The sequence below is a fragment of the Varanus komodoensis genome, unplaced genomic scaffold (genome assembly GCF_004798865.1).
Source record: "Varanus komodoensis strain SLA01 unplaced genomic scaffold, ASM479886v1 scaffold25, whole genome shotgun sequence".
NCBI lineage: Eukaryota > Metazoa > Chordata > Lepidosauria > Squamata > Varanidae > Varanus > Varanus komodoensis.
Genome location: NW_025335661.1, coordinates 9862791 through 9999312, shown reverse-complemented (window position 1 = coordinate 9999312; position 136522 = coordinate 9862791). Strand labels below are relative to the sequence as shown.

At 40.8% G+C, this 136522-nt stretch overlaps 4 protein-coding genes across 7 annotated transcripts; 2 read left to right on the top strand and 2 right to left on the bottom strand.

The window, feature by feature from the left end:
- Nucleotides 1–5842: 5842 nt before the first annotated feature.
- Nucleotides 5843–7645, bottom strand: CHST2 (carbohydrate sulfotransferase 2). Its single transcript, XM_044432947.1, has one exon. It carries the CDS (start codon nt 7643–7645, stop codon nt 6320–6322), a length of 1326 nt encoding a protein of 441 aa, XP_044288882.1. The 3' UTR covers nt 5843–6319.
- A 29923-nt stretch (nt 7646–37568) lies between these two features.
- LOC123024670 (U2 snRNP associated SURP domain containing) lies at nt 37569–83046 on the bottom strand. 4 transcript variants are annotated; one of them, XM_044432684.1, is made up of 27 exons: nt 82915–83046; nt 74956–75003; nt 72846–72944; nt 71516–71630; nt 70786–70922; nt 70422–70489; nt 63421–63515; nt 63309–63341; nt 63138–63220; nt 62610–62775; nt 61125–61336; nt 59599–59642; nt 54814–54918; nt 54137–54203; nt 53650–53813; nt 53121–53283; nt 52602–52681; nt 51817–51904; nt 49822–49944; nt 47884–48040; nt 46905–47000; nt 46602–46668; nt 45053–45215; nt 43206–43316; nt 40622–40740; nt 39464–39640; nt 37569–38107 (listed from the first exon to the last, which is right to left on the bottom strand). In XM_044432684.1, the coding sequence occupies exons 1-27, from the start codon at nt 82957–82959 to the stop codon at nt 37969–37971; spliced, it is 2964 nt and encodes a 987-aa protein (XP_044288619.1). In that variant the 5' UTR covers nt 82960–83046; the 3' UTR covers nt 37569–37968. The 4 variants fall into 4 exon arrangements, with proteins under 4 accessions (XP_044288619.1, XP_044288617.1, XP_044288618.1 ...); XM_044432682.1 differs by lacking the exon at nt 82915–83046 and adding an exon at nt 82239–82592; XM_044432683.1 differs by lacking the exon at nt 82915–83046 and adding an exon at nt 82239–82592 and having other exon boundaries at nt 70786–70919.
- NDUFA6 (NADH:ubiquinone oxidoreductase subunit A6) lies at nt 45819–46482 on the top strand. The gene is given in 3 exon segments (XM_044432986.1): nt 45819–45822; nt 45997–46310; nt 46312–46482. Coding segments are annotated over 3 exon segments (426 nt in total). The 3' UTR covers nt 46420–46482.
- A 15613-nt stretch (nt 83047–98659) lies between the features above and the next one.
- Nucleotides 98660–110856, top strand: PAQR9 (progestin and adipoQ receptor family member 9). The gene has a single exon (XM_044432971.1). It carries the CDS (start codon nt 98669–98671, stop codon nt 99788–99790), a length of 1122 nt encoding a protein of 373 aa, XP_044288906.1. The 5' UTR covers nt 98660–98668; the 3' UTR covers nt 99791–110856.
- Nucleotides 110857–136522: the final 25666 nt, after the last annotated feature.

The following is a 136522-nucleotide window of genomic DNA, read 5'->3' as shown; positions in this document are numbered from 1 at the left end:
TACAACATGATAAAATGGTGTACAAACCTGCAGATTTGTCCAGATTTGCCACCTAAGTTCATAGAAGATGGAAACAACAGCTGGACCAGACCAAACCAGACCAAAGGTGTGATATTTCAATACGAACCTGAACAAATATTAGGAGCAAAGACTAAGTCACTTTTCTATTCTCTCCAGTATGAAAAGCATGTTGGTGGTCCGAGGGAAAAGGTCCATCATGACACCAAGATTATGAAACATCTTCCCAAGGGATTCACTTGGCCTCATCTTTGCTCCCCTTTTAGTCAGTAACTTATTTCATTATTTCTATCTTTTCCAGAAGACAGGATTTCTCAGATGCTGCTTCTCAAAATTGTGAAGATAGTGCTGTTTTTAAAGAGCTGAAAGACTGTTTGCTTTAAATTAGAAAATGTTGCTTATACTAACTTTTTATCTTGCTACGTAATTATTTTATTAATATCTTTAAGCTTGTTGCCACAGTTATTTTCACAGAAAGATGGGAAATAAAGGTTCGAGACAGATATGATAAGCAGATAAAAGTCTGCTATAATTTGCTTTCTTTTTGGGGCACCTCACATACACTTCCAGTTTGACATCAGAGCACTAACCTGAAAATAGAAGAAATTTGTAAATAAAGATGCTGTTAATAGCAAAGAATCTAATGGCACTTTAAATACTAACTATAAAAACTTTAAAGACTTTCATGAGCTATTGTTTACTTCATCAGATGCCTGAAGAATTTTGGGTTTATATACAGTGCACATATTAGGTGGGAAGGTAGTAAAAAGCAATGCCAGAGGAAAATTAAAAGCAGGAAGTTTGGACAGCCACAGTCACTTTATTTTCTTGTTGTTAGTCATGAAGTCGTGTCTGACCCATCGCGACCCCATGGACAACACTTCCTGTCCTCCACCATCTCCCGGAGTCCACTTAAGCTCACGCCGACTGCTTCAGTGACTCCATCTAGCCACCTCATCCTCTGCCATCCCGTTCTTTTGCCATCTATTGTGAAAGTGGGCATTTGGGAAATAGTTGTTGCTGAGTACTTTGGGGGGCTTTGCAGGGAAGAGAAAGCTGCAATTCCAAATGTCTTTTTGAGTTAATAATGAAATCCATTTGCCCCAACATTCAAACTACAAACTGCTGGATTGATGGGATGCCCTACACCACTCCATCCAGGATGCTAATCACTGTAATTTTGACTGCCAGACGACCTGTCAGGGGCATCTTTTAGTCAGTGGCTGTCACATCAGTGACAACCACAAAATACTCTTGCTCCTCACTGCCCACCTTGTTAGTGTGCCTTAACAGACGTTCAGGACTACCTGCTATACTGCACCATTGAAAAATGTTTTGACAAACATCAGGCACCTTTCTCTTCTGCACTGCTCCACCCTGAGTTGTCTTTCCCATTCCACCCCCCCCCCCAATATTTCCAGTTCAGACACTCTTCTACGCACCACAGGGTGTGCAGATGCTTTTTGAATGGAAAACCAGAGACCAGATAAGTGGGGGACATGCAGCCCTCATAAATTTCAGATGACAATTCCCATCAGTCCTAGCTTGACCAATGCCGAGGGATGATGAGAATGGCAGTTCCATCTCATCTGAAAGGCCATGTTGGCACAACCATCGGATTAAAACAAATGTATTCCACCCTGCAGCAAGAAATCTGCACCATGGGAAGGACTAAATCAGCACTGCCTTGAAGGAACAAGAAGCTTGGCGCAGGTTCCAGGTTCAATCCCCAGCAACTCCAGAAGGGGCTGGAAAAGTCCCATCTGAAACCCCAACGAGCCACTGCCCATCACTGGAACCCTTTTAGGCTTGTCTCTGTCATCTAAGGTATGATTGTCCTCAACTAACCATAGAATTTTCTCAGTAATGACCCATCTCTGTGAAACTCCTTGCCATCCAAGGTCCAGCAAGGTCAAAGGCTTGTGAACATGATCCGTGCAAGTGGGCAAGTACTTGATCTTCACAGTAGAGTCCATTGGGTACAATGTTGAATTTTTAAGAAGAAAGTCCAACAGCATGCATTAGAACTTACACCCAACAATAGGATTGTACTGTTAGTTTTAGGACAGTCTGGTTTATACTGAATTTCTTCTGCTACAGCAGGCATTGGTTTATTGGCTAAATGTTAATCTTTATAGTGTGTGCGGCAGGGGTAATCATATTCTACTCTGAAGTGTTTTTGTTGGCAAGTCATTATATATTAAAAAAAATAAAGTTGGCTTAAATTAAGCAGTGCCTTCGATGTTGTCTTTGGACACTGATGCATCTCTACCATTTTCATTCATGAGGACAATGTTTAATACTTGCATTCACAAACAGAAAAATGGGATGCTCTCATTTGCTGGTAGGCACTGCTGAGAGTGTTACCAACTGTCTCTTGTAAACGGACACATCCCTTAATGATTTGTACACATTGCAAACTACGAAAATCACTCATGAAGATGTTCACACTGCAATCATGGAGCATCATGGCATTTTAGCAAGTGTGCATGACTGTACATGCACCCGATAATGTCATTTAGCCTAAGCATAGGAACAAATGGGGCAACTCAGTCTGTGTGCAATTCCTGGATCATCTGGCTCATGCTTATACTACTTATGTCTCACTTCTAGGACCACTTAAAATTATTAAAGCATTATCAGTTATTGAAATACCCACCATATAGTCCATGCTGACTGGGCATAATGGGAATTACGGCCCAACACATTTGGTTATACAGGAACCCATAACCTCAGTTCAACCAGAGTTAGGCAGAGTTGCTTATGAAGGATGTCCATTGGTTGATACTGGATGCTCAGGCATAGAACATATGCTTAGCAAGAAGAAAGGCTAAAGTACAATCTTGGCATCTCTAGGTACAGGCGTCCCAGGTAGGAAGGATGGGAAAGCCCCTTGCTTAAAACCTTAGTCAGCTGCTGCCTGTCAGAGTACAATATCAAAATAATACTGAACTAGAAAGACCAATTATTTGGTGGCGTATAGGACAGCTTTATACATCAATAAAAGTGTTGGGTTAGTCACTATTACTCTGTACCAGATTCCCATTTGCCAAATTAAAAAAAAAAATGCTAGGCTATATGCAGTAAGAAAATGTTACCATTAGCCTTGACCTGAGCCTGAAGGATAGGTGGATTATAAATAGACAAAATTATGTCATGAATACATATACAAATGCTTCTCTAATATACTTCAACAATAAAACTCAGAAAACCTCAAATACTGCCTTGTTAAACCTGATGGCACACTATGCTAACATAACTAGATCTGGTGTATGGGATTTTTTCTTTCTTTCTTTTCAGAGATGATCTGAGCTTTCTACATCAAATATGTCACATCCAAAAGAACAGCTAAAATCTCCCAGGAGGAGGGCATTTGAATATTTTAAGGAAGGGATCAAAAATACATTTCAGAAAAGATAGATTAGAGATGTTGTAAGTGCGTTCTTCATACTCCTGGGGGCAAGATTGTTTCTCGTAACATTTCTCTCTCTATGTGTGTGTGTGTGCGCGTACACACACACACACACACACACACACACACACACACACACACACACACATATATATATATATATATATACACACACATGCATGCATGCATATATTAAGGAAGAACAGTTAATGGGAATTGGTTCTCACAGCCAAAATTCTTGGTAGAAGAAAGCCCAAGAACCAATAACACTAGCACTTAACTCAGCAGGATGAGAACCAATATTCCAAAGAGAGAAGCCTGCATCCCTTCCTTAGGAAGATCAGTGCAAAATGGCACTACAATCACAGCAGAGGTACCTTTCCTCTCTCATCAGAATGTATGGATATTTACTACATTGGCTGTGAAGCAGCAGGATTTTTATTTATTAGTTTTATACTTATAAAGCACTCAAAGCAGCTTTTACCATTCTTTTCCTCTTGCTGTCATTTTAGCCCCACAACAACAACCCTGTGAGGTGGGTCTGTGACTGGACCATAGTTACTCAGCTGGCTGAGCAGGGACTAGAACCCAGGTCACCCGAGTCCCAGACCTGCACTTTCGTCAGCTACACCGCACTGGCTCTCAGAATAAGATGCATTCATCAGCAAGAGGCACGTGAGAAAAGAGCAGCAGCAGGGCTGCGCATGTGTATTCAGGAGTAAGCACTACTATGAGACTTACTCCCAGGTAATTGTATTCTTAATTGTCTAATATCAAATATTGCCTCTAGGGATGGGATTCAAATGAAACAAGTCTAAGACAAAAGCACTCTTGAAGCACTCTTAATACAAACATCAAATACTGATGTGGTAACAGACATTGAATTCTGCCATTAGGACGATTTAATTAAGTTACATGTTGTTGATAATTAACTACTGAAATCATATCCCCAGAGACGTTTCCAAAAACTCTGCATTTCATTTGTACTATTTTTAAAAATCCATTCTACAATTATAGCTACTGCAATGTCATCTCTCCTTTCACTGCTTGTGAGCAAATGGTAACACTTTATTTAATTTTATTAAAAGAGTATCCTTTTAAAAACAGCATCAAGTTTATCTGTTGCTTTCTTCAGTGAAGTGTATCAGCTCGCTTGCAGTCCAATCTTACAGCCCAACTTGTTCACTAAGTAGTATTTGCCGTTGGATTCAATGGGGCTTACTCCCAGGTAAGTACAGGACTGTAGTTGCTTTTTTTCAGCAGTAAGTGTCTTATTAAATACTCACTAGCACAGTGGCCTGTCTGTCACCTGTTTCTCTCACCTAGAATTAATTATTTGACTAAGAAACATGATTATTACAGCTTTCATGTGTAGTGGTCACTTATCAGCATGCTTCTCATAGAAAGACATTCCTTTTCCCTTGAGTAAGTATATGTCTTGTCCCAAGGCATGGTATCTAGGTAGGCCATTACCGAATTCTTTCTCCTAGGAAGGTCCATGAATTCATTAATAAGCACAGCATAGAAGGAAAACAAATAGGTTCATGTAAATATCAGACCTTAAAGCAGCCCTTGTAAGAAATTATTTCATTAAAAAAAACTTGAGAACAACGAGCTAACTCAGACACACCCTTTGCAAATAGCTGAGTTGTATATCTGAGCAAATCCATTTGAATTTTCCAAATCTTGGTTCCTTCAAAAAATAGGTGCTAAAAGTCTCTTATCTTTAATTAAATATGATTACATGATTCCATCAGCTGTCCAAAATGCAATAGATCTCTCAAAAATTCACTTTAGTAAGGATACTAGGATCCCCCATCAGTAATAACAGTATATTTTACTGCACTGTATACATTTTTATCTGGGGAAAAACATTCAGACTTGGTGTACACTTCATACTTAAAAACTGTAACTGGTGGTGCCACTACTTCCTTTTTACCCTTCTCTCATCTTATGCCAGAAACTGTTTACATGGAACTGTGCTCATATAACTGCAAGATTGCATGTTATGGATGTACAGTAATCTCCAAACCTCAAGACAGATATAAATATTACTTTAATGGCAAAAGGTTGTAAGGCTGATCAATGGTTATTGTGGTAGCACTCAAAAACAGTTTCAGTTAGACTTTCTTTTTCAGCCCAGCAGTATTTACAGAAAGATCTTTCTGACTATGTGACTGCTTGCCACAAAGTCTGCCTCTGCATGTACAGCGGCTGTTAACGGCACTTGTTAAATGTCATTTCTAACTTTCACAAGGGATGGTAAAATTGTAAAAATACATCTGTGTTTCCCCTGCTGTTTTCGTGAAAAACCTAAACCATTGCTTGCACAAAATATATCTACAGCATTTTCTAGATGAGTATAATCAATATGTGCAAATCCCAAACAAGTAAGCCATTCTAAAATGAGAATTTCTTATTGATTTCTTTATTAAGATCACATTTAAACCTTTATACAAAAGTCCATTTTGCTTTACTGAGTATTCTTCAATCTCAGCCTCCCATGAGCACCCTACACACACACACACACACACACACCTACCTCAGCAGCTATGCAAATCCTTCATTTATCACAACAAATAAGTATGTAAAGATGTTGATACATACTGAACAATGTGCCTTTAGCTTTTGGAAAGAAAAGAGGCCTCACAAATACTTACTGAAGTGAGTGTGTGTATGTGTGCCTGCTTGAAGTAATGATAGTCCAGGAATGCAAAAACATGAATGTGTGTGATCCTCAACAATCTCTGGAGGACCAACCTTGTCTTCCTAATTGTCCTTAAGAATGGAGCACACTTTGCACCATCTCTGTCTCTCAGATGCAATTGTCTGAAAAGCTGTCAATTGCTCTCTCAATCAATTCCTTTCTGCACAAGGCATACTGCCCATTCACAATCTTGGCTTCCTGAGCAAGGTTTTGCTAAGGTCCTTGACTTCCTCTGGGCTGTTGACTCTCTCATAACCTAGAATAGTCATGGGCTGGTGGCAATACTCCTCAACTTGTTTAATCTGCTGAAAGCTCAGTGCTGTCCTCCAGGCATTGACTGCCTGAGTAGCATTCCTGGCAGAGACCACAAAGGGCTTGGAGGAGTAGCCAGGCCCACTGGTCATGTTGAGGGCAAACTTCTCCATCTCTGGGCTAACCACTAGGTTGACAAATCCATACACTTGCCGTAAAGTCTTGATGGGGTCCACTACAAGGTCCTCATAGCGGATGGCTATGTAATTCCCCTTCAGCCAGTCAGGGGGATGCAACGCCGTCTGCAGGGTCCTTGCCATGCTACCACAGATCACCTCCATGGCCCCCAAGGCATGGTAATCTGAGCCACCGCCCCCCTCCTTCTTGCTGTTCAGCTTGTGGCCTGCATCCAGGAAGGGCATGCGATGGATACGGGGGTCCCTGCTCCTCACTACCTGCAAGCTCTCCCGGATGAGTCCGTGGCGGGATTTGATCCTGGAGCTAGCCACCGCTCGGGGGTCCCGGACCAGGTGGATGACTTTGAGAGCCAAGGATGGGTCTTGCATGAGTGGTGCCAGCACACCGATGTCAAAGACGCGCACACCCTTGATGACCAAGGTGTGGTACTTGAGGCACTCCTCCTGCAACAGGCTGAGCTGCTGCGGAGGGCATTTCTTGCACACCTTGTCATCCACCATGCCCACAATGTCTTTGCGATAGGCTGGGCAAAGTGGTGAGGAGCAGATCACCTTGTTCGTGGCTGCCCCAAAGATGCCTAAAGTGGTGAGATTCTTCCCGGCTCCAGCCGTACTATAGAGCTGGAAAACAGAGAGGTCACATCGGTAGAGAGAACTCAGCATGTCCCGGGCTGCACCCTGCAGAGAGACAGCGTCCCCCGGGTACAGCTTTTGCCACACGTGCCACACGGGCTCATACAGAAAGAAGACCTCTGGGTTCTGGTTGAAGAGCTCACCGAAGAAGGAGGACCCTGAGCGCCAGGTGGTGAAAACATAGACCAGCTGCCGCCTGCGGTTGAGCGGTGCTGGGGCCCCGTAGAGAGCCCGGATGTCCGACCGGGACTGGGAGGCATAGTAAGGCAGCTGCTGCGGGTGGGAAGTGCGGCGGGCGGGCGAGGGCTCGCTGCACTGCTGCGGTCCCTTGTGCCACTTGTAGTCCAGCAAGTTGAGCATGGTGAGGAGCAGCAGCAGCACGTAGCCGAGGCAAAGGACCAGCGCCTTCCTGCGGAAAACCTTCATGCCAGCGAGCTGGAGCCAGGGCATGAGCACTGCCCTGCCAACTGTTGCACATCACACAGCCACGCTCTGGCGCGCTGATCCGCGGGGCCGGGGCCAGCAAGCGCCGCGGGGCTTTGCCCAGGGCATCTTCCCCTCCCTCCAGGGGCACCGGCCTACTCTCGCTGCTGCCCTGGGCACCTCGGGCCGCCGCCGCCGCCGCACCGCCCTCCCAGGCTCAGAGGAACTTGCCTTGCTTCCTCCCTTCCATCACAGCTCCGGCGGATTCCCCGGAGAGGTCGTCTCTGTCGCTCTCTCTTCGCTCCAGAGCCGGCAATGCCCGGTCGGCGGGGGCGGGGAAGAGGGGCTCCTTTGCACCAAGTTAATGCATCATCCCGCAGGAAGGGGCGGGGGAGAGGGGCAAGCTGCTCCCTCAGTCCCTCGGCGCCGAGCCCGAGGAGTTTCCGTTCTGCAGCCGAAGCGCCAGGCGGGGACCGGGGGAAGAGTCGGGAGGGGAGCAGGCAAACTTTAAGAGGAGGTGGCTGCTGTCGCTGCCGAGCCCCCGACCTCCGAGAAAGTGCATTGCGCCTTTTGGGGACGGCGGGAGGAGGAGGCGGCAGCTCCTCTCCTGCGCGCCGGCTTCGCTCGGATTCCCCCGCACCGGCGAGGGCTCCCGGAGGGACGGAGGAGCAGGCCGGATACGAGGACCCGCTAAGCCAAGGCGAAAGGCTCGCCGGAGAGCCCTGCCGCCTGCCCGCCGCCCGCGGCTCTCAAGCGCCCGCCAGGCGCCAGATCCGGCAGCGGTGGAGGACGACGAGCAGCAGCCGGCCTCCCTGCACCAGCGGCAGCGGGCGCAGGCTCCGCAGTGCTCAAGCGCCGCCGCCGCTCCATCGCCGGCCCATACAGTCTTTGGAAGCCCGCCACTTCTCACCCGGCGGGATGCAGAGGCGGCGGAGGCGCGGGAGGCACAACGCGCGGCTGCTCCGGAGCCGAGAAGCACAACAAGCACCGGCGGCAGCGGCTCCCGCCCGGCTCGCTTCCGCCTCTGCTGAATGGCCGTGGAGCTGCAGCCTCCAAGGCGACCGCCCCCGAAACGGTCCTCGGGCTTCCTCATTGGACGCCGCGCCTGCCGCTCCGATGACTCGCCCCTCCCTCCCCCCGTTCTTCGGGAAGAAAGAGCAGGTCTGTGCTGCCGTCCAGGCGGGCGCCGCTGCTGCCCGCCTCGCCACGGGGCCGTCCTGCTGGTGTGTCGCCATCTGCCCGAAGCCGCGCTGGACTCGCCTCGCCTCGCCTCGCCGCCTTGCCCACCGCCAGCACGAACCGCCTGCCCCTGGAGATGCATCGCGGGGACGGTTTTCCCAGCCTCGCCAGCCAGCTGAGCTTTCGGGATCAGGGGGAAAACCTCCCGGTCGCCTAAAAGGCATCGTCTCTCTCCTCCTTTCCAGTAAATTATGCATCGCAACCCAAGCCAGGATGCGCTGGTTCGACAGAAAGCGGGAAGCATTTGCCAGAGTTTGGGGAACTTCGAGCTCTCGGCTTTACTCATATACCAACGCTGCAAGATACCGAAAACTATATCAGAAACAATTTAATTCAATCCCAACTTATTCTAGCAACCCGAACGTATAATGCTAAATTATAATGATAATGCATCAATTATAATTTTAATTGGATAGCTTTAATAAGGCTAGATAGAACTAATAAAATAATTTTAATTATATCAATTTTTGAGAGAACAGTGTAAGATCACATAAGAAGACAGACAAAATGTGTGGCAAGACAAAGGAGCCCTTAAGTGCAAATCAGGCATAATGTGATTTGGCACCCCAAATTATAGAACATTCTACCTTTGGACATTTGCCAGGTGCCTACCTTATTGCGTTTCGGGCGCCTGGCAAAAACTTACCTTTTCCAGTGCACTTTTGGCACCATCTAGAATATTTACATAACTGTACGGTTTTAATTATAGTAACATGCCTTATTTTTAATTATTTTATTGTGACTTTGTTTATTATGAGAGTTTAATTGTATTATTTTATTAATTATATTTGTCAATTTTATAGTGCATCCAGACAGCATGTTGCTAACAGGTGGCTATTAAACATACGTGTGTGTGCGCGCGCACACACACACACTGGTTAATTAAGTCTCCCACCATTAAAAAAAACTATAACTTTCGGCCTGTGATTCTACACCCACTACCTGGGAGTATGGCCCATTGAGCACAACTGGATTACTCCTGAGTAGATAGATATATCACTGTGCTGTAAAGCAGCCAAATTTGCTAAGACCAGTGCCACTAGTGGAGGATATGTTGTTGCTTTCATTGTTTTTATGAATGTTGCAATTCACAAAAACAATAATGACATCCCACCATGCAAGGATGAGTTTCTGGGGGAATGCTGTAGTTCTCTCTATTATTATTATTATTATTATTATTATTATTATTATTATTATTATTACATTTCTATGCCGCCCCTTGCCGAAACCTCAATAAACTGGGCAGGTTCACACATTACTCTAAGCTACGCTGTGAGTAAATCACCATGGGTGGTTTGTTTGCTGAACAACCCGCAGTACTTGGGCTTGCTATGGCTTGTTTCTCCTCTCCCTGGCTCTGGTTCAGATCCCGGGTGAGGAGGATTTGCAGCAGAATCCATTGCCTCAAACCCTGCATCAGCATCCCTTCCGCAATAAGGTCTGCGGGCATTGCTGTGCTTGCTACTGAAGGAAACGTCCTCGCCAAAACACACACTCCCCACGGTGGATGACAAACCGGAATCCAATCTCTGAGCACTTAGGAAGGCAGGAGTCTGGTCATGCTGGTTGATGCTTCAGGGAATGTCACTGTGGTAAACGGGCAGGGGCTGCACAAACATAAAGGCATGAGAGACCCCAGCTTTTTGAAAATTGCAAGCATATTCAGGACATTCTCTTGTGTCCTTCCTTCGTGGTTTTTAGGGGCACTGGCAAAGCAACTGCAAAGGGGCGGGGGAGGATGGTCACAGCATGAGCAAGCGCATGAGGAAGGGCTGCTGCTGCTGCGGCTGCTCTGGCTGAGGTCTGCCTGAACATCCCTGACAGCCCACAATAAAGTCTCCCTTCTGGGTTCAATGACACAAGCCACCGTGGGTATCAACAGCCCTAAAACAAGCCATGGGTTATTCGTGAAAAATAAACTACCTGCAGAACAGCACTGGGTTCTTATGACAGGGCAACCCACTGAGGCTGATGGTACATGGTGGCTTGTCATGTTATGTGAACCAGCTTAGTGATAGCAGGCACCCATAGCTTAATTCTGGTATGATATTTGCACTGCCTGCCTGTATATTTCCAAGCTCAAGTCAAGGTGCTTGTTCTGAACACTCTCTGTAGTGAGGCCCACATGGTATCAACATTTCATTCCTTTGGTGCCAGATTTAGACTTAGCTCTGCTCCCAAGCATTTGAAGTCCACCTGTTAGGACTTTAACTGGTCCTGAGATTTCTTGCATTGGCAGTTTTGATTGTTTTGGTATGTAAATGGTTTTTACATTTATAAAAATATATTTTTATATTTTATATTGATAAACTGCTCAGAGAGCTTTGGCAATTGACAGATGATATAGAGATGATGAGGATGATGATGGTGATGACGGCGATGACAACTAGTCTGTAGTAAACTACTAGTGAAGCAAACAGATTATATAGCTTAAGGATGCAAAAGGATCAAGTAGTAGATGGCATGAAGGTCTGAAGAAACCAAGTAAGAAATGAGATGTGCAAAAGATAAAGTAAGATAATACAGACAAACTGTAGGAACAGCCGGGCAGGGTACAGTCTCCTGTGTAATGAACTTTACCCAACTTTATTTCAGGCAGAGTCATTTGGCTTTGCTGGACCCACTCTCCTAGGCTGATAGTTTTTGCGAGTTGCTTACTTCTCTACTGGCATGTTTCCAGATTCATGTATTTGCCTATATGAACTATTTCCAGGTTCAGTTCCAATCTTCATCACCACCCAGAAAGCTCTGGCTATTGCAGGGTATAAAAATGTAATTAATCATGATGATCCATCAAGTTTAGTCAAACATAAAAATATCTGTCATTCCCTTTCAGCCAAGAGATCTTTCCACAATGACCCATACATAGATGGAGCTGAAATATCTTTTTTTATTCTGTTTGCATAGTTGATAAATGGTTTTGTGTCTCAATTTTTTTTTTGCTTCATTCTGATCTTATGCCTCCAGTTGGCTTTGTTAATTTTTCAGAAGAGTTTTTCTTTATTGAACTAAGGCAATTGTCTCATCTCTTTTTCCATTCTATAGCCCTAGACTAAATTAACTCTTATTCCTTTCACTGGATTTACTTTATGTAGGGCTTATGTTGGATTTTACCCACAACTAAGAAAGAGAGCTAAGAAAACAGAGCTAAATCCTCTGCTTGAGGGGATGCCCCAGGGTCGCCTCCTCTCTGAAGGGCTCTCCTGGCCAGTTATGGCTTAAGATGAAGAATCCTAAGAACTGTCATCAGCAGTTGGCATCTGGACAGCAGACTGGACAGACAGGAAGATCAGCTGGTCAGATTCTTCCATACCCTGGTGAACTGTTCTGGATTTCTATTTAAATTATAAGAATTACTTCTGAAGTTGCATCCCTAAATGTAAATTTGTTTATGCAATTTTTTTGTGATTCTTAAGTATCCACTGTAAGAAACACAGAACTCAAATAATCTGGGAAGAGATCCAGCTGAGGAGAACTTTGAAAGCATCTCTATTTACTCATCAGAAGCAATCTTCCCTTGCAGTACACAGATGCAGTGTGCATGGGATGTTTTCCAGGGTGCGTTTGGTTTGGCTGGCGGGATGGCAAGGCCCGACAGGCCTGGCTTGCCTCCTGCATATCCGGCCAAACCCCAGAAATCTGTGCAGCATCTTATACAAGGTTTCCACGACAGGCATGCAGGCCTTCTTCACCATGCAAACTGATGTAGCACGGGCGGTTGCCTGACCACAGAACGTTTGCAAACTACTTTGGAGCAATTTCTCCTTGATGGCAGCAAAAACTGGAGAAACCAACTACATAATTTCAGCATTTTACAGCCGGACTAAGGGGATATTATTAATCTGCATGATCAGTGAATTAAGGATTGAGATGTGTAGTATTCTAAATATAATATACAGAATATTATAATATTGAAATGTGATATTCTAAAATCCTAAACTGTTGAAAGTTAAAACTTCAGTTATTGCACTGAGGAACTTGTCTTTATTCACACAGTGCCCATTTTTCAGTCTTGCTGCTAGTCTTCCCTTGTCTCTTTCAAGGTCCTTGTCCAATCTTTATGCCTTGGCTTTGGTCCTGCCTAGCTTTGTATGCAGCTCTGGCTTTGACTCAACAAGCTCATTAGCTTTCAGAAGCAGATTCATTTTTCTTGCATAAATGCATTTTTGCTTCACTGTAGCATCATATGAAGTGCTGCTTTCTACCAAATTAACATTCAGCCACAACATATAATTGATCTGCCTTTTGTAAGTGTATCAATCGCCACATTTTAACTATCTTCTTTTGCTAACTTCACTGCTAGATGCCTGGGATATGTTTTGTTTTCAGTTTTGTGTCACCATATCCATTCTACAGGAGACCATGTGGATTGTAACAAGACAGTCCAACAAGGTTAAGTGGAAATTTCAGGTTAGAATGGCAACCTATCTCAGTCTCCTTCCCCTCTCCATCCCCCCACCCCATCTAATACTGAAATTGCTCTTGCCACTTCCTTGGCAACAAAGTACGGATTGTGTGGCTTGTTTGGGCATGCTGAGCAAGATACACTGCTGAAGATGCTTTAGCCAATATCAGACCAACTGGCTGATGACTCCTTGCGAAAGAGAAAGCAGACTTACAGCAAAAGCATATTCGTAGCTACTTAGAATGCCTTGCTTCTCTAAATGTATCAATAGGATTGCAGCCCAAAACTTAGTAGGGAGACAGTGCCACTGAATTCCATTGTGATCTTTACTTCTGAGTGGACTGTATCAGAGGGCAATCCTCTGCATGCTTTTTAGGAAGCAATTCTCCCTGAGCTGGGCACTATTTGCTTAATTACCCACCCGGGTGCAGTATGGCTTGTTGGAGGAGAAAACAGTCCTCAAGTCAGAAGCCATGGCTTAAATGCAGTGCTTGTATAATGATGCATATGCTCCAAAAAGTGTTTGAGGAGAGCAGCCTCAGGAGGGCTTTGTCATAGAACCATTATATAATCCCCTTTGAAAGCTGAAAGAACTAATCAATAACTTCCTTTTCATTCCTATTTCAATTAAATAACACTGAGCCTGTATTTCCCATGTGTCCATTATAAGGTTGGAGGGGGGTGTTTTTTCCTTTCTTTTTTAATATGAATTCATTATACCTTGCTTTTGAATCCACTTTCCAATATTTCCCTTTCTTGCTGTGAGGACATCTCTAAAGAAGAGATGAGGGAGCCAGCAGTGTACCAAGTCTGGTGAGAAGATGACCTCTTCTCTGCCCCGCACACCCTGCTCCCAAACTCTGGCTCATTAAACTCGACTGCTCTGATTATCACTTGAATTGTATATCAGCATTAAGAATGAGGATTGGGTTAGCTATTAATTTCTTTCTATCTTGATCTTGTTTTTGCACGTGATATATTGCACTGTCCTATGAATCAGGACAGTGGGCTTCCAGATTCTTGGGCCTACAATTCCCATCAGCCCTAGCCATGGAGGACAATGATGCAAAACACTGGGAGTTATAGGCCAAAACTTCTGGAGACCAAGAAGCAGTAGAAACTTCTTTTAGGCTGATATTCCAGCTGCAGTCCTAACTGGAGAGGTCATATTTGGCCTCAGTTATCCATACACTAGTAACATCCAGAATAAACTACTGTAAAGTGCAACCCATGTTGATTGGTGCAAGGGAGTTGAATTCCTTATCACCTTTACTGTGCCATTGGTTGCCAGCACATTTCTGAGCCCAATTTAAAATACTTATTTTCACCTTTAAAGTTTTAATCAGTTTGGAACCAAAATCATTTGAAGACCGTCTTCATCCTTATCAGCCTGCCCACATTTTAAGAGCACTGACAGAATCTCCACTCACATGTCCACCATTGAGGGCAGTTAGGGGGGCAAGTCCACAAGAAAGGTTTTTTTCCAAAGTGGAAAATTCCACACTGCTGGAATTGGTTGCTATCAAGAGCGTATTAGGCCTCAGTCTTTAGGAAGACCCTGGAACCCTACCTGTTAATCAGGCCTTCCCCTGATTATGTGTGGGTGTGCTTGTTCTTTCCTAGATTGTACCTGTCTTTTTTATTATTATAAGCTATTACGGGAATGCTCCCATTCTGAAAGGAAGCCCAGAGAAGCAGAAGCAGTTTGGGCATCTGATGAGGGTCGGCGTCCTAGTAGGGGTGCTATGACAAGAGCTCTTGAATTTGTTCCTCCTCTTCAGTATTTCAACCAGCTGGTTTCCCCCACATCTCACTCTGGCTCAGACAACAGTGGATGTCTTGCCCTAGAGAATTCAAAAACTGGAATCCATACTGGCCCATACGACTCTCTTCCAATTTTAGCAATGAAGCTGCGAAAAAAAATGACTCGCGCAAGATCACTTCAGCAGCTGAGTAAATATCTGAATGCAATTAATTCCCCATGTCTTTGTCCAAGAGAATCATATGCTTTGGGGGTATTGTTTAATTTGCTCTGGAGGAAAAGTGAAGCCCGCATAACATTAATGTATGGTTCTCCAACCAACATAAAGCCATTTTACACAGGCTTAGCAGCATTGCTCGATTTTGCCAGCAGGCCACCTACACTAGAAAAACAAGCTAAGTTCTGTTTATCATGCTGCCTTCACCTCTTTGTGTGGAGATGCCTGCTGTGCTGTTCACGCCAACTCCTTGTAAAACACTCCTTAGAGAAGTCCCTTTTCTTTAGCAACAGATGTGTCCATAGCTGGATCGTACTAGCAGGCACAGTCTGCCAAATATCTTTTACACCTTTGTTTTTAACAAGTGCAGATGTCTGCCAGCTTCAGGGAAGATATTCCATCTGGGTTGCTATCAACATCTACTAAAAAAAGCCCCATACCTTACCGTGATCGTATTTGGTCATTACCCTTCCCACTCTCCAATCTTGCCCATCCCAAACCACCCTTACTTACTGAATGACTACATTATGGATGAAACATTTCTGATTTTTTTAAAATCTAGTTCTTAATATAGTCTAAGGCCAAATGAAAAAATGCATAGTTAATAATTTATCAAACAAATGCAACCTATTTTTCTGCTTATTGAATATTCATGAATAGATTCATTTCTTCAAAACATTAATTAGGCGTGTTCCATAAACTGGGTTTTTTTTATCATTGGTTGATCACAGTGACACCCCTCAATATTTTTCAGGAGCTACACTTTTTTTCCAGTGGCCTGTGCTACACTCAAGTCCCAGAAACATAAGTCCCAAATTTTGATCTCTGGCTCATTCTGACAGTGCAAGCCATACGTGTCTATTCAAAAGTATAATCCACTCAGATCAAAGAGAATTACTCCGTTGTAACTATCTGTAGGATTGCACTTTAGGACAGCTAGGGATGCCATCCTATATATGATAGACACAACTCTGTCATTTACTTCCCTACAGTATTCCCTTGTTAACTGGGACTGCACAAATCCCAGGCTGCCTGGGGAATACTGAGTGTTGCAAGACTTATTTCTATGTAAACATGCATAAGACTGCATCCTATTTTGACACTTAGCTGCAATTGGTGGGCAACATTTCTTGAGGTCATTGAAAGTCAGCTATGTGCTTCCCTTCTGAAATATGTCAAGGCTTTATTCAGTCAAGTTAAGCACTGTGATTTCAATCCTTTCTATCCTAAAATCTCTGTCATTTAAATCAGAAGTACTTAACTTTGGTTCATTGATGTCTTGTAATGAATCAGGGAACTAACAATAGGCAGCCATTTTGAAGAGACTTTAGCATTTAGGCCAGGGTTCTCTAATCTCATGTTCGGTAGATATTTTGGATTTCAACACCCATCACACTGGAGAAAGGTACCAGGAAATGCATAAAACACAAGAATGGGATCCAATGTACTCACACAACAAATGGAACCTCAATAATCCAGTTTGCATGATTAAAGAATTCATGCTCCATCCCTGAGTTGTGCTTGGTAACATCCAAATGTGGAATTCTGGGTTGCTGAGGGAGAAACTATCTAGAATTATAACCTATTGTTTGTTGTTGGGTTATAATTCTGAGTGGTTTCTCCCCCAACAGTCCTACCATCCAATTTCAGACATCATGTAAAACTATCTGAGACCAGTTGTCCCTTGTCTTTTCAAGAAAACTGGAAGCAGGTAAGCAGATGGGAGCCAGCGTACTTACTCTTGCACACTCCCAAACCATAGATGGTTAATAAACCATGTGCTGTTTAAGCATACAAACTGGTTCATTGTGAGCTCAACTCCTCCCATTCACAAAGCTTCCCTTTGTTGTGTCCTACTCAGGAGTACACTGGTATAATCTATCAAGAAATAAATTTAGGCTAAACCAGCAAATCAAATTGATACATATACTTCCTTTTAACAAATAATAATCAAATTGAAATATATTTAGAAATGAGTTGGGGATTCCTCTCCCTCCTTAGGTTATCAAAAACCATGGAAACAGAATATAACTGCACATTTATTTTCTCTAAAATAGGGCTTAAAGATTGTTAACTGGGATTGCAAAATTCAATCATATTACACCTGTGCTTTACCTGGCTTCTAGCCCAGTTCTGGGACAAATTCAAAGTAGGGGTGTTGACCTCTGAAAGCATAAGACCAGCTTACCTGGAGGATTATTTCCTCTCCCACAGCTCTACCTGGACGTTGATATCATCCCTGGAAGCCCTGCTCCTGGTGCCCTCATCAGGTTACATATGATGGAAACCTGGAGGTTGTACAGTGGTGTACCACACATGGGAATGCCTTCCTCAAGTGAGGACTTTTTATTTCTTGGGCACTCTAAACTTGCAAGTCTTGAATTCAAAATGAGTTTAAAATTCTACTTCTAGAAGTTTTACGCTATATCCCATTTCTGGTTTTGCCTTTTATGATTTATAAAAATTGTGTGTACAAAACTTTTGAGACCTAGTATGGATTACATTATGGTAATCCTATACATTAGCATATCTATATTGGTGTTCTTTTTGAGCAGCTACAGTGAGTAGAATGGGGGGCCGTTTGCTGGCCCAATAATTTTCAGTCTGAAAATAGGAATGTTCCAGGGATGAAAAAGTGTCCCTGTTCCCATCTGTGAAATTTTAGGGGTTATGTGAATAAGAAAGGCACAGGGACTGCAGGTAGGACAATAGATTAAATACACCTGGAGTGACTTGGGAACAACTTCGCTGAACCAGACAGTTCAGCAAAAGGCTTGGCTGCTTCCCTTTTGTCCTTGAGAGCATTCGAACACAATGCACCCCTACTGTGACCACAGCTGCAGAACCATTTTGTTGCCACAGAGTCTGAAAGTAGATGGTGTTTCCTCTGGTGTCAAATTGGTACTGCAGCTGCAAATCTGGTTCAATGAAGAATAAACGACCCTCTCCTGTACATACCCTCTTAACCTCCCCCATTTTTCTTTTCAGGACGAACGTTAGCATGTTCAATGTGGAATATTTTGTGACTGATGGATAAGGATATCTATTGGCCAGAAATTGTGACTAGGGCAGGGGTGAGCAGAAGGTACCACTGAATGATTTGCAGTGGATCAGGAAAGATTTCTGACTGCTGGCTCTTTAATGCTAGCAACAATAATACCACTGAAATTATTTAATGAAATTATGAAAGCATGCAATATCTAGGGCAGTGATGGTGAACCTTTTACAGACCGAGTGCCCAAACTGCAACCCAAAACCCACTTATGTATCGCAAAGTGCCAACACTACAATGAAACCTGAAAACTGAGGTTTTAGTTTAGAAAAAACAACTCACAGCCAGTCCAAGCATCTCTCTCTCTCTCTCTCTCTCTCTCTCTCTCTCTCTCTCTCTCTCTCATCTCTCATCTCTCATCTCTCATCTCTCATCTCTCATCTCTATCTATCTATCATCTGTATCTCTATTTCTATCGTCTCTATCTCTCCTTAGCAGCACAGTGACCAGCAATGTGAAAGCTTGGACGAGTTGCAGTTAATGAGTCGCAGCTCATGACATCATCGCCTGGCGCTGCTACTCCCTTCCGAGCATGTGCATGGCCCCTATGTGCGCTGTTATCCAATGCTCGGCTGCTGACAGAGAGGGCTCTGCATGCCCACTGTAGCATGTGTGCCATAGGTTCACCACCACTGATCTGGGGGCTCTCAGAATCCCAGAATCTCAATTTGAGAAGAGGAAATAAAACTCGGGTTTGTGGGAAAGATCAAGCGTCCAGACCATCTGAGGCTTTATTGTATTACCCTGGTTCCCCACAGGTCCACTCACGATAATGCATTACCGTGCAAGCAGAGGTAAACTCTGCTGCAAAGCTTCAATACCATTACAGGGCATTTATAGGTACACAGGTACAGGGCAATTGATGACAGAATGCAGAGATTACAATAAGATTCTGAGGTCATCACATACAGGACAGATAAAGGAACGTCAGTCAATCATACAGAGACAATAAGATTACAATATTTCTAATAGCAGTGTATTGACATTTTAGTTGAGTTACTTGAACCCAGCTCCAGGTCTGCTTAGATATGTAAATTCAAGCTACTGAGAAACTATTCATGATAAGCTCAGACCCTTATCTAGACTCTAAACATACTGAATGATCAGGGCACATGGAGCCCTCTGAGCTTAGCAAAAGATACTTCCTGGTAAACTGTGTGAATTCCAACAATGATTATTTAACAGTTGTGAAGGTATATAATGCATATTTGGACTTTGGCTTGTCTACTATAGCTTACAGCTAAAGGTGAGAGAAAGGAGCGGGGGAGGAAGGCCATTTGAAACAGTGACTTAGCTTGGTTTGAGAAGTACAGGATTTGATCCCACAATGCAAAAAGCACACAGAAGTAATGCTTTTCAGACAGGATTTATCCAAATTTTCCCAACAGGGCTTTCCTACATGAGGCATTTATGGCGCGTTCACCATTCCCCACTCAGAGTTGTTTACAAGTTCTTTATGAAAAGTAAAACCCAGGTTTGACTTCCGTGTCTAAGGAGCACTTTTGCTGAGGTTTTTTTAGAACAAGAAAATGTGGCTTTTAATTGTGAAAGGAGCAATAAATTTTTAGAACACGAAATTGTGGAATGATTTCCTCTTGCATGGTTGCATTATTCCACCAGACTGCAGTGACTCCAAGAGGTTACATAGTGGAAAAAGCAAGAAAGGAAACCACCCTCAGATTTCAAGTCTGTGATTCCACCTTTTGTAGATAATTTCCAGGATAGGATTTTAATTGTGGAAGAGGTCTGTGCTCTGCTCAGCTCTAGTATCAAAACAAATTCCTTGCCTAGGAATCCTTGGCTAGAACATCCAAGATGCTCTGCTTGGTGGATCTCAAGGTTTTAGAAAAAAAATAAAACTTAAAAAATAGCTCAAAACCTACCGCTACTGCTTCCAGTGATTTGAGTGTCCTTGCATTTGCACTGGAACATGTGCAAACACATGTGCAAGCTCTCACATGTGCCTGCTTGTGTTCTTAGGGTAGATCTTTTTCTTCACCACCGTGGGAGACAAATTTGGCAAGAATGGAGCAGTGAATCTTCTCAGCAGCTGTTTTCAGACTTTGGAGGCCTGTGTAGACCCAAATTTAACCTTTTTTTTTTTTTGCTGAAGCAGATTTTTAGCTATTGATTACTTTTTGATCATTAAGTTTTTAATGGATCTGTTTTGAGTATACTTTAGCTATACTTACATGTACATTATAATGTTGCATTTTATGTTTTATTGTCACTAGCTGTTAAGTACTGTGTGTAGTTTATACAGCTTTTCTACACAGAAAAGCTAATGTGTTTGTAAGTCACATATTTCCTTTCTTCCCTCTGTATTATAAATGTACTTATAAATACATAAATAAATGAGTCAATCTCTGAGTCAAGGCTATATCACATATATTACTATATCACTAGGTATAGCACAACTGTCCTTTAAAGCTGCAATCTAAACATACTTTCCACGGAGTAAGGCTCAATGAATTCAAGAGGAGTTACTTCTGAGTAAATACAGATAAGATTGCACCATAAGGAGACCTGAGGAAGTATCATCCTAAACCTTCAAATGAGCCTGGGCTGTATTTTCTTTCATCACTATGGAAAAGTCCCTTGTGAAACCAATAAGATTTATCACAAGCAAAAGACTGCAGGGGTTAAAAAGATAATGCTACTAGTTCTTTTACTCTCCTCTTCAAACATCATTTCATAAATGCAGAAGATGCAAAAGGATGATGTGCTGGTTATATTTCAACAAAAATTCTTCTCCTGATATTAGAAAAATGCATTTCTCTCGCATCTCTAACTGCATTAACAAGGGTGGGATGACAGGAAGCCTATTTCCTCAAAAAATACAACACTGAATTTTGGGTGTTCATTTGGGTTGTGGTTTTCTTTTTAATGATTGTGTATATATTATTCAGTGTTGTATACCACAAAAGAATTGAGAACAATCTGTTGATATGTATTGTTGGATTCTTTTACAGATTAGGATAATCGCTTTCTGAATATTCCTTGCTTAATTACAGCTATTTTGAAATCATCTACTATATCTACTGCAGCTAAGAAAATCCTATTTTGAAAGAGCTGATTTTCTGCCAGAACAAACTGTAACTAAGTTGCATGAAGACTGCCCATCTTATAAAAATCAATATTTTCAAAATCCTGGCCCCTGAGTCACTATGCTTCAGCTGACTATATACAAAAATGCTATTACACAAAATGTATGCTATTATACAAAAAATGGTATTCCTCAAAACTTAAACTTTTCCATTTTTCTTTTCCTGCCAGTGTGTAAAGTAGACTACAGAGTAATCCAAAATAATTCATTTAATACCAACAAGGAAAATTCAACAAAAGTTGCACTGAACTACTCAACTAGTCACCTGTTTTTCAGTGTCTTTCCAAACTTCATCAACTTACCAATGGTGTATTGACCTTGGGTGTTAACATGCAGGTAACCTTACCTGCTCAACCTCTAGTCCACACCTAGTCCTTGGCTTTCAGGCAATATGCTTGAAACCCAAACACACCAGACTGCCAGATTTCAAGGCCTACACAATGACAATAGGAGGCCCTGGCCAGTCTTGCATCCGTGAATCACTGGTGGTACTGTGAGGTCCAAATAAATGTGGTGCACATCTAGAAAAGCTCCCAGAAATTCAAAAGCATCAAGATAACATTTGAAGAGGTCTTCTGCCTTGGTTGGGGAATACACTCATCTGATCAGGTCTACACAAGCCAACCTGCCTAGGTGTGGTAGATCTCCAATGTCTGTGACATAGACAATTTTATGGATTTTACGTTTAGGGGCACTGTGGCAGAAAGTCATGATAGCATTTCTCAGACTGATTTTTTCTCCTCCAAAGGCAACTCATGTCACATTAGCCACTACTGGGTCCACTGTTTCTTGCAAGCATTCTGCAATGTCCTTGGGAAATCAGTACCAGCTCCAAAATCTAACTTACAAGTCCTTCCCAGAAAGTACAACCCACTCCAGCTGAATCAAGTACTTCTTTCATTGCCTTAAATACCTGGCCTTCTAGGCTGTATCCAGCAGCCTTTCCACTAGCAGACAATATTCCTGGTTGATCAAAGTTCTCTTAACTGCAGACTCTTGGGTGTGCCCCTCTGCTGCTCCAGAGGATTGAGAGATTCTCCAGATCAGATCTGAGATGCATGCAGGAGGCTCCAGGGAAGAAGAAAAGAAAAGGCACTCCTGTTGTCCTCACATAACATTGGATGTAGTCCTCTGTCTTAAAAGGATGCCTTATATGAATACAGCAAAACCATTAATGAAATAACAAGTCAATCAAATCATTCAAGTAAAAGACAGAAATGGTAAATAAAAATCCATGCAGTTTCCAATAGCCTAAACTATCATAAAATCATTAACATACCAATGCTGAGATAAAAGTACAGCAGAAATGTAAGAACCCATCAGGGTAAGAGCCAATCAGGCCTCCCTCAGTTGCTACTATCTTGCTGTAACCATTGAACAGTCACCTTTAATTGTTTTTATATACTGTCTTTTCCTCCCAAAAAAGTTTGCCTTCACAAAAAATCCCCTACTTAATTTATAAATGATAATAGGTACAAATGATAAAACCAAAGTTGTTCCACCTCATTGGTGGAATCCATCCAGAACTGATGGATTCCCTGGCCCCAGATTTCTTCCTTTGCCTTCCCCTCAGGTCTTTAAGAAGATCTTGAACTAGTATCTTGGAAGGCTGGGGAAATATAATGGGAGGGCCAGCCTATTAGATATCAGCTTGAGAAACTTGTGTCTCATCAAATGCAGAACCTGCTGTCCAGGGCCAGGCCTACCATTAGACATAATGAAACGATTGCCTCAAGTGGGCAATACAGAGGAGTAGTGGCAGCACCCATGCCTATACCCAACCATTCTCCTTTAGAAGGGTATGGGGGGAATACTAGCTCATGACAAGTCCTGAATTAAGATTCAGCTGCTAGTATAGTTGGCTTCTGTACCTGCAGTAGAGAGAGGCAAAGGAAAAAGCAAGCTGCTTTGTCCATTGCCTCGGGCAGGAAAATATATTGGGTCAGCCTAGTTGTTGTCTGTCATCTTAGGCACAAAGATATCATTGTTGCTGATGAAATTCATACCAAAAGAAAATAATGTTTTAGAATAAAAAACTGCACTATGTTACATAACATAGTACAGCCTGACAAAAGACCAACTTTTCTTGCACAGTGTCCATTTCTTCAAAGAAGCTTTAGCTACAGCAAGGAAAGACTTTAACTACAGCAGGTCAGCAAAAAAGCTGAAGTCACTTCCAGGGAAATAATTTGCATCATGTTGACAGCTTACAGGCAAGGTTTCAACCCAATGCAAATTAAAATAATTGAGCCATAAACCTTTGACAAAGTGATTTAAAAGGAGAACGAGAACTAGCTGCCATTCAATATTAGTTGCGGAGGCTTCTAATTTTATATGTTTAACCTATTCAGAGTTTATTATCAGTTTTATAACATTGTTTTTACAGTGCAGTCTATGAATCAATGTACCAACAAATAGCAGTTCAGTGCTTGGGGTTTAGTGGCAAACCCACACGTCTGCATTCCCGTTCAGCTGGAAGGGAATTCTTATTACCATGCTACAAATAGATGGCACTATCAGACTCACCACAGATGACATGCCCCTGAAGCATCGTCTCCTTATACCAAACTAGATGCCAGTCTCTAGGAAATGCTTGATAACTTCTTTTCATCCACAATGGCTATGCAAGGTAGTTCATTAATATCCCCCTTGGCTAGATGGTGAACTGATGATGACTTGAAATTCAAGACTATGCAATCCTTTAACTGGGATCTGACTGTATTGGGCCCACATCACTTGGTTGCATAAAATAATTAATTGTAATGTAAATGACAGCAACTTCTATGAAACGCAGCAACTTCTACAGAAATACAGGAACTAGTACTTTTCTTCCACTGTTACATCAGTCTCATTCTATTATGTTTATGAGGTTCCAGAGATCCAAATCCTGCCAATTTCATCTGAACTTGCTGTTTCATTGAACGAGTGGACAACAGTCTTCTCCACATGTTCACTGGATGTCTGGAGGGATTGTCCCTGCTGATCCCACTCCTGACTCCACACATTCAACAGCTGGGTTGACCGGTGCTTCATATCAAGGATAGTTTTAGCTTGTGTGCTACAGTGAATTGTAGTCTTGTGCCCAGATCTTATGTATGTTTCCTTGGAGGAAGTACATTTCACTGTCTAGCACTGCTAACTTCCAGGTAAGCATGAACTGGACTTCTCTGCCTTATAGTGAACTCCTGTGCATGCATACTGAAAGCAGTTTCTGCAGTATGCAATGAGGTTTAGTCCCTAGTAAGTGTGCATACATAGCATCATTTCCTAGAGAAAGTTTAACAAATCCAGCCCTTTCTACCAATATGTTACAAGAATTCATTCCCCCTCCCGCTACTCTATATCCTTTTTAAGCAGGATCCTACTGAATAGGCAAGATTTATTTTATCTTTTTCTTTTCTGAAACTAGATCTAGGATTCAGGCCTTTCCTTTATTGCTTTGCTCTCTAAAAATGTTGATCTCCAAAAATGTTCAATATCCTTGCCTTGGCAAAAGAGAGAGAAACATCAGTTATAAATGTCAGCTAGCACCAAGCAATATAGTTCATTTAAGCAATAAACAAATCATTGTTTTTCCATTTGATGCATAGCACAGATATCCCAGAATAGATGTCTTTTATATTCATTGATCACAACAATATATTAGTAGTAGTAAAACTACTCAACACAGAAAAGCTCTGCTGCAGAATAACACATAAAATTATGGGAAATAAAATAATAATTTTCTTTCCCTTTCTGTCTGCCTTTTTAAAAGGTAGCTGGTAAGGTAAAGGTAAAGGTTTCCCCTTGACGTTATGCCCAGTCATGCCTGACTCTAGGGGGCAGTGCTCATCTCCATTTCCTAGCCGAGGGAGCCAGCGTTTGTCTGCAGATAGTCTCCATGGTCATGTGGCTGGCATGACTAAACACCAAAGTGCACGGAACGCTGTTACCTGCCCACCAAAGTGGTACCTTTTTATCTACTTGCATTTGCATGCTTTCGAACTGCAAGGTTGGCAGCAGCTGGCAAGGAGCAACGGGAACTCACTCCTTTGTGCAGATTCGAACCGGTGACCTCTCGATCAACCAGGCCAGCAGCACAGCGGTTTAAACCACTGGGCCAACTGCAGTCCCAGAAATATAGCCAAATTTAGAATCCAGTCTTATCAGCTAAATGCCCCAAACTTACCAAGAGACACCAAGATACATTTGAATCCCAAGAATCTAAAGCCTTTTCCCTCCCCACCCGTCAGCACACCCAGCCCTTGTGTCTCATTCTTCTTCAGATACTCAAGGATATAGGTCACCATGGTGCTTTCTGTGTCAGCCAAGAGGGGTGGGAAATAAACTCATACTCTTTCCTTCCAGGATTATAGCTTTGGCTGTCTTGGCAGGGAAATCCTCAATGTGTTATGGCACTTCAGACACTTGTGTAGAGTAGGGGTCCATAATATGACACCCATAGGCACCTCCACCTAATGGTGCCCATTAAAAGATCCTCAATGTAGTGAGGGCATCCATTTTCCTCCATATACACATGGATTTGTATGAAAAGCATGCAACATTCTAGCCATTATACATGGGATTCAACAAAAGTGAATCAAATAGCCAAATAAGTATCCTTTTGAAGGTGGTGTCTATATGCCAACCATTCAAATACTGAAAGTATTGTTAGTTCTTCAGTCCATTGCAGTACTGGAGATGCATATTTATTCTTCCAATGTTTGATACTGAATCTTTTAACTGTCAGAAAGAGCTCAGAGAATCCATTTATATCAACAATTTTTTGATTTCCATGAAAAGGGTAAACAATTTAAAAGAACTGTTCATCAGTGAATATTAATGACTGCTCCAGTTCAAAATGTATCTGGGTAATAACCTCCCCACAAAAACAAACAACTACTGGACACTGCCAAAACATCATTTTAAAAACAACATCAGCTATGTTCCATCACCAGTGATTAGCTAAATTAAACACTCTCTTATTAAAAAGGCATTGCAGTGTCCAATAGACACAAAACAAACTTTTATTGTTGTTGAGCAAGACGCAATTTAAGATCTATAGATATGACAGGTAGAAGCCAAAGCAGCAATCCACTGATGAGTCATTTTGGGGAAGTGCTAACAGTATATCAAATTTCCAAATGTGTCCACAACTAAGTTGGGGAGCCCTAGTTCAGGGACCATAGGCTTCTATTGAGGCACTTGAATCCTAATATTTTTAACAAGAAATATTTGAGCCTAAGTTCTGTTAAGATCCATTTGTTAACATCTTGGGTGCTTATTGACAGTGTAACTATTTGCATGCCTACTTAAAAGTAAGTCCTGTTGAGATCAATGGTACTAGTCCCAGGTTAGGGCATATAGGATTGCAGCCCAATAGTGGTCTCTCTTAGGGGAATGGAGAAGCCTTGGATCCAGTGGGCGCAAAGCTGCTTCTAACCAAACCCCTTCCCAACCCAGGAATGTTTGTTTATGGGGCCTTGCACTTGCTACTCCAGAATTCAACCAGCAGGAATTCTCTGCAAAACTAGCTCACTGCTCTGGTGGAGTTCTTTCTTACCAGTGGGTGTCCACCTATGCCGCATCCTAACAAATCCCTATCAGGTGGATCCAGGGGATAAGATTGCTGCATGAGTAAAGTTTGGAACTTTCACACATATGTGTAAAAAGGCTGCGATGAAAGAAAATAATATGCAAGCAGACATACATGTAACACAAGAAGATACTTCACTCTTAAATATCAGCTTGGGGAAACCACTGTCAATTCCTGATCAGTCAAGTTGTTTTACTCATATCCTGAGAATGTTTGTACAGCTCACTTCAGCTAAAATGGCTTTCAAAACAATTAATGATGTTATAATGATATAAACAAATGCTTTGAAGCCTTTTGGGCAAATATTTTAATTCCAAGCCATAATTCAATCTGTTTTGAGGAAAGGAGGAATACAAGATATGCATAAAAAAACCTAGCCAAATAGCTTCTTTCTCCACTCTGGAAATTATGAGTGGGAAAGGGAAGCAGATGAGGGAACAGAAAAAAACCTTACAAAATAAAAAGTGCTTTACTAAGACATATTGATTGATTTCCAGTCAGATGTATCCAGCAATACTCAAAGAACTCAGCATTTTCTTTTCTAATAAGTTCAAAAGTGCTGCCTCTTAACTGACTGGGACATAATAAAGACACAAAAAATGAACTGGAATTCGAAGCACATCTGACTGTCCCTAGGAATCCTGACATGTTCCTTCAAGTCATGCTAAGCTGAGAATTGAAGGATAAAAATGAGTTTGAGCAATGGGGGGTTATTGAATGTTGGAACCCAATATAGTGCCAAATCCCCAAGTATTGGGATTCTGTCCAGAAAAAGAAATGAATAGTAAGGGGACCCTTTGTTTATAAATATCAAAGCTGCTATACATTATTAAATGCCATCAGTAGTACTACTTTCTGTCCACAGTTTTAATGTGAAGCTCCACTGCTGAGGTTTAAACTACATGCAATATTACACAATTAGCCATTGAGTTTGCATCTCCCATCCCAAGGAATACTACAAGCTTTATGAATGTTCTTCAGGCACTAGTATGGTGAGTAATTCCCATTTCAGAGTTGCACAGGAAAAGCAGTTCTTTGCTGAGTTATGTAGTCATGTCATACAATATTCTTCAAGGAAAATAAATATCATCATTGTTCCCCAAGGACAGTCTTTTTAAATATGCTGCCAGACAGAAAGCTGACAGATCATAGTGTTTAATATATTGCAATCTACATTACAGAATAGATATGAAATTTAAAAGTAACTAATTTATAATTACAGCTTGTTACATCTTCACACTTCAATCAATTTATTTACTATATTAATCAAACAAGACTGTTTCACATATTAAAATCTCTCCACTCTAATTCTCCCTGACTTGAACAAGCCTGAGTCCAAAGAACTGGGCTTATATTTGTCACTTATTTCTGTTGCCTTCTGGTGTGGCTGCTGCCCACAGTTACCATTCAGTTTGAATGCATTTTAGGGCAAAACTTCGGGGGCATTTGCTTATGTTAGTCTGTAAACTGCAGTGTACGTATGGATGGCCCTGGATTAATAATAGGTGGGTCTGAGGCTGAGACTAACCACACTGCAGGCTGCATAAACATACCTGCTCCCTTTCTTCCTATGGCAAATCTAAAGAAAGAAGCAATAACCTTCTTGTTAATTACATCCATAGTTACAGCATAGATCTAAATGATATTAGTGTCAGATATGTATATATACTTGACATATATCAAGGCCTTCTAATCTAGGGTTGCATCTCTGACAAATGACATTCATTTTAATGGGTTTACGCCAAAAAGGACTTATGTTAGACACAACCCTTAGACTGCACCATTGATCAACATACAAAAAATTATACATATGATAGCATGTATAAATGCTATCATATGTTTAAGGAAACACAATGAATGTTTGCTTCCGAGCCTTTTAAAAGGGGATTAGTTTCAAAGCAAATAAATATAGCTGAAAGCATCACTTATATTTCAAATTCAAAAGGTTTGCTGTACATTGAAACAGTGGAAGCTAACTTTACAACATTAGTGTTTTAAGCCCAGTAATGTCCACTCCAGCTTTCCCCAACCTAGTGACCTAGAGATAGATTGGACAACAGCCTCCATCATCCTGAACCAGTAATGGTGGGAACTGTAATTTAAAGGGTGCCCAGATGTAGAGAGCCAATCAACAATGAGCGGTTGAATCTAGGACCTTGTGCATACAGAGCATGTTGTAAAATGGGAATCGGAGGTCCATATACAGTATATTACCACTTTTAATGTTTGGGTGAACTATTTCAATGGGGTGAATTTGAATTTGCAAATTACATCAAAATACTAAGTAGATTTAGATGTGGCTTTGATGACACCATAGATAATAACTCTGTATCAACAGCAAGTTATTTAATGAAAGAAAGAAAGAAAGAAAGAAAGAAAGAAAGAAAGAAAGAAAGAAAGAAATTTATTTATTTACAAGGAGTACCCCCTTTTGTTAAAAGAAAAAAAGCTGCTGAATATATTCACAAGACTGAAAAGATTTGTCTCATTTGAGTGGAAATCAAACTGATGTTTCTAATTATTCCCTATTTTACTTTTTAAAAGTGAAAATAAATCATAATCTTGATAATCTTGGATTGATTAATCTTCAATAGAATTTAGACTAGATTTATCACTTCAGGAGAAAAAATCTGAAAATTCATCCAATTGATCTGTTTGGTTCCAACTCTAAAACATTTTTGTTTGTTAGATCATTTTTCAATATATATATTTCAAAATAGGCAGATATATACCTTTTCAACCCAGCTGTTTCACATTTGAAGGCTATAACAGTGAACCATTCTGGAGCAAGAATAGAAACTGAAAAGGTTTAGAAAATGGTTTTTCCGAACTACCCATCTTCTGAAGTACTGACATTTTGAAGAGAAAGCTGCAGGGGAGAAGTACTCACGATTAATTTTAAAAATATAATAATTGGGACAAGACAATATCAGAGTAACCCTACAGGGACTGTCTGAAAAAAATAAAATAAAACTAGGTCAGTACAGATAGTCAAATAAATAGGAATTCTACACTAAAGCAACATGCAGTAGTACAAGGACATTAATCCCTCTGGAAAAATGAGTGCATGCTTATGGAAGCTCTAGTGCAGCTAGAGAGATTTTGTAGCTTGAAACCAAAACCAAAAAATAAAGTCAAAGTGGCATGTTTGTTTAGCTAATACTGGTGACATGTCATTTGCAACAGATGAGTAATTCAATGAAAAATGTTAGTATATCCAGGACTTCCCAAACCTTGTGAAGGATGTCGGGAGTTATAATCTGGAGAGCACTAGGTGGGGAAATCTGGCTTTAACTTGATATAGAGATGTGTGTTTATCTTGTCCTTCAAAGGCCACCATCCTTTAATCTGCCTTCATATTTGCATTGCAACCAGGTGTCTGTCATCAGTATGCATGCATCCACCAAAAAAAACTTGGATGCAGGAGCCAGGAAGCTGCCACTGACTGGGTTCCCTGGGATGCATTGACTGCATATTTAAAGATATGCATCCAGGGCTTCTGCCAAGGCTAGGCAAGGCTGTGCACCTGCTGAGGATGGACTTGCTCTTCCTCTTCACCATTTCAACCCTCTCGCTCTGGGCCAGCCAATGCTAGTAGTCAGATGGAAGAACAATTGAAGCCACTATCTACTTGCCCAACCAAACAAGTGGTAGCAAAAAGGATGAGAAGCAACATGAGCTGGTAACAATGGCATAAGAAAGAGGACTTACTGAGGGCAATAGGCACTGAAGGTATTGTGACTAAGGACTCTCAAGCACCTTGAGCTTACATTGAATACATTTGCCTTCTGCATTTGATGCATTCACCACAGCAATAACTGAAATTTCAACTTCAAGTGTTAGGGTTGTCAACATCTAGCCGCTTTAGAAGTGAGAAGTCCATCTCTCCCCTATTTGTTGTGAAGAAGACATACAAGAGTTGGCTCTCTCCTACCACATTCAAGAAAGGCAAGGATCATATGTACTAGATTTCAATAGTGGGTCAGTGCTGTGAAACTCCTCCCACCATTCTTTGCCTGCATTTATTCGAGGAAGAGCTTTTTTTTCCCCCTTTAGCTTCTGTCTTCAAGCTTTTGGCTCCAAATATATCAGTGCCTATTAACCTTTCGTACCTTCTTCTTGACCCATGTCTCACTATCTTTATTTCCTTCTGCCTTGTTCTTTTAAAATCATTCTCTCTGCCTGTTTCATCTCTGGTATCATCTCTTCCATCTTCTAGGCCAGGGGTCGGCAACCCAAGGCTCCGGAGCTGCACATGGCTCTTGAATCCCTCTGCTGTGGCTCCATTGCTCAAAACTTGCGCCAGCACAGCGACTGAGACTCCGAGTTACAAAATACCAATAGGTGATGATGAGGCATCCACTCAGGAACGCTGCCCTAGCAGGGGAAGTAAATTGTGACATTGCAGGGAAAGAGTGGAACAAGCTTCCTGCAGGCTCTCATGTTACACGAAAGGCTGCTGAAAAGATTCTTTGTCCAAATGTAATCTTCTTCCTCTGAATGATAAAAGCTGCGCTTGGGACCTGTCACAATTCACATCACTTGACTATTTATCTGCTAATCAGTCACTAAACACAGTTATATCTATGACTTTCCCCAGTAGGCCAACCATGGATAAATCGAAGAAAAGTTTCTGAAGAAAACCAAACCTTTAATGGTATATGGGTAGATTCATTTGCTTTTACTGCTGATGAACTTATGGGGTTTGCTGTTTAATGCATGCAGCCCTTTAGCACTGACTCTTCAGGAAGCTGTTCTCCTATTCAAAATATATGGAAGGAGTCCTACTAGTTTATAATGTAAGATTAAAAATAACAGTTTTTTAGTGACTGAACAAGAGCTGCAGCTAAATCAAAATGAAGATATACATAGCATTAAGGTAAAAAATGATATATGCAGTGTTATCTTCATTTTACATGTCAAAAGGGTTTTGCGGCTTCCGGTGTTTTCTTTTGTGTGGGAAATGGGTCCAAATGGCTCTTTGAATGTTAAAGGTTGCCGACCCCTGTTCTAGGCCATGGCCCAGACAGGGAAGCACATGACTCCTGAGCATGCATGTGAAAAGAAAGCACAGCATGTCTGAATGTTCAGAAGCATTGTGCTGCTACAACAAGTGTTACAGAGCACAGTTACTGCACAAGGCTGGGGGGTGGGGAAGCTGGTTTAATCTAATCCTATTGATTTCTTGCCAAAGTGCACCGCCATCTTGGATGATATCCATGCATTTCTAATGCAGACCATCAGATGGCAGACCACCCAAGAAAATGCAGTGTTAGCTCTGTATTGGCAAACTACTGTAAGGGATGATTTTTCTAACCAATCTGTAAAACTTTCCACAATCTCTGACAATTGTATTGTTGGATCTTTTGGCCTAAGTTCCCCTCATGAGGCTGGGCTTTCCTCTGGGTTTCTTTCATTCGTTCTTCAGGAGCACTTTCTGCAAAAAAATTAATCCAGTTACTGCAACAAAATAGGGACAGTCATTCCCATAAACAAAGCAGACACACTGAGTCTTCTTCGGATGTGCCCTCCTCTCTCCTTTCTCGAAAAAGGTGTTAAATCTAAACTATGAGAGGGAGCAGCCCTAGGGTCCCCTGGGAGCATCCAAGACCTAAGCTAGTTCTGATTCCCCAGTCCAAGGTAATATAAAGTCCTCTGGTTTCAAAGCAAGGAATTGGGATCTATTCAAAGAATTGTGTTGACTGCCTTCCAAGGTCAGGAAAGAAAGGGGGAGCATTTCAGTGAGTGGGGGTGGAGTTTTTGGATATGAACTAACTTCTCCAACCTGCTTTCCTGAAATGCCACAGTTAACCAGGCCAAAAACGTCCATCAAGCAAAAACTGCATGGCGGACAAAGGGGGTGAAGATCACTTCCTCTGCTCCTCCATTCCTGCATAGGATGGCCATAAGCCTCCAAGGTTAGAGGCTTATGATCACTGAGAGTGCAACCCATAGGAGAGAAGGTTAAAGTTAAGCCAACTTTCCCTCACTCTTCTGAGGATCCAGGTGCAGGCTCCCATTTTTGCTCCCTTCTGAAGGGTTATCAGTTCATTGCAGAACATTGCCACTATAAATAAATAATGCCCACCCCTAATGATGAGGAAAGAGGGTACCTAGTAAATAGCCTGCAAGTTGGTTTAGATAATTCAAACAGTTTAATAACCACGAATTTTGCCTCTGCCAAAAATCATGTTAGCTTTAGGCACAGAGCAATGGTGGAAACTGTTCTGGCCCGAGGGGCAGATTCCTTCCCAGAACACACCACAGGAGCTGGCTGAAGGGGTGGAGTCTTCCTCCTGAATCTGTAGATTCCCCAATCCTGGTCTTCAACCTGCTGCCAAGAACTGAGAGCCAACATCTCACAGTATGCCAAATCTGGGGTACAACTGTGTACCCCAAATTTACAATGTGCAAAGGAGTTACCTTCCCAACTTCTGACAACTTAAATAAATCAGATGTTTGCTTCCATCCAGAGGAGGGGAAAGTCACTAATATTGGCCTAAGACTCTATTGCCTCTCATGGCAAGTCAGTTTGAAAGTATGTTGCAGCCTTGGCCCCAAGGGCCTTTTTCTCCCAGTCTGCCTTCCCCAGGACTTCTCCGTAGTAGACAGATGTTATTCAAGATAAAAATCTGCATCAAACTACAACGCATACTGCCTTAGTAAAATGGGCAAAAGTTCCTGCCTTTATTGCCAACATCAGTGACAATTCTGTCTGCCCTGGTTGTGGCAAGAGTGGCCACCAATTAGCAGGAGATTTATTAGGCTCTGATATTGGAAGGTGGATGCAACATCCTCTTCTAATTTGGCGCAATCCTGTTTAAGGGCACTCAGCCGTTTGAAGAACAGAGATCGAAGGATGTTGTAGAACCATAAAAGGTCGTAATTTCTTCAAGCCCACTTAGATCAAAAGCAAATTCCTGCTAAAATGCAATAGCCCTATCTACCCTAGACCTTGTCCTTCCCAGGAATCCAGGGGAAGCCAAGAGCAATTCTGACACCATGGGTGTTCAAAACTATTAAAAAGTGCTGTTTTATGAACAGTTCTCAGATGGGATTGGAACAGAGAAGATGCTACTGCATGGATAAACCAGTAGTAGTGAGGACTGCACTAGCATTTAAACATTTAAAGAAAGCATGTGAACAAGATAAAGACTTGAGCTTGAGACACAGCAGGCTGGTTCATACGTTAAGGTCATGACTTTGATGGGAAAGCTCAACTTAACTGCAAACTTGCTGAAGCTCAGCAGATATGGGACTACTAAATACCTAGATAAACCATAAATTGCCATTTTGTCAGAATTAGTGAGCTACACCTGACAAACCAGAATTATATCTTGGGATGCAATCCTAGCATACAAGGTAAGCACAAACCAGTTTGGCAGTTTAGCCACTAATACAGGAAATTTAGAAACATAATGGGGAAAGGGGGTCAAAGGAAGTAATGTTTGATACTACAGCGAAATTGGTACTTCATATGTATTAACTCCACTTGCCATCACGTCTTCAAGGTTTTCTCTCCTTCAAGCCATACACAGCTTTGAAAACAAAAAGGTTTCCCAAAGGTCCTGGTTTCTCAGAGCTTTACACCTAGCACTTATTACCTATATTAAAAAGGCCATTATCCTTTTTACCATCTTAACAAAGGCAAGCTACCTTTATTAAGACAAACAGTATCAAAGGAAATTTTTTAGAAGGAATCATAATGACTATCCAAGATTAAGAGATAGCTTTCATTAACAATGAGCTTTCATGAAATTAGAAATTGGAGAGAAAAAGAGAGGAATGCAAGCCAAATAATGCTTATGATAAGCTGCCAAGAGTGAACACAAAAATAAAGCAAATTGATTTGGCCTCCATCATGCTATGGTAAGGCCTATCATTTTCAGTTTGCAACTTGATTAGCTATTATCATTAAAGTCACTACTCACTAATATTCAGATAATTTTTCATGTGTATATTTTAAGTTTTTTCAGCGCTTAAAATATAATTTGAAAAATGAAAATTATATCTAAGTATGCACAACTCTTTATTTCTATTTTAGTTTTACTCCTCAGTGTTCATATTAACCTATGTATACCTCCTGCATATTCAATAATTCCTTCCAGAATACTAGAATAAGGTTTGCATTTCTTCAGCCCTGTATTTGAGCAATTATCCTACACACTCAATCACACATACATTTAATCAATACATAAAAATGGGAGATCCTGAGATGAAAAGCCTCAGTTTAAAGAGATTGTCCTATTGATACTGTGCCAATATATACCAACACTTGCAAAACATAAGCAGAGCTTGCTAGGACAATAGAAAACAATGGCAATTTGCTGCCAAAGTTTAGCATAAATAGCTAGTTCTTCAATTGCCCTATGAAGCACTAAAAATGTTGTATCATGTTTATGCTAGTGCAATGCCATTAGCTCTAAGGCACAATTAGATATTACCCATTATCCCATTTCTGGCCAAGAAACTCACTGGTCAAACTTGGGTCAATCACTATCTCCCAGTCTAATACACCTCAGAGGATTGTTATATATTTTATAGGATTTTGCAACAATCCTAGCTTACAAGGGCTATAAAAATAGGAACACCAAGAGAACTATGCATGCTGCATTAATCTCCCTAGAAGAAAGATAGGATATAAATGTACTCACATAAATGGCAATTTCTCAAAGGAGAGTCCAGTTGGAGTGTCTCCTATCCCTTGCCCAGTGGCTACTACTATCAATTCACCTTGTAGGAGCACAGAAGAGAAGCCCAGGCTAGGTTGCTCATAACCATCAATCTAAAGAATAAGGATCAGCCTGAGTAAGTTCTCTTGCTTCATATCTTTTAACATTTAGAATTGTACTTTACCATGGAAGAAAAGCTGTATCTGAATGGAGAAAATAAAATTAAAGAACTTGGAATTGCACCCAATGTTAGTCTTAACTTCAGTCTAAGTAGAGCTAGCATTAGATACAACATTAGGGCTGTAATTTTTACCTAAGTCATTGGTTATATTAACCAACTAACATACTTTAACAGACTAATAAGATCAGTAGGAAGATCAGCAGAACTTCTATGAACAATGGGGTAGTGCTTCAGACAAAAGATGTTCAAATCCCAGCAAAAGCTTGTGTATTTTATTTATTTTTTCCTATCACTGTCTTGTGATGTGTACAAATTTGAAGTCTCATTAATACATCTTAGAAATCCAATCTTGAGCAAAACAGAGTCCCTAGCTCTCTATAAACATAATTACAGTTAAAAATAACAATTCACCAGAGTCCAGGTCCCTTTAAACTTTGCATTTTTATTATAATCCACCCACTCCTCCAGGAAACAAACAGTGAACCTTTGTGATTTTTCTTTCATGGAAAAAAGTTAAGTGGCCCAGAGGAGGTGTTATGTTATATCAATGCCAAAAAAGAAAAGCAGGTTCAAAACAAAAGGGCATTCAAAATTAGGAGAGGAGGAGGGGGGAGAATACAAGCATATTAGAAAAAGATACAAGTTAAAAAATCTAATTTCTGCTACTCTTATTCAACAATTTTCACAGCCAAAGGATGAATTCAGTACAAAATGCATTTACAAGGTCACCTTCCTGAATAAAACCAACTTTATAAAGTCAATTCATGTGTTCTTTAGTTATGATCATTCTTACAGTATTTGTTGGGAATGAAATTGTAGCTTCCATTTTCTTTTCATTGCTTTCATGAAAAGTAATTCACACACTTAATACTGTGGCCTCAATACCTAAGTTGCGAACTGGGATATTTTCACATTCAATGGTGAACTGTATACCGTGCAATATTTTTTATATATATTCAAATGCGAACATTGAGTTTGACATCTGAGAGGCAGGAAGAAATAGCTGTATGTGTACAGCATTTCTACTATAAACCAGCCTTTCCATTTCCAGATATATGCATTAAAACTGCCCCTTTTTAAAAAATTCCAATTTAAAATCAAATCTAATAATTAATGCAATGTTGTTGTTATGTATGGGGCAAAAGGAAGGGTGAGCCAACAAAAGAAGCCACAGAAGAAAAGTATAAGTTTTGGGTTTGGGCTCCAAATATCCACAGCCTATTCCCCCTTCTTTACTGTGAATATGTTGCTCAAACATCTAGCACCACAAAGATAGCGAGAAGCTACATGAATGATAATGTATCCCCAGCAAAATCATCACCAACTGAGTTAGGCGGTATGGAAAAAGTAGTCCTGATTTCTCTGGAAAGAACCATCATGTATTTAATTGTGCCTGCCAGACTCTATTAAGTTAGAAGGTAAGACTGACAGAGACTAAGGCTTCTTAGCATGCCTGTGGGCTAGAACTGGAAAGTATAGCCCCAAACAAACATTTAAGCACATAATCTATGCAAAGAGTGTACACTGTTCCTGCATGAAGTAAAATGTATTGCGAAATGACAATAATTATGCAATAGATCCAACATACCTGGAGGAGCTCTCTGACTACTATATGAAAGTAACCTGTTAAAGACTTTCGTGCTCAGCTCTGTGCCCTGAGAAACTATGGCATGGATAAGGAGGGGAGAATAAGTGTCAGTGGGGCAAGAAGACACACTTTTTACTTTTTCTTTTCAGATTTTATTTGAAATCTAATTCAAGTTGTCAAAGCTACAAAAAAGGGGGATGAGGGAAACAACTGTGGTTTCACTTTTTTCCTAACTCACAACGTTCTAAAACAAAATATCACTACTGCCAGCAGATCAGTTACACACATTTCAGATGAAGTTTCTAAACACAAAATCTCATCTTGGGAAGTAGCCACAATGAAGGTATTTTGTACAATATAAAACAATGACAGATTCACCGATGCAGTTACTCATAAGTATACACGTGCATTCACAAAAAAAAATAGGAATGCTTTTTTTGTTTTGTTTTGTTTTTTAAACGGACTGTTCAGGCACAAAAACAAAACTGCATTTCCAGTAAGTGACAGCATCATAAAAATTAACAGTTTGTCAGTGTTTGCTCTTCTTTGACTTCTTGTGGGATCTGTGTGGAGAACGAGACTGAGACCTGGATTTTTTCCCTGACTTTTTAGGTGACCTGGATCGTGACCTTCTTGATCTTTTAGGCGTCCTTGAGCCAGACGGTGACCTAAAAATAAATGGTCTAATATTAATAAACTGCTCATTTGACTTCTTTCTGCCAACCTTGATCTTACTGTTTCACAGGGAGATTTAAGGGGTAAAAACCCGCAAACAATAAAAGAATGAAAACGCATTAAATATAGATTTGCAATCAAATTATGACAATTAACCTGTGGCTGGTTAGTCAGGGAAGCTTCCTTGAATAAAAATACTTCAGCAGGCACTAAAAATACTGATGGTAGCAGGAAGAAAGTTACAGAGAAAGAGAGCCAATACACTTAAGTTTCTGTTCCCAATAGATTCCAAACAGGCCACACATCCACACAGAACCACAGGAGTGTCCACTTTTGTGTGAAGAAGCAAGCTTTGGTCCAAACCAATGTAAGTTACATTACCACTTCTCACTGATGTCTCAATCCCTTCTTAAATCAAACTTTCCAAATTAACCTCCAAAGCTCAGACTTTCAATTCCCCTTAGTGTGCAACCCCGGCTACATAAATGAATTTCATTTGTCCTAATTCATTCATTTCTATCCCCTAAACCACAGCATGCCTGCCTCTCCCTCCAGTACTGGGGGCCAGACATTAACATTTCCTTTTCCCCAGTGTTTTCAGTGCCATCAGTAATTTAAATTTAAAACCATATTAAATAGTCTTGCCTATCTTATTATAGCTATAATCCTTAATAAAGTTACCCAGAAATAAGTTTCATCAAATTACATGGGGTTTAGTTCCAAGTAGGTATGCACAACCTGGTTCACATGTAGTGAGAAGCCACCACAGATGAATTTCATCACAGGAGTTTTCTTTGAGCCGGCAGCCATCATTTTCAATAATGAGGGTGAGTGGGAGCCCTGTTCTCATTACATGCAAAATCAGTGAGTGCAGCCTGTTGGGGTACTGACAAACTATTCACAACCTGTAAACAGATTCTAGGGCAACCATTCCCAAAACCCACCCCCCACTGGGTTTATAGGTTACAAAATTATATTGCACCACTGTAACAGTTCCAATATTCAAAATGGTGAATACTGGAACAATATGCCCTATGAGGAAATCTACTCATGATGGCTTCTCATTATGTGTGCACCAGGTCACTGGAAGGCCAAAACTCAATGACAGAGCACTTGCTTTACAAACAGCAAGTTCCTGATTAAATCCCCAGAAATTCCAGGTAAGGCCAGAAAAATTCTGCCTAAAATCCTGAAGAGCTGCAGAGTTAACACTACTGGGCTGTCAATGCAAGGCAGCTTCCTATGTTACATAGTCCAATAATCAAATAAAAATCTCAGTGACTAACCACTAAGGCAAATGTAACAACCTTTGTATAACAAAATGCATTCCAATTAACTATCTGCTTTACCTTTTGGCTTTTTTACTGGCATCTCTGGGGGAATCCTTGTGAGAGGATCTGGAACGTGAGCTTTCTTTGTGGGATCTTTCAGATCGTTCTGAGCGCTCCGATTTCGGCGATGGTGATTTGGCTCGCCTACTTCCACAGCTACGGGATGGACTAGGTGATGTGCTGTGTCGCCTTTTCCTTTTGCAAGAACAACGGACTTTATTAGTTTGTTACAATCTTTTCACCACCCAAATAAAGATGTTTGTCACATCAGCAAATACATATGGCTATCCACCTAACAACTGCTGAATCCCTAAGTATTTATAATCCCTTGAAGTGCAGACATCAGTGTTACTTTGGAAAGCACTTGAAGGCAGCATGACCAAACTGCATGTTTAAATGATGTTTCGGACCAAGTTCATTAAATTAAACTCTCAAAATAATGGTACTTCTACTATTTAGAAATGTATGGCACAATAAATTTCAGAGAATCCAAACTGAATTTTCATTATCATTAATGATATTTGAATGCCATTTTGGGACCTGCATTTTAAACTGTAACCTTGTCATTATTTCCACATGTACATAAGGATATCATTACTACCTTGCAAGTTTAGATATTTTAAAAGTAATTGCTTTAAACATTTCCTTTAAAAGTAGTTGTGTTATCACAGCTAATTAACTAAATGGAGAGTTATTTGTTTTAAATGATGTAATTCTTTACCATTTGTTGTGGTAAATGCTAAAAAACTAGCAAGAATACCATCATTCTATTTACACAGAGAGAGAGGTGGGGAGAGAGAGGCAGAGGCAGAAAACATGATGTTAACAAAATTAAGTACCCTACTGAAACTTTAACATATGTGTCACAGAGGGAAGTTTTGTTATTAAAACATCCATATTGATGAGAACAAAAATAGATTTCTGATCCTAAAATATGTGTTATGTGTGGAGCTACAATGATGAATGTGTCGTTGTCATCAGTGTAAACAATATTTTTGTAGAAGATAAGATAGATCCCTGTCTCAAGGAATTCATCATCTAGCATTTAACACAGAGAAACAGGAAGGAAAGGGGTAAAACAGGGACAGAATGTATGACTGTTTCATTTATCTGTGCTTGACTTTGGTTACAAATTTAGTTGCACTAAGGCCTATTTCATCTACTTAAATTCTCTACCTCTCTTTTCTTGTTGGCGTACATTCCTCTTTTTCCTTCTTCTCTTTGGCTCTGGATTCAGATTTCTCTTTGTCCTTCTTATCTCTTTCTCTTTCTCTCTCCAATTCCTTTTCCTTCTCCTAGAGTTAAAAGTAATTGAGCACTTTAGGCAATTTAGAATTTCTCATATGGCAGCAAATAAACCAGTTACTGTTAATTCATTTTCAGAAACAGAGTCAAAAGAGTTACAGAACAAGAAATAGGAACACTGGTAGCTGCCTGATCCAGGCTCAGACTGCCCAACTATCTAGATTATTATCGACAGTGACCAGCAGCTCTCCAGGGTTTCAAACTTGAGTCTTTTCCAGGCAGATGCCAGACATTGAACCAAGGAAGTAGTCCCTCTACCACTGAACTACAGCAACTCCCATATAGTCAAAGTTTTACAAGACAGAATGCAAATAGTCACTTTTCAAACACAATAAAATGTACATAGAAAATTGGGCTGTGGAGACCTGGGTTCCTCACTCAACCAAGATTCTAGGTCAGTTAGTGAATCTCAGTCCAACCTACTTTACCGAGTTGTGGTGAAGATAAAATAAGTAGGATTATGTATACCACCTTGAGTTCTTTGGAGGAAAATGTGGAATATATATTTGACAGACTGAAAGATACCTAATACTGCCTTTTTAATCCCACTGAATCTAGTCATCAAAGGTTTTCAGATCAAAGCTACAAAAATTAGTTAACTATTTGTTTAAAAAATTAAGTAATATGCCCCTAGTACATATGACAATGTACATAACCCACTCAGTAAGCCATGTGGTTAATGAGGTGGACTAGAAATCTATTAAGTAAATAAAGTAAATCTTCTTTTTAAAGACATTTTACACTAACCTCAAATAAATATCAAGCTATTTTTTCTAGCATACAAAACAAATTATTTGAATATTAGCCTTATACCATATTCTATACAGTCAGATATACAACTACATTGGAGGGCACATGCTCTATATTCAGAAAGTCCAACTTTCAGTCTTGAGCATCTCCAGGAGGGGCTGGATATGAGTCTGAGCAGCTACAACCAAACAATATAGACAAATGTCAACAGTTATCTTGGTGCCTGATTTGGAATAAGGTAGTTTTCCAGGACACTCTTCACACATAATACAAATCTCTATTTCAGCATAATATGCATTCCTATGTGCTCCCTTTCTCCTTTGCACTTATTACTGACTTTCTACTGTCTTTCTAAAAAGGAATAAGAATAGAAAAAAAACCTATGCTGGAACAGACCCAAGGTCCATCTAGGCCAGTACTCTGTATACATGGTGGTAAATCAGCTACCCACAGAATCCCCCGTGCAGGAAGGATGCAGACCTCCTCCTGCCCAAGCAACTGGTGTATTCAGGCATGCCACTTCTGCTAAAGGAGGCAAGCACATAGCCAGCAAGGCTAGTAACCAATGATGGCCTCATCCCTCATGAATCTATCCAATCTCTTTTTAAAGTTATCCAGATTGACAGACATCACTACTTCCCAAGGCAGCGAATTACATATTTTAATTATACACTGTGTGAAGAAGTACTTCCTTTTATCTGTCTTAAACCTCCCAATCAATCAGCTTCATGGGATGACCCTGGGAAGAGGAGAGAAGGAAAATGCCTCCCTCTCTACTCTCTCCGCAGCATGCATTATTTTAAACACCTCTCTCGTGTCTCCCCTTTACTCAACCTTTTTTAGGCAGAACAGTTGTAGTTTTTGTAGCTGTACCACACAGGGGAGCTGCTCCAGCCCCTGATCATATTTGTTTCCCTTCTATGTACTTCTTCCAACTCAATAATGTCAGGTAAGGTGACCAGAATTGAACACAATATTCAAGTGTGGTTGCACCAAAGATTTGCATAACAGAAGTAAGATTCTGGAACAGAAGATATTTTCTGCTCCATTCCTAATTATACCTAACATAGAAATTACCTTCTTCACAGCAGCTAAGCACTGGGGCTGACATTTTCATTCAATTGCCCACTACTATCCCAAGATCCTTTTCTTGCATAGTCTCTGCTAGTTCAGATTCCATTCATATATATCTAAAGTTGGGATTTTTTGCCCCAACATGGATTACTCTACACTTGCTTATATTGAACTACATTTGCCATTCTCCCCCTTTGTAGCTCCTGACAATCTCTTCTGGTTTTAACCACCGTAAAACACTCAGTTTTATCAGCAAACTTGGCCACTTCAATACTTACTCCAATAGGTTACTACTTCTGCAATAGTTCATAAAAATATTAAAACAGTCTTAAAAATCATGACTTGCTTGTGTAGAGACCAGAAGCTCTTCCTCATTTTAAAAAATAGCAGGAAAACTCAGTTTTCAAAATAACTTAGTTTTTTGAAAGCATCTTCTTTCCCTTTTTAAGTTACTGGTATTCTTCATAACATCCAATCTGCTCCTCCAAGCTTGTGATGAAAGGGACTGATCCTGAATTCACTGCTATTTGTGCAAATTACTACATGCAGACCAAGACTCATTACTAGCAATGCATAATCTGACATTTTTCAGATTAATATTTAAAATACCCCATACAGTAACACTACTCACTCTCTGGAGCAGTTTGTCACGATAATGTTCAACCTGCTCCTGAAGACTCTGCCCTTGTTTCTTGGGTCTTTTCCCGGATTCTAATTCATCTTGAAACTTCATCACCTTAAGCTGTAAAAATGAATATATGAACATTTTTAATGATACTTATCTGCTATTTTGTAACAACACACAATGTTGTGTGTGTACAACACACACAACACACAAAATCACACAGATGTACAACACACAAAATCTGAAGTAGAATTTTATTTACTCTGTTTCAGTCTTAGAGCACAGGGTTAGGCACATTCTCATACATTTCTTTTCAATGACAAGTACTCTGTTAAATGGCACAATTTAGTCTTATTAAAATACCACCGCATTTCTCGAGCTATGCATGACATTTGCAACAAGTCTCTGGGACTTCTCTCTTCATTTGGGCTGATGGGAATCAACTTAAAGATGGCTTTTCTGTACAGTTCTTAACCAAATGAATATAGCCTGGGCTTTCTCCTTATATAAAAGCTACAAAAAGTGGAACTGTATTAGGGCTGAATTCAAGGGCAGCACATTTTGGATCTCGATCCTCACACACACTGGTTGACAATGAATATTTTTCAAACCCACTCTTCTGTTAAGAGAATATTCCATGAAATGATGGAAATTTAATACAGACTTAATGTACTAATAAACTTATTTACATTAGACTCATTCAGAACTTACATTAAACCACAGTTGAGCATTACATGAACAAAAGCTTACACATACTTCTGGTGAAGACCCAAGCTTTGCTTCTCTAAACTAAGCACAGTTTAGCATTATGTCTAAATCCAGACCAACTGTAGTTATTCTTGACCATGGTTTAGAGTTTAGGCATAATACTGAGTAGCTAACTGAAAACAGAATTTATCATTTGTGATCTTTTTTCATAGCCACTACAAAGGTGGAGAGAGTGCAAGAGCCCTAGGCTAAATCACTGTTTAGTGGTATGTTTAAATGTAGCTGTTAAGTTTTAAACAAAGAAAGGAATTGTGATGCATCGCTTCTTCTTTCAGAAGTAATTTTAGTGTACCTGAGATATTCATCACAAAATAAGCTTAGAGATTCTATTATGTCCCAAGTAAATTATATGCAGTGTACACTGAGGCTCTAATATATATTTGAGAAAACATGCTGACACTCTTACAGATCAATTTAACTTTTTATGAACCTGTTCTCTTTTCACTAGTAGAGTGCATCCTAAACTTTCCAAGGGGTTTGAACTAAAACATACTTTTGCTGAAGTGTTCTTCCAATGCTCTAGGAATGCAATAAAATCTTCAAACATTCAAAAATACAAACATGGATTGTGTAAATGACCCAGATATCTTCAACTGAGGGACAGTATAGAAATAATTCTATAAAGCTTTGAAAAGGGGTAGAATAAATAAATATTCATCTTTAAATCAGAACAGGTATATAAGCAGAAAGTCCCTTCAAAACCATTCCACAAAATAGAATAGAATTATACTTCCACATTACATTTTGGGCTTCACATGCTTTTGATAGTTATGGCCCAATCCTATCCGTTGCCTCTTCACTCCACACCACAGCTATTACTTGCTACTTAACAGTTCTTTGCAATGGTGCTGAGTTTGTTATAGAACTATTCAAACAGAGATACTGCTCATTTTGGTGCAAATTAGTAAATCTAAAATATGATCAACTATTAATAAAGTACTATTAAAATCAAGTGAAGAGTTGGAAAGCAAGAAAGTCCGTCCTGTTTTTAAGGCTCACTTACTTTGCTGAGTTCTTCATACAAACTATCACCACTTATAAAACTACTTTTTATATTAATGCTTCTCTCACACACCCACACATACCTCAATTTCTCGGAGTTTGGCACGTTTTTCCTCACTCATTTCTGAGTACTTGCTTGAAGACTTTGAATCAGACATTTCTTCTCTAATAGGATTGGTATACATGTGATGCTCTTCAGATTTTGAACTCTGAGTATCTTCTTCATCTTCACTTTCTTCTTCTTGGCTTTAAAATAGGAGTAGTACATTCTTTCAATTTAATCTCCAGGGAAAAGCAATCTTTTATCTCCAGGAAAAGAGTTGCAATGTACAGTACTGCCCAGTAAAGCATTTTGTAATTATGTAAGCTCAAGCATTCTCACACAAAAGATCATCTGTGTACTTTGCTCTATATTAGTTTTGTTACATCCTCCCTTATAAGACATTTTTGATTTTAACTTTTAAGTAGTGAAAAAATACTTGTGACGGGAAGAAAAGGGCAAGGCAGGCAAGATGAAATTGCTCTTTTCACTCCTTCTCCACCCCCTCAGTCACCCATAAAACAAACTGCAGACAGACTTCAGATAGTCTATCCGCTCTAGGTTGTTTTCATAGATATGTGAATGGAGATGATCCCAAAGTATTTGAAATCCATCCCTGCCATCTCCCTTAATTGTTTTGGCAACTAGTTCACTGAGGAGGAACCTCCTCTTTACTAATGGAAGGCAGATTTCAGAGCATCTCTAGAAGATTCTATGTACATTTACACTGATCCTAACTCATGTACTAGAAACTACAACTGAAATTAATGGAAGCAGTTTGCACAGGCTATTAAAAGCTGCAGTACAGGATGTGTAAGTTATTTATTTCATCCATGCTTCCAGGGGAAATCTGGAAGAATACTCATTAGGCTATAACTTGCCCATCTTGTTACAAGAAAGGTGAGAAGTTGCAAGCTCGCTTTTGTGAGTACAGAATATTAAGGGGAAATGTGTAGCCCTCCAGATGCTTCAGTGCAACCCCATTAGGCCTCACCAGTGGTGTGGGACTGTGGCAGTTAACAGTCCAAAAACATTTGCAGTGGGTCACTGTTGCTACTGAGGCTACAGCAAAGCTGCTCTTCAGTCAGGATTTGGCTGAAGCCAAACAACATGTCTGAGAATTATATAGAGCTTGGTAACAAAAAATCCCAAACACTGTACAACTGTTCCAGCTGGACATTACAGTGAAACAGGGGTGTGATAACGTATGGGAGATGTTCATGAAGAACATCCTTGTCACAGATCCCCGAGTTATTGATCTGCTTATAACTAAGGGGAAAATGGAACTCCAGGAAACTATTGGAAACTATTTACATGTGGAAACAATGGACCCATGTAATGAAATATTTTCATGAAACACCACAACCCAAGGACTTCCGGTCCAAATTCTATGCAGGCCATGACCCTTGAGCCAAACAGACTTTGTGGAGCTGTAATTCTCTGTTTTCTTTTGGAAATAAAGTCCTACATATTCAAAATATTCTCCACCCCTGGAAATTCTATATGTCCTGCAATTATTGAAACCATCTTTATTCCTTTACTGAGTCAGAGTGTCTAAAAACAAACAAACAAACCAATATCTCAATTCTTACTTTTGATTTTCTTCCTCCTCAGATTCCTCATGCTGGTCAAATAGCTCCCATTTTGATGTTGTTACCGCTATGAAGAACAATATTTTGGATTAAAGTTTTAAATCCTGTCTCAAAAATTACATATCCTTTATAAAGAATACATTTAACTGGCCTGAGTAGCTCAGTTAGTTTCTAACTTTGTATTATTGTGATGCCTTCTAGGATGCTTATTGTTTTATTAATATTTAGCATGAAATACTCAACTAAAATTCATCAAACTGAAATGTCTTTAAAAAGAAGTGACAGGAAATAATATGACACTACCTTGAGCTTCAAGAGCAGATTCATCCACTGCTTCCCACTTTGAAGGAGCAACTTTGAAAATCGGCTCATTCTTTTTAGACTCTTCAGCAGCATCCACTGTCAAATAAAAGATTCACGCAATAACTGAATTTCTTAAGTGGAATGACTTAGTATACTCTTTTATTTCATGGCATTTAAAGAAGCAAACCATTTAAATGATGTAATCCTCATCAGACCTACTTGGAAATAAAAGCTGATATAGAAAGAAACCCTATACTATACCTTACATATTAGGCAGAACCAAATCACAGTCAGTCTAATGGGATTTATTTCCCAATGCATGAGTCTTGAACATTCAAAGAAGGCCATATGACACACTCAGCACCAAATAATTTTAGAATTATTCAATAGTAAAAAAAAATCCTTTGGCATATAGAAAATTGCACATCCAGGGAAAAGGTCAGTGCACTGTCTGACACATATACAAATATAGTGATTCTAAGGAACTATCAAGTCCCCCTCTGAACATTTGAATCCACCCTAACCAAAGAACAAGATTACAAATGGCATTGGAAGCCTGATCCAAAGCTCCACAGAGCTCTCCTGTGCACAGGAGTCACCATATCAGAGCTTCTGACTTCTTACAATTTTGCACTGAATCTATCAGTTATAGAATGCATTAAAATAAACACATATTAAAGGCTTTCTTTAATAAGCCAGAGGATTATGACCTAACAATATAACCAAAACATAGCACTTGCTTAGGTAAGACTGAGCATGGACAGAACAGTAACAACGAACCCACTTTATATCCTCCATTATTCTACAAAAGCCACATTTGTATTAAAAATGTACTGTCAAATCCCACCAATACTGTATTTAAATACTAAACAACCATAAAAGTACCATAATAAGATGGTGATTCCATTTACACATTAAGCAGAAAATTTACAAAATTGAAATGCAGGGCTTTTAAACATTAAAGTTAGATATTCCTTACAGGGTACACCATCGAGGTCATCATCAAGTGTCTTAATAGGGACTCCGTCAAGATCATCAATTGGAGCAACATCAATTGGAATTCCATCTACATCTTCTAGTGGAGCACCATCAAGCTCTTCTTCAATGGGAGCTCCATCGAGATCATCAGGTACTTCCTATAAACAAAATAAAAAATTTAAGATTCCTAAATATACCTAATGGTTTCCCTTCATTTTCAGTGAAATGAAGCATTCTTTAATGCTTTATTCCACTTTTTTCCCAGTATGTGTTTAACTCACACAAATGCACGTATCTGCCAATTTGAGTCAATTCCCCAATCCAAACATTCCTTAGGAGTAGAAGGAAACAAGGCCTCTGTGTCTGCACCCAGTACACAATGTAACAAGGTATCTGCATAATACCAATTGATTTATACAATCTTTCAGTCTTGAGGAATAGAAGTTTCGACATCTTATATAGCGTATATATGGATATGAGTATGCCAGCAGCACAGTTATGATGGATGAGTAGCTCATCACTCAGCACACAACAGAAAATTATTGGATTCACAAACAAATATCATGTATACAAGATTCTCTGACATCCACATATGATCTGAAGATGCTAGAAAGTACTATCCTCAAAGATGAATATGCAAACAATTTTTTGCTCATGGAATAAAATATGTATTGTAAATATGCACGTGCTAAACTCTCCATTAGGCTGAAATACTTTTGTATTTCCATGTTTTCCTTCAGTTACCAAGTACAAACTCAATTCCCATATTCCTTGCAAATCAGTTCAGATGTTTAGCTCTGTCAACTACAACTCATTCCCAAGCCAGTATCTCCTCCACACTTATGCCAAATTCTTGTGCCAGGTTTGCACTGTTTGTGCCATAAATCTCAAGTTTTATGCAGCCATCTTAAATAAAGTTTGGCAAATGCTCAAGATTTGTGACACAGAATCAGCAAAAAAAAAAGGCAGAGTTTGTAAATCTAAAATGCAAATGGCAGAGTTTGTAAAAGTAAAATGCAAACAGAATGTTTAGCAGTTGTTATGAACCATCACAATTTTGGTGATGGCATAAAATTCAGAATTTCTGGGACAAATACTAAAAGCCAGCATCTGGAGAACATAATAATGAGCAGAGAATATGTAGTTAACAAAGCCCACATGTTCTGTGTAAACTTTTAGCTTCTCCTGTGGCCTACATCCCCTCACAAAACATCTCCAGCTTTAGTAAATAACAACTAGTATCTATTTATGTTTCAAACAGTCCACAAATAGCTAGTTGGCCATTCTATGAAAAGAATGCTGGGCTAGATGAACCTCTGGCCTGAAGAAGCATGGTTCTTGCACTCTAATAATTTAAATGCTTCCAACAACCATATTATCTATAGTCATCTGCTCTAACTACAAGATTAAGCAACTCTTAAGATATCTTTTTCCCTGCTTCCATGAGAAATGGAAGCAAGCAAACCCCACCTATCAGAAGTTCCTGATTCTAACAATTGTTGAAGCAAATTTCAGAAGCTTGAGACAAATACTCATAAAATTCCCATTCCACTAATTCCACATGGAAGAGATGAGAGGCTGTTCTTAAACATTCAGATATTTTAAAATTATCTCTCCCTCTCACTCAAACACACACCTGAATACTGATAAAGAGGCAATGCACGTGCTTCAGGTTCCAAGCAATTTCCAATACGTAACTGGTAAATGAGCTAGTTCAAAGGCAAAGGTATGGACAATGTTAACATTCATATCAGGAAAAAAAACTGACTTTATGCAACCTCAAATCAATGGGAAATTTCATTTCGGAACCAAAAGAAGCTTTCATACCCTAGATCCTGATACAAACCTCTGCTGCAAACATTTTCCTTACCTCTATGGCTCCAAATTCTTGTTTGCTTCCACATCAATAGTATCAATAATGGTCTTATCTCAAACTTACCTCTGGTTCCTTTTCTTCAATAATATTTACAAGCCCCAAGAAAATATTCTGCAGTTTGATCAAAAATGGTTCTGGATAAATCGCCCAGTCTTCCCATGCTCTGAAGCATGTCATTACCCGTTGCTAAAAGTAGTAAACAATGCTAGTCATTTGTATTGAGAAGTACTTTAACAGCAAAAAATAAAGTGCAAGGCTATAAATCTAGCACTGTGCCTTTCTCAGAATATTCATACAGGCTTTGGTAGGTCTGTTAATTTTGATGGTGAAACCATTACAAACAGAGAAATTTGGCTTTGGGGCAGTATAGAAATAAAACATAATCATGTCAGAGATACTAAAATGGGATATGGATCGCACTGTTTACATTTAATTTGAATTTCCTTTTCAAAGCAAGATCCATGGTTTTACGATTCCTCTTATTACAAATTTAATTCATCTCAGTTTAGAGAGAAATTTTAAGACTTTCTTTTGCTATGAGCTAATATAAAAATATCAACTAAATGCAATAATATCTACGTACATAAATTGCTTCTTGAAAGAGATTATTATATGATCAGTGCTCTAAGCAAAAGCCTCAGTCCTAGAAGTAGGCCTGAAAGTATTTCACAGAAACTGACCTGATTTGTGCAATATGTCAAACCACCGCTGGTAACCAGCTATGTTGGGATGCTGTGTCATCTGAATTCAGCAGAGTTTAAACAAGGAGGCTTACTTTTCACAAATAAGTCCATGGCTTATTCTAGAGGTTATTCAAATCATGATGTTATGTTGTCTGAACCCAGCAGGACAATTTTATCATGGGTTACTGGAAACCACTCAATAGGAGTGACAAACCTCCCCATCACTCACTTTAATTATCTTGCCAGTGATTGCCCTCCTATCAATGCTGAGACAGTACTTAAAAGGACCTTATTTGTTCCTTAGCTTTTTTATTTTAATTTTGGATCATCAAAAAGTACAATTTTCATTTCTGACTTCTGAAAATCAGACTTTAAAAAATTGCAAGTCCTTTTCTGGTGTCCATTTGCACTCTTAAGCGTTATCTAATATAAGACAAGCCTGTGTACAAACCAATTTGTGCAGTTGCCAAGCTGTCCTTCTCCTAACTGGCAACTGAAAAGCACCCATACACAGGGGAAAGTGGAAATGGCAAGTGTAACAAAGGAGATGGCAGCAATATCTCCCAGTATGCAATGTAATCCTCCTGAATTTGTGTATTAAGGTTACAGTTCTCAATGCCTTCTCTTCTGTAACACTTCCCTGAGTTTGAAGATTGTGAGCAGATAGCAGCTACTGAGTCTGTTGGCTCCTGACTACTTTCACTTCCTAGATAATGCAGCAATGTTCCCTTCCTGGATTGCTCAACATGAATCAGAACCATGGATAAATTTAGTGTTTCAAGTCTGGACAACAGAGAGAACAATTCAGGAATGGGGGTGGTCCATGGATGTTGAGCAAAAAAGAAAGCAGCCAGGCAATCAAGAGCCAGCACACTCCCAACCATTCACCAACTACCCACCATCAATACGCGGTTTGGCTAATCATTTAAATTGGATCTATGTGATGAATACTACTTTTATTGAATAGTCATTTTCTGAGCCATTACTTGCCTTTCAGGCCTATTAATGTTCAATATTTGGACTATTAAGTCTCTCTTTCAATTTTATTTCTCATATTATATTCTCCCTGAAAATTTCCCATTTCCAAATCAACTCTTCACTGTGCACCTTCTCATTTGCAACATTCTCCTTACAAAATTTTAATCACAGAAAGGGTTGTCCTGGCACCTATGCTAATTTTTTTCACACTAGGCAAAGATCTTTTAATGCTATTGGTCTTTTAATAATGGCATATTTTATTCTGCTAGTTTATATTATCTATATATTACTTTATAGCTTTTATGAAAAGCATCCTGGAAGTACTTATTCAAGGTCAGTAAGGTTATTCAACATATAAATAAAACGGGGGACATGTCAATAATAATCATGCACATACCTTAAAATTTTCAGACTGTAAATGGCCTTGTATTGTTCGGTAGGTAGCATTCAGATCAGAGTATATCTGACACAGCTTTGTTTCAAAACTGAAAAGACAGTTTTCATGTATTAGACTTCACAAAACAACAGACAAAATGGAAGGCACTCAAATTCTACCAAAACTAAAAAGAGGGGAAAAGTGTCAAATTTTTCAGTTATACAGAAAAGTCTTTGAGTCAGAACACAACTAAGTGGGAATAGGTCTCAAATCTATGATTAAGATTACAACTACAGAAGTTGCTATAAATGTGAAAATTTACTGCTGTGATCTTGTAGAACCCCTAGTTCTACTATTCCCAATAGCATGCTACAAAGGAAAGTTAAAACAGGTAAGGGGCACAATCCTACGCATGTTTAGACATAAAAGGTCCAATCCTGGAGGCAGAATACTGTACATTGTAGTTTTGTAAGTTTTGTCTAAACTTGCATAGAATTGTGCCTAAGCTGACCAGAAAGAAATGCTGTTTCTATCAGTGTACAGTATATACATCTTTAAAAGACTGCTAAAGGCAATGTCTAAGAAGCATACAGCAGGGATGAGCAGAAGATAGATCTCTAAATGTTTGGGAGATTTAATTCTCAGATGTCCCAGACAACATGACCAATAGTCAGGAATTCTGACAGCTGAAGACCAAAGCATCTGCCAACACCTACCAAACAGCATAAATAGGTAGCACATGCAAACTTTTAAGTCTACAAATATTATTTCATTCTTCTGAAAGATACTAAAATCTTAATACTTACAATTTTCTGTAATATGAAGCATTGGCAACTTTTGCTGAAGAATTGTACAACACATCGGAAACCAAATATAATCTTGCAATCTACAAAGAATATAGGACTGAGGTCACCCATGTTAATTTACTTAAAAATGAACAGAAGCTCATGAACCATTAGCAGAGGCATGTTGTTGTGGGGATAAGATAGAGAGCAACAGGAGGAGAATGCTGTAAGTCACTGTGAGCTCATTAAAAAGGAAAAAGGTGGGATGTAAATCTAATTTTTAAATCCCATGCAAATTTAGTAAATACTGACATCTTAAGGAAGACTAGGGCACAAGCAGCTATTGTTTCCTATTAAAAACATATATTCATAATATCAAGTCCTGTTTAGGGATACCAAATTATCAGATATTAGCACAAAAATACTGAACATCTGATTTCCACAGAGAAATTTAATGACAATTCTTCAGTGTCAATCAAACATGCACAAAGTTACACAGAAATTCCATACAAGACATAGATATTGTTTGAGAGATCATACCTTTTTAGGAAGTGGAGTTTTCAAGATGGACAGTGATTCAGCAATGCAGTCTACAATTTCTTCAGCAGCTTCAGCATTATTAAGACAGAAAACCATTGCATCTCCAATATCATTCTTACGCGGTGTTAATCCACGCAGGATTTCCTCTAACTTGTCCCTCTGTCTAAAATTCCAGTTTCAAATTTTTAGATAACTTAGCAATTTTTTCTATATATTTATAAATGAACCTTCCTGTACATTATACTTTAGGGTCAAAATGATGTAGAGCAAACTGCATTACAGTTCTAGTGAAGCTAGGGTTTTGTAAATGTTAATCCTTTTCATCCTTACTGAATATCAGGCAAAATGACATTTAGATTTTAGTTACTTATATGGATTAGAAGGCTTTCAAACACATGCATGCACCCACAAACAGACAAAAGATGGCCAACCGTTCTACACTGAGCTCCTACCTAAGCAAAAAATAATAGTGCACATGGCCTATTATGTATCTAGGGAAAAATGTATTGCATTCTTTAAAGATGCTTACTCTTCCTTAAGTGCACCCTTCTTGCTAGGCTCCTCTACAAATGCTTCGGGTTCTTGTTCTTCTGACATCCCATGGAGATATGGGTTTAAAGGAGGTGGTCTCCAAAATGAACCATTCTTAAACATACGGAAGTCTTCAGTCCTCCATTTGGTTGGTGCATCACCCTAACAAACAAAAACAAGCCAAAGTCAAAGCAACTATTGGGCTGAATTCTGATTTGCCCCTCCATTTAATCCACTTGCAGAAGGACCCTTGATCTACTGAAGGGGGAGCAGCAACAATTTTCTCTAATTCTTCTTTCTCCATGAATATTCTGGTATCACTTCTGTGCTGTTCTGAAGGGCAGAAAAATTTGTGCTAGAGATTTCAGGAAGAGATGGAACACTGAGAAAATCAATGCCCCCCCCCCTTCTTTCAACACCAGTGGTGGCAACACAATAAGTTTTGCTATACTTAAAGTTAGAAACTGCTGTAAAGTATTTCTTACTTGTAGAATTGAATAAAGCTTCCATCTGTAATATACATGGGCTGGAGTCTGGTTCTCAAATAAAAACCTAAACAAAAAAAGAAGAATGTAGAATCAAAACAGGTTACTACTCAGAAAAAGTAGCATTTTAAATATGTTTGAATATGTGGTTGTAAGCCACCTAGGAAGGTCTTTTGGCAGTTATAGGCAACATATTAATTAATTAATTAATCAATCAATCCCAAAACAGAGCAAAAAATACCAAAAAAATGTCATTAATTACATCCCTACCAAAATGTTCTTTTATCCAACAAGATTCAATTCAGTGAGTCTTAGTTTTTGCAAGCAGAAGGAGGTTGTAAAACTGTGTCTGAGCTGTACCAGTTCAGACTTAGTGCTGAATGCTCACATGATAAAATACTTTCCCATTTAAAAGCTAGATTCCTACAATCAGATGAAAGGCTGACTAGAAACCTTTTGTACAACTCATAGGTTTTATCATAATTTGGGTGGGAAGGTTTTAACAAAGGAACAGTCACCCATGCAATCCTACAACTGTAATCTGAAGTGATATATCTGCAAACAAATCTATTAAGACATCCTCTGCAGAGCTATACCGGGTAATTTGTTCAACTGCCCCATTAACAAAAACATGCAACAGCAACATGCAAAGGTAAACAAATGGGGGGGATAACCACCTGAACATTGGATTGTTGATTTCTCTATTCATAATCATGGCTTCAAACATAGGTCCTTCACGCACCACAAACTCTATCATTCGATGTATCAGCGCAAGCAAATTCCTACAACAATAACACAGTTAAAGAAAAATTGATTCAGACCTAACACTCTACCAACTACACTCCACCTAAGGTATTTATAAGCGGAGAAGATAATTTTTGCTGTACACTTAAGAAGATTATACAATTTAAGAATTTGGAGCTGTCTTCTAACCTTCAGTGACGGGCAACAATAAAACTGAAGACCATGTGCCTCCAATGACAACACTGATATAAGAAAGCCCTGTAACTCAAGCACTGTATTGTATAAGTACAAAAAAAGTTTGTATTTCATCTCTGCTTGAGTCAAGAATAACAAATGCTGTGAAATTGTATATTTACAGCGTTTAATCAATACCATGCTGACAGTTATAATCTATGTATGATAAAATAGTCTGTTTAAACCCAGTGAAATTTAAGATGTTGGCTTTAAAAGATAATGCATAATTGTGCAGGCACACACACAAATGTAAACAATTAAAGTACAAGGGGGAGGCAAGGTGGAATTGGGAAAACTGATGCTGCAGCATTGCTGGCAGCTAACTGCACAAGGACCTGATCTAGTCAGTACCTTGGATGAGAACTCTTTGGGAACTTCATGTGAGTGGAATGTAAATTATTTTTAACTACATATAACATTAGGAAGAATACTTTATTCATATGACTACTTAAAAAAACTGATAAAAAGGAAGTTATCATTAATGACAACATTCCATTTAGTTAAAATTAAGGAGACACAAATACTAATTCCTGCACAGTTTTATTTCCTTAGCACAATAAAAGATTCAATGTGTCCATAATTAAGCATTTCAAATTCCATTCAAAGATTCACAAGTAAGAAATTGCAAAAATCAAATACTACAATATAGTTAAATAGTAGTTCTTACTTTGGAATTTCTCAAATGTTAAATCTATTATCTTAGATCCTAACTTAGGCAAACTTACAGAAGGAAAGTTTCTCATGTCCTCCCCAGCCATATCCTCAAAAGCCTACATGAAGGCTTGTGCTTCATGTAGCACATAAAAGGTGCTCTTAAACCATGCATGAGGCAGCACAGGGGGCAGGAATGAGCAAACTCTGGTTAATCAATGTCTCCATTCTCCACCAGCCCCCTGTGCATCAGCACACATTATTCAAGAGCAGCATCCAGCCCATGACAAAGGCCTTTCAGGGTATAGGTAGTTGTAGGAAGGATGAAGGAACAGGAGATTTGCTTCTGTGAACTACCTTAATTTAACTTATTGTAGAGATCAAGCCATTAACCCCAATCCAGAAAAGCACAAGCAAGAGTTCCATACACAATGAGTTTGTTTTTCAAACAAACTTTGCTGAATAGCACCAGCATCTCATGCTGTATTGCAAACTGCAACTTTCCAGAGTTTAAAAGGAAGTCCATGATGCTATACAGGGAAGGCACTAAATGAAAGTTTTTTAAACCCACGGTACACAAGTACTCTTATGCACGTGAAAGGAAAAAAAAAAAAAAAACACTTCACTGGGTTGGGGTGCTAAGCTGTATGCCAAAACAAAAAACAAAACCCATCACAGTGTGCAAGAACAATAAAAACAGTTCATTTCCTCCCCTCCCCACCTACCCCAATTTTGTCCTATTATAAACATTATTTGCATTAAATCAAGAGTATTGGTTCTCTGCCATATCCAAAAGGTGTTTGTAACTCCAAACTGAGATGTATGACCCACAATTTTAAACTTGCAATTATTTTCAAGTATGATACTCAAACTCTATCTTTTCACAAATCATCAATGTGCATAACATTTTATATCAAGTTTTATCTAATCTTTATATTAATTGCTCACAGGTACACACTTCTGCTTGACAAGGAAAGTATCTCTCTACCCTGATTGTTATGACTATTCTTACACATTAAAAGCATCCTTAACTATTAGAAGCAACCTGGAAATAGTATATTCTGCTCACTTGTCAATATCTCTATCCTATCATCTTCCTTAGCAGCACTGCTTAAAAATTCCAAATAATTCAATAATGCTTTTATTCACTGCAGTTTTCTAAAAGGAGAAAGTATATCTCAGCACATATAAATTGTATTTGAAGATACCAATAAAAAGCAGCCTTTTCTGGTTTTGACCTTTAAGACTGTTCAAGGCATGGGATTGGGTATTCAAAAGAACGCCTCTTCCACATGTACCTACCCAGACTCTTGAATCATCTGAAACCCTTCCCTCAGTCACTTCCACCAAGATGCAATCTTCCTGGATACTACCCTCAAGATCTGGGGCCTTCTTCCAAGTGCCAATTCCAAGAGAGGCTGGGGGGGTGGCAACAAGGGGAAGGACTTTCTCTGTGGTGGCCACTCATCAGTGGAATGAGCCACAGTGGCCTGCCTGGTGGCAACCTTGTCTTCTTTTCAGCACCAGGTTACATCAGCTCTTATGCCGAGACTTTTAAAATGTACTTGGTTATCCATGGGTTTCACAGGATTTTACAGGCTCATTCTTCATGTTTATTGGTCTTTTTAATTGTTTAATGTTTCCTTTGATGAGATTTCATGGTATTTTATTGTACTGTTCTTACGCACTGTTGCAAAGTTCCCCAAGAGATTTGTCTATGTGGTGGTACAGAAATGCAATGAAAATTGCTACAATACTTTTTTAAAAAGGTAAATATCCAAACTTGCTACAAAGTTTCAAAAAGCAAAATGTTATAATGGAGGCAATAATCTTAACATGGATGAAGTGCTACAATGCTCTATATTAACAAGAACACTGATATCCCTTCTTTGCCCCCAAAGTTAAATGGTCAGGCAGACACTGCACCCATTAGGGCAAGTTTCTGTTATACGAAACAATGTCTCCTAATCAATCAAAATTAAAACCCTCTCTTCCTACAGACATAGCAGAAACATGAAGCCTAAAGTTGGTCAACTTGCACTCCTTTGCAACCCACTGGAATGTACTGAAGTTGCATTCTGTTTTTCTTCAAAATATGTTGTCCTTGCTTGCCCACCACTTATCAGGATTGAGTGAAGATAATCATTCAGTAGGCTACAGAGTGCTCCAGGACTTAAGACTGCATCATTCACAAGAGCAACAGGACAGTATGCCAAACTACCTAGTGATAAATATGAAGGTCACCAAGTCCTCCTGTTTAAAACTGGCTTTCTACACTTTACTAAGCAGTGTCTAGATAAACAAATATGAGAAATGTAATTGGCACTGTTAAATAATCATGAATTGAAGTTCTTAACTTCACCAACAGAAATTGAATTCTTAGTAGGATTAAATTGTTTAATTCTGCAACATTTTCAAATACAGTTATTACTGTGCAAAGGAATACTTTCCAATTCATGGAGTCCTAAAATACTGCAGTGAGTAAAAATGAAGCACTATTTTTTCTGAAAGGTAACAACATTACTATTTTCATTGCTAATCAATAAAAATCTAAGTAAAGGTTTGTAAGCATGCTTTCTAGTCACATCTTAACTATCCAACATCACTAGAAATCTTCAACACTGGAAGCTGTAACTCCTCTAAGTCTGCTAATACTACATACATCCTAGAAAAGATATTTGCACTGCTATCTTAAAAATGTACAAGCCTTGCTACAAGTATAGTGAATGTTCATGACAAAAACAATGTTGTACAAAGGGATGATAGTTTTAAAAAACTCAAACATTAAGCTGGCCAACAAAAAAGCCTTTCAGTTATAATAAAACCACATTAATTGGAGCCGATCGTACCAATGTCTGGTCAAAAACTGTATACTTTCCCAATCCATCCCATGATGTTTTCCTGGTCCCCCGCTGCCGCAGACAGTTCAGCTGGTGTTGCTCACCAAGGCCAATGTCAAAGAGAATTTGGAATTCTTTGGAGCTCATTTTTTTAAGCAACTGTTTATGTTGTTGTGTTTGAGAAGAGTTTTATGCTTGGCTGAGCAAGGGTATGCCTATCACTTAACATACTCTAATCCTAAATTACACTACACTAAATTACACTCCCTACATTAGAAGAGCACTGGGTGCTATGACTATGTGTTTGGACACTTCTAGGAAATAAGGAGTTCTAATAAGGCAAAGAACACCATAATTATCAATGACTAATTGATAATTAGTCTTCAACATATTTTATTATATCCTCAATAATGCAAGTTTCCTAATGACCTTAGCTTAGCATACTTCCATAAAACCACATTACAAAAGCAGCATTCCTGTATTTCTCATAATCTGTGTGGTTACAATCTATTGGATAACCCCAAGCTATCTGCTAAGTGAAGAAGTGCTATCTTACCTGATTAAGCCATTAAACTGTTAGCAATCCTGACTATCATTCAGAATTTTACTGTACTATATCAATCCAGCTTTCCACAACCTGGTACCCTCTAATAATGTTGGACTACAACCTCCGTCTTCCCCATAGTGCCTGAGGTTGACAGCAATTCTAGCCGAGCACATCTGGAGAATGCTAGGTTGGAAAAGTATGGGTCAATCTCCCTGTTCACCTGCTAAAATAAATTTCACATATAGTCCATTTAATTCTTTGTCTCGAATGAAGCATCAGCTTTAAAAGAGACAGCAAACACCAACATTTTCACTTCAAGCCTAGGTGGTATAAGTCAACCATTGCTCAGTCAAGCCTAAACTTTTCCTCAACATCACACTTTGTGTAAAATTCCAAAGGGGATATTTGCTATATTTAGATCAGTAATAATAAAGAAAAACATGTACCTTTCTGTTGGGATAACCACTTTGACTATGGCTTGCGACAGAGTCTGTATATGAAGTCACATCAGATAATAAACATAGAATATGTGAGTATTGTTAACAAGTAACAAGCAAAAAATACATTTGCATTGAAAATACTACACATCTATCACAAGTTTTGCAGGCAATCACTGCTGCGAAGTTATACACTACTCAATTACATTAAGTGCAAATGGCTGTGTGAAGTGAACCCAGAAGGTTCACTAATTTCAAAGTACAAGAACATTCCTAACAGAATGCACATCAATGCACTGAATAGGTACTATACTGATAATAATGGCTCCATTCCAAGGAGCAGACAGTAAGATCTGTGTGTACAGCAGGGCTTTTACTTTTTTAAACAGATGTTCCCCTCTCCTGCATCAGCAGCTGTTTCCAAATGCTGCCTGAATTTTGAAAATAGCTTCCCACTGCAGCAAGAAAAAGCTGTTTGGAGAAAGCAAAACTCTGCTGTGTCCAGACAAGCCCACTGTATGCATAGGAAGGGACTTGCTCAATGGAGGCCTTTTTTTTTTAAACTTATTTCCTTCTATTTACTGCTTTGGCCCTGTGCAAGCTAACGTTCATAATTGTTTAACCATTCTTAAGTGATCAGGCTGTGGGATTACGTGCTCCTACTCTCCACCCCACTGCATTCTAGAGACTGAATTCACCCAACCTACACTGTGGGTTTTAACCACATTTAAGTATTACATCTGCAGTAATACTGACTACAGCTAAGGCTAACCACAGCTCTCGCTTAACCAGGATTTGAACCCAGTTTGGCCCCCTGATTTCAGAGCCTGCTTATAGCAAGAGTCCCTGGGCAGCCTTAACAATAACTAACATCACTACCAATGCAAAACTTAACCATGGTTAAGGCCAGCAGTAATAATCTACACTCCAGAAAAGGAAGGAGGAGGGAGTACGCAATCTGGCAGCTTGCTCCCACTTCAATCAGAAGAGTTACATTTGCACTGATCCTTAGTTCCCAAGCCTAAGAAACCTTACAAAGTATTAAATTCAATGTGCCTTGTCACTTGTGTTTAAAAGATACTTACCATGCATTGGTATGCTAGAATCTAATATCCTTTTAAATACCCTAACATCCTCAACTATTGACCTGATGGCTGAAAAAACTTTTTACACAGAAATAATTTGTGAGCCAATTTATCTGCCTGAGTTTAAAATTTTGCCTTTAAAAAGGAAATAATTTAGATACTGGAAATCGGGCAGCTAACAAAAGGGGGACATAGGAGAAAAAAACCCAGGGAGTGTGGAGGGGGAAAAAACACATGGTGGCCAGATCTAAAAATGCAATTAACAACAAGGCCCAATTCTGTGGCCTAAACATACCAAGGTATGACCTCAGAAATGAGGCTCCTTAAACTAAGGCAGGGAACAATTCAGCGTATCTAAGAACTGGTAGTGCAATTCTATAAGACAATTTAAAAGACTACCATAGATTTAGCATTTTATAAGGTGAGGTATGGCCCTGGGTAACTTTTTACCTTCTCAAAATCCTCCTTGTTTTTTGGTGGTGGCAACATAGGAGCATTAGGATTTTTCAACCTCTCTCTGGGCTGAGCATTAAATGGTAGTCCTGAAGGTGGTGGCGGGAGAGTATGTTCCATCATTGAAGGAGGAATGTATATAGGATGTGGAGGAATAGGAACAGCTTTGCCCCAGCCAAGTTTCATTTCAAAAGACATGATCATCTTGCCTAGAAAATGAGAGTGCATCAGTTTAGGAGTATGCAAACCAACAGAACTATCGGTATTTTAACAAAAACAGCATTCATATTTAAGCTCACTGGTAAAAGGAAAACAAAGCATTTTTGTTTAGGCATACTGTGTACATCCTATAATACATTCTGCACTGCATGCTTGAAAGGCCATTCCTTCCCATAATATTTTGCTACTGAGATGTAGCACTGTAAAACATTCTACATGACTAGAATGATTAAATTTCAGACAATGCATACTTAATCATTCTAAGTGAGCAGGTTTTGAAATCTTGTTACAACTTCTGAACTGAGTATTGAATAATTTCCTCTGAGGAATAAATTTTCTGAAACACAACAGGATATATGAAAACCAGTTAAACAATGAGCATGTTCAAACAATTATGATGGAACAGCAAGCCCCATAGCTTCTTTTCCCTTCTCACACATACCAGTCACTAGCTGCTTATTCCCAAGTTCAGGCTGTTACTATGTCCAAGCCAGTGCGGATGGACGGCTGTAGTGATTAGAAACCACTTTGAAACCTATGACTTGTTCTAGGGTAGCTGGGTGGTTAGAAAGCACCCCAGTAAGCCTCACTGGATTCAGGCAGCACAACAACCTGAAGAGGACTGGGAATATGTCAGTTTCTGCACAAATCCTATCTATGCAAATCATGACTAGTCCCAGAATATTCACCCATATGGCATTTTCAACCAACACAACACTGAACTGCATACCCACCATTTCAATATTGAGAAACAACTCAAAACAGCCCTTTATTAAGACTACAAGGCTCTACGTAGAAACCCAATTCATTTTTGTAGAATACTAGTATGTTTACATATAGAAACTTGTTTAGCATCACAGAATACTCCAGTTGGTCTTACTGGCCTCTTCCATCAGGTTGAAACCCCTGCTCAACGGCCTTCCCTTGAGCAACTTGAAAAGCATTTTAATGCTATTTCCCTTTGATTAGTTTGCACTAGTCAGCCTTTCCCTTTGATTATTTTGCACCTACATGAGGGAAAAATTATTTCCACCAAGAAATTTCCCTCTCTTTGTCTTAGTTATACCCAAGTGGTCTCAAAACAAGTTTTCTTCTTTAAATTTAGGAAGAGGCCTTTAGGAAGCCTCTTGAAAAAAATCAAGAACACCTCACAGAAAAGATGAACTGCTTCTCCTCATACCAATAATCCCCACACAAAAAATATACTGCTTCTCCCAATTCTCTTTCCAAGATGAGTTACAGTTATCTTAAATCTTCTAGTACCATTTAAATTCTTTAGTGCACGTTCCGCATCTCTCCTGTTCATGAAGGCAACAAATCCACAATTCCTCTCTCTTGCTCTTTCTTCATCAGTTCTTGGCCACATAATTTTGACACTTGCTAGAGGTCCAAAGCGTCCAAATTCTTGACATAACATCTCTTCATTCATCTATTAGAAATAGGAGCAAACCTGGATGAGGTATTTCTCATAGTTAAAGAAGCATTTCCCTTAGCTTATGGAAGCAAACAGCTGAGGGACTGATTGAAAGAAACGTGCGTACTCCAGCAAATAGGGCTGAAGATAGCATGCTTTGATTCAAATCACTATTCAACCATTGATTTGTAGGATACTTTCATACAAATTACTATCTGAAATTGTAGATGAAAAATGAGAATACTAATGTCTCATGAATGCTGAGCAAAAATATTTATATACTTAAGTGTTGCCTTAAATATTCAGAATACTACTTGCACTCTGTATCTATAAGGACAGGCAAGACTGCTCTATTTTTTAATAACTGTAATTATTACCTGGGGATTAATGTTTCCAAGGTACAAATTTGTTGTACTAGGATCTCCTACATCATGTGAACCTGGAGCATAGTCATCCAGTACTAAAACAAAGAAAACACGATGTAATCCAGAGCATACATTTTAAAATAATAAAATGTTGATTAAATAGTTATGAAACTAAACTACCACCTGAAGATCTGTTTCTTCTTGAAGGCGCATCCACTGAGGGAAAGACAAGATGCTTATTAAGTTCCAAATTTTTGTGTAATGAAAATATCATAATAAAATAAAGGCTACTTACTGGAACGGCGCTGGCCATCTGAATCTGATTGAGGGGGCTCAAAACGACTCAATCTACCTTTGGTTTTATGCCTTTCATCGCGTTCTTCTTGAATTCTATAGAAGGTATGTTATAAAACTGGTAACTAGCAATAATCCTAGATGACCATAGTTAAATAGCTTTTAAAAAACTGACAGGAATACTCATTTTAAGCAATCATATTTTATTAAAGGATACAACCTTAAAACCTGAACATAGTATGGGACAAATCTTCAATGCTCATATTGCCATATTAGATTAACCACAGTACAGGTCAACTTTAAAGAAACAGAACTTCAGCACTCATTGTGCAGGTTTCCTCTTATATGGAACATGAAAGTATCTAATGTGGGTTGTTTCCTCCTATTGCTCAAAAGGAAGAAGTTATATGACCAAAAAATTTTATTAGTCTTCCCCACTGGCACCTCCTTCAATTGTAGCAGAAAAATACCTCATATGTTTTCTCAATGGTAAAGGAAGAAAATCAGGTAGTGATGAACACTGATCTAATAATACTATGCAGAATGCGAGTGTCTGTCCGGTGGATGTGTCAGCTGTAGTCATGACTCTGCAATAGTGATCCAATTTGAGGGTGGGAATCTGTCACATTTCCTCAGCTCAGCTCCCTGAACTCTGTGGCCCAAGTCCACCTCACGCTGAGCATTTGCATGGGTGTTCAGCAGGAAGCAAGTCTGTGAGGCCAGCTTGACACTGCCTGCACACTCACTGTGCAAGTGCAATTCTGCTTGCACACATGCAATTTGTGGGGTTTGTATACTTTGTGTTAAGAACTGCATACTTTTCAAACTTAAGCAAAGCATCCATTAGTGTTCTTCTCAAGCATTTGCAGACTTCATCTCAGCTCAACTTGCTTCCTGGCCAGGGCTAAGCACAGGAAACAAGTCCAGTGAGTGCAAGAGAACCAGATCCTAGCCTGATCTTTGCATGCCTACCCTGAAGTCCAACAGTGGAACCAACAGATGGAGTACCAGGCAGAAGTACCACTGCAAGACCCTGACCCCATGATGGAGAACACCACAGCCAAAAACCTTCAAGTAACTGGAGCCCACCATCAATGAATTCGCCCACCTCTAATGGAACAAGTGTACACCTCTAACAGGCAGTGTACCTGACATGAGTTCCCAGTCAGAGCCCTAACCATTTAAGGTTTTCTACCTTGCAAGGAAGGGGTGCAGTCTGAAAGGCAACTCTGGTTCACAGCATAAAAGGTTTCATTCTATTTTCAGACTTTGTTGGAACAAATCGCTCACTAGGAACTCTCCTTGGTGCTGCAATACTGCTCTGCCATGCTCTGCTGTGCCTTATACATTTCCCCAAGGGTATTAGATACTACCACAAGCCAAGCAAGAATGAGCCCATTTTCCTATTTAGCAAAGGAGGTAACCAATATGCAATTTGTTGCTAGTTGCAAAGTCGTGTCCGACCCATCAGGATCCCATGGACAACAATCCTCCAGGTCTTCCTGTCCTCCACCATCCCCCGGAGTCCACTTAAGCTCACAGGAATATGCAATACCTATGTAGAATTTGTTTGTTATAAACTGTCCCAAGACACCAGTAGGATGGTCTATAAAAGCTTTAAATAAATAATTTTGAGGGTGGCCCCTCCTGCAACAAAGAATGGAAAAAAATACTCAAAGGTGACCTTGGCAGGTTATAAGTATTTTTAATAGCATTTCTGGGGAATGCTTACTAAGGATCATATGGCTGCTTGACATATCTCAGCTATGAGTGCACTTCTGGTTGATGCGGCTGAAGGAGCAGCTGCCCTGGTGGAATCGAGTGTTATGAGCACAACTGCAATCTGGTGTTAATGCTCTGGTAACAGAAGCTTTTCTCCAACACGTGGAGATTCTGTTCTACAGAGATGGAAACAAAAAATACTGCTACTAGGAAAGGAAACAAACCTGGTTATAATATTCATTCTTTATTAGTAAGAAGTGGGGAGGAACAACACAAAACAGTGGATTTCAAAGTACCACAGCAGTGGGACCGGTATGGAAATACTAGGATGACTGCGGCTTGCTCCACATGAAAATTACACTAGACCCTGGAAATTAGCTGCAAAGAGAAAATGTAACTGAAAGATGGTTCAATGACAATATGGCTGTTTCTGCTCCTACTGTCAGCCATCAAGAAAAACCTCTTGGCATTGTGCTTCACAGGTGAGGCAAGAATGCCAAATTAATACCAAGTATCAAGAATGCCAAATTAATTTCTGCATCACTGCAAATGTGATGCGACCCAGACTCCATCCACTTGACTCAAAGGTCTGGTGGCTATGCCAGTCTCCATGTTTAGCCTCCCTATGGTGTTGCTTGGTCCTCCTGCAGTGTCATGTAGATTGTTTGCAGCCACATTACTAAAGCTATTGTTTCTTTGCAGTAAAACCCAGACCTAGTACTGCCTGTGCATGCTTTGGTGGAGCTATTGTTTACTATTATTAGGACGTATGTCTGACTGAATGACCATAGGGATTGCAAAGATTTCCAGTCTGTTTAAGTACTTATTCTGACCATGGTCCATCCAGCCATGCCAGTGTGTTCTATATCCAAGGAGACTGGCATCTGAGGGTATTATTTTTCAGAAGGGGTCTTGGAAGGGTCACAATATCTCCTGAGGTGATGCTGTGGTGCCCCACAGTCAGGTTCTCCTTTTAATGTTGTTAACAAGGAAGACTTTGAAGTGCTGCTCTGAGCTACATCTTTTTGAAAAGGCATCAGTTACTATAAAGGACAGAGATTATCCTTTATCCAAGGCATATCAGGTCCCATTGTTCTGTAGGACCAGAGGAGCTTGGCTGTTTGTTGGATCTTTAAGATTACCAACAGAGAGAAAGAAATAAGTCCCAGGGCTATGTACTGGAAATCTGGGCCTGCTCCATGATGGCTTTCTGCTCCTAAATTTTCTGGTTCAAAAACTGGTTCTTTGTCAACAAAAGGAAGGGAGGGAACTTCTAGGCTACATCTATCATATCTCTTGAAAAGAAGGGATATCACACTTATCCATTGTTTTCTCTAAAAAGATGGGATTCCTTTGAAGAAAACCATGGCAAGGTTAGTCAGTCCGGAAAGATATGTCCAAGCTTTACAGCTTAAAGTGAGTAACATTTTTGCTAAAAAATATTCTTGGAAGGATAAGTTTCATGAAGCTTAGATGGTTCTTTTGTGCCACCTGGTGGTAAAAGCAAGACATGGTTTTCACTTGTTTCACAGATTATGGTGTCACATTAAGGTAGGCTGTTTTAAGACACAAGATTTTGGGGGAAAAATGTATTAGTCCTTATTTAAATATTTACAGATGGAGCCTTTTGTGATTTAACTCTGTCATTTGAGGGCACTGGAAAAAGCACAGCTTTCTGAGGGGCCCTACTTCTAGAAAAAAGATGTTTCCTGGGTGCTATAGACACTGAATCCTGTAGGCACACTATTATAGAGGAGATATGAACAGTTCATTCATAAACATTTTGAAGACTTTTTTTAAAATTTGCCTGAAAAGCAGTGTTTTTTCCCTTTCTGTAGAAAGTTCCTTTGGGAAAGAATGTGATAAATTAAAGAGGGGCCTTCAGAGGAACAGAAATCCTCAAAGAAGACCTCAACAGTCCAGATATTCCTGGTAAATTATTGCTTCATCAGCATTTTATTCAAAAAACATTTGAACAATCAAGAGAGCTCCACTAGACAACAATGCCCTTTTCTACTATCTGGTGGCTGAAGCAAGAAATGCTTTCCCTTTCTTTCATAGGCCATGGTGCCACCAAGTTTACACATAACTGCTAACTGTGGGGTAAGAATCCCTAATTTGCTCCGGGCACAGCACAGCACACAACTGGACTGTCTCCAGGCCACTGTCATCTTGGAAAGAATGCAGGAATACTCACTCCTGGGTAGTTATCATGATGCAAAAATACAGCACTGTGGGTTGTTAGGATTAAACACATTTTTAATCCACATTTTGATTTAAATTCTCAATTGTTTAATCCTAAACAACACTGAGTGTCATGCTCATACATGCCAACAACCCAAGAATGGGGTATTCCTGAATTGTTTCAAAAGTGGAAGGAAGAACCACTAGTACACTCACTTCTGCATGCTCACAGAGAACCCATATTTCTTAACCATGATCATGGAAACTGGTATCAGAGTCTGAAAGTTTGGGCATCCTCTGGAAATGGCAGCCTCTCTGCAGAGTCCTTCCAGGGATACAGGAATCTACTCATCAGGACCTATGCATATATTGTTTACACTTGTGTACAGGTAACTCACACCGGGAATTTCCCTTACAACTATAGAAAAGTTACAGCTTGCTTCTTGATTATTCTAATGTGTGTACTCTGTGGTTATCATGCCTGAAGGAGAAATGTTTCTCCACTGAGACAGTCATATATTGCAGGAGAGGAAGAAACCCTACAGAGCATTGAGAGAGGAAAAGATGCAAGGTAAATGGATCAAATAAAAAAACAAGTATGAGGTTCTGAGAGGGAAGGGAAATGTAGATGTGAGTGACTGAATTAAGCAGAAGCACTGAGGAACTTCTACTCTGAAGGAAAGGAGGAAATAAACCAAGAAAGACTTCAGTAAGTGGAGAGAATAGTAAATGAACCTAGATCATGATTTCTAAATTCTAGGCAATAAGAGATGCTTCATACATGTTCTCATTCCTATTAAAAATGTAATTTTTAAAAAAGAATTACCCAGTTATTTCAACATCAGAAATGTAATATAAGGACATGGTTTTGGATCCTAAGGTAAGTTAACTTATATTGTAAGCCTTGCCCAGAAATAAGTCTTACTGAACAATGTGGTACTTACTTCTGAGTAACTGTTCCTAAGATTACTTTGTCAAGGAAATTTGTGGAAAAGAAGCTTCCTCCCTGCTGTGAAAAGGCTCTTCAGGAGCTCCCCTTTAAGCCATGCAGAACTGGGCAAGAAAATGTTCTTCATGACCTACCCCAAGCATTCTTCTTATAATTCAATGCATACTGACTATATTTGTGTGTGTATCCTGACTATAGGGTCCACTGACTTCAGAACAGGGTGCACCAATTTTAGGACTAGCATCTGCTACACTTTTTCAGGAGTTCCCTTTTGTTTGTACCACAACACCAAATTTGAACTCAAAATGCACAGAAAGCTATTCACACTGCTCCATAAGAACTTCATTACTGATTGGATGTTCTAGGTCTAGAAGTGTAATCAGGATGCAGAACTTCAACATGCATATAATGAATGCCTTGTCTAAATATCTAGATTCTTTTGCTTCTGAATCCTACCATCCCTTATTTGTCTTAAGAATTTTATGGGGCAAGCTCAATCTCTCAAAAACATCAACGCATAATATAGGCATTAATGCACATTTAATTTCTAGCTACTAGGCATTAAATCTTCAGTAAGTTGTTTTGGCTACTTAGTATATTTTTAATTTGTTATTTTATTAGTAACTTTTGCAAAATCTCAAGTTATTTCTATTAATGTACTAGTCAATGTATATTTAGGCTTGAGTTACGAGTCACTGGGTAGTATAATCTAATTGGCTTTATTTCTACTGTATTAGAAAAGTTTTCATGCAGCATTTTACTGTCCTTTTAATGACAGTATTTTCTATTTCAATGTAGTATATTATTGTTTGTTCCCTGAGCCACCCAAAGAATGTAATCAACAACTTCAAAAGCCATTCCAACAGCAGGTTGCATTCAGGCCTACTGAAATCATTGGGGCAGATTAGTAATAACTAAATTCTCATTGGGATTAATGGAACTTGAGTTCACTGAACATTAGGAAACAAATCAAATAAAAGTTACAGAGACAATTCAAAATTTCACCAGTGGCACTTTTGTCCCCTTAACGTATACCAACCAGTGATTTCAAAACTTTACTGTTTTGTGTTTATAAACCTTTCTGAAATTTGCTTCAAAACTTCAGTGCAAGTGATTGATGGCAGCTCTATTACACAGTTCATTATAGTGACAAAATATCTTAAGAACCCAAGAAAAGTTTGCATTTGATCCCCAATTTGATATAGTGCACATTGTCTTCAGTCTAACCATTTAAATACACTTTAAAGATGTTTCTATACAACTGATCTAGTCCAAGATTCAACTAGAAGATTCAGCAGAACCACCATATCCACTGACTTAGCAACCACATTCTTCCTTAACCACAACTGGAGTCTGACATTTCCATGTGGCCTTGCTGAGGACTACAGCATACACATTGGGTGGTAAGAGTGAGGAAGCCAGCAGTAGCAGCTCCTACATGGGGCAGTGGGGGACAAGCACCTGGGAAGAGGCTTGTGGTTGGGGGTGTGAGAGAAGAGGGATGAGCTGAAGCTCCATCCTGGCTGATAAGCAGAGATTTGGAAGCAGCAGGGTAGTGGGCATGTTCCCAGCCCTTCTGATGCAGCTCGTACTTTCTAGGCTTGTGGTGCAATGTCTTATTGTGCCCAATTTATAAAATAAACCTTAGCACAGGTATGTACAGCTAATTTTTCCAGCTAATTATAGACCTAGTTCAGATGACATGACAGCTCATAAGGAGTTAACTTCACCATGAGGGTTCATGTGCACTGACATCCATTATGAGGATGCAATTGCCAACCCCAAATCATGTCATGTGTGTGCAATGGGGGGGGGGGGGGGTTTCCAGGGGTTAAACAGCCCTCACATAACTCTAGAACAGAAGGTGGGTCTTGCATATACATAATGGTGGCTGGCCATGGCCCCTCCAGGGTTCATTAGCTCACAATCTGCTGTTGCGTTGCCTGAACTGGCTTAATGTCTTTCAAAGTTTTTTACATCAATAAAATAGACACAGATCCTATCATCAGGCATACAAACTAAAATGGCTTTATACATAGGGAAAGGAAAGTAGAGGGAAAAGTGAGACGATCTCTTCAAGGTGGTGAGCTACAAATGTGAAAGTAAATGCACTTCAGGTGTTAGTCTAAACAGAATAAAATACTTACTGTTTCAATTCTTCTTTAAAAAGCTCCAAATTGCTCTTTTTCTTTTCTTTTTCCCCCTTTTTCAAAGGCTAAAAACATAAAGAATACTTATATATATTGGCTGTGGAGCACTATACAGACAGACAGACAGACAGATGGACGGATGGACAGACAGACGATTTTAGGCTGACAGCACCAGTGCCATCCACCACTTGCAGTCCAAGTTTAAGACAAACACAGCAGCCATGTGATAACCCTAAGACTTGCTGCAGTCAAAGAAAGATGACCTAAAATTAATAGAAGAAGCAGTCTATACATATATAAGTAGGACAATTCAGTTTTTTAAAAGGGTAGCAACAAACATCTGAAAAAAATCTCAACTTACTGGTTTTTTGGTTTCTATAACCAGAAGGGATGGAGGCCTCTCATTAGAGGATGACTGATTCTGCTGACTTTTTTGATCTGCAAATCGTGATGAAGGTTTGTAGATTTTTCCTCGTTTTTCATCTGTTTCATGCTCTTCTGAAGGATGGACCAGTAGTTACTGAATAGTCTAACTTGACTGCACTAGCAACAATCCAAAAAGCTACCTGAAGCACACACTGTTTTGGCTATGCTTATTCTCCCTCTCACTTCCCCAAATCACTTTAAACAGAAGCCACTCCAATGCCTTATTCACAAACTACTTCCAAAACTTGCCTCTGTTTTGAAGTACAATTGCCAGGCTGCATGGACTTGAAAGGGTGCCGCTGCTAAAGAACCCACCCCCTTCAGGGACACACAAAACAACCAACATCATATTTTGCATCCATCCCATTCTACTGATACTTCCTCAGCAAAACACATGGTATAAAGTTACTTAATTGGAAATGCAAGCCATGTGACAAGATGTAGCACTATTATATTCAAGCTGAAAGACAAAACTGAAAATATCTTTTTCAGCACAGCACTTTAATACATGGGCATCTAGAGTACCAAGTTAACAATGCAATAGCAGCTATTATTACATGTACCAGAAGGTAAAATTTTAGGACAGAGCAAAATATAAGGACTTTTAAACAATGCAAAGGAAGATGAATATGCTTTTTTCTTGATAACATTGTAGTCAACCTTACCTTTAGAAGCATTAACAATTCCTCCTCTGACAAACGTCTTCACTTTATTGCCATCACTTCCTTCAAATGCAGCAAGGAACTCTTCATAAATTTCTGCTGCCGCCTTTTCATCTTCCTACACTCACCAAAATGTTAAGCAGGTGACTAGCATTAGCCAGACATTTTTTCACACTCATGCTATCCTAAACTCCAAACAATTGCATGGGGTAAACATTCTCATTTTTGCCACTCGTGTATTTTCCCCCCAAAGACTCTTTTCATTTCAAAAATGCATTGTTTCATAAATGTAAGTTAATAACACTGAATCCACAAAGAGAGCTGGTAATTTTCACCAACTCCCTCCCTTATATATAGCACCCCACAATACAGTCTTCAACATTCCTAAGGTTCTCCAAAATCTAATGAGGAGACTCTTGGGAGTGCAGGAGAGTGCAGCGGAAAGAAAAAGATGTCTAAAATTCTGTTAAGATCCACAGTGAATAGATACTATGTCAGTTAAACCACATAGCTTCAAAGGTGCAGTTTACGCTTTCAGAAAAGTATTGCTAGAATGTATTATGACATGTAATGCACAGTTCTTCTGACGTGCTCACATTAGTATGTTAACAATTTCCAGTGCCTTCATTGTAAAGAATGGTATGCTATTGAATTGTTATATCTTGAAATATTAAAAAAAATTCCAATAAGCATTATGTGCAAATAAAGTTTTGAATCTGCCTGATAACACTGGACTAACATTAAGTACACTTAATGCTATTACTGTTTTTTCCTATTCCTAAATCCAACCTTTTCACTTTATTTACTTCCAGTTATTGAAAAACTTTTTGATATATTTGTTCAACATAAGATATTATCATGCTGTACTTAGTTAACTAAATGTAAACCAAAACACCCCAAAAACCTCCATCACTGACTACTAGAACAGGCCATTTTCCCTTTCCAGCAAGACAAAACATGGCTGTGGCATAGTCCAGTTCTAGATTTCTTGGGCAGTGATGACCCAACCACAGGCATTCAGGAATACCATCTAAGAAAGTATATGTAATTCCATGCAGGTGAGTGGGTGGGCTGTCCGGAAAAAAAGAAGTGCTCCCCTCTCCCCTACACCCATCATAAAAAACAAGCAAGCAATTCCCTTGCATACCCAACAGGGAATGCAGCTCTCTGCTCCCTTCTGCCAGCCCCCAGCAAACTAGTAAAAATATTTGCAGGCTAGTAACATATTTGCAGGCTCATTTACAAGGTGGTTTAAGTGGCAATAATCTGTGAGGAACAGCAGTAAGCAGCATACTTCCAGCTGATTAAATAAATGAGTTTCCTACAGCATTACCTTCTTTTTCAACTCCTCCTGTTCCTTCTTGCTTAAGGTTCTCTTCGCAGCACTCATTTTGCCAATACTGAATGCTTTAAGTTTGCTTTCTAAAAGTGGCTGCAAGACAGAAATTATCAGAACATTACAGGAATGCAGTATCCCACACGGTCTGACACAACAGTCTTTTGACAGATGACAAGAATATTGCTCATTTAAACTATCCAGAAACTAGATGCTATTGGTGGGTTGTTCCTCTGATTGGACAGAGGGTGCTCAACTTGTTGTTCTGTACAGACTTGAAATTTCCTTTGAGGCAGGTTCATAATCTGGGGATGGTTCTTAATTCATTGGAGAGCCAGTGCGGTGCTAGAGCGTTGGGACTGAGAATCTGAGTGATCTAGGTTCTTGTTCCCACTCAGTCATGAAGCTCACTGGGTGACCTTGGGCCAGTCATTCACTCAACCAGACCTACTTCACAGGGTTGTTGTCAGGCAGGTAGAACAGAGCTATGTAACCCACCTTGGGTTTGTCACAAAAGGAAAAAACATGGGATATAAATATAATGTGATGATGATGATGATATTTCACCTGAGGTGCAGGTTGCTTCAGTTGCACAGAATGCTGTCAGTTTCAGCTGGTGGCCTAGCTATGCCACTCTATAAACGGTGGTAGTCTAGTTTCACTAATCTATACTCAGATAATCTCTAAACTAGATTGCTGCATTGTGCCCTGTGCAGACCTGTCCCTGAATGCTGTTCAGAAGCTGAAGGTGGTGCAACTTGTGAAAGCTGGACTAATAACTAGGACCAGAAGGTTTGACATACGTTTAACACCAATTCTGGCATGCTTGCATTATCTGCCTATGTGCTTCTGAGTCTGTTTGAAGAGGCTGGAGTTACTATATAAAGTCTTACATGACTTCAGATCAACATACCTGATGGTACATCTCTTTCAACTGCAAACTTCCCACACGCTACAGTCAACCAAAAGCCACCTCCAAAGGAGGCTCAGGTGCTGGTAACAAAGATGATAAATGTTTCTGCAGTAGCCAACAATTTATGGAATTATCTTTCCACCTGACACTAACTTTACAATCTTTTCAGTCCCAAGGTTAAAACTCCCTCTTTGCCAAGGCATTTAGTTCTTCCAAAAGCTACAGGGAAGGGGGGGGGGGGGGCAGAGTGTTTTCAGTTGTATTTAGCAGACCTGGAAGCACGGACTCGCCTTAGTTGTTAACTTGTTAGTTAGAATTTTTAGTTTAATTTTATGATTACCTAGTATTTTATTTTGTCTTTTATTAACTGTTGTACACTGCCCAGAAAGTTTCAACTACAGGAGTGATATACAAATATGGGGGTAATATACAAATTAAACAAACAGGCTTCACAGGCACATACAAACATTTTGTACATATGAAATAAAAGAAACAATGCACAAGAAAGCCATCTGTCATTCAATCTTAAAAAAAAGTTATTAGCAGGTCTGTTAAACAGGCAGAGTATCACATTGGCACCAACTATAAAGCCCTAGGAGTTCCACCTGAAAAAACAATTCAGAATTCTAATGATTACCTAAGAAACTTCACACTATCTAAACTGAGGAGATATCAAATGCCTATTTCAATATAAACCTCTCAGAATGTTACAATCCTCAAGGAAGTCCTAATCCAAATATTATCTGCCAGGAAAACTCAATCCTGCCAACAAGGTAAACAATGGCTTAATTTGGATGTCACTAGCTTGAGTTCTATGGAACAAGCAAGCTGCACAATCACTCAACCTACAAAGGAGAGCAGTCATTCCTTTGTTGCTCAGGCTGACATACAAACCAGGAATTCTGGTTTGTCGGAGGAGAGGTAAGCTGGAATTTAATTTTGGGTCACTCCCAACATTTCATTTTTTCTTAACTTGGGTAGTTGTGACATCTGAACCATGCTAATCAAATAAAAGACATCACAAAGTATAAGCAACATGCAAAAAGCTACAGGAAAAATGGACCAAGGTAAACTCTACATAGAGCTATAAGTCATTTCTTAATACACAATAGCTCAATTATAACCATACATGAAAACAGTCCAGAAGAGCAAAGTTTTTATTAGATTTTTGCATACATGCGTTCTGAGTCTTACATGAGTTTCTGGAGATCCAGTGGCACGTGTTGTGTCTGGGATCCTGGCCTAAAACCAATAAAAATACAAGAAGCATTTTAAGGGGACATTTATTGATTCTGAACATCATACACTGTAAGCATAAGAACGTCTTTTCCAGATTGCCTTCACTTATAACTCAATATACATAGGATTGAAATTTTAAGCATATTTAGAGAAATCCAGTAATCTTGCCTTAAAATATAAAATTAGCATAAAACCTATTCATGCTAAAATTAGCATAAAACCTAGGGATAGCTAAGAGAGAAGGAGTCAAATGAAGAACTTTTGAAAAGGATGCAATATCCTGCTTGTTAAGTTTGGTAATTATGAAACATGCTGGAATTGTACTTCCAATGAACTCAGCCAATTGTATAAAGCATAAAAGAGAAAGTGTTACTATTAAAGCATACTGAGCATCAATTCTATTCTAGTTTGTTCCCCATCTTTGGGACCAACACCGAGTTTCAGAGTACTAATGACCAATCAAAGCAAACCTTGACCTTCTGTCTTTGTAATCTTCTATTTACATTGCTAAGGTGTGTGTTCTAACCAATTCAAGAACTCCTTTTAGATGGTGTTAGACTCCTGTTCCTATCAGTGCCAGATAGTATAACCAACTGCTGAGGATTATGGGAGCTGTATAACAACACTCGCTATCAATTAGTCATAGTCAACAGATAAAGATGCCAATTGACAGCAATCCCAGCTCACCATTTTCTTCCAAAGGGCTTTTATATTTCTAAAATAGATTTGACATAGCACTAATTAATCTAAGGCTGAAAAGAAATAATTTTATTATTTACTATAGTGATTCATAATTAGCAGTTTTCAGTTAAGTACTAGCAAGTTCTTGTTCCAGACCTTTAACTGCACAAAGCTGTCACCATGAAGGAACCTTGATATGATCCTTGCTCTATCACTCCATCAAGTATTTTCAGCTACTGTTCTGAAGTTGCTTTTCCTATAGCAGCATGGGATAATAATTTAGATCAAGTCCAGTGTGATCCCTCCAGATGCCTTAAACTTCAACTTCTATGTTGGAAAGGGTGTTTTCTACTTCACAGCTATATAATTTATATAATATCCTCTATAATAATAAACATAGCCGAATGTAATGGCTTGAGAGACAGTTTTTTCCTCATTTCCACACCCAAAACACAGTCCTTAGGTCCTTGAAAGAAGCTATGGACACACTATTTTATTACAGAATTTCAGTCACTTCCTACCTGGTACTATTTTCATTCACTTTTTGGAAAGAAATAAAAATTTAAAAGGCTGAGATAAAAGTACCTGCTTAGACTCACACAAGACGACCTCAGGAAATTTGGCTTCTTCTTCAATGTGAATAGACCTGTTTCATATTACAGCTGACCACTGATTAATTTATACATGAGGAGCTGTAGTACATGCAGGCTGCCATTATAAACATGTCACCCTGACCAGGGGTACCATGGCTTACCATGTCATCCAAACCCCTGCAGTAGTGGTTATTTCAAGGTTAAATAAATATTGCAAAACCCTAAAACTGACAGCAGGCCCTGCAATGATTGCTTATCCCTCAAAGAACCACTGCAGTCAAGTCTGGATGATACAAGTCACAGCAATCACTGCTCAGGAACAGCATATTCCTAGCGGCAGCTGGCTTGCATGGTAGTTCCCCATGGGAAAATTAAGGGTATATGTCTCATTTTATATGAGCTCATACTGTTTTTGAAACTACCTACTGTGTAAGAAAAAAGTGTTAAATATACCAACCCACCAGACTCAGGAAACTAGTTTCATGCTCTATTAGATTCTCACCCCAAATTTCCATAGCAGTTGAAATCTATTTTACCTTATTATGATAATGTTTTAAAGAATAGTTCAATAAATAGCATAACTCTCAGTGATTTTAACATGTTAGTGATAAACCATGTAATACTTAATGGGATTTAAACAGAAATCTTCCAACAATCTGGTTTTCATCATATGACAACCCATTGTCTCTGATCAGTCATGGTGGGCTTGCATGTCATCTGAACTCAAGACCACTTCTAACATGGCAGACTTATTTTTCAGCAACAAGCCACGCTGACAGCCCAGGGCTTGTTCTAGGAACTATTCAATCCCCAACAGCTTGTCAGGTCATCCAAACACAAAAGAACATTTATTTTCTTTCCTTGACAAGTAAAATAAACAAGGAAATTGACCAGGTAAGACTAGACATATCAGACACCTGTAAGCACTTATGAAAGAGTGACAGAAAAAATGACCCCGCAGTTATACACCTCTGAGGCTCCCCACAAAAAAATAAAATTCTACAAAACAAAAAATACCAAAAACCCAGTGGTGGACAAAAAGGGACAGCAAAAAGAGCACGAGGGGGAGACAAGATGGGTTCTGCCAAGGAGGACATTTGAATACCAGATAAAGAAGGGGTCCTCAAACTTTTTCATCAGGGAGCCAGCTGACAGGTGCCAGCGGTGGGCGTGGGCCACCAAGGCGGTGCCAGCAGGGATGTACCGGCTGGTGAGGAGGTGGGGAGCGCACACACATGCAAGGCGAGGCAGGGACGGGGGGGGGTGCATGGGGCGAGATGCCGGCTTGCTCGCAAGATCATTTTCTCCGAGCAAGTCCAAAACAACCTCCTCACAAGCTGCGTGCCCATGCACATGCATGGCAAGTGCAAAATCTCTGGGGCGGGCTGGTTAAATGGGCATGGTGGGCCAGATCCAGCCCAAGGGCCTTAGTTTGAGGACCCATGAGATAAAGAATCAAGGGTAAGGACAAGGGAGGTCAAACCTCAGTGAGTTTGATCATCTGTTAAGCACACCATGGGGCTGTTCCATGAAAAAAAAAAAACATACTGTGTTGCTTATGTGCAACGTGGCTGAGCACATTATACAAACCTGCCCTATCTGTTTATACATACAATAGAAGTGGCAGCATTTTCCTCTTAAAAACAGCAGAGAGAATGCCATACTGTTTTCTTTACAACCAGTATTTAGAAAGAATTTTTGTAAAAGTCTGCCAATAGTTTCTACAGAAATAATACTTTTGCATCCCCTGTCAAAAACTGCATTTCAGACAGCAGCCAGGATCCAAAAGGTGTTGTGCTATCCCACATAGAATTCATGACTTTCCCCATGCCTTTAAAGAGCACCGCTCAGCCCTATCCACTATATCACTAAGACTTTTGAAATTCCATGCAGAATGCCAGATGGTGTTGCAGAATAGCTTGCTACAAGAGAACAGCAAGCTTAAAGCAAGAATAGGGAACATGTAGCCCTCTATATGTTGTTGAACTCCATTGGCTTCAATCAGCATGGCCAGTAGTCTGAGAACATTTGTATTTAGTCCACAGGGTCTCCACTCCAACTTTGAGTTTCATAGTTCTTTGGTTTCTGTCCAATAAGAGCAACTGTACTCAATTTTACACTGAAGACTTTGTAGAAAGAGTAAAAATAATAAAAATAGTAAAATAGTAAAAAAAAAAAAAAACAGTAAAAATAAACCCACTATTCCTGCCTACAGAGTTAAAACTTAATGTGATACAAAAAGGAGTTGGGAGAAGGTTGTTCTGGGAGAAGAGTTACTACCATGTGCTAGTTAATTTTTTGAACACATTTGTGGATTAAAAAATTGTATAGTATTTTTTTCCTTGAGGAGGACTCCCATGCTACTTTGTATGCTGGTGTACAGTAGGATACATACGTGAGGTTAAATAACTGCAGATGCAAATAGAAAAACTAAGAGAAAAGAGCACAGGCTAAGAAAATGATAAAACTGCTCCAACATGGCCAACATCACGACCTCCTCCATGACACCTTTAAAAACTTATTTCCTATTTCATGACTTCTGCAGAGCAGAGCAGAAGAATCTGTCCCAGCTGGTCTAGGAACTGTAGGATACATGCAGCCTAGTTCCCAGGAAACAAGTGACCAGGGAAAGCAAACTGGAGTTCAGCAACAGAGTTTAGAGGGGAGGTCTCTAATGTTTTTTCTTTTCCCCACCCTTAGTTTCCCCCTTCGTTTTCTTCCTTGTAACACACTCCCACTTACTGGTAGGGGCGGTGTTGTTAGTCTTCAGGGAAGACAAGAGAAAGAACAGGTTGTCACAACAGGCCCTACAAAGTAGAATCAAATGGTGAGAGAAAGAATGGACTGAGAAGGCTTCCCAGTGGTGGTGACCTGCAACGCCTGCACTCTTTGTTTTTTTGCCTGAGGTCAATATGACCTACATGTGCAATATGCAAGCTTGTGAACCTGTGAGAACACTAGAGCAGTGAGTGTCCACCTTCAAGGTAATAAAAGTAGCAGCAGCATTTTTGGACAGAGTGATGGAACTGCAACAGCTAAGAGTAGCAAAGAAGCTAGAAGTGCAAGAGCAAGCTGGGGCAGAAGAGGAGAATCCTGAGAGAAGGGAAAATGAGAAAGAAACTCCCTGGAAAGGGGTGGCAAGTGCAGAAGAACTAGAAGACACTCTGTACCTGTAGATGCAGTGGAACTATTAAACAGCTTTCAGTCACTCAAAGATGAATCTGGAGGACAGTCTGCCACAGAAGAACTGCAAGTCATCCTGTTCAGCACTGCATAAGAGGCTAAAGGCTACATCCAAGTAGTGACAAAGATACAAATGCTTGCAAGAACAAGAAGAGTGTTAGCTGTGGGAAGCTCCCTTTTGTGTGGGATGGAAATACAAGTGAGAAAGACCTGTGGGCTTGTCAGGTACACTGTCTCCCTGGAGGACAGAATAGTGATATAACCAAAAGATCATCAAGGTTCATACAGTCCACTGACACATATCCCTCTCTTCTTCTGCATGTGGAAACAAATGACACAAATGGCTTTGAAAAAATCACATCAGACTTTGAATCTTTAGGAAGGGAAGTCAAGAACTTTGGGGCTCAGACAGTTTTCTCTTCAATCCTCCCAGTTCTTGGAACAGGCACAGACAGGGAAAGAAAAATACTCCAAGTGAATGCCCGGCTACAAAGGTGGTGCCAACGTGAGAAATTTGGATCCTGGGGCAATGGGCTACACTTCCTGGAAAATGGACTGCTGGCAAGGGATTGGTTGTACCTTACAAGGAGTAGAAAGCATGTGTTTGGCCACAATATGAACAAGTTTATCAGGAAGGCTTAAAACTGAACCTTACAGGGGAAAAGTACACTTGGGCATAACAACAGACATAGACTTATGCAGCACAACAGAGAGAACAGCTCGTTATTTGTTTTTCGGTGCCAGGCCAAGACCTTTTTATTTAAACGATATTTTAATTGTTAATCTATGTTTTATTTAATGGTTTTATATTATCGCTGAGAACTCCAAATTTTTAATATTGTTCTATGCTTTATTTATTTTCCTTGCGAGCCCCGAGGCTTCGGCAATGGGTGCAGCATAGAAATCTTATAAATAAATAAATAAATAAATAAATAACAGTGCCCAATAATAGGCTTCCAAAAAATGTGGGAAGAGAACTACACTATAAAACACATGGTCTTTGATGTCCATATACTAATGCCTGGAGTATTGGAAACAAACAGCGTGAACTTAATACAGGAGGGCGAGTATGACCAAATAAATATAACTGAATTTTGGTGGGATGACTTTCCTGACTGGAATTCAAGAACTGAGGGATATTAGCTGGTTTAAGAAGAGTAGAAGTAACAGAAAGGCAGGCAAAGTCACACTATAAAGATACAGATCTCTGCACAGAAATACAGGATGAGCTTAGTAGCACGTTATACAGAGGTGAGTCTGCAAACACCTTGAAAACAATGCAGTGATTACTAAAAACCAACATGGATTTCTCAAGAACAACTCCTGCCCAGACTAATCTGATTTCGTTTTTTGACTGAATAACCTCCCTGTTTGATTGTGGGAATGCTGTGAATGTAGTATATCTTGACTTCAGCAAAGTTTTTGACATGATATTCTGATTAGTAAACTAGCTAAAAGTGGGCTAGTTGATGGACAATGATCAGGTGGAGCCACAGTTGGCTACAAAATCAGACTCAAAGGGTGCCATCAATGGCACCTTCTCAAAGTAGGGAGAGGTAACAAGTGGGATACCACAGAGTTCAGTCCTGGGCCCAGTGCTCTTCAACTTTTTTTTAATAAAGATGTGGATGAGAAAGTGCAAGGAATGATTATCACATTTGCAGATGACACAAAACTGGGTGATTCAGTACCCTGGAACACAGATCAGTGATCTTGACAGATTGTAGCACTGGGCTGAAAATAAAATGAAATTCAATAGGACAAATGTCAAGTTCTGACCTAGGAAAAAGAAAACAAATGCACCATTGCAAGATGGGGAATATTTGGCTCAACAATATTGCAAGTGAGAAGGATCTTGAAATTGTTGTAGATCACAAGCTGAATATAAGACAATGTGATGCGGTTGCAAAAAGAGCAGATGCTATTTAAGGCTGCATTAATAGAAGTATCACTTCCAAATCCCGTGAAGTACTGAAAACAAAGCCCTGTGAGAGGAGACTGAAAGGACTGGGCTTATGTTTAGCCTCAAGAAGAGAACATTGAGAGGAGACAGAATAGCATTCATCAAGTACCTGAAAGGCTTTCACAAAGAGAAAGCACAGGATCTCTTCTTGATCATCCCAGAGTACAAGACATGGAATAACAGGCTCAAGTTACAGGAAACCAGATTCCAGCTAGGTGTAAGGAAAATCTTTCTCACCATTAGAGCAGTACAACAATGGAACCAATTGCATAGGAAGACTGGGGGCTCTCCCACATTAAAGGCATTCAAGATGCAACTGGGTAGCCATCTGAGAGGGATGGTTAACTTGGAATCCTGCACAAAGCAGGCGGTTGGACCCAATGGCCCTCCGGCCCCTTCCAAGTCTATTCTATGATTCCATGGTTCCAATAACGCAGAGCAATTGACAATACAAATACACAGGAGAGTGTATTTTCATTCTATACCTGTAAAACTTAGAAAATCTTTAAAGATATTTCTTTTGTAACTTTTCCAAACAAAATCTGTTGGATGGGTCTGAGGTAGAAACCAAGCAGAGCAAAAGCAATTGCACTAAAATTATTTTAAAATGCACGAACTGTCTCTGCTAGCTGACAAGTCTATGCCCCTACATATTTTTATTCAGGGAAAAAGCTTATCAGTGCACAAAAATACCTTATGGTACACAAATACTAGACTTACGATCACAACCCCCATACGAACAGAGGACTCTTTGTAATTTAACCGTTTTGAGTCTCTTATCGATCATTACTACATCTCTTTTTAATACTTTCACCTACCTTTAAGGCCTCTGTCACAAAAGGAGGGAGACAACATTTTATTAAAATAGAAATGAAAAGTACAATTTGAATACCACACGCAAAAGAACTACGGAGAGGCAGACAGAACGCTAGCAGCATGGGTAACAAGCAGGCTTTCCAGGGTACTAAACAGGACGGCAGCCTGCGAGGTGTACTGAAAAACAAGCAAGCAAGCAAACCTGCATCGAGGTGTACTCAGAGAAAAATGCGAAAAAGGAATATATTAAACGCAAATCAATGAAGCTGTCCTAAACTCCGAAGGTACAAAATTAGAGGCGACAAAGGGCGCGAAGCACTTTCCAGACTCAATGCAAGAAACACACACACACAGACACGGTTTAAAAAAAAAAAAAAAAAAACCCGAGTGGTTCGACCTCACTCCATCTGAGCACGTTTCGCCCCCGCCCCATCTTGCCCACCAATCCACCCCGCGCTACCCCCAGCTTGGAACTGGGAGGAAAAGAGACTAGGCCGCGAAGCCAACCAGCGAGCTCGCCCGCCCGCCTGCCCGCGCACCATATCCCTCAGGGCGGCAACCCTCTCCGCTCCGGGTCTCTCGGCAACTCCCTACGGGCAGCCTCCAGCGCTCCCCTTCTCCTCTTTCAGCTCTCTCCGACCAGCAGCACCGCTAACTCGGCCCCACATGCGGCCTCACCTTCCCACTAGCCTTCTGCGAACCGCCTGGCGTCTTGTCCGCCATCTTGATTCTGTTCCCCGCTCAAGCCTTAGAGGCAGAGAATCGAGTACCGGCCCCACGGATTGAAGAATAGAATCGGGGAAAGAGAAGCAGGCAGCGCGAGTCGCTAACCGAGCGCGAGATGCTGAAGCCTGCGCAGCAAACGGACCCCGCCTCGCTCAGCTTTGCCGTAGGGTAAGAGAAGTGAGAAAGTGCGTCAGAAGGGCAGGCTTGCGCGGAGCCATTTGGTCCCTCAGGGCTGCAGTTTTTGACAGACGCATCAGAGATGCCTGTCTCATGTCACAGCTAGACATCCAGAAAGCTTGGCACACTCTTGGTCTTACTTCTGTTGGACCGATAAAGATACCACACTAATTTGAATTGTTACCAATTGCAGCACCCCAAAACACCCCAAAAGTAATTGGCCAGAGAAAGGCTCCAAAAGTAGTTGGCCAGAGGAAGGACACATAGTAAAAACACCACAGTTATACTGTCCCGGAAGGGAGGGGGGATAAGAACAAAATGAACTTTGTGTAACCCACAGCTGATACGTTAGCCTGACCTCGAATGCAGTAATCAAAGGGACAGTGGAAACTGGTTCCAGCCGCCATGAAAGTTGCGAATGTGCAGAGAGTAAGAACATGGCAAGCCTGTGTGAATCTCGAGCAGATAAGAAATAGACATGGGAAATGTCTGGTCCATGACAGAAGAAAGGACTCTTTCTCCAGCACGGGAGGGGGTGCATACATTGATGTATCGATGTATTAGATGTGTGTTAGGTGACCTAATTGGTTACCTAGGGTATAAAACGCATGTACTGGGGTGCAACTTTTGAGACACTGCTTTGGGCTGAATGTCCCCTTTTGTCTCCCTTTATTCTATAGCACACTAGAATAAAGCTGATTTTGGGTCTAGGTCTCATCTCAGGCTCTGTTTGGCTCGGGTCTGTGGTCCACCCAGGTTTGCCCCAGCTGTTGACTGACTCAGTCCAGTAACAGAATGAAGGAGAGACAGATGTCGCCATAAAAGAGGAAGCATAACCCTTCACACAGAAATGGAAAAGTGGCCATTTCTCAACCGCCAGGAAAACCCTATAACAACCACCACCCCACCCACAACGACGAAAATGTTTTAAGAGTCTTGGCCATATTCAGAGTGGGCTTAACCAAAATGTACATTTACTACACCATTTCCACTGGCCTTCAGCTAAAACATTTATAATGCAAAAACGCATGGGACTTAGCTTTTAATTGGATTGTCTTTTTTATATTACCAAAGTTACAACTTTTTGCACATTAGGGACAAGTCTTGCAAGACTTATTTCTGAGAAGATGTGCATAGGATTGTGCTTTGTGTCTTGATCTTGTCTTTCTGAAAGCACAGAGTTAACAAACATGCCCTTCATGATAAGGGTAGGCTAAAAGGTGTTCTATAATGGTAGACTACAAAGTTGTTCTGTAATGGTAGGATAAGACCTTCATTCAGACCAACTAACAAAATCACCACAATATCTTGGACAATATTTTAAATGGGGCATGGGGCATAACATAAGAAAACTTCTGGATCACTGAAACAGAATCAATTCATGGTCTAAGAAGAGGACAGAAGAGAATATAGAATTGCATAAAGTTTGAATATATTCATTTAAATAAAAGTACAATAGATGCCACCCTCATGGAGAAAATTGTTACTGAGTATGTGTGTCCAGGCTCCAACTGTTGATGGGCAAGAAGCTTTGTCTCTCTTTTTTTATGCATCTTTATCTTTAAAGATAAAGGACTTGGACTGGACAACTCTCCCAACGGAGGATATCTTCAGAGAAAGGAGTATACTCTGGCAGCCCTTCAGATAGAAAAGCTTCTGCAAATTGGTCTTCTGTACAATAGGATGCATGGCCACTGTAATGTACATCTGTATACCTCAAAGCTCAGTTTCACACACATTGCAAATGCATGGCTGCCTGGGAGCATATCCAACAAGTGCATGGACATCAGGGAGCATGGTTGGTAGATTAAATCTTATTCTCTCCCACATAAGGTTGATGGTTGGTTTGCAGGGGATGGGGTATGAGGCGAGACTGAGGGAACTGGGTCTCTTCAGCCTGGGGAAGAGGAGACTCAGAGGGGATATGTTGGCGACATACAGGTATGTGAGGGGATGTCACATGGAGATGGGTAGAGACCTGCTCTCCCCTGCAGAGGAAGGCAGAACGCGCTCCAACAGAGCAAAGCTCAGGGAGCCAAGGTTTCGTTTGGATGCCAGGAAGCACTTCCTGACAGTCAGGACCCCAAGGGTGTGGAACGGGCTTCCACGAGAGGTCGTTGAGGCCCCATCGGTGCAGGTGTTCAAGGATAGGCTGGACGAGCACATGGTGGGCATGTCGTGAGCGGAGCCGGCTGGTGCTGGAGGTCAGACTAAATGGCCCGGGAGGCCCCTTCTGACTCGCTCTGTTTCTATGTTTCTATAACATCCATTGAACACATGAGGACTTACCTCTGAACATCACAGCCTGTCAAGGCAGAACAAATCAAACTGTTGTAGAAAAAAAATCACTGAGATGTTGGATAAGGGTTTGGACACTGATAATAAAAAACATAAATAGATTCATAGATTTTTATTCACTTAAAGGGGCTGTTGGGGGAGAGAGATTCAGTGCTTTTCTATCCAAAGTACGCATTCTGGGCCCATGATTCCACACAGTTGTTTATCAGACAATGGCAAAATCCTCCAGTTTCACTTGCTTTTTCACAACACTTTCCTGGGTTATTGTTGGGGTTTTGTTGGGGGTTACTTTTGTAAAAAATGAGAAAAATACAGGATTATATTAGAATGGGGAAAATAATGAAATTTTTCCTTGTGTACTGCATTTGAGTTTCTCCAGTATTGCACTGAGCCATCTAGTGGTTGTGCAGCAGAAAAGCAGGAAAGGAAAGACGTTTTGTCTCAATGCTGTGACAAAACCGAAAGGAGATTAACAGCTCCATCTAGTCAAACCCGTAATGATAGATGCCAGCATGTTCTGTAGCAGAGGAAGCAGCTTTAGGAAACACAGTGACAGCATGCAGTTGTGGTGTGTTCCACAATAATAAAGATGGGTGCTTCCAGATGAAGTTTTGCTGCTTCTTTCATGGAATTTTATTGGAGAATCCAAATTATATCTTTCATTTGCTTCTCTGCCCCCTTTCCCACCTATTACTTTCCACCGAAGGTACTTGCAGATGAAAGGCTCCAAACAGAAGACACTATACATCTCTCCCTCCTCAATGGATATTTTTTATGGAAAGAAAGAAGAAGCAGTGGGAAAATACAGGCTCATTACAGGTTGAAGATGATGGAATCAGGGAAGCACACACTTTAAAATTCCTTGAACGAGGCGGAGAAATGGTACAATAATGACTTGTCTGGAAGTAGCCAGAAAATTCATTAGGGAGGAAACACGGAATAGCTAGATAGACTCTTATCAACCAACCACTCACACACCCTTCTGTGCAGTTCCTTGAATAAGGCAAGGGTTAAGGTGATTGCAAAGTGAAAGCCTCTTCCGGAAGCTCCTCTGCTCTGCATTTTTGCATAATCTCTTGAGGAGCTGGGAGTGGTGGGGCAGAGTCTTTAGCCGGATGTTCTCTGAAGTACCTAACCACTAGAGGGTGTAGATAACACTTGATTTTTCAGTAGGAAAACCAGGAGTACTTAGACTAGATAAATATATGTTGTGTGCACCACAGCAAGCCATACCAAACTCCCTAAAACCAGCATTTACTTGACATACTGGATTACTCCCATATTGATCTGTTGGTTACAGTGCTATTATCTACCCAAAATGATTCTTGTGCAGATCCTTATATGGGGGAAGAAAGCATTGGGTTGATTGCCTCAGACTTGATACATGGAGGATACCATATCAATACTGACAAACAGCAGAATCAGAAAAGAATGTCAGAGATGATCGTCATCTTCTGTTGGGGGTCACCTTCCACTGGGGTAATCTGTCAGGGGCCACTTGCCAGAAGCAAGCAGTACAGAGCCAAAAGGGCCACAGTTCCTTCTAGGCAAACTTCTGAGGGCTGGGCATCGGGGGGGGGGGGGGGAAGCTCCATGCAAAAGGTAGACAGAGGTCAAAGGTAAAGTAGTTCAGATAAACCCACACACTGTTGAAGCCTATGTAATACTTTTTCCATTGCAATTCTGAACTTAAAATAACAAGGGTAAGGGAAGTGTGCTATCTTGTTCTTTTTCTGAGGCAGGAAAATGCCTTGGGCCCAGAAAGTGAGTGGTCATTTTGTAAGGTGCAGAAGTAAGGCTGATCATCTTCCTGAATTGATGACCGGGGATGGGGATAATTCATTTGTTACATTTCTAATTAACCCAAAGCAAAAGTTCTCAGGGCAAAACAATGCATGCCAACAATAACCAACACAGGAAAGACAATATCAAATATATATAAAAAGTTCATAACATAAAACATACTTGGGAGGAATGAAAAGTCTTTAGCCAGCATTGAAGAGACCACAGTACTGGTGCCAGGCAAGCCTCCTTAGGGAGAGCATTCCATAAACAGGTACCACAAACAAGAAGGCCCTTTCTTTTGTAGCCACCTACATAGCCTGGAAGAGGGTTTCCACATATGACCTACGGGTCTGAGCAGGTTCATATGGAGGAGGGGGGAGATACTTCTGTCCCCAAGCTACTGAGGGACCAGCTGTCCAGCAACTGTCACTTAGTGGTGACCATTTCATCAGATGACAGAGAGAACACATAAGGAAGCAGGGTTGTTCTGTTGTCCCTGCTAAGACCACCTACCTTTTCTTACTCATTTTACCTAGTATTAATCATTCCATCAAGCTACTTGAACTCTTTCCACCTTAGCTGATTGTTCTATGATCTGTAATTTTAAGAACTTGTTCCTGGGTTTGCTTTTCTCTTCCCCATCTCTTTTGTGTCATTTTTTTTAATGCAAGTCTGACAGACCAGATGAGTTATTGATTTTTAAGCTGCTCTGGGAATCTTTTCAGCTGAAAAGTGGAATAAAAATAAATGTTTAAAATAAATAAATGCACTCGAGAGGGTTTTTTTTAAATGTGTTTACTGAAGAATGCCTGGGTACTTCCATATGAGACTTTCATTGGACAACCACACTCCCTTATTCACAAAATTGGGGGTATGGGACATTTCAAAGCATCATCATCATCTTTCATTTGTAGGCACACCATGCTTTCCCACAGCTTCTTCCTTCTTTTGTCATCAGGAAAAAACCATTCGGAAACAAAAATCAGAATGGTTCATACTAGGCACCCTCAATCTGGAAGCATCCCAAGTCTCTCAGCAAGAACATCCTAGTGGGGAAATGGGACACTTCCCCCTACCTTCTTGCTAATTTCTGGGTGGCCCCTTTGTCTTTTACTGCAGAACTGACACACCATTGTATCTCTTGCCTTGCTTCTTTACTTTTGATCTCATTCCAAGCCAAAGGGGGGCCCAGCCAGAGTCATCTGTTAGATGCAAAGTAGCATGAACTAATTTGGTCTGTAGCAGATGCATGTAGAGAAGCAAAAGGCCAAGCAGCAGGAAGGAAATATATGGTTCTGTGGAGGCCAACAGGAGGTGTTAAAGGTAAGAAGCCTTTCTGGTTTTGGGAGATCAAGAAAAGGTCTGTTTCAGAGAAAGCAGGTCAGCCTGTGGTGCTTTCAGCTGTCCTCTTTGGCCACCACCCATTCATTATATTTTCTCCACTTCATTAATCCTTTTTAATTATCCACCTCATTATCTAAAACCAACTGATTCCCACACACACACACACACAGCTTCTGTGCATTCTCCTAATGAATGCTCTGTGCCAAGTTACAAGCAAGATGTTATCAGGCCATGCTGTGAAGAGGAAAAGCATGACAGGGCTATAGCCGGAGTCCACAAGCTCATCCTTCTCCAATAACTGATTTCATATGAATGCCTATCACTGAACTTAAGCTGCTTCTAATGTGACTTGACACAGCTGATTCTTTGTATGTATTAGAAGCCATTGCACAATCTGAATGCTAATAGAGGCACTGTAGCAAGACCAACACAGTAATAAACACTAAGTAACACCAGCACTCGTGTCCTTGTAATTCATGTAATTTATGTTTTCATAGTAACAAACTTCTCCAGATACATGCTTTAATTACAAACTGTGCTGTTATTGATGATAAACCTATAATTGGGATACAGAACCTTTTTTGGCGCAAGGGCCAAATTCCGCTTTGGTGAAGCCCTCAGACATCTTTGAACATGGGAAGGTGAAGGGACAGGGCCAACAAACCTGTATATTATTGATTAAAACATTTACTTCCAGTAGGCAAATCCTAGGAGTGGTGTTACAGCTTCTTAGAATAGGAAAAAGTGGCACAACATCTAGCAAACTGCTAATCATTAGTATGTGAAAGAAAGTGGGAGGGGGTCAGGGGAAGCAGTGTAGTCTTCTGTAGACCTCCAGAGGGCCAGATTTGGCCTGCAACCTGAGTTTTTGCTCTTGTGCACTATCCGTTCCTAATACTGATTGTGTTTATGACCTGCCTTTTCTTCAAGGAACCTGAAATGACTTGCCTCTCCTCTCCTGTTTAAACTCACAGCAACCTGTGAGGTAGGTTAGCCTGAGTTTCAGTGACTGGCACAAAGTGAGTTCCATGGCTGAATGGGAACTAGAACCTGGACCTCCTGAGTTCCAATCCAACACCTAATCACTATCCCCCACTTGTCCTGAACAGCTCACTAGCCAATCCACACAAGAAACAATGAAATTGCTCTGTCAGTTTAGGACAACATGCCAATCCATGCATGTGGGTACAATCCTGCCTAATCCTAGAAGCTAAGCAGGGTTGGGCCTGGTTGAAATCTGGATGGGTTGCTTAAAATGTTCTGAACCACCCAGAGAGCTTTGGCTACAGGGCAGCATAGAAATATAATAATCATCATAATCATCCAGGATCAAATAATCCCTAGAACAAGCCATGGGTTTTCAGGGTAGCTAGTTGCACAAAAACAAGCCAACCTGTGGGACGAAGTCCAATTAGCCATGATGGGCTGTCATATCATGCAAACCTGGTCAGTGTTAAATATCAATTAAAATTGTTTGGTTAATAAAAAAAATCAACTTTATGTTTACAAGAAAATAACACTGATGGCCTACAGATATCTCTTGGGAAGGCTATCCAGAGTTAGGGCGCCACCAGCAAAATGCCATTCTCTTTCATGCCTTCATTAAACATACTCTTAACTGAAAGCCCCTGGGAAAAGCATCCATCTGATGACCTTTGGCATAGGCAGATTGGTATGGGAGGTAGTACCTCTTAAGATATTTCAATCCTAAGCTATTTAGGCTCAAAAACAAATAAGCTGGCTAATGTAATTCCATGGCTCCATTTATTAAACCACCAGCTGAAGCTTCTGGACACTCTGCGTGGGCAGCCCCATGGATAACATATTGCAGCAATCCAAACTGGAAGCTACCAGAGGATGGATCATTGCCAGTCCCGTCAAGGTTGCAGCTGGAGAACCAATCAAAACAAGAAATATCAACTTCAACTATCTGGACTTCTACTGGATCCAAGAGTAAACGTAAGCTGTGCAATTATACTTTCAGGGGGAGTGCAATGCCATCCAGATTGATACTATCCAAACATCTCAGACCCAGGAACAAGCTACCAGCAGGATTCAGGTGTAGCCCCCATTCACTCCAATGCCACATCCTAGCAATGATTCATTTTCCCAACCTCACCTTATGTGACATCAAGAAATAGGGCTGAGTGTTATCATACTGTTGATGATACACCACTCCAAACCTCAAATAAGGTTAGGATGAAATGTTAGGGGATTCCACAGCAAAAATGCCATGAGATCACACTGTTATCCCTTGATATTGCTTTCTGAAACTGACCCTGCAGGTAAGAGTGGAACCACCATAACATTGCAGCTCCCAACCCACAGTGCTAGACCAACAAGTTATCATGGTGATGGTATCAAAAGCTGTTGAAAGATCACGGAGTATCAGCAGGATCAGATCATACTCCCTCTGTCTCTCTCCAACCATGAGTAATCTATCACAATCTATTTATGCTGTTTGTATAACCAAACCCCCAGCCAAACCCAGACTGAACAGTGTCTAGGCAACACTTTTCCTCCAGCTGTACCTACAATTGTGCCAGTGCTACCTTCTTCGGCTCTCTGCTCAGTGGGGGGATATATATGACAGGGCAATAGTTAAAATCTTCTAGATCCAGCAAGAGTTCTTAAAGAGTGGTTTCATGACTGCCTCTTCCAAGATGGCCAGCATGACATCCTTCCTTTCCTCAAAGGGATATTAATCACCTCCTGGATCCACCCAAGTAATACTTTTGGAATCATACACAGGAAACCTGGACCCACTGTGGGACAGAGCATATGGACCAGGGGTGGGCAATTAATTTTCCTATGGAGCCACATGAGAAACTTTGACAGTTGTTAAGGGCCGGACCAATACACTTACAGCTCTGCTCAATATCTCTCTCTATAAAAACAGTAAATGAAACATTACAATGATACAATGAAAATGTGGCGCACAGAACAACACTATTTAATGAATATTCACAAAAACATTAACATTACATGAAAAGCAATAAATTCAATTTTACTTATATAGCGCAAATTTACAACATATGTAATCTCCCAGCGCCTAACATAGTAAGGTACAGACCTTATGAATTATAACAGAACAGAGAAGCAGAAAACTCAACAATCCAAGTTGCCTTTGGATTCCCTATAAATGCATCCGGCTTTGTTTGTTTGCATTACCTCAGCTCTTTTTTTTGTTGTTGTTGCTCAGTGAGAGAAATCTTGTCTGTTTTGGGCTTGAATGACGATATATATTTGCATTGACTTTTAATTTGCCAGTGACCTCATGCGGGCCAGTCAGGGTCAGCCATCGGGCCGGATGTGGCCCGCGGGCCGTACAATGCCCAGGTCTGACATAGACAGACAGGAATGCAGTTTTTCACATTGTTATTGAGAAGAGTGAAGATACATAGCTGATTATGATATGGGGAGATAATAAGTAGTCTATACATGGCCTCTCATGCACAATATTTCAATATGTTTAATGTAGATGAGTGTGGCATATCATCTTGGAGATGTGAAACTTTAACATACATTTATATTTTGAAAAGACTTGTGGGAGAGGCTTTTCATTAGACTGTTAATCATCAGCTTTATGTGACACATGCCACTCCTGTTAATCTGTAATGAGCAGAGATACAAGGAAGTAAGAACTTGGCTTCTGCACAACACCCATGAGATCCAGCCTGCCCATTACACCACACAACTCACCATTTCTAGGCCAGGGTTTGCCTTTGTTGGGGGGAGGTGGATATGGTTGTTTTTCATTCTGAACATGGGAACAGTTGCAGAACCAAGCTCCAGTCCTAGACTGGTACATCAAGGACTGGACTTTGAAGTCGAGATCCAGAGCCCTACCAACTGGGACCACCAAACCATCACACAGGAAACAGCAGGTGACTGAGAAAGCAGCACACAGAAATGGTTCCAGCACCTGGGCCAAGATGGACATACTGAGATGCACCAGATTTGGTGCTGACTGCCATAACAGTCTTTTTATTTTTTAAAAAATCATATATATTATTCCATTTAATTAATAAAATGTGTATCTGCCTGAAAGGGCAATAGGAATACATGCAACAGCAATCAAATAAGATTCATCACTGCATAATTAAACAATAATATTAGTATTTTACTAGAAGGGAAAACAACAGAGACCTCTTTCTTGGAAAGAGGCACTTGTTTGCAATTATCCAGAGTCCTATGAAAGAAAAGAAGACGTGATGTAGTTATTAAGTAATGTGCAATGACAGTTACCATGAAGTGCTGCATATACAGAAATCTCACTGTTGTTTGATACTTGAATAAATCAAGCAGCTGAAGTTTACTTAAAGAGCACTTCTGTACATGCTTAGATGGAAGAGGATTCAGGTAACTTCCAACATTCCCCTGCCTATCATGGTTGTCTGGGGCAGGCTGTGATCTGAAGGTTCCTTTTCGGTCTACAAATCCATAGGATTGGAGTTCCCACTGTGACCTCATCAAAGCCCTCTGAGGTTGCAGCAGCAGCTAACATTGGTACTTCCCTTTCCCCTCACAACCAGCAGCAATCTTTCTACTATGGCTATGGCTCCAATGATGGTAGACTGTTTTTGGAGCAGGTGCTGGCAGGTGAGGGGGGAGGTGGGGTGAGGAGGAGCTAGACAATACCATCCTACAAAGAATCCAGTCCATGCCTCAGCCCTCCTCCTCCCAAGCAGGGGCAAACATCTTTTGCAAAGTGGGGGAAACACGCAGGGAATTCTTACTTCTGTGCTACTTCTCACATTCAGTTGGATGTCCATCACCTGCTGAGATTATTATGGACAACCACATAGAATAGTGTCCTAAAAGCACAATCTGACTCTAGGAATAGTGTTTGCCCCATTTATTCCAGAATGCTCTCCACATTCTTCTGGAAACACAAATGTGAAATAAAGGCAGGTCAATAACTTGTTAGGTAATTAGCTTCAGTACTGTTGGTTTGTAAACTATGTAACTATTGTGGAATTTGGAGAACGGGGAGAAAGAAAAAAGAATGTTTAAACAATCATAATACATGAACATTACTGACTTAACAGGCCAAGATTTTTCCCCTCCTTTTTAAACAGATAATTATCATGTCAAAATATGTTCATAAGGATGAAATCAACATTTCCCTCAAATTAAAGGCAGTACTCCTAATCTTACAGGCTCATAGTCTGTTTGGGATCAGTCAAAGTAATGGAACTTCTTAGGTATCTTGCAATAAGTGAACAAAGTTTAGTGAACGCCAGCAATTGCAAGTGAATGCTGAGAATTCCAGAGAATGGAATATATGGTTTTGTGAACTGGGGTAATATGTTGCAGATGCATGTAAGCCAAACCTGACTTGTGTGATATGTAGTCTGACTTGATTTTACTTACAGAACCTCCCATTGCTCTTTCAAGCTGTTTTGTATGTTCTGCACAGGCTTTCCACTTCTTGATTGCTGTAGTAAACAAATTTTTGCTTAGGGCTACTCAGCAAGTATAGATAATTATCTGTGCAATGTCTAAGTTAGACACCTGTGCAAGTACTATTCAGAAAATATAACAAATATTATATCTGTACAGTTTCCTAGTGAGAACATTTCCTTAGTAATAAAATATGTTGCAATAGCAAAGCTGTACTAGCTGTTCCCAAGCATACAGTACCTTCATGTGCATGAACATGCTTTATGTGTACAGAGTAATGATTGGCTAACAGCAACTTCTGATGCCATCACCTTGCTGCCAGTCAATAAGGGGGATCACCTGGTTCATGCATTTCTCTATGCAAGTTTACACCCTGTAAAGGCCAGGTCAGCTTGACACGCATTAAAATTTCTGTCATACGGAAGACTACTGGACTGGGTTTAGAGATCCCTACTTGGCCATGAAACTCACTGGGTGACTTCAGGCCAGTCACTTACACTCAGCTTAATCTACCTCACACGGTTGTTTCTGTGAGGATAAACTGGAGTGGAAGAGGACTATGCAAGCCAGCATGTAAGAGCTAAAAAGGCCAGATATCAATGTTATTTATTCATTTAATTGATTTCTATACTGCCCAACAGCCAAAGCTTTCTGGGCAGTTTACCACAACACAAAAAATACAATATAAACACAAACTACATTAAAACATCACTAAAAGGTTACTATACAAAAATATAAAACCAAATTTAAAACACACATAACAAGCACAATAATTTAATGAAAGTAAATCTGTTGAAGAAAAGACCTGTTTAAGCAGCTAACAAAGTCCCAGTATTAATTAAATGCCCTATGGTAGAGGACTGCCTTAATTAGGTGCCAAAATATAATAAGGCTGGCATCAGGCAGACCTTAGTGGGAACTCATTGTATCAATGGGAGGACACCACTGAAAAGCCTCCTTGTTTCCATCCCCTGAGCCCCCACTCAGAGGTGCAAACAGAGGCAAGCCCTCCATCCTGAGCATCCAGATCACTGCTGCAGCCACATCTGCTGAGAATGAAAAGGAGAATGTCATCAGCATACTGATAACAACACCAAAGCTTTGGTTGACTCCATTCAGCAGTTTCATGCAGATGCTAAATAGTATGTTATAGCCTCCAGATAAATATACAGAATGCATGTAAACTTCCTACCATACCCTAATCTGACATTCTTTCCATATCATTTATACTCACTTTCTCTAATGAACCCTCAAGACTAGGTGATTGCAGCCTAATTCATATGCAGTTGCCCTTGATGACTGTCCAATAGTTTCAAGGTGCTGAATGCACTAGTCACCTCGAGGAGAAACAGGGAACATTGTACTGTACTCTGCAGTAGCTTTCCACAACTGGAAGCCCTCCAGATAATTTGTACTATAACTCCCATCATTCCCAGCTAGCATGAAACTATGGAAGTTGTCATCCAAAACACCTAGGAAGGAACCAGGTTGGGAAAAAACTGCTCTAGCATATGGATTGCAATTCCATCAGAATCTCTACATTAGGACTGATGATTCTTCATGTATCATGCCTAAACAAGGGAATGCAGAGACTCCTGCCAAATGGCCCACCTACTGAAGTATCTCCATGTCAGTTGTAGAATCTAGCAAAAGGCATGCAGCACATTTTTATTAAGCTGGCTTTTGGAAGCTCCGTTCAGTTAGCCAGTCATGATACAGAAGTCATTCCTGTGTTTAATTGGATTGAACTGTATTATGCACATAGAGTATAAGTCTCAAGGTTTCAAACAGCTTCCTAATGGAAATATTAAAAATAAATGAATATACAGTCCCATTCAGGAATTGTCTGATGACATTTTGGAAATTTTACAGTTGTATCCAAAGTTAGTCAAACTTGTCCCATACATTTCAGTAACTCTTCTCCAAGTAGGACTAAAATGAGATGTAATCCTTAATATTGGGCAAAACCATTCTGCAACTAAGGAAGAATTGTTGAAGTGACAGAGTACTGAGGCAAACGGTTATTATTTTTATTCATTATTACTACTACTACTACTATTGAACTTTTATGGGCAGGTAGGGGAAGATGTCTGCCTCAAGCACCAGAATAGCTTCACTAGTCTTGGGTGCTAGTCCCCTTGACTGGAGGGGCAGCCATCATTTTCCTCAGGGAGCACGTGCCTGACCCTGCACCCTAGCTTGCTAGAGTGGACCAGACGTCGAACAACTGGGCTGCATGAGTCTTCCCCTGTAGGAAGGGGAATCCGCTATCTACATGCTTTTCCTCCGAGGCTTAAGGGACCAGGGAAAGAGCATGTGCATACGCAGCATAATCCAGCAATGCTTTTAAGTCTCTGAGAGAACAGTATGTGCTGAGAGAGCACAAGTGCTGCAGGGCTGCACAGCAGTAAAGTTTACAACAGCCTGCTACATACCAGCTTTAAACAGCAGAGAAAGTCAGCATAGAGACAACTAAACCATGTCATGCTACAGCTCACAGAGAAGCACAGCAATGAGTAAAGACAGACTGCCAGGTGATATGAAACTCTGAAGCTCTAATTCAGAGCTCTAATTTATACCATTAAATTATATTGTTTCATATTACATCATTTATGATTGTGAGCCGCCCCGAGGCTTCGGCGAATGGGGCGGCATAGAAGTTCCCAAAATAAAATAAAATAAAATAAAATAAAATATAATAAAATAAAGCCGAGCAGTTTGAGTCACAGAAACACCGATTCTGAGTAAAAGCAGTTCAACCTGCCATTTTTCAAGGTTTCTGGCTGCCCAAAATATACCAGCCAGCATGTCTAATCACACAAAATGCTCAATTGTTTATAAAATAATACCCTTCTGTCTTTCCTTGCTAATTAATGATTAATTGGCCATACACACACATCTTCATGTTTATTATTCATGAGTTATTTCAACTAGCAGAAGCTTTAAAACTGCTGCTAAATCTAACCCTTTGAAGCTAATGATAAGTTATGTTTGACTATCATATTCCAGGATAATAAAAATGCAACATAATGATTTTGGTTTACTCAATTGATTTAGAAGACTGAGTATGTTTCTTTAGACAGAGAGAAAGAAAAGAATAGATAAGGGCTTTTAAAAATGACCATATTGCCTGCCAGAAAACAGACCCTGCTTTGAATTCAGCTTCCTGTATGCACCTGTCAATGGCCAGAGAGGGTTACAATACTTTTCCCCCTCCATCACTTCTGATGTTCTGATTACATAACTGTAGTGATTACATAATTGCACAGCTGATGAATGTACAATCTGCCCACAGATCATCAACACAATGGCCATTACTTTGGTGCCCAAGGTAGATATATGTTCCCATCTGGCATAGAAGAATTGGTTTTCATGTTACGACGCATAGGGGTCAGTGTATACCAGTCAGTTTCATCATTTAAAATGATGCCTTTGTTAAATTGCACAATACAGTGCTGTCCCACAAGTTAATTATCATGGCACAGGAAACCTTTTGACAAAGCATGCTAGGCGTTACCAGAAATCCTAATCTCATCTTCCCTACTCTAAGGGCTTGCCATTCCACTCCCTTTTGTCCAAAAAGTCTCTGTGCTCTGTGCTTTGAAGTATATCATTGTCTCCTTGGCCCTTTGCTTGGAACTGTCAGAAGCACAACCTATTTAAAACTAACTCTGTGGTCAGTGAGAAGCAGCCGCAGGATTCAGTTCAATCACATACTGTGTTTAATATGCAATGCATTTCACAAATGTCTTGGCAGGGTAGGGGGCAAGTTAGCCTGATTTTTGGGGGGAGGGAGTTCCTTTGTTTGCACCTGAACTGCGGCTGGGTAAGCCTCTTTGTCAGTCCCTGGTTCCTGCCCCCCTGATCAGTACAGGTCAATTGTAGAGCCGGGAAGCTACACGGAGAGCTCCAAGGTAAGCCGCGGGAGGAGACTGGGTTACAAGGAGAGGCCGGAGGAGTGGGGAGGGAGAAGAGCCGCCTTTTCTTGGGCAAGGTTTCGCCTACCCTTTAGAAAAAGGAACAGATGGGGGGGAGGGGAGGGGAGGGGACGGGCGGGCGGAGGGGGGGAGAGGGGCGGGGCGGCGGGATGTTCCTGCCGCCCTTACAAATTAATCGGTGCCCTAAGACAGCCGAAAGCACTGCGGTCTTTGCTCCCGACGAGGGGACATCAATCATTAAGCTGCGGCGGCTCCGGTGTCTCGTCCAGGGCGCAGATGGGAAAGGGGAAACTCTCTCCCCAGAGGGTCTAGGGAAACCGAAGCCGGCAGGGACGCCTTGCCGGGCCACGCCAGGCAAGCCGCGCCGGGCCAGGCTCAAATTACCGCGATGCTCGTGCCGCACCGGGGCTTTCGGCAGGAGCCTGCTGCGCGCGGGCCGGGGGCGAGCGAGGTGGGCGCCGCCGCCGCTCCTTCTCACCGCCTGCCCGTGCTGCAATGAATGATGCGGGAACAGGCGGAGGAGGAAGAAGAGGCGGAGGAGGAGACGGCTGCCCCCGCCGCTGCTCCTGCGAGCAAATCCACTGCAACTCCCCGGCGGCGGCGGCGGCAGCGAAAGCGGCTTTGCCTTTGTGAGCTGACATCACAATCCCGGCTCGGGAGGCTCTCGCTGCCGCGGCTGCTTTTCTAAGCAGCTGCGCGCAGGCGGCTCGCCTCTCGGCCTCTCGGTCGCCGCAGCAGCGCGAGAGGGGCGGAGGACGATGCCGGCGAGCAGGGCCGCCGAAGGCCAGGCGCCCCCCGGGGCCGCGCCCCCCAGCCCGGCGCGCCCTCCCGCCGCCGCCGCCGCCGCGCTCCCTCGGCGGGGCGGCGCGCTGCTGCGCTGGGACGAGGTGCCCGACGACTTCGTGGAGTGCTACATCCTGTCGGGCTACCGGCGGCTGCACTGCACGGCGCAGGAGTGCCTGGCGTCGGTGCTGCAGCCCACCAACGAGACGCTGAACTTCTGGACGCACTTCATCCCGCTGCTGCTCTTCGCGGCGCGCTTCTGCCGGCTGCTGCTGCTGCGCGGCGCCGGCGACCTGCCCTTCCACCACCCGGCGCTGCTGCCGCTGTGGTGCTACGCGTCGGGCGTGCTGCTCACCTTCGCCATGAGCTGCACGGCGCACGTGTTCAGCTGCCTCTCGCCGCGCCTGCGCGCCGCCTTCTTCTACCTGGACTACGCCTCCATCAGCTACTACGGCTTCGCCAGCACCGTGGCCTACTCGTACTACCTGCTGCCCGGGCTGCGCCTGCTGGAGCCGCGCGCGCTCGGCCGCGTCCTGCAGCAGCGCCTGGGCTGGCACGTGGACTGCCGCGCCGCGCTGGCCGCCTACGGCGCGCTGGTGCTGCCCGTGGCCTTCGCGCTGGCCGTGGCGTGCACCGTGGCGTGCTGCCGCAGCCGCTCGGAGTGGTGCGCCTACCCCTTCGCCATCCGCACCTTCGTCTTCGTCATGCCGCTCAGCATGGCCTGCCCCATCATGCTGGAGAGCCTGCTCTTCGACCTGCGCGGCCACAACCCCACGCTCTTCGCCTACTTCTACCGACGCTACTTCTGGCTGCTGGTGGCCGCCTTCTTCAACGTCAGCAAGATCCCCGAGCGCATCCAGCCGGGCCTCTTCGACATCATTGGGCACAGCCACCAGCTCTTCCACATTTTCACCTTCCTCAGCATCCACGACCAGATGTTCTACGTCGAGGAGGGGCTGCAGCACTTCCTGCGCGCCTCGCCGCCCGCCCTCCCCACCTTTCCGGGCACCGTGGGCTACATGCTGCTCTTGCTGCTCTGCCTGGCCCTGGTGGTCCGGAGGTTTCTAAACTCCCAGGAAGCCTGCAAGGACGACTGAGGTATCCTCCTTCCCTTAGGCGTTTCGGTTGAGTTACTTGCGACCATCTCTGATGGCCTCCGGGGGCTGCTGTTGCTGCCGCAGCCGCCGCAGAGCTAGACAAAGCTTCTGGGAAGGAGCCCTGGTATCCTTCAAAGGAAGGTGCTAACCCAAAAGAGCACTGAGTTTGCCCAGTCGAGCACTGAACGCCTTTAGAAAACTACTGTTTCTCTTGAAACACCTTTAGATTTTAAGGAAGGGCACTTAAACCACAGAGTACTGTATACCACTTTATTTATTTATTGCTGCTTAGGATACAAAGAGAAGCCATTTAGGACTATTGCTGGAAACCTCCTATGATTTGATCCTCAGTGCATTATTTGAAAGTAAGCCTTGCTGACTGACTTCCAGTTAATGCACTTAGGGCCAGGGTTTAGGGGAACAATATGCATGGACCACACGATGCTAGCTACTGATTTCAGACTGCCTGCTGGAGGAGATGTTCTTTCAATTAGCAATATGCGCTAGACCTGCACTGATGAAAAACTGAGATTTAAAACCAGATCCCACGTGCAATTCTTGGCATATTATTCTGTCAAGGAAATGTATGAGCATGTGTGTTTTCTGTTAAAGTTTTGAAATGATTTGCACTGAAACAAGGTTTTCAGTACAAGCAAATTGTGATAATTTCTTTTGGAGTTTTGACACGAAGACCAATACAGTGTAAAATGGAATATACAAAAGATGTCTTTAAGTAATTCATTTACACTGGAGCCAGATTATTATTCGATCAGAAGCTGTTGGTCATACTGTGAGAACAACACCTGAATGGTTGATGTAGCCATCCTAACAATCCACATGTATACAGCCTGATTCTCACAATATGCCTGGTACCCTAGTTCTGAATCCCAGTTACAAAATGCATATCATGGCTGTTACAAAAGGTATTTCATGGCACATGCATCAAAAGAAGAGCTGCAACAGATGTCCCCTTTAGAATGAACAGTGTTTTGAACGTGAATAACAGAGTCAGGTTACAAGAGTTCTACAGAAAGTAGCACTAACACAGGACCAAAGCATCAGCTAGTTTATGAAATTGTCAGGATCTGCTTGCACGTCAGTCAGTTTTTTACTGGAATAAGTAAACTCATTTCATCTTCTGATTCATTTGCACATAAAGGGGGTGAGTCAGAGCTGAAATGAGACAGAGAGAGAGCTTTTCAACAGTCCATGTGAAATTCTTGCTTTATCTCTCTTTTGTACCTGAATATGTGACAACAGCAAGTTTGTTATCTCTTGGTGGCAGAATCTCCTAACCAAAAGGCATTGTAGAGCCATTCCATCTTTTCTTCTTTAACATATTCTCTTCGAATTAAAAAAGATGTAAGAAAATATAAGAATACATGGGAAAGCTACAAATATGACATCACCTGGAAACACATTTTCTGCCACCCACTTTGAATGAGGCAGTGTGATTGCATGAAAGCCTTGTCTGGAAGCACTGCAGGGTAACCTGTGGATGACCCAGGATAATTGACAAGTCCATGAAAGGTGCCAGAATTTATGTTCATATTGACAGCAACTGTTATCTCAGGACTACAACTTTGATACAACATTTTGTATATGTTAATTGTGTAAAAAAAGGCATCCATAAAACCCATGAAATAAAACTCATAGACATAGAGTTAAAATCCAAACCTGTACTGTACTGAGAGAGCGGTAGATGTAGAAAAGCACTATTTGACCCATGCTTTGTATTTCAGTATGAAAAAAGTACTTTTAAAACTGCAACAAATTTATTATGGAGTTATATGCTTTTTTGTACTTCAATTGCACAAAGTATTATTCTTAGTTGGCATTGGTACAGATCAAGCTATGGCTGTCCAAATGTTTGAGGCTACAACTTCAGTCACCCCTGACCATTTACCATGCTGAGAGCAATGCGAAGTTGTAGTCTAAAACTTCTGGAAGTTACTAGGTTAGGGAAGGTTGACACAGAGGGCTGAGAGAATTGTTCTATTCTTGAAGGCAAAAATCATAATTTTAGATTTTAAAAAAGGCAAAGTTTTGGTGAAATTGTATTAACACTTTGATGGCTTTTTCACAAAGTAAAAAAAAGCCATAGATTGCAGACAAGACAATCGCTGACATTTTAATGCAAAGTTCACATGTATACAAGATAAACATAGTACCAGTAACTGGAGATTTCACAATTTTTGTAGTAATGCTATTTTAATTGAATACCCAGAATGGAAGAAAGAAACTTGGGTAGTAATACGGGTTTTCTGGGGGAAAAGTAGAACTGGATTTTTTCAATGCTCTAAATAATGCAATCCAATTTAGTATGTTGTTTGATTCATTTTAGACCTGACACACACATTCTCCCTCAATAAATATACAAAATAGCTCACATTTAGTAAACCAAACTAAAAATGTAATCTGTATCTATTTTAACTGCAGTATAAATATATCAACATACAAAATACAATAGTTACAAAATATTTGAACTGAAATACTTGCTGAAGAAGAAATTAATTACACAGTATAGTTTAAATGTTATACTCAAACACATTCAAAATTTTATGGAAATTATTTTATTGGAAATTTTTAAAAATGTGAAGACAATAGCATATACTTCCTTGTGCTGTTTATTCATATTTAATAATAGCCACACCTGAAAGAAAACACTGTTTTTAGAACATTTATCTAAAGAAAGCTGATACATCTTATATCAACAGTTTAATGTTCTTTTGCTTAGGTAACTTCAGCTTCATCCATTCTCTGTACTGCTTATCATTTCCATTCTAAGTTAGGGAAAAAACTGATTCAGAGCTGAATGTTCTATTTCATAGAGGATAAATATCAGTCTGTGGGCACAGGTTGGGGAACTTGAGCAAGAGGGTGGCATTGCACTCCTCTTCAGCTTGTGTGATCCCATGGGCAACTGGTTGACCATAATATGAACAATATGTTGGACTAGATGGACCTTTGGCATGATCCAGCATGGCTCTTAGTTTCTTACAATCTTGAGGGAAACAGACAGTAGTCACTTCCTTAGCATCAGTTTTCTTTCATTTTTATTGAAGAATGTTAGCAATACAGGGCAAGCACATCCCGTGTAAGTCTGGTCCAGAGCCAGCCAGGAGCAAACTGCAGTGTGTGCAAACATGGGTTATTAATACTTTACTTTGCAGTTTCCCCATGGGCAACTGAGAAGTGTAGGGTTCATCAATTCTTGCCTTAAAGAAAACTTAGAGAATTTTCTATCCTATCTTTATCCCACCTAACATCATCGATTGCAGTTCAACAGCCCAGACAGCTATAGATAAATGTGGACTTATATCATGTGGAAATTTTTCTGTGGAAAAATATAGCATAGGGAAATTTCACTGAAAGGGTTCTGCTCCATCCCTAACCTTGGGTCCAGTTGAGCCCTAAATGAATAGAATCAAGCTTTCATGATCAATTCTCATCTAGCAGCTTTCCCTTGGAAACCCTGTTGAAGTTAATCTGTTGAAAAGTGACTCAAATAAAAAGCACAGTATCCTGGGAAATGTGTTTGTTTATTAGGCAGTTTTTCCCCACTCCATAATCAAAATGATTCTCAAAGTGTGGTGCAGGGTTTTGTTTTGTTTTTAAATAACAACGTAAGTACAACATTGACACTTTAGGGCACCAAGATACAACCAAGTTAAAAAACAAAACAGTAAAACAAAACAAATCATAAATGGGTAGGTCTTAACTTCCAACTGAAAAAGCTTCAAGAGGAGAGCCAAGGGGACTAAAATATTCTCCCACTGTTTTCTAAATGTTCCCATTTTTCTATGCCAGAGTTGCACCTGTTTATTCTGAGGAAGACACCAAAACAGCATTGTCTGCAGGTGATTTCATGTCACATTAGAGGATGCGCAGAGGATTGGGCCCTTAATGGAGCATTGCTGTTGTCTCAATGAATATGTTGGCAGAGTTTACATCTGCATTTGTGGCAGAGCCTGGTCAGTGGATTTGTGTTGCTGTTAGGTGTCCTCTTGTACCTGATAAGAAGCTATTTTAGATTAGGGGGCTGTCTGTGAGAGAGGACAAACCAGTCACCCAAGGACTGGAAGAGATAAATATCACTGCCCAATATGGGCCTATGTCATTACACAGGCCTTGGACAGAAGCCTATCCTTGCTTGCAAATAGTGCCCTTCGGCTCTCTACCTAGCACAGCTGCTTTCCCCCAGAGTGAGTATATGTCTAATATAAAAATGGCAACATTTAGAAACAAGTGGAAGACCTCCCAGAACATTCTGCTGTCTACCTGACACCATTCTACAACAATTGACTCAACTACTACAATGTCTAAAGGAGAACCTAGCATGAAGTTGCCAAACTAGTATTTCTCGGATGTTTAATTTTCATAATTTAGGAACAAATCAGATAATGAAGTTTTCTTATCTGCTCCAGGCACTTAATTAGCATTGCAAACCTTAGGAGATTGTGATGGCATGAATTACCACAGTTAAGGGCTTATTTTGCATACATTTGAGATTTTCTTAAAATTTGGGATTGGATTGACTTAAATACAACTGAATGTAAGGCTAATAACACAGTCAATCTGGGGATTGAAAGATTTGCCAATGCTTCAAGAAAGAATATAATATTGTGTTACATTTTTATCCTTTCCATGTTCTTCTGCTATTTTCTGATTCAGTGTGGTACACAGTAGCTAGTACATGGGCTTTAAGAATTGTCACACAGTAAGGAAATTGCAGTTTGAAGCTCAGGTAGCAAACCACTGATTTGCTTCATTGGATATATATGGTGTTACTTATCACTAGCTTATTCTTGTCTTGAGTTGAGAAATAAATAGCCTTTTCTTGGTCCAAACTGTACAGATAAATGCCTGCACACAGAGTCCCTCTCATGTCACTCCACATGACCATGTAAACATAGGTTTCGATCCAGGAACTGTCTTTCATGAGAGGCAGTTTATGCAAGCGAAAGGGTTCTGTTTGCAGAAGATGCCTCTTCCCAAATTTTGGATATTCCCCTCCCAACACACTACAATCCACCTCTTTCAGCAGGATCACCTGACTCTGTAGCATTTTCAAGAGGCTAGAAGAGTGACCAGAGAAGTCAATTTCCATAACCACAGTTGATATACAGAAAATCTGCCCATAATGATTAACCATGGATAGAAGCCATTTTTAAAAAAAATTACAAGTATTTATTTCCAGCTTTTAAACCCTAAAATGGTTTCTTGAGCAGCAAAAATCAAACTGAATACAATCATGCATTAAAATAATAAACAGAACTTTAAAATCCCTAACTGGTAAGATAAAAAAATCAACATAAACATCAGTTAACTAGAATGGGAAACCTGCAATTGTATACTTTGGGTTGGCCATGCTGAAGTGTTATATCCCCCCCCCCCCACCAGCAAGCCATGTTTAAAGTCATTTCCTTGCCCCTGCAATCTCTCAGCCTTGTAAGGTGAAAAACATGTCTCAGGGTTTGAGTTATTAACCACACTCTGCAATCTTAACCTTTTTTAGGTTTAATTCTAGTTATGTATGAAGTGGATCTGACCTGAAAACTATGCATATACCAGAGCAAAACTGCAGTAAATCTAGATTTGGTTTTCTGGTCTTAAGTTTTCCTAGTGTCCTAACTCTGACCCTGTAAACTCTCATTATACTTCTCCTGGCTTCAAAGGGATCGCCAAAAGTGGAACAGCTGCAGCATTTCACCTGCATCATGTTCTGCATAAATTCTTGGTACATGCACAACAAGTCTGACATTAGGTTTGCTAAAAATAAATATTTGGGTGCAATGCAGCCAGCACAACATAATTGCTTTAATGATTTGCCCCAAATGACTCATGCAGCCTTCAAAATAAATAATTTATTTAAAATATTTCTTCAGGAGATGCCACTAGAGTATCCAGCCAATAAGGAACAGTATGAGATAATGGAAAAGGCAAAGAGTTAATGCTAGGAGAAAGCTCAGGGTCCGAGTTAAATATAAAGAGAGCCTCTGAAGAGGATTATATAATGAGTTTTTTGTGCTTATCGGTTACAATGTAAGGGACATCTTGCAAAGTCAGAAAGACTGTAACAAACTGTAAAAATACATTTGATACATGGACCATGTGGCAACATCTATCTATCTATCTATCTATCTATCTATCTATCTATCTATATATATATAACAGATAAAAGCTGATGGTGTTGATTTGGTGCTAGCTGTCCTAACAGCCATTTACTTTACTGCTCTTTCACCTCCACAGTTACAGATTTTTTTTTTGCTCAAATTGGGTCATGTTGAAGGCGTTTTTTAACAGATGTTTGCTGTGAATTTGAAGCACGCTAACAATCTTGAGGGTCCTTATAAAAATCATTTGTGACAAGGCAGCTATTGTAGTGATTTGCAAATAGATCCAGTTAGATTACCATTTTAAAACTTTAAAAGAATGCCATTTTTATAATGCCTATATTAGTCTGCAGAATTTCCAGGGTTCAAGGGATGGATCTAGATGTAATCATATTTAGAGTAGTCCTGCTGGAAACAATAGAACTTCGGTTAAATCATGACTAAAAAGTCCCACGGATTTCAGTGGTAATCAAAAACCAACAATGTGTGTTTAGTCCACACATAATAGTAATACCAACACAATTTTTTATTTAATAGGGAGTTTAAAAATATGAGCAAAAAAGGGCAAATGTTTATAATATGGAGGCACGAAGTTGTTGCAAAGTCAGTGGCAAAATACGTGCTAATTTTTTTGTGAACAAGAGACAAACCCTGGATAGTCTCAAGAGACCATTCCATTTATCCATAGGCATATGCAGAGTCTACACAGTAGGTGGTTGGTCTATGAGCAATATTCTAGGACAAGAGTGGCTGCAAGTAGATCTTCAGATGTTTTGGACTTCAACTTTCAGGATTTCTTACCATTGGCTATGGTAGCAAAGTCTTCTGGAAGTTCCAGAGAAATCTACCTTCTATGGGATGGATTTTTGCAGGGATTTTAATATTCTGCATTTTACCGTATTTCTTAGACTTCCTGTAATGTGCTGGGCTTGCCACCTTTCCTAGGCCATAGGGGAGTAGGGAGGTAATTCTGAGTAGATACGAAAATTGGAGTTGCGGACAGGAGCATTTCAGCCACTTCCAAAGCCTTTGGAGCCAAGGCAGATATGGGAATCGCTCCCCCTCCCCCCTCTTTTTCTCACCCAAGCAAAGGGAAAACACTTAGGCCAAGTCAAGGCTGGCAGAGGCCAATTTAGGGGCAGCAAAGGATACTACCAACAGGAATACTGCCGGTCATGCTCCTGTCCCCATGGAGCTTTCCATGGCTGTATCCAGAACCTTTTAGGTAAACAAGCTGCTTCACTGATAGAACACTCAGTGCATTCCCATCCCATCCTTATCTCTGGCAGCCAGCTTTCAGAGAGTTAGACTACCCTGCATGACTACTCATGTATTTGGAAGTGGATTCATTGGAATCAGTGTAATTACATTTGTACAGACATGCTTATTGTCCCCAAATCAGCTTTTCTTGCTTACAAAAAGACCAACATTCTGAAAACTTCAAAAAAGTTTTGAATGCAAAGTTTGGCTCTGTGTAGCAAAGTTTGGCTCTGTATATTATCATTCTGTCTTTCTAAGTTCTGATCATCATTTGAATGCTTTCTCTGCTTTTTCTGCTCTAGCCTGGTTAGTGGTTTCCAATAGAAGTGTGAATTGACATTATCTGTGTTTGACCCAAGAAACATAATATTCATCTTAATATAAGATTCCAGACCGCACAATTGTAAGGGGATGTTGAACTATGAAACTAGTTGAACTCATTTGGATTTTGCCTTCTTGCCTTACAAGCGCTGTATCATGCACATATTAATTACCAGATATGCACACCATAGTTTTTTGCCTAAGTGCTTAGAGGATAGAATAAGAAATAGGAGTTCACTTGCTCTCTTCTCAGCTTAGCTGTGAAGTCACTACAGTCCAGCCTACCCCAGTCTGGTGCCGTGCAGATGTGCTGAACTGTAACTCCCACAGAGAGATTCAGTTGGGTGGTAGAGAAACAAAACATAAATAAATAAAAGTTGAAAAATAAACTATCCTTCCCAGGCAGCACGGCCATAATGCTAAACACTTTAGAACCCCCCCCCCCCCCGAGCTCCTGCCTATGCTTGCAAATGCAGCACATTCTCCTTGTGGAGAATAAGAGGTCCATGACTTTCTCTGCACTATTACCCATCCTTCTCCCTTTACCCAGTGCAAGTTATCCTTATGCCTGTGCACATATAGATGGGAGATGGCTAACTGCTCAGCTTCTGAGCATCTTCACACTAAATATAAGAAGACCTGGTGATGCTTTTAGGGCATGGTCTAATAAAGGGTTGGATATTTTAAGTCCCATTGACCTTAAGCACATGTTTAGTTTTCTGTCACTGAAATAAATAATGCTACAGCTAGATCATTCCCCTACTTTGAATTTTATTTCCTTGTCTTCTCTGCAATTATGTCCAAAAGAATTAAGTTGCAATGACTGTATAGAAGTGAGAATTCAAGAGAATTCTGTGAGGCATATATGCGGTTCTCCTTCATTTGGTTTCCCATCTGCAAAATGGGAGTTCTTTGCTTATCTACCTCATCAGGAGGGTTTGTGGCTTAGTGCTTTAAAATAATGCAGAAAGAAGTGCTATATAAGAAATGAAGGGGCTGAGCATGGAAAATGTCATTTGATCCCAATGGCTTGTTTCCTCTCACTGTTAAAGGAGGATGCCTGACTGAGCAAAAACATTTAGGACTTGGTGTAAGTTCAGGGCCATCTTGCAGTTGTAGTTTGCTCCTGCTTCCCAAAATTTAAACAATCTTTTTTCCACTTCAGATCCAAATTCTCATCGCCTTTGCCAGAGGTCTTACCAGGCATGACTGCAAAAGCAAAGGGTTTTTCTATTATTTACATCAAAGATGCTGAAATGAAAACCAAGTGGCAGCAAGACAGTAACGCTGCCCCAAATATGTTTGTGGCCCTGTGCACAATTCATTCTTGTCATCAGTGATATTAAGTAACAACTACAAACCTTTATTTAAGGGGCAATCTTATGCAAATTTAGACAGAAAAAAAGTCCACAAAAACATCTTGGGAGTTGCAGGCCTTGGTTTTATCTGAACTTGCATTAATTTGTGCACTTAGCTGTTTTAAAGAAGCCAATATAACCCTGTTCATATATGACTGCAGGCATCAAAGCACTCCAGGCAATGCTGCTTCAGAGAAAATAGTTCAGATAGTTCATCCCCTTTCCTAACCAACGTGGCCCTCCTCTTTAAATAACTTTTCAGAATGGTCAGGACAAACAGTGCAGCTGAGTAGTTGAGAAGGACAAAACATTTCCGAGGGCTTACTTGAGCAGTAGCATTAATGTGAACTGGGGAGATCTGAAGGACAGTCCTTGCTGCAGCCAATTTAAACAGAAGAATGTTGGATTTAAGCCAGTTGATTCTCAGTGACTTCCACTGGACTGTTAGAGGAAGTTCTGACGCTGCAGGAGCTTATCGCAGACCAACATAAACCCAGTTACCAAATCAAGGTTGCAGATCAAGGTGGGAAGCCAAGTTTGCATTTTGATTCATAACTCAGGTGTCGTGTTGCTGCCTATTATTTTTAAAGTACCAACAGTGCTTCCATAAGTACTGGGTCTTTTAAAAGAGAAACCTGCAGATCTCTCCCTCCCCTGATATGCTTGTTCATTAGAGGCCTTTGAGAATTTCTGCTTCACAGTACCAGCACTCCTACAAAATGAATGGGAGCTGGTTGCCTAACAGAACTTGCACAGAATGAGAGGATCTACACAGTAATGGGTGAACAATTTGTGACACTGTAGCCCACACCTCCCATTAGTCCTAGGCATGGTAGCCAATGGTGAGGGATACTGGGAGTTCTAGGTCAAAACATCTGGAGAACCACACCCACCCATGCATCTAGTGTATATATTCATTCTTTAAAATGGCATTTCTCAGAATTTGCAGTCAGCTTCCTAAGAGAGATCGCTTATGGAAGCATAAACTTTGGCTACCCTATGTATAAAAATTCACTACTATCACTAGCAATTCATTATCTCTAGCAAGATAGGCTTTTGTTCTTTTGTGTTTACTTCTTTGTCAAAGCCAATTTGAAAGTGCAACTGTGTGAATGATACAGTCCTCTCACAGAACTGCATCATTTTAGAATGCAGATAATTTATATAGAGTGCTTCCATTACACAATACAGGGAAATATGTGGGCATGCAAATTACTTGTGCATCTTCGATTACTACATCTGAATAACTGAGTACAAGAGCAGCCACTGAGACATCCTGGCAACCTTATCCTTGGTGGTCTGCCATGGATTTAGGACCACAAACCCTTTTCTCAAACCATTCCTCCCATTTGCCCTCCTGACATAAGACAGAAAAAAGAAAGGAAAAGGGTGTCTGTAAAGATGGATGAAGAAAGTTTCAGTATTGGACAGTTGAAACAGGAACTTTTATTTCAGGCAACCTTCAGAAGCCTTAAATTGGGTGCAATGGAATCTCCCCCCTCCCCCCTTCTTCTCCAATCACTTTCCACCCTCTCTCTTTTGGCATTGCAACTCTCTCTTCTGGTCTTGGAGGGGTGAAGAGAACATAAATGTACCATGCAGATATCTACTAATTTCCCTAGAGCTCTTCAGATCCAATGAGCAAAAGCTGCTAGGGAAGGAGCTCCCTTGATAGAGGACCTATATGGCACATCCCATCATATTTTAGTGTTTTCTGCAGCATTAAGCATTTTATTGCATGGAAATGCTCAAAAAGATAATGGAGATATTTTAGGGTTACCTGTTGTTTTGTTGAGCATCTGCTTGTATCATTGTTACTTTTACTATTCTGTGCATGAACCTGAACAAATCAGAGTGCAAGTATTTATTTTAATCTTCATTTTTGCTTGTTTGTTTTTTGAAGGATTTGTTTTTCATTATGTCTTGGTTGCTAATTATATTTTACAAAGATACTGTACATTTTTGACTGGAAGGAGCAAAGAGTTCCAAATAAAATTGCTTCTGAATTCAATGTGAATTTTATTTATGTGCATTGGAATTCTGTGCAACTATGACTATAGTTTCCCATTTTATATGTGATGGAGGACATATAAAATATTTTATAGGTAAGTAGTGAATGATACTGATTCAGTGTAATGTGTACATAGGTATTTTACACTAATTTTGTACAACATGGACAGTAAATATGAAAATTACACTTCTCAAATTGGAAAAAAAAATGAAACAGGTAGGTTTCAAAGAGGCACTCTGGGGCCACAGAAGAGCCTTGAACCCTTAAGGGAAGCTCACCGCTTCCATAGATCAGCTAGCAGGTTCTACTGTGGATATACTGCAAGCCATATGTAGGAACCTGTCCTTTTAATGTATTGGTCAGTGATAGTTCAGTGTTGGGTATTTTATTCTTAACTGTAGGTTCATAGATCTGATCAGATTAATAAACTTTCTTTTTACCTTTCATGCATCAGGCAGATGGCAGAACCTTGGCCATTGGATCACTGGGGCTTGTATGTCTTTAAAATTCTCATGCATCGTTCCCAAGGAGTAGCTCAGCTATCCACCACTTGGCCCTGTATATGTACATTGCCATGAGTCAAGTGGAATAAGTAGCATCACGACTACAACCGATACTGACAGAGTCACTAGTTTGCCCCTGAAAATGTGTCAAATTGTATGGAGCTTAAACTGAAGCAAGACACGAAAACTGCTATCTGCTTCTTAACTATGGTTCTTAGAGCCAATTTGCATTGATATATTTGCCAAGCACACTTATGTCTTTGTGGACAACATGAAAGTACCAAGGAAAGCTCATGGAAAGTCATAGCTTGTTGGTATAGCACCTGCTTTGCATGCAGAAAGGTTACATATTCATTCCCTGGCACCTCCAGGTTGCACTACTTGAAATTCCAGAAAGGTACTGCCAGTCAGTGTAGGCCAGAGGTAAGCACCTTGATCTCCTTTAGATGTTTTGGATTACAATTCTTATCACCTGAGCCAGCATGGCTGTGATCCAGAATTAAAGGAATTATAATCCCATGACTGTAGAAGACATCGGTTGTCTATCCCCTGGTGTAGGTAGCACGGAGCTAGATGGTCCGACTCAGTTTAAGGCAGCAAAAGAAGAAGGGGACGGCAGAGGATGAGGTGAAGCAGTTGGTGTGAGCTTAGGTTGACTCCAGGGAATGGTGGAGGATAGAAGAGCCTGGAGGAATGTTGTCCATGGGGTCGTGATGGGTTGGGCATGACTTCATGAATAACAATCTGGTGTGGGTAATTCTTCCCATATTACAGAGAACTTTGGCTGTTGTGCGGTATAGAAATACAATCTGTTGTTGTTGTTAAGTATCTCAGTGGTGATTTGCAAGGGAAATGAAAATAATTCCTCATCTTCCAGACTGGAAAATGTCATAAAGAAGAATGTAATTCGCCTGGAGAATTGAATTTCTCATTAAGGGCATCAGTGATGGCTTGTTCATCTTCCTCTCCATGTGTAGCAATGCAACATGGTAACCTAAACTTTGAGTATTGTGTTACAGAGAAAGTGGAGCTTATTTTCGTCTTCTACTTGGCAGTGTAAACAGTTTTCTACATCTCTCTTGCTGCATGCTTAGTTTTCTGTGTTGCAGGCAGTGTATCCAGTATGGCTGCTTGTAACCCAAGAACCTACAAGTACAATGGCCTTCCTTTGAAGGGCAGAGGGAGTACAGAGGCAACAATTGCCTTCACATGTCCCTTCCCTCCACACTTAGGCAGCCCATTACAGCCATCTAAATGTTTTTGCTGGCTAAGAAGGACAAGTGGCTGAGGCACTACCAGGATTCCTTGTTCTGTGGTAGTGCCTCTCTCGACCTACCCCACCCTCTTAGAACCAGCTCCAGAGTTGGTCTTCTGACATCAGAGCTGCCGCCAGAACAGAAATTATCACACTAACTACAAGGGCAGAGGGAAGATGCTCCAAAATCAGAGTTCCAGGTCTGTCTTCAGAGTATTTTTCTAGGTTGGAGCTGGGACTCCAACTTTTCTCATGACCATCTAGACAATGTCTAGCAGCCATAGGGTTACTCCCTCAGAGATATTTCCTAGCTTGCGAGCAATCCTTGTTCTTAAAAATGTAGCAACTGTTTAAGGATTGCTGTATTAATCAAGTATAGTACAATACAGTACAGTAAAGTTCAGTAAATGTCAGTGGCCCTGTGCACTATTCTACAACTTAATCTCCAGCCTCTTTGAACTGGAGGAGGGACCAGTAGACAGTTAACCATGTGCTTGTTTCATATGCAAGTCCTTGTATCCAAACAGCAAGACTGCAGGATACCATCTCATCACTAGGGAGAGGTTGAGTTTTCCATTCAGATGATGAGGCAACAACAAATTGCAGGATATTTTGGAAAGTAAGCCATATTACTTGGGAAAGAGCTTCACTGAACTCAAACCATCCTGGGCAAACCATGCCTGGGCAAACCCAGACAGAGGGACTAAGGAAACACATAGAGCATCGGGCTGTAAGCCTGCATGTATGTAACAACTTCTTCCAGTGGTAGTAGAAAGGCTAAAAAGAAATGTGCTTGTGTGCACAGGGGTGTATATCTTCTTATAGTATCAGTGGAAGGGCTGATGCTAAGGTTGTGGGGTTTGTGCTGGGGTTGCTTTGCAATGTGGAGTCAATTTGAACCAAAGTGAACTGCAGCATCAGGCCTAGCACAGATCTGATGGAGTTTCCACTCACCATCTAATCTGATCAAGATGAAACTTCATGCTTCCTCTGGGTTTCATATGGACACTCTTTAAGATTTCATGTACCAGTCATTCAATAGGTTTTATATTAAAAGGATTGCAGGTTTTATGCAAATCAATAAAAAGCATTAGTCTGTGATTTGGTGTGATTTTTTATAAATAAACACATCATTAAGCCTGTATGGAATGTTTTCTTAACTTGTCAACAGCTTGTTTTTAAAGAAATATGGTTTGATCTGAAGATAATTTAACACAAGGATTTTCATGAAAAAATGTTTTTTAACCCCCCTACCTTTGCAGCGGTTAGGGGGCTGCTGAGGGGAGAAGGGCAGTGGAAACTCCTCTGAACTTCCCTAATGGAGCAATCCTTTAGTCTCTGCGAAGGCACCCCAGCTGTCACATGATATGACAGACCCATCCATGGAGGCCATAGACAGAGCCATCATTTGGAGCAGGGTTTCTGAGTGGTGGTAAGTAGAGGATTCCCATCCCTCCCAGCTGCCATGGAAAGCTCCACAGCGGCTCTTTGAGACCTTTCACAAGGACAGGGTGGAAAGAAGGTGTGCCATGGCTGGGGAAGAGTCAAGACATGATCCAGTGGAACCACAAATGTTTCCATCCCAATCAGTCCCCAGTGCGGGGTAAGCTAGCTAGAGAGGCTTAGAGACACACTTAGCTCTGAATGGTTTTAAGGAAGGACAGGAGAGGGGAAGGCTTCTTCATGCTTCTCCATGCTGCCCAAGTCTTACCTGCAAGATACTGAAGTCTTGGAAAGTTCTAGCATTGCTGTGCTTTGTCATATGGCCTAGATGTCTATAGGATATTCTGTAAGTTCATTCATCTTAGGATCCTCTATCTTTTCATGAATGGTGGTTTATACATATCCTAAGAAATATCCTATTGGGTGGTTCCTCTCACCCCTGCAGCCCATTCTACATTTTTCAGGGGACTATCTGACTGACCAGGAAATCTTGTGCTGAGGAGGGGAAGCACAGGTGTCTTTGAAGAGGAGGAAATGCATGAACTTTGTTAAGCTGCATTAAGATCCAAGCCATTGTGAGAGCCAGTGGGGTGTAGTGGTTAAGAGCATGGGACTGGGACTCAGACGATCTGGGTTCTAGTCCCTGCTCAGCCATGGAGCCAACTGGGTGACTTTGGGTCAGTCACAGACTCTCAGCCCAACCTACCTATTCTATTCTATTCTATTCTATTCTATTCTATTCTTAACATTTTTATGCCGCCCCATTCGCCGAAGCCTCGGGGCGGCTTACAATGTTAAGTTAAAAAATAATTATAACATTAAATTAAAAATACAAACATTAAGTTAAAATGCAAAAATAACAATATAAAATAAGTCGCCCTGGCCAGGTTGTTGTTGTGGGGATAAGCTGGAGGAGGAGAATGATGTAAGCTGCCTTGAGCCCTTTGTAGGAAAAAGGCAGGGTATAAATCAATCAATCAATCGTCTATAGCTCTAAACTTTTTAAATGCAGTTTTGCATTAAATTGTTCTGCACAAATTAAGTGATATTTAGAACTTCATTATTTTTGTCAGCACTTAAAAGAAAAGTGATCTAACTTTTAAAAAACGTTTACATACAACATTTATACTCAAGACATGTACTGGCAGAATACAGTGTCAGTAAGGGAGAGACAAATGGCAAGGTCACGGCAATGCCAAATGTTTTAGAGTGTATGTGTGCTGAGCTGCTAGTATTCCAAGCTGAGCCTCCAGATCTTGGTCAATTAAAGTTAAGTTATTCATTATAGGCAGGTTTCGTTCACTGTTATTTTTGAAATAAAAAGGGATCCCTGTGAAAAGAGATAAGTATTTGCATGCATCCTCATTTTAGCAGCAGCAGCAGCATTATTCAAGCAGCATGTATTGTTGTTGTTATTTATTGTTTCATTTCTATACTGCTTGACTGTCAACTTTTTGGGCGGTTGACAACAGTTCATTAAACAGACAATACAATAAAACACCATAAATATTTTCAAAATTACAAAATTTCAACAACAATGAAAGCTGAAATGAAACAATAGATGGTAGACCTGCCAATACCTAGCATGAGTTTCCCCCTCAAGCCCTTAAACATAACAACATTGGTGCATTGCAGGCCTGAGAGGAGAGATAATTCCACAGTTGCAGGGGAGGGCACTACTGAGAAGGTCTTCTCCCTTGTTGCTGCCTTCTAAGCCTCCCTTGGAGTTGGCACTGAGAGAAACACTCCAATTACTGACTGTCGTGTCCAGGCAGATTGTGGTTAGGAGAGGTGTTCTGTAGAGGACTGCGGTCCCAAGCCACATTAGGCTTCATACGTTAAAACCATCAGTTTAAATTGGGCTTGGAAGCAGAAAGGCAGCTGATACAAGAAGGCCACAGCTAGTCTTACCTGTTCTGTCCTACTGGCTATAGTCATTAGTCTGGTCGCTGCATTTTGCACAAACTACAGCTTCTGACCAGTCTTCAAGGGGTGCTTAACATACTGTATAATATATTGCAGTAATTTTAACTTGCAAGCCAGTAAATTACTGAAACCAAGCTATCTTTGTCCAGATGGACTACAGCTGAGCCACAATCCAGAGCTCTTCATGCTGGAGAGGCCATCTGAGTGGCAGGTGAAAGAGATGACTCAAGTAGGAGTGCAACCCCATCCAGAATACTCTCCATCTGGTCAGAGGAACTGTGCACTAACAGCATCTCAGGATTGCTGGGACTGAGCTTCACTTGGTAGCCCTGATCCAGTCCATTGTCACAGGCACCAGTTTAGCACATTCACAGCCTCACTTGATAGAGATGAAAAGGTGAAGCAGAGCTTCAGTAGCATTCTGATAGCAATGTGCCCCCAACTCTGGATACCCCACTTGGTAGCATGGGGGACACAATGAACCCTTGAGGAACCCCATGCTGGATAATTCATGCAGTTGACAATATTTCCCAAGCACCTCCATCTAGAGCTGGTTCTCTAATTAAAATTAGGGCCTTCTCTGTGGTGGCGCCCCAGCTATGGAATGTGCTCCCCAGAGAGGTCTGCCTGGAGCCGATGTTATATGCTTTTCGGCACCAGGTCAAGACCTCTTCATTTTCCTGCAATTTTAAAGTTTAATTTTTTTAATTATGTTTTTTCCTCAGTCATGGATTATTATGGATTATTATATGTATTTATTGGGTGTTCTGTTTGTAAGCTGTCCAGAGACGTGTCATAATTGAATGGGATAAAAATACCAAAATAAATAAAATAAATAATAAAGAAAAGAGGAACCACTGCAACACAGCATCTCCCATTCCCACCTCAAATGATATCCCAGAAGGATATCAGAGGTTCAAAATACACTGAAAGATCCAGGAGTATTAACAAGGTCGCACTCCTCTTGTCTCTCTCCCAGCAGTGGTTATCATACAGAGCAAACAAGCTGTTTCTGTGCCAAAATCCAGGCAGAACCCCGACTGAAATGGATCCAGATACTCAGTCTCAGCTGAGATTGTCTGGAGCTGATTGGCCACCATCCATTCAAGGATTTTCCTCAAATTGTTAAGATTGTCTCAACAACAAATTATTTGCCCGACTGATTGAACTGATAGTCAATTTCTTGAAAGTGGTCATAATGATCAAATTTCCATCTGCTTTTATTTGTATGTAACTATGCCAAACACATATGCAGTGGATCAGTGGAACTTTCCATGTTCAAAATAGAAAAGGCCAGTACAGTGACAGAGTTGAGAAAAAAGCTGGACAAGTTCCAGGAAGATAGAGCATCAGCAGTTATCAGGTAAGGTTCATAGCACAACACATTTTTTCTCCAAGTCAGGGGAAAATGAAGATTGCAAAATTTACATCAGCTAAGTAATGCAAGCTGTAATCTCCATTCCTCACAATAGGAGTTTGTCGCTAAACAGTAGGACAGCAATTAAGGCACTAAAGTCTACCAAGTATTCCAAGGAAGGAAATCTAAATATAACTGACACATTGTCATGAGAGCTTGGATGAGAAATGCATTCCAAAAGGGGGAGAGTGAGCAAGGCACTGACTAGTGGGAACCAGAGCAGCAAAGCAAACTGTATGTAAAATTATGGTTCACCTAAGAGAATCCTGAAAATAAAAAACAAAACTTGAAAATATTAACAATACCTTTGTGTCTGTGCCACCATAAATCAACACTTTCTTCATTTAATAATCCATTCTTACCTAAGATAAGTGGTCATTAAATGTGAAATGAACCAACCAGTAGTTATAATATAGTAAACAAGGTTATTAAGGGTGCAATTCTATGTTTAGACAGAAAAAAAGTCCTATAATTCTCAGTGTTCTCCAGTAGAAATTTTTCTGTTTAACCAGGAACCCTGCATATTTAAAACAAATAAAACAAGAAAACCTATTAAGTTATGCTCACTGTTACTTTAGAACAAAGCTTTATGATGCTACTGTTACCACTACTCTGGCTGAAGAAGATATACTTCCTAACCAAACACAATCTAGCTCCTCTATCTAGTTCTGTTCCAGTTAACACACAGGCTTCTCAATGACAGCTCTGACACCCACCTGGGACATTCAGTACTTTGAATGTTTTAAATCTGGTCCAGTAGCTGCTCTGATTATGGACCTCTACCATCAGCTGTTGCCAGGCCATTGCTGTCCCTGAAGGTGGCTCCTGGAGTCACTAAGAGAGCAAAGCTTCTTTTTTGTCAGGAACATAAAAAACAACTAGCTGTCAAAACAACTTTTTCCCAGAAAAAGCAGGGAATGCACTTTTGCAAATTGCAGCAGCTAGAGTCTTCAGAAAAGGGGGAAAAACTGCACCACACTGAATAGTATTGGAAAAATTAGCAAGATCTTGCCATGAAGAGAGTAAAACCCTACCACTCCCCTTTCACAAACAAAGCTCATGTGTGCCTTTGTTTTCCTTTGGCAATTTGTCTTCTGACAGCTGTCAGGGAAAAAGAAAAAGAGGAAAATAGAGTTGGTCCCTGCTGCACTTTGACAGCAGGCAAGCCTTCTCTTTTTTAAGATATGACTTCCCTTTTTCAAATCTACACAAATATGTGCATCTATACATGTGTTAATCTATTTTTTTAAAAACTTACCCCCAAGACTGCACACATTTGGGGTGCAAAACAGCAGCCAATCAGTGATAGATGTTTTGATGATCTGCTTGGACTTCAGGGGGGCTGGTTATAAGAATTCACTGGTTATCAAATTAGAGGTTGTGGAAGGTAACCTGTGTAAAAAGAAAAAAAGTGTGAAGGGAAAGAAACTGGTAAAACCAAAAAATTGTTCACAATGGGGAGGGGAAGGCATGTCAATCCTGCCACAGAGTCCTTTGAGATAATGGTTAGAGGCCTGAAATGGGGCAGCTGGAGAACAATTTGCAGTCAGCCTGATTATCTGTCAGGCACACTGTGGGCTGTTCTTTAACCAATCAGTTATGGATTATTGCCAGGTTGGATTAAGCATGATGTGTGAATGTGTCCTCAGATGCCCCTGAAACTCTTCTTCACTAAAAGGTCCCTAGATGCCTCTCCACAGTCCCCTATATTGACACCAATCAGTCCATCACACTAGCTCTGTTCAAACTCTGTATTTTTAGAAAGATTCACTGTTTCTAATCAAAAGGTCATAAATTTGGCACAACTATACTATATGTGACCCAGAAATAAGGCTTCCCATTCCCTTATCAATGGAAATTTTATCCATAGCCATGGATAAAATCACTGCCATTTTACCAGCAGACCATGTTTATAACCTATCCCTCCTCAGGCACAAACCTGAGTAAAAGATACATGTTTTTCTCTTGTACTGCTAACTTTTTCAGTTTCAGTCTTAGTTACACAACCTAACAGATGAATATATTAAACCTTTACCTCACAAAAATTTCAGTTTCTTCAGTGTCAGGACAGAATGTACATCACAGTACAGTGGAAGAGCCTGGGAGTCCCAGATTCAATACCATGATCTCAGGTAGCTGGTGATGGGACCCAGATGAGTACAGTAAACCAGGAATTAACCAAAACTATGACAGAGAGATCCCTGGTGCCCCATAAAGTGACTCACCAAAGCCTGAAGGCTAGTTCATAAAGGCAGCTAAAAGTGAGACATGTGGAGAAAACCTGAGAGATTCACACCAGATATGTTGGTAGGTCAGAACTTCCAGCCTGAGTACTAGAACTGTGGATGCAGGGAGACAGAAAATATAAAGTGTATACAGGACAAGAGACAGGCAAATGTGATGTGAAGAAACATCATGCAGAATGTCATGTTCCTTTACAGTGAGACATGAGTTGGAGACAGGCAGTCAGTGGGACCTAAGTCTAACCCTAACCCTGCCTGGCAATGTGCCTGGGCTTGCAGACGTGCTGATTCATGCATTATAGCTTGCCTTTTACATGCTGAGCTCCACCATTTGAGCAAGGAGTATAAATGTGGGGATGAACTTGCAGAAAACAAAGCAGCTATTTCTGGGAAAAGGAATTGCAGTCCATCATGTCTTAAGCAGCCATGTCTGAGCAGAGTTATGAGGTCAGTTACTGGAGATAGCAAAGTTTTATTTATTTATTTGGAGTGCTTGTATGCTGCCCCATTCGCATAAGCCTCGGGCCGGTTTCCAACAAGTTGGCAGATGCCCAAAGTGTAGCACACCGGCAAAATGGAGAGTTGTTCTGTTGACAGAAGGGAAGCTTCCTGGTATTTATACCTGGCCTGTTCAGTCCAGAACTTCATGCTGCTTGCCAATTGCAGGTGCTGTTGCAGCACGTTCCTAGAAGTGTTCCGAAGCTTCACCAAGGACAGCCCTGGGTTACTCACTTGGTTAACCCAGGATCAACTCAGGCCATGAGGTTCCTAGTTCGAAGCCTGGAATCTAACACTGGTCATGGAAGTAGTCAAGTAACACTTTCTCTTCCAGTGCATTGCTTACACATATAACCATCAGCCAGAGCACCTAAGCCATTGATGTTCCCAGGACATCATGCCAAGGGAGAGACCAACCTGGCCTATCCATCGGCCAGAGAAGGAACAAAAGCTGGAAGCTCACTTCCCCCTCCCTGCAGGAAGAACAGACTGGTCCAGCTGCCAGTTGCCCTGGGACTGGAGCAGAAGGTAAATGCATTCTGATAAGAGTCAGAGGAACAAGAGCCAACAAATGCTGTTCAAGCAAGAGCACTAGCAAGGCAAAATCAGCTTGACCTGAAGTGCAATTCAATGCCCTCTTACAGCTCACCACCTTGTTCTTGTCTTGAAATGCATGCCTCTCTCCTCTTCCTTTATTTTCCACCCCAATGGCACAGGCTGTCTTTCATTTTTATCATCTTAAGGAGACAATAACTGTCTGATAAGTGGAATAAAAATGCAGGAAAAAACATGTAACACAGCTCTTAACATTAGTGTTCTACAGAATGTGGCCATCGCTCAGGGAGTGAGCACATGTTTAGCATGCAAAAGGTCCCAAGTTCAATTCTCAGGTGTCTCCAAGCAAGAAAAGAAATCGTGCCTGTAACGCTGGAGAACCACAGCCAGTCACTAGATGGACCAAAGGACTGAGTCAGTATACAGCAACTTCCTTAGTTCCTTAAATGTATGACATTGTCCTAAATTGCCTATGAAGACAATTCAGCCTAAATGAATTCCACTTCTGTCAGGGGGGCAGGAAGGCATTATCCTTTGCCAACAGTGACCTTCAGTCTGATCTCCGAATATCTTTATTTTCTTTATCTGAAGTGCAAAGAAGCAGTTCATATGAAATGTCAGTAAATGTCAGGCATTCTTCTAAATGCATAAAATGACAAATCATCTCGCAGTGCAGAATACCTACTTTATACACACCAAAAGTGGGGCGGGAGGTGATAAGTAGAGCTTTAGGCATCTTAAAGAAAGGCCAGCTCCTGGATGGGAGCAGTGGACGCTGTTTTAATTCGACCACCAGAGGGAGAAAGAAGGCCACTCAGTTCGGTGCAATGGTGGTAATGCTATCCCGCCCTGGGTCAAGCTGCTGAGCTAAGAAGCTTGTTTTCTTGGCCGGATTCCTGCTCCCAGGTTCTTCAAGGTCAAGGGCTCTGCTGCTTCTTAGAATCAAGAGATGCAACTACTGTAGCAAATGCATCTTGACCCCAGAGTGATTTTCCGAAGGGAGATAAGAGGACTCCTCAGCAGCAGCATGGGCAATCAAATTCAGGCAGGAACTGGTTTTGTGAGTGGTTGCACTCGGTTTTGCTGGGCCAAGCCCCAGTACATTTTGCCTGAGCCATTTGCTTTCAGAGTGATGCTGGATTTCCCCAAGGAACCTGAAAGGGTGGGAACTGAAATGAGCAGCATTCTGGAAGTCTGGCAGAGAGAAATAATGCCTGTCAAAACAGCTGCTTTTATTTCATCATAGCTGAAGATAAATTAAAAGGAAAAGCATTTGGAAAAGGAGAACACTTTAGCTTGGATGGCTGAAAATTAAAAAAAATGGGTGTGAGGTGGCAGCAGCTGGAGTGTGTAATCAGCCACAGCAACCCTGCATGTCTCATTTAAAACTAATTGATCTGATGCTTTTTCCATGTAAACAACATGATACACAGCTAAATGTGCTTAAGGGCAGAACGTGTGTGTGCATGCGTGTGCACTGAGCATTTCATGGCAGATGATCCACCATTGTTTTTCTTCTACTTTTCAGGCAGAACATGTGTGTAGGGCCTCCAGTTTCTCTCTCATTAAAACCCTATGTTAGCCTGGAGACAGCTAAGGTTGGGGTTGCATGGCAGGTAAATAAGGGGGCTTTTGGATTCAGCAAATCCAACAATGACTCCCAGCACATTTCTGACATGCATCAAGAACACTTTATATTAGACCCTGTCACTGGGGGAAGAACTGGCAATTCTCTTGCAGGGATTTTCATGGGTGTATATTCTGGGGTCCTCCGGGGCAGATGTTCTGCCCCACTGGGGGAGCTTCTCTCCACTCATGCCACACTAACCTCACCTCTTTTGTAGAGGTTTTTGGATTGTTCTGTTAGAAGCTAAATCCTTTATACACAATGGGACGTGTTCAATAAGTATGCCTAAGTATTTTCTCCATAGTGGGGAAAAAAGCTGTGCAAAAAATTCAAATTATGGAGATAAGTGAACATCACTCTAAGGTAAAACTGTGGGCTGGCAATGACAGCTCTGCAGTAAACCATTCTAAAATTAAAATGCTAAAAATATAGCACTGGAGCTAATACAAAGGGTATCTCACATTGAACTTTGAATTCTCTGAAGCCAAATAGACTGTTGTGGGTGTTCTTGAGTCATCACTCTTTAGACATATTGAAGGTGGCTTTTTTGATATCATATAGTTATAGTTTTGTTTATAATAGGAAAGCTCTAATAATGAAGTTGAGCCTGATGGTACACTGCCCACACATTTGACTTAGCGGATGCCGTATTAGGTAAGGAAAGGGGACAAAAGCCCCCTAATCAACCTTGGACAAATCCTGTTCTCTTGCAGACAAGCCATCCTGGGTAGATTTCTGGCAAGACAGGTGAGATTAAAAGCAGCAGAATGCTTGGTACATAATACAAAGTTTTAAGGATTCTAGTGTCAAGTATTTTGTTCTGTCTTCCTGTTTTAGAGAGGGTGCCCAGCTTACCTACCCTTGGCTCTCACTATTTAACCTTTTACTTGTGTTTAATGGAAAATAATGGGGATATTTAGAAAGTTAATTCATTTTAAGTGTACATGCTCATACATACACACACCCCTTTTGATTAAAATACAAGCAAACATGGCTGTGATTTGGCAGGCAGGCAAATTTTACATATTATTTAACATGTTTTTCATCCTCTGTCCTGCTACTGTTTAGAACTTTAAAAAAAAAACTTCTCACAAGTTGCTGATCATTCTGTTATTCTATTTTTTTTCTTTCTAGGATGTTATTTTGCTTATATTTATCTTCTCTAATACACAACAGGAATTTTTGGCTTCTGAAATTAAATACGAATATTTTCAGCAGCTATCTTTGTGGATATTGATTTTGTCTGAACATAGTTAGAAAAATCCTGCTACTGCTATCCATAGTTGTTTAAGTACATAGAAACATAACAAGTCAGAAGAGGTCTTCCAAGCCATCTAGTCTGATCCCCAGCTTAAGCTGGCTCCATTCATGTGATCCCCAACATGTGGTTGTCCAATCTTTCCTTGAACACCGCATTGATGGGACCACCTCCAATGGAAGTCCATTCCATATCCGAGGGGTTCTAACTGTCAGGAAGGCGTTCCTGACATTCAGCCTGAAACCTGGTACCTAGAGCATTGCCCCATTGGACCATACTCTTTCCTCCCACAGGGGAGAACAGGTCATGACCCTCTACCATGTGACACTCCTTCACATACCTACATGTCACTATAGGTTGCCCTCTGGGTGTCCTCCAAGCTGAAAAGACCAAGCTCCCTCCATCTCATCTCATATGAGATTCCCCACATTGCCGCTACCATAATTGTGACATTGCACTGAACTGATTCGAACCTAGCTATGTGTCTCTTATACACGAGTCACGTCAGCCAAATAACCAGATGGTCCTGATAAAAATTGCTTTCTAAAAATTAAAATGCAGGTTTACTTCTCTTACGATTTCTGATCTCTTAGTGTACACCCCCAAAGACTACCTAATTCTATTTTTTATATGGAGTCTACTGGAGAGGGCTATCAAACCTCCCAGCAACATTCTTCATGTCAGGTGCAGCAGCACAAACAAAGGCTGCTGCACACAGCATGGAAAGGGGAACTGCTAGCACAGCACATGGGGCTTAAATCCTGGTCAGCACCATGCAAATGCTGGGAGAGCTATCCAGGAGAGCAGACTTAGACCTTCACAGCTTCACAGCCCTAAATGACTTGGGGTCCAAGTTTCTGAAGGAGCTCTTCCTTCCATATTGAACTGCCTATGCATGAACAGAGTGATCGTATGACCCCCGACCTGTCTAGGGGACGTAGGATTCTTTAGATTCTTCAGTCCAAGACTGGAGACAGAGCTCTGACTTCAGAGCTAGGAATCCATGCTCAGATCCCCCTTGTAGCTGATGTTGAAAGAATTGCACCAATTGCACCAGTCGGTTTTCCAGGATCATATGAGTGACCTCAGAGAATGGGTGGAGGCAGCATTCCAGGGTGGGAAAGGGAGGAGACTGGCAGGGCTGTACCATGTTCTGATGTATCCCAACAGTGCTCCATCTTCCTTCCTTCTTCCTCTGCAGCAGTAAAGCTAGGCAGCCATACATGGCTGTCTTATCCTATTTCTTGTTCTCTGCCCCCCTATTTATTTCGCTTCTACTTTCTCTCATACCTGCTGTTTGAGCAGGCTGCTGCAATAAGGACAGGTTGTCTTTGCCAAAAGATTGCTTGCAAAGTGTATTTGGATTTAGGCTATAAGCCTAAGTAGACCAAACCATAGGCTGCCCATTCTGCCGTTTTTGAATACTGCCCCAGTTTGATTCATTTTTTTCTGCAGTCATTACCTAAAAATCAAAGGAGAGTGTTGTTTTGCTTTTCTAGGATCAATGGTATGTCCTGATGGGCTGGGAATGCAGCTGTAGCAGTTAATGGATGACTTATGGAAGCCAAGAAAAAGTCAAAACTACCTTCATTCCTCCTAAGCCTTGTTAAAAGCAGCAACTTATGAGCATGCTCCAGTGGTTTATTGGGGCAACATGCTTTTTCAGTGCCAGGTTTTACTTTGGAATAGTACGATGCCAGATCCATAGTTCTGAAAAAGCATTCATAAGAGTTATTGCTACCTTTGAACCTAAATAAGAAATATAATACAACAAAATAGAAAACCATTTAATACACATTAACAAATCCTATTATAAACTTGAAAAGGAAAATATTTCAAATGCCCTTTATCTGTGCTTTTGCAGAATTTCTGCGAAATAAAGCAAAGAAGTGAATGTTCTAAAAGACAATGCATTGTTCATCAAGTATACTTGGTTATATAAAAATGACAACCTTCTTTGTAGCCTTGCTTAACACTTTTGTGTTAAGACACAAGGTATGGGTGAATGCTTGCACTGCCCAGTGCAGAATTTCACACAGCTGAACATGCTGTTTACCTGTGCTTCTGTACCTTCACATGCGGCTGGCAAACTAGCAAGCAACCTTTGAAGGCATATAATTGAGTATCTGGTGGAACCAGCAGATGGTCTAAAAATAAATAAATAAATGAGAGACCAGATCATGTCTACCACGGTTAAGTGCTTTGCCTATCCTACATTGCACATAAAATAACTCTTTAAAAATACTAATGAAAAAAAATATCATTGTCAGGATGTGAGAAACAGTAGATTTTGTGTCCATCTGTATGGATATTCTATGCATATTACTCAGAAGGACTATGTCTTGGAAAGCATGTCTAATATTGCGCTCTTAATGGTGAAAAAGACAACCATTTTAACTCTGGAGGCTTTTCTACACAAGGCTGTTACTCCACTGCATCTACAATCTTATCACAGAACTGAGATTCAACCACTGCACAAGGACCCTGTGCTTTCCTGTTTTTTTGCTATATAACCTCTACATAGCCCTGTGATATGGTGGAAGGCCATAACACAGACAAGGAATTCATGCTTTCTTTCAGTATGAAAAATAATACCCTATTTTCCCTAAATCTCACAAAAGTAAATTTCCTCTAAAAATCTCACAAAAGTAAATTACCATGAAAGAATTACAAGCACACAACAAATGCCTTATCTAGAAAAGTTCTGGGTCCAAGGTCATATAAAAGTCAACTAATTTGATGCTCCAATAATCATTTAAACTTACATTTCTTTATGCATATAACTAAAGTAGATGGCCCTGCATAACCAAAGATGGTATATATATACAGTTTTCATCAGAGAAAACTCTTTCTTCTATGGAAGTTATGTTGGAGATCCAAACCACTGTGTATTAAAAGAAAAGGACACAAAACCCATTTTCTTTCTTTTTTTTAAGCAGGAGTACTAAACATTTCTCCCCAGTGACTATCTCTGGTCTGTTCCACTAGACTGGAATTTCTATTAAGAATCCCTCTTCATTTCATGAATACTTTTCTGTTGACCTTTTTATAGCACTTTATAAGGAAGTCTTAAGTTAGTTCAGTTTTCATAACTCTTTGTGAATAAATGAATGCCACTTTTTTTTTTACACCTGTGACAGCAAAACAAAACTATACTATATATCTGTACCTATTTAATGGTATATATTTTTACATTTTGCAAAATCAACAAGGAATATATTGGTATGTTTTTGAAGTTTCTTGGGGGGTACGTACTAGGTTTCAACTGCTGTCTTGCATTAAATGTGCAAACAAAGGCATAAGGATTCCTTGTTCTTTTCTTTTAAAATAATACAGTGCAGGAACAGACTATTCCTCTTAGCTGATACTGCAGAACATATGAAAACTGTTTGCGTCTCTGTTGAAATGAACTGGAACTGGGCAGCAGCTATCTTACTGTAATCTTAAAACAGACCTATCTTTCTGCCAAAACCACATGATAGAGAGAGAGTGTGTGATACATATAATGGGTGTTTCCTACCCCTCTTCTTTGCAAATTTTGTGGAATCACCTTGCCCCACCCCCACCCCCACCCCCTTGTATAGCTTGTTTCAATGGAAAAAGTCCATTTGGCTATCTTGAAGCAGTAGATTTACATTAACATTTGATACCATTTCATTAAAATGTTTTTATAGGCTTTGATCTGTCATTCCTATAAAGTTAGCATTTCATATTAGAAATTGTAAACCATTAAATGAGCAGCAGACCTAGTACATAAAGCAGTGACAGTCACACACTGTGTGTGTGTGAATATTCTCTAAACAGTAATATACTGTTTACTCAGCTCTGCTAATCTGTTCATTATTTAAAAAATAAACAGAACACATAATGAAACAGAGGGCAGTTTCACTGAGTCTCTCCAAAACCATGAATTTTATAAAATCTCACAAAATCTCATCACAGTATTTTAAATCCACCCATTCTCCAAAAAGGAGAGAATTTCCCACTTTGCATAACAACTCTGTGAGGTGTTAGACAGAGCTGTGTGACTGGTCCAAGGTGGTCTCCTGGGCTTCATAACTGAGTAACAATCTAAAGATGGTTTTCATGGATCTAGCTAACCCAACATTCTCACCATATGTTACACTACCCTATGCTACCAAGTTCTCTCAAAGGGCTTCATTGATACAAACTGCATTTTACATAAGAAATTACAAGCTGTGATTGCTAAGAAAGCAGCCCTTACTGCAGCACCATGGATGATGTTAAAAAAAATATGGACAAATTCTCGGAGAAGAAGGCTATCCATGGCAATATATACTAGTTGTTGGGAAATATGGGTAGAAGGGAGCTGTTGCATCCCATGTTCTTCTTGCGGGTTTCCCATGAGCAGCTGTGTGAACAGAATACTGGACTAGTTAGTCCCTTCGGTATGACTCATACTATCATCTCCTCCTCTTCCTCCTCCTCCTCATTCACAGCTGCTGTTGTGGGAAGGGGGCCAGCTGGGATCATGTCATGGGGAAAGGGGGCTTTAATCCCGCACCGTGTCCGCTACACACAGTGGGATGAAAGTTCTCACTGGTAATCTCATGCACCTCCACATGCCCTTATCCTATTCCAGTCCCCACAGCATCCCATCCCTGTACCAGCATGCTATCTTTTTTAAAAAATTGGATGCCAGGCTAAATAGTCATAAATAGTTTGGCCCTTAGTTGCCAGGTTAAAACTTCTATTTTCAACAGCTATTTTTCTGGATTGTTGATATTTTTTTTTTTCTTCTTCAGTTTCTGTTCTTATACTTGTGCTGGTTTTATTGCTGGTGTGTTTTTGTTTTAACTAGATTAGATTTTATTGGAAATAGTTTTGCTGTTTATCTAATAATCTGCCTTAAGGGTTTAACTGTGAAAAAGTGGAATTTAAATATTTTAAGAAAATCAACCCACTCTTAGCAAATTTAACAAAGCTGTTAAAATGCTTGGTTAAAACTGACTGACTTTCACAAGCTGAGCAAGGGGAGTGTTGACATAACTCATTGGCATGCTGCACTCTTTGCATGGAAAGGGTCCCCAACATTTCCAGCAACAACCTGCAAATCAGTAAGAACTATACTAAATCAACTTGTCAAAAGTCCACTTACTGCTGTCCTGTGCAACTAAGAATGAGGATTGGGCTGTTAGTGATTTAGAGGGAAAGGCAAGAAAAATATAGACGTTTTGTGATTTCTGTTGCACATTTGTTCTTTTGCTGCTTTTATACAGTTTTATGGATCATGTTACGTTCTACAGTAACTCCAGCCAAAAGCATCCCTTGTGAAATCAGGCAGTGTCAAGCATAAACTAGGGCCATGGTTCAGAATGCAGATGCGACTTTTCCACATTAAAGCCAGTCAGACTGAGAAAACTAACAATTTTCTGGTGTCATCATGGAGGAATTCATTCTCCTGGATTTAGGAATGTTGTACAGAAAAAAGCAGAGCAATCCTATACTGACATTGTGCCAGGCCCAGAGATGTGGCACTCTGGGTGCTCAGCCTTGCCAGGTTGTGGAGCAGGGGCGGGCGGGCAAGAAAGTAGAAAACACACAAATGGCAGGAAAATGACACACATGCCTGGAGCACCTCTGGAAACCCTGCCAGCACCTACCAATCAGGGATTCTGCCAGCAACTGAGCACATATGTCTTCCAGGCATGGAGGGAACCAAGCAGCTCATGATATAGGTAGGAAAAGTGTATACCCCTGCATTAGCACACCAATCACACAGCCAGTGAAAATCCCATAGACACCCCTCCAACCAGATCTCACCATGCTCCTCACAACTGTTCCAGGAACATTATAATTAATGCAAAGGAGAGAACAGGTACACAGTTCACCAGCCACACAGTTCTCTGGGCAGGATGTCTCCCACAGGGCACAGCCAGCTGTCCTGGAGAAAGGGGTCAAGACCCACCCAGAGATAAAAAAACCTCTTATGCCAAGCAGCTAAGGGGAGCAGCTGGAACAAAGCTAGACACTCATCATCAAGAGCAGCCTGCACAGGGGTGCAGGGCATGGAAGTGGGTGCAGGAGATGGGAGTTCAAGCTCCACCAAGGTAAAAGAAGAAATCTCCTTGCTTACCCTTCGAATGCCTAACTAAAGAAGTCCTGTCAGGGTTAAATGAGAGGGATTGTCCTGGATGCAGACCCAGAGCACAACATCATAGAATGGTTCTCTAACCACTAAGCCGAGCAGCAGACCAGTCTCAGAGACACCATGGGGCATTTGTCTTCTCCTTCCTCTGCAACCACCAGCTCAAGGGGACATGCAGGGATTTCTGGAGTACTAGCCTGCACTAGGAAAGGGGTCAAGGACCCCACATCCAAGCATAGTTCAGCAATCAGCACTGCTGCAGAGGAACAGCCTGGCCTCTGGCTGAGCCAAGCAGCCTTTTCAACCCATAAAAGTAATGTGATTGACCCATGAACTCCTGACATTTTGCCTGAAAGACCAGCCGGGTAGCATCCTGGCAGGACTGACTGCTCCTCCCTTCTTCTTCATCCTCATTCCTTCCCCCACCTCCCAGGGCCTCATATACTCGGCCAGGAGCACCTTTCCCACCCAAGCACCAAAGCAGATGCAGAACTCATCAAGCAGGGAGAGTTCCCTGCCTTCCTCTCCCAATCCCATCCTGAGGCCAAAGGATGACAAATCCTATTAGGGTAGGAAAAAAGAATCCTTACCTACCAGTCCCTAGCAACAAAGGAACAACCAGCCTTTTTGAGCGCCATGGAGGAGAACCTGCCAGTGAAAACTATTTCACTTGTCATCAAACAGTCACCCAATAGGGCTCCTTTGTCCACCGTGGCTCAACCGACAGCAGGGCATCCAGTATCATCCTTCTTGTAGAATCAGCTCCATGTTCGCAATGCCTTCACCTGGCGGTTAATGTTTTATGGAACCTGTGAGGCTAGAACAGCCTGTCTGGACGAAGCTGGCTAACAGTTCGAGAGAGGAACAACTGGGAGCAGCCTGGTAAGGGGTGCTTGCCTTAGGACGGATCTGCTTTGTGGTCAGTGCAGAACAGGGATTGGGATGGACCATAACAAGCAATAGTGAGCAGCTAAGAAGATAGGAAAAGCTACACTCAGTCTGATCAAAGTCCATCTTATCCCATCTCTTCACACAGTGGCCAAGCAGCTGCCTGCAGGAGCCCACAAGACGGATATGAGTACAACAGCAAGCTCCCTTCTGCCCAAGCTCCCCAGCAAAGTCTATGCATTGGGACCCTGCCCTGACACTGGAAGCAGTATACAGCCATCAGGACTAGTAGCCACTGATAGCCTGATCCTCCATCAGTTTGTACAGTCCACTTTCAGTGCCATCCAGATGGGTGTCTACCATTGCAAACTTTGCTACCTGAGGCTGTTAATCACTATACATTTCTTTGTGGAACTGAGGTCCAAGCTCTACTCAAAGCACTTGTCCTTTCCTGCTTTTCCACTAAATAACCTCCAGCAGAATAATACAAATGCACAAGTAGGTATTCATGCTCTCAGAAATAATACCGCATTTTCCCCACACTAACACACAAACTGGAAAAGTGCTCTTAAAAAAAAAAGAAAGTGGAGGATCATAACATCATTTATTTATCATAACATCATTTATCAAAACCCATAAAGAACTGTGAATAAGGAATCACAAGTGCTCAATAAATGCCTTTAGAGTATTTAGGAAAGTTAATTCAATTGTTTAACTATGTGCACACTAATTCTGCATTACTGTACATTCCTGCCTCCCCTTTCTTACCTGTTGGGGTCCTCTTTCCTGGCACTACAATTGCTGGAGTGGAGACCCAGCAGAAAGAAACAGGCTGACTGGCTTTGAATGTTCTACTTCCCCTCAAAGTCAATGTGAAGGAAATTTCCTGTGCCAGTCTGGGCTTGGTGTAAAGTTGTGTCATTGCAGGGGGCCATAGAGGACGCAACAAGTACAGGGTGTAGGTTCCTTCCCCATGCTCTTGCCCATGACTCTGCAATGTTTCTGCCATCCTGCCAGAGATGTTTCACTGATGTATCTGTTATAGCAGTAGTGCATCTGATTTTCTGCCAGCAATGCAGGACTCCTGCCAGCTCCTATGATGCCTTCAGCATAGGATTTTACCCTAAATATTACAATAAATATGAGCAATCTATTTAGTTCAATGGAATTTGTATCAGGTTTACATTTCTCATCTTTTGTTGATTTTGCAGCCATCATATGAAATATTTTTCTGTGGCTGTGCAGAGCCAAGTAATTTAGGTACAATGTTCTGTTTAACCTAATAAGCTTCAGTTAGAATCTGGCTGGTTTTGTATTTAGCATTCCAACCGAGCATTGGGATAAAATCAGTTTGTTTTCAATTTGGTTTTCTCCTTACCACAATATTAAGTGTCATAGAAAAGTGCTTTTGTTTCTGAATAAAGAAAAAGTACTTGGTAGAATAATCTGACTCTTTCTAGTTTAAAACCCATGCTTTTTGTTGTTGCTATATTTTACATCCTGAACACTTGCATTTTTATGTACAAAAGGAAGAAAACAAAAGATATAAATAAAGAGCCATTGCACGTTATCCATCCAAGTTATAGTGTCATATCCCTGCTGGATGGGAGTGTTTGTCAGGCTTGCTGAATAATTATAATTGACCCCAAAATTTATGATGTCAATTTCTGTGCTATTTAAATGTCCCCAAAACAATAAAAATTTTGTGGCACCTTACAGGCTAACCCCACAAGCTTTCATGGTCCAGTGAAGAGGATTGTAGAGTATGAAAGCTAGCCTTTACAGTACCACATTTGTTGTTTTTGCTGTAATGGATGGACTAACACAGTTCCTGCTGGAAGTTCATTATCCCACTGGCAGAGAAAAATGTAAGGAAGACAGATCATGGTGCAGAATCAGCATCCCCTAGTGCTGCATTTCCAAGCAATTAACTGGAAGAAATTTGCCTTTAGAAGCCACCATAGTACCAGAGGATGAGATAGATATAAAATTCTAACTCTCTGACATCAACCTGCTTAAAATACCGGAAATATTTTCAAGTAGTGCATCAAAGGCTTGGCTCAGGAGAAAAATGGCAAAATAGTGCTACATGTTAAGGAGGATGGTAGCCCTTTGAGATAATCTAGCTCCTTCAGTACAGTGGGAAAGTTTAACTATGGTCTGTGTTTAGTATATCAGGGTATGATCTGTTTGTTTAGACAGAAACATTTCTTACAATTCTCCGCATTCTTGCAGCCAGGTTGCACCCTTAAAAATTGTCTAGCCCTGCTTAGAGAGTTTTGAGGCTACACAAACCCCACAGAAAAAGCCACAGAAAGTGCAGCACTATATCTTGTCAAAATATTAAGACACTTAAACTCCAAGCATAACTATAAAAAGTGTTTACTGCAGGCTCTAGACCCAGTTAGAGGCAAAATAGCAGTATGTATTGTTCATATGAACAGTGTTAAATCAGTAAAGTTATCAATAGAAATCCCATAAGCTGAGTGCAACTCTACTGAGGTCAAAGCTCATTGTGTGTTTTCTTCTAAACTCCCTTTGTTCCATCTTCCTTGCCCCTTAGACAAACATGCAGAAATGTTCCCTATGGATGTGTCCATCTGCTGTTACTATAAGAAGTTTAAAAGAGAGAGGTTGCTAGTAAGAAACATGTGTCACCACTGAGCTCCCAGGCTGCTGCCTGAAGATTCATGCCATGCATGCATTCACACTACATATGGTGTATGGTACACTAAATATGTACCATACACCTGATTCTAACCATTTTGTTTAACTTAGTGCAAATATGCAGAGCCTGAATCTGAATTGGGACCACAGAACACAGGCAGGATAGATTTAATTCTTCCCATCCATCCACTTTCCCCCCCAAAATTCATCCCATTCACTTCCACTGAGGCTAAGAGAGAGAGAAAGAAATCTGCCTTTTTCTCTTACATACATATATAGCTCCCACAGGGTGTGAAGTAGATCTTGGTGGAGGGAAATGGCTGAATGGAAAGATTTAAGTTATAGTAACTTATAGCAGCACAGTAATTCTAATTTTAATTGGGACCCTACATGCTTACACCAAAGTAAACAAAATTATGATGATCAGCAATAATTATGCATTTGAGTGTGTCTTGTTTAGGCCTCACATGGGAGATAAAGACGCTTTTATCCGCTGCTTCTCTAATTAATTTAAGGTTTCTTTGCATAAAGTGTTTGTTTTGCCCTTGTGATCCTTCCCTCACAGAAATGTGCAGGACCTGTTCATCATGTTCTTGTCCTTCAGGGCTTCTCTGTTTCCCCACCATTTTCACTGCTGCTTTTTGGAGTGAGAAAAGCCAGCCAATAAATTTCTAACTGGAGCAAAAACCTCATGTATTGTCACAATTCCACTATACTGCAGCTACACCACAGCATCATCTTGTGGTTGGTTCACAGAATATATGGAAAGGCAGAAAAATAGAAACTCCTGGGGAAAGTGGGAGGGGAACCATGTAAAAGACATTCTTTTCCTCCCATGATGAAAATGGAAGAAACTTCAGTAAACCAGGGGCAAACCATTCAAGAAAAGAAGCCCTGAAAGGTAGTTTGACTTTCCAAAGTTCAGATTGGCAACTCTGTGAAACACATCTCTAGGGAAATCCCTAGAAAAACAGAATACTTTGAGATCTTGAATGCATTTCTAACATGGAAGTAGTGAAAGGATCAGTCAACAAGTTGAAGCAGCATATTTAAGCCAAATGAATCAGCAGTGCATACACTGAGAGTAAGAGAACTCCTCTGAAGTCATGTCTTTCATTACATGTTTGATGCAGGATCTGGTACCTTGATGCAGGACCAGGATGAGACCCGTAGTTGCTTGCAAGGAATGGCACCTATGCAAAAATGTGGTTCAGCCATTATCTCTGGAAACTTCTCTAAAAAGGCTTCACAGAATAGTAGAGCTGGAAGGGGCCATGAAGGCCATTGGGACCAATGACCTGCTGTTGCAGGACATCAATTTACACCAGGACACCAGTTCCTTGCACCAGTCAGCCTTGCCATGGCAGCATAGGCTTGCAATCCAGCTCATGCCCTTGACCATGCCTTGACTCCTGCCTGCTCTTAACTCCATTTGATATGAGCCCACCTTGCCAGGTAGCTGTTTGTCTTCTCGGACCTTGCCTTGCTTCTGTCCCTGCTTCACCTTGCTGGTATCTGAACTCAGAATCCCTCTGGATTTTCCTTTGCTTCTGGACCTGCTGCATCCTATTAAGAGCTTGAGTCCTCTTCAGCACCCTGGTTCCTGTATTCTAGCTGACTATGTAGATGCCGGCTGCCTATGTCCCAGGCTGTCATTTATTTTATTTATTTATTTATTTATTTATTTAGGGAATTTCTATGCCACCCCATTCGCCGAAGCCTCGGGGCGGCTCACAAACATAAATAAATAACATCATATAAAACAATATAATTTAACAGTATAAATTAAGTTGCCCTGGCCAAAGAATAAAATAAATAAATAATATTAACAATTAAAATAACATTTAAATAAAAAGGTCTTTGCCTGGCGCCGAAAAACAAATAACGACGGCACCAGGCAGACCTCTCTGGGGAGCGCATTCCATAGATTGGGCGCCACCGCAGAGAAAGCCCTCCTTTGAGTACTTACCCTCCTAATTTCCTTCATGGAGGGTTCCCAGAGAAGGGCCTTTCCTGCTGATCTCAAGGGGCGGGCGGGCATATATGGATGTAAGCGCTCCTTCAGGTAACCAGGACCCAAGCCGTTAAGGGCTTTATAGGTCATCACCAACACCTTGAATTGGGCCCAGACTTCAATGGGAAGCCAGTGAAGCTGACGGAGAACTGGAGTCATGTGAACATAATGCCCAGTCCCCGTCAGCAGCCTGGCAGCTCTATTTTGAACCAATTGAAGTATCCAGGACGTCTTCAAGGGCAGCCCCATGTAGAGCATGTTACAGAAGTCAAGTCGGGAAGTCACCAACGCATGTGTCACTGTCGCCAGGCAGTCGTTCCCCAGGTAGGGGCGCAGCTGATGGATCAGTCGAAGCTGAAAGAAAGCGCTCCTCGCCACCGCTGTCACCTGTGCTTCCAGTGAAAGCTCTGGGTCGAGGAGCACTCCCAAGCTGCGAACCTTGTCCCTAAGAGGGAGTGGAACCCCATTCAGGACTAAGTTCAATTCACCTTCCCCGAAGCCCGATCCGCCAACCAACAGGACCTCTGTCTTGTCTGGACTGAGCTTCAGTTTATTGGCCCTCATCCAGCCCATTACCTCGGCCAGGCACCAGTTCAGCACAGCCACTGCCTCACCTGGATTGGTGGAGAACTAGAGGTAGAGCTGGGTATCATCAGCATACTGATGATTCTGCAGTGCACACCTCCTGATGACCTCTCCCAGTGGTTTCATGTAGACATTAAACAGCAAAGGGGACAAAATGGATCCCTGCGGTACTCCATGGCATAGCTGCCATTTGAGCAGCTGTGTTCAAGGGGAAAAAATAATTAATATCTAAAAGTACAGGTATAGTCATGGGAATTTAATGAAGGAATAACAGTCCAAAACAGAAATGCTTGGGAAGGCAGTAGAAGAAGCAGTACTGAAAAAAGAAACAACAATATAAATACTCACGGGAAAGCATGATTTGCAAAAGAAATTCAAGGCAGCTGTGTACAACTATTGGGGTGCTGAAGCTGTTAGAATGTCCATGTGAAGCATTAGTGTAATAAAGTGAAGCTAATGGCAAACAGTATAGTTACTTATATAACAGGAATATACTCAAACATCTACCTACATTTATGTGCAAATGTCTCAGGCAGCCTACAGTCAATAAGTCCCAGGTTTATATAACTGCTTCACAATTATTCTTAGCCGCTGCTATGAAAACTCAAATCTTTCTCCATAAGATTGATCCTTTATATATCAGGCTAATTTTATAATTCTTACAAGAAATGTATTTGT

Bases quoted from the DNA above. Each gene is read 5' to 3' on its own strand.
- CHST2 (XM_044432947.1), bottom strand. From the start codon at position 7,645: ATGAAGGTTTTCCGCAGGAAGGCGCTGGTCCTTTGCCTCGGCTACGTG.
- LOC123024670 (XM_044432682.1), bottom strand. From the start codon at position 82,358: ATGCTGCTAGCGTTCTGTCTGCCTCTCCGTAGTTCTTTTGCGTGTGGT. The intron at 70,490-70,785 runs GTAAGTTGAGAT...TTATGTTTTTAG, and splicing joins TTATAGAAACCAAAAAACCA to CCTTTGAAAAAGGGGGAAAA. The intron at 63,516-70,421 runs GTAAGTATTTTA...TACCTTCTATAG, and splicing joins TTTAAAGAAGAATTGAAACA to AATTCAAGAAGAACGCGATG.
- PAQR9 (XM_044432971.1), top strand. From the start codon at position 98,669: ATGCCGGCGAGCAGGGCCGCCGAAGGCCAGGCGCCCCCCGGGGCCGCG.